This window comes from Mytilus trossulus, unplaced genomic scaffold, assembly GCF_036588685.1.
Source record: "Mytilus trossulus isolate FHL-02 unplaced genomic scaffold, PNRI_Mtr1.1.1.hap1 h1tg000024l__unscaffolded, whole genome shotgun sequence".
Taxonomy (NCBI): Eukaryota; Metazoa; Mollusca; class Bivalvia; order Mytilida; family Mytilidae; genus Mytilus; species Mytilus trossulus.
In genome coordinates, this window is record NW_026963290.1 from 5,723,482 (window position 1) to 5,847,810 (window position 124,329).

Consider the following 124,329-nt stretch of genomic DNA (forward strand, 5'->3'; position numbering starts at 1 on the left):
GTGTCAACGGAGTATGTAACACTGTTGAAGATAAGGGTGGCGTACACTGTGAAGGTGAGGATTGCAAAAAGCAATATTCCAATACCATTTGTCATAACGGGAAATGTACACATACCGGAAATGCTAATCCAGGGGATTTCCCTAAAGATAATTTCAAGGATATGAACATGGACGATATGGGTTTGGGTGACGACGACTTTGGTGATGATTTCGGAGATTTAGGAATGGATGATTTATATTGAAGATATATATATAGTAAGTTGTTATATATTTAAAAAATATAATATGTGATATGATTATCAATGAGACAACTCTCTACCAAAGACCCAATAGAAGGTAAGAAACTATATGTCCCCGTAGGACCGATAAAACTTGCTATGAAACAGAAGAAATATCGGTGAGTCTCGCCTTTTTCTCTTTTTCTAATGTTTGTACAAATAAATTTTACATTTTCTTACAATGTATGATGTGTTATATCATTTCTGTTTATGTTTTTTTCCAAAAATTTAGGGATAATCAAAGCGTTGGAACAATTTGTAACAGTATATTCGTGGGTGCGATTAAGCTCGATTTATATGTAGAATGTTGTCCTTTATTATGGTTTTTGATCGTAGTGAAAGTGTATCAAAATGTGAGTAATCTATCTTAATACAAGAAAATTACTGTAGCATAGGCTGCAAATACTTACAAAGCCATTAAAAGATTGATCCTTAATTCGATATTGTGTAGATAAAACCTTTATGTTTATATTGAGTGTTTTTTATATTCGTACTAGTATTTACAATTATAATGGGCATGTAGCTTTTATTTTCAGATAAAGAAGACGTCAATGATTCAACACATGAAAAGCTGCAAAATAAGTTATTACCAGAAATAAAATATATCTTGAACCTTCGTACTTGTCTTGCGTGTATGCACAAACTGAAATTTGACATCAGCAGTGTTAGATTATTTCGATAAGGGTCTTAGTAAAGCAAATCTACACTTTAAGATTATCCATGTTGTGTAAATATAAAAAAGAAGATTTGGTATAATTTCCAATGAGACAACTCTCCACAAGTGACCAAATGACACAGAAATCAACAACTATAGGTCACGATACAGTCTTCTACAATCAGCAAAGCCCATACCGCATAGTCAGCTATTAAAGGCCCCCATAATGATAACGTAAAAGAATTAAACGAGAAAACAAATTTATGTTCCTAAAAAAAAATGACCAAAAAAACAAATATGTAACACATCAACAAACGACAGTACAGAATGTGGCGTAGTTAAACATGTAAGCGAGATCCCAACCCTCCCTTAACATGGGACAGTGGTGGTGTAACAGTACAACATAAGAATAAACTATCAAAATCAGTTGAAAAAGGATGACTGACTCATCAGATGGTTACAAATAGAAATACATCTTACCATTGCAAATATTAGAAGTTTGTTACAATCAGCTGGACACTAAGATGTGTTGATTGGTATTTGCTTCACAACACTTCAGCGCAATAGGCTCTATCGCGGTGACAGTTAGGCCTCACATAGTTAAGTGTATGGCATATCACATGTACAATGATACTTAATAGACGTAAAGTAAGTCATATTAAACAATAAGAAAACAGAAGACCAAGAAAAAATACTTTAGTTAAGTTTAAACATATGTATTTATAGTGGATTGAGAAACAAGTTTTGCAAATTGTATTAATCCCTTTCCACTTTGCGGGTGCGAGCGCTGCCTTGTAGCGGCATTAGCCTATTCTTTTTCGAAATGTACAAGGGTGTCTTTAACGTGCAAGAGATATGCTCTCTCTTAACACGGGTCAGCCAGTTATTGTCCCTTAAAATACTTTAGACTTGGTAAACATATATGCAGTTCTTAACAAAGTAGAAGATCCTTTAATTCAGGAGCGGATCCAGGGTAGTAGTTGGTATATTTCCGATCAGAAGCGGAATGCACAAACGCCCTCTATGCCCTTGAATCCCAAACTCAAGCGTATCGTCATGCTAATAACCGTCTTCAAGGTATCAACTTAAAGACTTAATTACGCGAAACATCACTAAATAATTGACCACTTCATCCTGTCCAACAAATAGTCTTGCTGGAGATAATTCGTTAAACAATTAACAGTCGGAAAGGTCTATTGAAGTGTTATATCTTAAATAAGGTTAAGTTGTACATGCTTTATCGTATCAAATTTCGAATACAGCTTAGCACAGTATAATTTGGTTTATCATTGACTAGCGAAAAAAAACCATCAATTCATTATTAAAAGAACAGAATAGTTATAACTGCATGTACTATGATTTTCTCACACGTGTATTCAATATCTATACTATTAAACGAGAAGACCTCATTTTGTGTGTCGCTTCTCTTCCTTCCACAATAAATCAATCATCATGCCTCTGTGTCCTATAGGTAACATGCATAGTCGCAATTGTCATCCATTCTTATGATTATTCAGATTGAGTTATTTTGGGAGAAAAACGCCAAAAATATGATTCCGTCATCAGACTAAATTTTAGTCATGGATAAGACTTCCGGTTTGCAACATGCACAAATACAGCCAATCGTATGATAGATTACAAAAATGAAAAATAAATAAGCCAATTAGAGCGTTCTCCATATCATGGTGTTTAGATCGCAAGAACCACAACTATTATACCTCCTTAGAGAAGATAATTATTTTTATCTACATGTAAAGTACGATTATACTACTTTAATATATAGAGACTCTCTGTATTCTGTCTACTGTCTTCTTTGAAATGTTTACTATTTAAGGGGTCATACCAGTGGCATATATATTAAAATAGTAAAACATGTGACACAAGTACAACCAATCGTATGATAGATAATAAAAATGAAAAATAAATAAGCGATTCAGAGCGTTCTCTATGTCATGGTGTTTAAATCGCAAGAATCACACCTATTATACCTCTTTAGAAAGGACAACTATTTTTCGCGTTTCATATATCATAGTGTTTAGATCACAAGAACCACAACTATTATATCTCCTTAGAGAGGACAATTATTTTTTCGCGTTTATCTACATATTAACTACGATTGTAATACTTTAATATATAAAGACTCTCTGTATTCTGTCAGGGACTTTCTATGTTAGTAAAGAAAGTCGACCTCGACCAAAAACTTTAACCTGAAGCGGGAGAGACGGACGGACGGGCGACCGGACGAACGAAAGCACGGATGCACAGACTAAAAACATAATGCCCATAAAAGGGGCATACACATTATTGTTGAGAGGGAAAATAGTGATTTGGCTAAAATGAAAGTAAGGTAGAGATTAGAGGGAGGCAGGACCTTTTTCGAGGCGTCGGGATTTGGTATTTTTAAGCTCGGGATTTGGGGATTGATCCTTACGGGATTCTGGAATATATTTTTCGATCTCGGGATTTCGGGATATGAATTTCTTTCAATTCTGCATCTCGGGATTTCATTGTTTTAAGCCCGGGATTTCGGGATCAGGACCCTCCGACCATCCCTCAAATTAGCCTTAGTCGGTCTTAGTCATTTATAAAAGATTCATATCCTACCATTGGCATGTAAATAAGGCGCTCAAAAGAAAAAAACACCGATGGAATGTTCTAGAAGCATAATTTATTAGACTAATAATGGTCTATATATAAGCAGTTACGTTTATTTCATGTTTGAAACGGTGTAAATTTTTAATTTGATTTTGCTTTTACCAAAAGAAGCATTGTAGCAAAGGAGAAGAATAATTGTGGTCTGAGGCCAGAAACACGAAAATAATTGAATTTAACAGAAAGAAAACAAGTATCGGACTTTAGGGAGAGGGCTTTTGATACCTTTTGTGAAATTCTCCATACATAATATCTTTTACAAAGAATCATCCTACAACAGTTCACAAGCTGTATATGCCCGCGATTTCGCGGGTGTGTTCTAGTAACAATTTATTTCTAATTGGCATGTTGTAAAACTGACTAATTGACTTGATCTGTCGTATCTAGAATACATTATGTGTACAACTTTGGCATTTGCATGTCTGGGGAAAACAGATAAAACTGAACATCGAATTGTGGAATGTGTAAAATAAACAACAACCCGACCAGAGAGTAAAGAACAACCCAAAGCCACCAAAGGGTCTCCAACATAATGAGAAAATCCCGCAGCGAAGGCTGGTTTCATCTTGACCCTTAACAAAAATGTGTACTAGACTAAGGGAGCTACCATTTGATTTTTATGGGGGTGGGGGCTAGGATGAAAAATTTTGTCCTGCATTTTTTTAAGCTGTAATCTCTGCCCTGTCTTCTTTTTTTTTAGTTTATCCTGACTTTTTTTTAACCTTAATTGTCGTCCTGACCTTTTTTTTTTTGCAAGTGTCTCATCCTGCCTTCCCCCCCTCAAAACTCCTGTCCTGCCTATTTTTTTCAAATTTCATTCTAGCCCCCCCCCCCCCATAAAAATCAAATGGTAGCTCCCTAACTTAAGACCGAATGCTCCGAACTTAAATCGCGCCCCTTATACTGCTGGCCAATAAAGAATAAACAGACACACAGCAAAACTCAGTTTTAAAAAGACAGAGTTCGGTGTTCGAACATGTAACATATAAAAAAAACACCTGTAAAGTGGATAATATAAGCATTTTTTTTTTGTCGGTTTCATTTCCTTTAATAGGTTCCATATTAGAATAATTCAATTTAGTATTTTTAAAACGGTTTCCAAATCATTGCATATAAACACATTGAGTAGACTAAAAAGGGGGGAGGGGAGAAAGTACATAAAAATACAATTTACGATAATCTGTTTTGCCAAAAAAATGGGTCTCTTGCCAATCCGGCTCCTTCACTTGTGAAATAATGATTTCAAATAAACATTTCAAAGGATAACTTCCCTTATGGCAGGGGATTGTTTTAGTCGTTCGAAGGAAAATGGATCATTGGGGTATGAATTATTTTCCACTTGTTTATTCTTCATTAAACAAACGATCAAGCTGATTTTGACAATTACCACTTTTCTTCTTTTTTAAAGACCAAGAAGATTTTTTTTCTCTTTTTTTTGTTGGCAAATTATGGTCATCCTTTATTTTTAGAAAAGATTATTTAATAAAGAGTAGGTCAACATGTTTGTGTTTTTCTTGAGAAACTGAAATAAATAAACGAGAAGCTATGATAGTTCCAAATCCAACCATTTAAAAAAATCTTTTCAATATGTTTATCTACAGTTATTTGAATTGTGTTATAACTTAAAATTTTCCTTGTCAATGCTCATCCAAATTTAAAGCATTTATTTACTTAATTTCTTTAAACAAATCAGACAAATCTTTAAAACGTAATAATGCCATCACAGAAAACGCTATTTTATTTCTACACACATTGTTTAATATTTCGTAATTTAAAACAGAATAAATTCATAATTTTCAATAAACTTGGTCATTCAACAAATAGACTTAATTAAATGTAAAAAAAGAAAGGTATCATGTTTTCGGATATGAAAATAAACGGCAAACTGCCAGTCAGAATCCTCAATTAATTGAGTCCGACAACATAATTCATTATAACGGAACATTTCCGATTAAAGCGCCAAATAATTCCACGTGCATTTTTTTATACACAAACATGAGTGTATTTATATCCGAAATAACTTCAAACCCGTTTTACAACTGCTCTAACCAGACTGAGTTTTGCACATATAAATAGCATGCCAAATTCGAATACAACGAAATGATTGGCTGATAAATATTAGAGGGTCTAGAATGGATTTGCAGAATAGAGAGAAATGGACCAAAAGGCAAAATAAAGGGGGATAAAACAAACAATAGAGAATGATATAAGGTGCTGAAATATAAAGAAGACGGAATATTGGGCAAAACTTATAAAAGAAAAGCGAAAAATATGACCTCAAAATTTAAAGAATACAGAAATTGAGGACCCCATCCAGATCCTAACATAAAGTGAAATCTGTTTACCAATGGGTTATATAAATACATGAACAGTTTAAAGTACGTTTAGCAGAAATCACCTTACAGCACGTTTAACATCATAGGGGTTTATTTCGAACGGCAGACGATGGACATGAAAACTTTCGCCGTGTTGGTTATATTTCTTACCATGCCGATTATGTCTATCCAGCTCGAGACTGAATGTAAACCAGGAGAGTGTCTGTATCAAGGACAATGCTGGGAAAACTATCGAGGAATACAAACAACCGTCGAAAGGAATGTCAATACCGGATGTCTGAAAGTTCTCGTCTGCGATGAAGGAATTGTCAAAGTACGGAATGTTTGTAGACATTGATGTAAGTAAATGTTCATTAAGTTATTATAATTTAAGCGGGAAGCGTTTACATAGAAACCCGTTGTTTGTCATCACATATGTAAGTAAATTTCAATTGACTCGACAAAGTTACGCGGGAGGGGTTTTACATAGTAACCCGTCGTTTGTAATGAGCGCCAACTATAGTAAAGTGTATTTATTAGGTTGCCATTGGTAACTCTTGTATTTTTAATATTTAGATAAATGCTTTTGTTCTTTTCAAGACATATATCCGAATTTGTTCTTTTTAAGACATATATCCGAATTTGTTCTTTTAAGGTAGCAATAAACAGTTAGGAAAAAATACTAAAATTTGCCCTTTTGAATTTTACCATCCCCTTTTCATCGCTTTCTTGCAATAGCAAGCTTACTGTTTGTGTCACATATGGGCGTATGTATGTAATCAGAATCTTCCATAGATTTTATTTCCGGTATATAAAACGGTATAATATAATTTCTTTTTGGTGTATCCATGGCAACAATCTGCATTTATTTGTCATAAAATATTGCAAAAAGGGGGGAAAGATGTCACATATTTCCCCAAAATTTGGCTAAAACTAAAATTTCAATCGCTTGAAGTAATACCTTTTCTGAAACTGTGTACATACATCATTCAGCAAATCCAATGAAAATCATATGTCTTTCATCTCATTTTTTTGTAAAATTGCGTCAAAAACTTCGTGTAGAAAAAGTGTTTGTAAACAGTACATACATTTCTGGACCGATGGCCGCTCTAGCTATGAAAATACGGATTGTCAAACAGAAAACAGCCCATAAAACGTGTAAAAAATAATCTTGATGCTCTTATAAACCATCTTTGAAGGCTAAATTAGAACTCATCTGTCTAAAAATGAATTTTATTATACAATAACTTTCCTATTTGAAAAATCCAAAATGCGAAACTAAACTCCTAACTGTGTATTGCTACCTAAGACATAATATCCGAATTTGTTCTTTTTAAGACATATATCCGAAAAGTAGTTTTTGGCACTTTTATAAAGAAAATTAAATGACATACCATTCTAACTTATATTTGAATTATAACTTCTTCAAAATGTGCAAGAGCAATAGTGAAATATACAAATTGTTTTTATCGTCCTTACAGCCTACGCTCTTTATGGTTGAAATATTATGGCCTTTCTTCGGATTTCATTGAACCAAAACCTTGACAAATCTATCCTGCATTTTCACACGCAACTGGATATTTTAAATAATTTTTATAGTTAAGTAGATCATTGAAAAAAAAACTTGTATAAATGTTGATGGCATTGCAAATAGTAACGTAAGTCAACGTATTGTGTTCAGCTGGTTAGAAATATAAATTTCTGCTGTTTTTTATAACTTCTAATCAGTGCCATGAAATTAATACATAATCTTTATATTTTTTTCCAAATGAGTAATTATCCTTCAAATGAGATACTTTTCTAGTGTTAGAATACTCGTCGCTGGTTATCCCTATCCTATTTTACTTTTAATGTGTATGAAAATAGACGAAACATCTTTTCTGAATAAAATCAAACGAATAATTGTTCACTGCTTGTGCTACTTTTTCTACGTGATGATATACCAATAAATTAACGTAAATATTATTCTCTTGCTTAGTAAACGTAATTTAGGTGGTATGGGAATCGTCCGCATCTTGTGAACTGTAAACTTACAGACAACAATAGGTCTAGATGTTCAATCAAGTCAGACTTTCCCTATCATTGTACCTTATGTTACGAAGTATCATCTATTTCATACTGTCCTTCATCTCCATGACATTTTCATGGTTTTAGCGACATCTTAGCTAGTTTGATGATTATATTAAAGCTGCATGGTTCCCCGCTGACTACTACACTTGGTTCATAGTGAAGCATAATCCAAAGAGATTCCAGTTTATGATTATGATCTAGTCACCTCCTCTCCATCGATTAAGCCAGAATGTGTGAATAACGTTATTAAGATTTCTATTCATCGCGTTTTTTTTTACGCCCGTCAAAATTTTAATGGGACGTATTATGGTATACAAATGCCCGCCCGGCGTCCGACAATCTGTCCGACCTCCACGTGCCGCACCGTAACTTTAGAGCCTCTTATACAAATTTTATGGAACTTAACATAGTTGTTTCTTATAATGCCAATCAAACGATCTGTACTATACTGTTTGGTAAAAATCAGATTAAAACTTGAGTGGCGGGACTTTATAAAAAATAATAATTTTAGGAGTATTCATTGAACAAACGCATTTATAACGAGCGATGAGAAATGTTATTTTGAACTCGATATCGTGATGTCTGCGTTTTATCATGTTTTAGATCGGTTACAATCCAAACACGAAAGTAATGTAATGGAAATCTAGGCGACCGCAATACACTGGAATGCCCTCACGGTCACCTGATGTAAAAAGTATTTGTGTATTAGGCCGTGTTCACATTGACCTAAACTCGGTGTTGTGTTAGTGTAGTCCGAGATTACTCTGACGTCCGACGGCTGTTTTGCCAGACAAGCTGGGGCCGTGGGACGTCAGAGCTTGTCCCATATCAAAAAGTGGATATTTGCTCACCCAAAATAGATGCGCTGCTTTGTCGCTTCTGGAGCCGACTGAGGGCCTTGGAATTATATAAATCGGGCATCAATCTCTTCATTTTTCATTTATCTCTTCATTTATGTAAGTTTCTTAATTACCTCTATCAAGACCCATCCATCATCATTGCCGAACACATAATTCATTTGAATGTCTTCACGAATCGACTGAACGTACACACTTGACAGAAACATTTGCCACTGGTATTTACTCAAAATAATGATTCACTCATAAATGCATAACTGAAAAAGGGTGAGGTTCATTGTTTGTTTGTGCAGTATATCAGATCCGTTAAAATAAGGTGGGCGTCTGAGTCAGAATTTTCTCTCGCGCGAAAGTTTATATTTAGGTTTTTTTCGGTGGTACCAATTCAATATTAAACTACCATTATGTATGGGGAAACTTTGGATTCAGAATATTTATTTATTCTAATTATTTGTATGACCCGATTTTATTTTTTAATCAAACTGAGGAAAAATCCATCCCCCTTTTTTCTAAAGTCCAAAGGTCGTTTCTTAGCTGCTAGAAAAAATGATTGAAAATTCGAATTCGGTTCTACGTAATAAACATTTGAATGACATATAGTTTACAAGTGTTAATGAACAAATCTTATGTACAGGTAGCTAAACAATGTGTATAGATGTGAACAAATTTAATGTGAAACTAGTGTACATTACATTAAACCAAATGTAAACATACATGTATTTACTGCACACGGCGTTCGGTGTGAACACGGCCTCATTGTGAGTTCCTGTATTTTTAAAATATTGTATGTAAAGTAAACTATAATAGTGTTATTTTCTGTATTTTAGATATTCCTGATGTAGCCTACTATGAAGAAAGAAAATAACAACAACGAAAGAAAGAAAATAACAATGACCAGAGAAAATACGACACAGACTTTTATCAGTGTGCTCTTGTTTCAACTAATCAAATAAGATAGTAATATATGTAATGAACGAAATATACCTGTGATATTAAACAAATGTGCTACAATTTGAATTTAATTTTGTAATGTCTAATATTTTACACTGCGACAATTGAATATAATAAATGAAAAGGTGTAAGAACTACATGTTGAAAAAAAAAAAGATGAGATGCATTTTTGCGCCTATTCCAAGTCATCAACCTCTAATCTTTGTTTGTGTTAAGTGTGGTCTTTTTCTTTTTCAATTTGGTTTGTTAAGTTGTATGCTTTTGAGTTTAATATGGCGTTCATTTTGCTGAACTAGTAAACTCTTTTGTTTGCCCCATTTATGGACCTTATGTTTTCTGGTATATTTATCCTTCCGTTCGTCCCGCATCAGGTTAAGAGTTTTTGGTCGAGGTAGTTTTTTTTATAAAGTTGAAGTCCAATCAACTTGAAACACATGTTCTCTATGATATGATCTTTCTAATTTTAATGCCAAATTAGATTTTCCCCACTTTGACGGTACATTGAACATGGAAAATGATAGTGCGGATGGGGCATCCGTGTACTTGGAACACATTTTTGTTTCTGTATGGAACAGTTGAAACCCGCTTCCGGATGTAGGATTTTCTATGTGTTGCAGACTTATTGCTGTACTTTGGCTGTTTTCTGTTCTTGTGTGAATGTTGTCGTCTAAACACATTTTCCGTTTGCATTCTCTACTCGAAAAGGATAAACGTTAATCAATGCGAAAGTACACTAACGACAATTATAAAAAAAAAAATACACCCAGATGGCAAAGCTCTAAATTATTCCAGGTCAAAAGTTCTTATGTGTTGAAAATAGTTGCATTTTATTTAAATGTCATTCAACCTGGAACAATTTCTACAGCACATGCCTTTTTAATACCTAAAACGAACTATGATGAGACTGTATTTTTGTAGTGATTAAAATTATCATTGTCATTTATAAGCAGTGGTCCGAAACCACTTTTGTTTAACTGGTTGTCCTCTATAATGTGTTCTCAGCTTAGGTACTGACGTGAGTTATAACAAACATGTCTGTTATTCTTCGTTATTGATAGCATGAATTATTTTTAATAAAAAATAGGTTACAATTCCTTTTCGAAAAGTTGACCCTGAACGAATTATGCTAGGAGAGACTGATTGATGATTTCTTAATATCCAGTGGCAATTAGTTCATGCATGTAGATTGATTAAATGTTGGTAGAGGCATTCCATTAAAATATCGGGAGAATTTTGGACTGCCACTGAAAAATGAGGATACATTGAACAGAAATTTCGCCTCGCAACAGGCTATCTACGGAACCGTCAAAGAGTTATAAGAAAGGGTCTAAATGTGCTTAAAGTGGGATTCGCTACACGATCACAAGGCATCGGATTTAACGACCCATTCTGACCGAACGTGGCTTTGTATTTGTACATTCCGGACAGTTAAACAAATATCCCATTTTGCGAAGGGTTTTAACTGTCGTTTTGTCAAGGACCTAAATGACCATATTTCTATTCAACTCTCATTTTAACGGAATAAGGCTCTGCTTTCAAAGATCTTTTTTTCTGTCGTAAGTTTCTACTTATTTGTAAATTGTGTGCTTTCCAATGTGAATATTTGAAGGTTTCTTATGAAGGTACATCCATAAATAAGGTGCTTCTGGCATGGAATTTATTAAGAGTTCAATTAACTCAAAGTCACAGTGTGGGAACGGAACTGTACGGTTTTCTAATAATTTGGTCATTCGGGAGACTGTCAAGCGGTGTTCCGACATTCGAAAAATAACAAGTTGCTTGATGGAAACTTTGACGAACTCTTATGTTCCTATATAACGTTTCTGCTTCAAGTTTTGATAGCTAAAACATTCTTTATGTAAATATGAACCAATAAAATAATAAGAAAGATATAATGCATCGAAACGTTTTCCTTAGAATGGTAGAGCTCCGTGTAAAACGATCAAAATTGTCACACAACAGCGATCAAAAATGTCAAATAAACATCGAAAAAACATTGTTTGCTACCTGGATTTTCACATGTACCTTTTCTGATATATAGTCTTACCTGTCTAAAAGTTTCAAAGCCATTGTCCCAGTAGAAATCCAAATATATTCATTTTCTCCATGTCGGATATTTTTATTGACTGTACAATCGCTCGCAAGTTGACTGTAATATCACTCGGAGCCTTCCTGTAAATCACTTGGAGCTTTCCTGTAGAATTGCTTGGCCAAATTTATTAATTACATTGCATATGCATTGCATTGGTTGTTTATTGCTGTCCTATTTGTTCATCTATGGTATTTGAAGTGAAAATAAGCACAAAACCAGTCATTTTGACAATTAAGATTCTATCAAGGAACCCTTTTAAGGTGATTATATCAGAGACAAAAACAAAACGTGTACACTACACATAAAAAAGAAGATATGGTATATGATTGCCAAAGAGACAACTTTCCACAAAAGACCAAAATGACACAGAAATTACCAACTATAGGTCACCGTACGGTCGTCAACAATGAATAAAACCCATACCGCATAGTTATCTTTAAAATGCCCCAAAATAACAATGGAAAACGACTTCGGAAAACTAACGGCTTATTTATGTACAAAAAATGAACGAAAAACAAATATGTAACACATAAACAAACAACCACTGAATAAGTATACAAGACAAAAAGAAATGGACATTTCAAAATATGTTAAAATAACAATGGAAAACGACTTCGGAAAACTAACGGCTTATTTATGTACAAAAAATGAACGAAAAACAAATATGTAACACATAAACAAACAACCACTGAATAAGTATACAAGAAAAAAGAAAAGGACAGTACAAAATATGTTAAGAATCTAATCTTAAATAAAAATGAAAATAATCCTCGTACAAAATAAATATTTATATATACCGAAAAGATTCTCTGGAAAGTTAATTGGCATATTTTGAATTTTACTTAATATATTATCCACCAGCAATTTTAGAAAAATAATAAATACATATTTGAACAATACAACAAAGAATTTTTCAGCACAGGATCGGGATATTGTAACTTGATATGTACCATAGTTTGTTTGAAAAAGTGTGAGGGAATCGACACATACACCACAGTTCCATATCGACCCTCTGATTGGTTTACCAGAAGATTGAAAATGGTCATGTGGTGTATGTTAGATACCTCACACTTATAGCAAGAAACTACATTGTAACACATTTTCTTTCCTGTGATATCAGTTAAGAACTTTGACACATGTCATTTACCAAATAAAAAAGTGATTGGCTATATGTGTAGATACACCATAGGATGAACTAAATTTCAAAGCAAAGCTTTATCGTGAAATTTAGCCTCTCTTATGGTGTATCTACACATACCCAACACTTTTTAATTTGGTATAACAAGGAATTCGAATGTGGAATTGTGGTAGCTAACCACAGACCCAAGAAAAGACACGTATATGTCAATAAACATGATATTAAAATAGAAGATGTGGTATAATTACAAATGAGATGTCTGTTTATTACAAGCTAAACATGTAGCTACTGGTAGAAAAAGCTCCAGTAAAATATAATTTTATCAAGGATGGGAGAGGACTTGTTATCTGAAAGACAGAGAAAACACAAAATTCTTCAACATTTTTTTTATATCAATGTCACGATTCAGGAACTTTTTAATATTCCCAACTATAGCATCCGACAAACGAACGAAACAGTTGTTTTTATTTAGGGAAAACAACATTTTATCAAACCACATTTATATTTTCAACATAAAAATAAGGAGATGTGATATGATTGTTAAAGTTAAAAAATAAATGGATTTAAGCAATTATAGTCGGCTATAAAAGGTCCCGAAAAGAAAAATAAGAATCAATACCTTTCGAATTTAACTGACGGCCTAATTCATAATAAAATGAAATTATTCATAATAATTCATACGAAAAACATATATGACAGACACGAACCAACGACAACCACTGAACTACGAGCTTTTGCCTTAAAACAGGTACATAAAGAATTTGGCAAGGGTAAAAATGTTTATGTGCGCTCATTTCTCCCCAAAACTATCACAGCACAAGACCAAACTATAAAAATCAGATGAATAATCGGATCATCATACTATCATTGACGATATCAGACCAGGTGCGGATCCCGCCTTTCTACAAAGGGGGATCCAAACCACGGAACACCATAAAAATCGAAAAAAATAGGCTTCAACCACCAAAAACTCCCTATCCCCGCATATCAGATCCGCTAATGCAGGATGCAGCCATTCAAATAAAACGTTCAAAAATCATTAACACTTTTGAGTGTGTAATTTAGGTTAAAACAAAAATCGATAACAATACCAAAAATCTTCACAGAAAAAGGAGAGAAAAATCCACATTTTTCATACCAGACATATATTGTATTGGATTGCAGTAGTTTTAATAAATATTTAGATGACAAAAGTATCATGGAAAACATAAACTGATCATGAATGTGGCAGAAGAAGTTTAGCATTATCTACTTAAGAGTTATAATTAGTCACATGCCACTAGAAACTATTACAGCAAAATGCATTGACTAGCTTGCTTGCTAGCTGGACCGTGAAGTCATAAGAAGGTTAAGTAGGTTACCCTCCTTTCGGAGTAGTCTAGTTGGCCAAACGATGAAAAGAAAAGCTCCGAGTGATTGTACAGGAAGATAACTATGCGGTATGGGTTTTATTCATTGTTGACGACCGTACGGTGACCTATAGTTGGTAATTTCTGTGTCATTTTGGTCTTTTGTGGAAAGTTGTCTCTTTGGCAATCATATACCATATCTTCTTTTTTATGTGTAGTGTACACGTTTTGTTTTTGTCTCTGATATAGTCACCTTAAAAGGGTTCCTTGATAGAATCTTAATTGTCAAAATGACTGGTTTTGTGCTTATTTTCACTTCAAATACCATAGATGAACAAATAGGACAGCAATAAACAACCAATGCAATGCATATGCAATGTAATTAATAAATTTGGCCAAGCAATTCTACAGGAAAGCTCCAAGTGATTTACAGGAAGGCTCCGAGTGATATTACAGTCAACTTGCGAGCGATTGTACAGTCAATAAAAATATCCGACTTGGAGAAAATGAATATATTTGGATTTCTACTGGGACAATGGCTTTGAAACTTTCAGACAGGTAAGACTATATATCAGAAAAGGTACATGTGAAAATCCAGGTAGCAAACAATGATTTTTCGATGTTTATTTGACATTTTTGATCGCTGTTGTGTGACAATTTTGATCGTTTTACACGGAGCTCCACCATTCTAAGGAAAACATTTCGATGCATATATCTTTCTTATTATTTTATTGGTTCATATTTACATAAAGAATGTTTTAGCTATCAAAACTTGATTTAGCTAGCAGAAACGTTATATAGGAACATGAGAGTTCGTCAAAGTTTCCATCAAGCAACTTGTTATTTTTCGAATGTCGGAGCACCGCTTGACAGTCTCCCGAATGACCAAATTATTAGAAAACCGTACAGTTCCGTTCCCACACTGTGAAAGTCGTATCTTTCACACGATACTGCTTGTAATTAATCTCCGTATTTTCTTGAACAATAGTGCTTATTTAACAGTAAGCTAAAGTTCCCATGGTTCTAAATGATGCTGCTTAAACGGTCTCTCTTCGTTAGTCCGATAATCTGGATCTGGTTATAGTTTCATTTCTGAGTACATGCACAAGAGAAATTAACAGAAATGTACCATCTGTCGCAGCCGCAATTTCTTCCTCCTTTCTTACTTTGTCTACTAGAAATTATCAAACCTGTATTGGTCATGAGCAACCAGGCTGGTGCTTAAGTAAAGACATGATCCGATAAGCCCTTTCTATAGAATGTTTGAGACTGAGAAGATTAGACTTTTCTGTCTCCTGTGGTTCTACTTAAAAATCGCTATTTGTTAAGAGATGACGCCGTCTTGTAAAACTTGCTTGAATGATTGATTGCTAAATGTTAAGCATCTAATATTTCATGTATAATCAGTCAGGCAGAAAATAGTAACAAAATAAAACTGCCGCAATAAAATGTCTGTTTACAATATATTACTTCACTTTATTAAAAACAAAGATGAGACGAATTATACCACTTGTGAAATTGACACATTGAAGAGCTATCTATCGGTATGTGTGTAGAAAATATTTCCTTTGCTTACATATTCATTTTCATACTGAATGACTTGTATACAAATACGTCTAATTTCAACTCTTGATAGAAAAAAAGTGTCATATATCATTCATGCCATAACATGTACGACGCATGTCTGAGACACATATATGCCACAACATCAATTGAATAATAGTACTATATAATATCCAAACATGTTATGCACTAAGTGAACTGGCAGTGTCATTCCTCTACATAGATCCATGTGCCGTCACAGAGTAGCATGTTGGTACTGAGTGTAGAATGAGATGTTTGTGTGTTTAATCACATGTCCAGACTAAAAGTGGTATACCTGCTGCTTCATAGTGGTATGTGTCAACCTTGGCCTTGAAATGCATCAACCATTTGCTGCTGGACACTAATTTACCATCAATAAAGACAGTCGATATACATTATGATTTACTTAAGTTTTACACAACTATATGGCCTTAAAATACATCAACTATTTGCCGCTGGACACTAATTAACCATCAATAAAGACAACCGACATACATTATGATTTACTAAAGTTATACATAACTATATGGCCTTAAAATGCATCAACTATTTGCCGCTGGACACTAATTTACCATCAATCAAGACAACCGACATGCATTATGATTTTCTTAAGTTTTACATAACTATATGGCCTATAAAAATGCACCAACTATTTGCTGCTGGACACTAATTTACCATCAATAAAGACAGTCGATATATATTATGATTTACTTAAGTTTTACACAACTATATGGCCTTAAAATACATCAACTATTTGCCGCTGGACACTAATGAACCATCAATAAAGACAACCGACATACATTATGATTTACTAAAGTTATACATAACTATATGGCCTTAAAATGCATCAACTATTTGCTGCTGGACACTAATTTACCATCAATCAAAACAGCCGACATGCATTATGATTTTCTTAAGTTTTACATAACTATGTGGCCTATAAAAATGCACCAACTATTTGCCGCTGGACACTAATTTACCATCAATCAAGACAACCGACATACATTATGATTTTCTTAAGTTTTACATAACTATATGGCCTATTAAAATGCACCAACTATTTGCTGCTGGACCCTTATTTACCATCAATCAAAACAGCCGACATGCATTATGATTTTCTTAAGTTTTACATAACTATGTGGCCTATAAAAATGCACCAACTATTTGCCGCTGGACACTAATTTACCATCAATCAAGACAACCGACATACATTATGATTTTCTTAAGTTTTACATAACTATATGGCCTAAAAATACATCAACTATTTGCCGCTGGACACTAATTTACCATCAATCAAGACAACCGACATACATTATGATTTTCTTAAGTTTTACATAACTATATGTATATGATACATTTGATACGTATTGAAATGAAGGACTTATTTCTATATGCAATATCTTTAAAATGATTTATACTTTTGTCAAGGATCTATACCATATACATGTATATAGCTAATTGGTGCTATGGCTATATTACATATACACCTTATTCATCCGTCTTTTTGTCTGTTTGTCTTTCTGTAACATATTATTTCTGACGGCTTTTTCTCGTGGGCAAATGAATACAATAACTTTCTATTTAATCAGCAGCACTTTGAAGACTTTTTGTATCTGTTGGATATCTTCTTTCTGTATGTCGATATTTAAAAGAAGCCTATGAATTAAATAAGTCCCTGCATAATGATGGTTTTCATAGTTGGTATACATTTGCTCTAAATATTTTTTAAAGAGACTGGATTAAATGCTAAAGATTTTGAAACTTGTGATAAACCATACAATAAAATTAAATATTCCTTAAAGATGAAGTTTAAACAGGTATCACATGAATTTTATACAAAAAAAGTCTTGAATAAACTTTCTTCTATAACAGACAGTTCGAAATTATTTCTATATAGTCAATTAAAAACTGAGATAAAAATTGAAAATTATTTATTAAAAGAATCAAATTTTAAAACCAGACAATTAATTTCTAAATTAAGGGTTAGTGACCATAACCTAGAAGTTGAAATGGGAAGATATAAAAATGTACCCAGAGATCAAAGGTTATGTAAACTTTGTAATAAAATTGATGATGAATACCATTTTTTACTATACTGCAAACTAAACTCAACTTTAAGAGATTGCTTATTTTTAAAGATTAATAATTTAAATCCTGATTTTACAAATTATCAACCACTTTTAAAGCTAAAACAACTTTTAAATCCTAAATCTGAGCTTTTGACAGAAATTGGTGACTTTATAAAGCAATCATTAGAATTGCGAAAATGAGGTCCATGTCCATCAAAGGCTACATTAATTACCATTTATAACTATGTTTTTTTTTATGTTTATATTTGTAATTCTTCACTGTCTGTATTAAATGTTGTATTTGTGTTTGCTTGACCCATATGGGTGTATTTTTGCAAATAAAATTATTATTTAAAAAAATAATCAAAATTTTAGTTGAATTTAAATAAAAATACTACATTTTGCTTAGTTATTTTTAAACGGAATGACATGTTTAGTTCACAGTTTTAACGATGATGAGCTGAAAGGTCTGATAAAATTGTAGATACCATGTTTTCTGAAATTTTGAATTAATGTGGTTATGCTTATCACGCTTGTTTTCACGTGTTCAACGGGAGATAACCCCATTTTGAAAAATATAAAAATTAAAAAAAATGTATGATTGCAAAGATACAATTCTCCAGCAGAGACCAACTGTCATGAAAATTAACAACTATAAGTCTGAGGTCACTGGGCGGATTTCAACATGGAGCAAAAACTGCACAGTCCGCTATAACAGGACCTAGCTGAGTGATAAATGTTAAACAATTCAAACGAGAAAAGTATGATATGATTTATGTATAAAACAGTCCTGATTTATGCACATATATCAATAAACGAAAAACAAAAATGATATACTAGTACAACAGCAATCGAAAGTCAGTGAATAACAGGCTCGTGACCAGGGACAGCAAACAGAATGTTTCAGGGATAAACATGTTTGCAGATGCCAAACCCTTCATTGTCCATGATACATCGTCATTACAAATGCATGATGCAACTTTTACTTACGTAAAGAATAAATTAAGTATAAGTTATTGTCGCTTTTCCGCACGTCTTTAATGAATACGAGACCTAGGTCTAGTACAGCATGTGACACTGGTTTTTATCCTTATTGATAACACATCAAAACAAAATTATATTACGCCAAAGAAATGGCAAATTGTAGTTTGATGTTTGGAATAACACATGCATATACAAAATGTAGCTGTCTTAAGTTTAAAATTTGTAGTATAAATGTGTAGTTACTGCACTGCATGTACATGTATGTACATACACCTTAGACTATGAATATAAATTATTAAAAATATAATTGCATTCAACAAATAGCTGTGCAAATGAAATGTGTTTGTTTATACTTGCATTCAACAAATAGCTGTGCAAATAAAATGTGTTTTGTTTTCTATTTATTTCTAACGTTTTGAGGTATGGTAAATTGTTAACTGAGCAACGGAAGGATGGAAGAAGAAAAGTAACTATAAACTGTTAAAAACTGAACACTTATTATTTTACATGCCTTCCTTTGTACGTGCAGTATGACAGTTCTTGGTAGCAGGTAAAAATAAGAAGTTTTCGAACGGAGCAAAATTTGTATGTCTCCAACTTGAAAATTCTTCTATCTTTTTATTTTAATTTATATACTAAGTAAATGTTTTCGGCTGCGAACAAATCAATGAAATGGCGTGCATGATAATTAGAAATTTGAGATAATAAGTATTAAACGTATCTAGATATTTGTTTTAAAACGATTTTGAATAGTTAGATCTTGTCCGAACACAACCACAGTGACATGTAAGTAATACGTATTATATGTTTGCATAAGTCAGTTATAGATATGGACCGATGTTTACACTAGTATCTGATTAAATTGTTAGAGTTCTTTAAATTAGAAGTTTGATATCTTTTTATTTCAATGATAAGCACTCAAAATGACTCTTTTTCAATTAAATGAAATTAATTCAAACTTATACATGTTATAATAACTCTTCAAAACAAAATTGTATAAAAAAAATGTAGAAATGTTTCGTTTTAAAATTACACGACACATAGGATAGTTTTGTCATGTTTAAAAAAAAAATTCAAATCCTGATTTCCTTGTTCGTTTCATTTTATAATATTCTAACTATTTGAATTATTCTTGTTAACTACATGTACTGTGACCTTGGAATTCCTTTGATCTATAAATTATCCGTCATACGTCATAACTGTATATATACATGTCTATTATATACGAGTCTAAATTGAAAACTACGTTCAAACCTATGACTGCGTTGGATAAAAACCGCAATTTTTATACGTGTGCATGTCAAACAAATTTCGTTGTAGAAGGGTCTAAAAACAGCACAAACAACATTTTCTAAAAGACCAAAAGAGTGAAAAAGTATATTTAAACAAAACGCATTTGACTAACAGGTCGAACAACTGATGTTCTTTAACCCTGCTGACTGCCATTGGCGATTGCCAAATAAAATTGATCACAAGATGTAACAAAATGGATTCTCATATAAATCTATTATATATATACAGATCTGTATTAATATACATTCTGTTAATGGTTTGAATTGTTTTGTCATTAACTAATAGGACATGTATGTGATCTTGAATTACTTGACGTGTTAATACATTTCTCACGCCAATAAATACTATTTATGAATGGGATGAAATACTTCAACTCAAGTATAAGCACACTCTTGAGACAAGTATAGGAAAGAATAATTTTATTGTAACATCAAAATAAAAACTTTTAATCTTGTTCTTTTATGTCATGACGTACAACTTTAGATTATATAACAACTTCTTATGATAACACGAACCTTCAAAAATAGAGTGTCAAGACTAGATTATGTATTCCCCGGATCATAGTAATTTGAAAATTCTCGTTGACTTTTATTAAAAGCTCCCAAAATTCACTGTCGAAATGCGGCAGTATATTTAAATAAAAACCAACCAGATACATATCCAGGTTTCTGAAAATAGGGGGGGGGGGGGGGGGGAGTACACTTTCAAGGTAACGTTAGGAGTGAGACATGTAAAAAGTATATGTGTTAAAATTTAAATGGTCGCTGTTTCAAGGCCACAAATAGATTTCCCCCAGCTTTTGTCTGCTTCTTAATTGAATTTGTTACTGGCGGATCTAGAAATTTGCATAATGGAGGGCGCACTAATTGCCAAAGAGGGGACCTTCTCCATTCGTGCTTCAGTGATTTCTTATATAATCAACCATTTTTTCCACCAAAGTGGTTCGGCACCCTTATCCCGTCGCCTAAATCCGCATCTATTTGTGTATTTGTATAAACTTAATGGGTTTTTGTCTTAGACCTTTCTTGAATTCTTCATTTCTGGGGTTGGTATCAAGTTATAGTCCTGTGTCACTTGGTTACTGCAAATGGTTTCGAAGGAAATTTTTATTCATTTTCATCTATTGTTAAGCCAATGCACATGAAGCAACTGCTTGATACATTTTTTTCGCGTTATTTAACGGTTGACTGCTAAATCTTCGACAGACAAATACTAAATTTTGGTGCTCGATTCGAAAATTAAATTTCAACAGTCAGATGTAGTTTATATTCCCAAATAAAAAGTAAAAACACAAAAAAAATGAACTCCGAGGAAATTCAAAAAGGAAAATCAAAAAGGAAAATCAAAAATCAAAAGGCAAAATCAAAAGTCCAAACACAGCAAGCGAATGGATAACAACTGTCATATTCCTGACTTGGTACAGGCATTTTCTAATGTAGATAATGGTGGATTGAACCTGGTTTTATAGCGATAGTTACTACGCAGACACGTTTCACCACATTTAAGAACTACTTCTGACTTTTTTCATGTTTTTTTCTCCTTCAGTTTTACCCCAAAAGATAAGGGAAATTTTTCATTTTTTCCTATTTTCATGAAAAGAAATATTTTTACTCGAGCAAGGACATGTTTTTTGAGTATACAGTTCGTAGTAAATTTCCGTAAATGTAAAGTACTATTTTACTATTTGAGGTTAAAAGTATAATTTTCATAATTGTCGCCGTTGAATTGTTGATTGTACTTATTTTATAGATAACAAAAATTCAATTGAGTCACCCATTTATAAAACCGCAAAATGAACTTAAAAGTACACTGGAGTACTAGCTTACCTCAATTCAAGATAGATAACTCTTCTTTGAATTTACATAGAAATGTATTGCACTAATAGTAAATATTTTTCGATATTTATTTTATGTCTTAACGTCTTTGTTCAAGTACAAATTCCATCAGAAAAAAATATTAAAAAATTGTGAAGTGCATTTGATGCATTGTAAGTCAAAATATTTTCATATTAATAAATAAATACATAAACATGCAGACCACACTCCTTTATTTTGGACACTTTGACAAAGAGAAGTCACTTAGTGCAACTAGTACTTGTTTAGTAAACACTTGAAAAATTATTTCATTTATTATTTCAACTTAGTAAATGTAGCCTTTGTATATAACTGTGATAAAGAAATATTTAACAGTGTTGGCTGTTTTTAAAAATTTGTGAGAAAAGACATTGAAAAATGCTGGACTTGTACCTTCTACAAAGGTAAATACTTTTAAAAAATATTATTTATATATATTTCATTATGAATATATTGTTTCTGTTTGTATTTGATTATTTATATATATCATCTTTAAGAAAAGAAGCTTTATCAATTTATAGCAATATAAAACAATTACTTACAGATGTAGCGTAAATATATAAGGTATGTCGCAAACTAAGTTTATTAAATAGAAATTTGAAAAATATTATTTTTTTAAATTTTACAAATATTTTCAACTGAGTTTGGTAACTAAGAGCCATTTGTGTGTTTGGTTTATGTTTATATGAAATAATCAACACTTTTATCTGCAAGTGAAAAACTAAATATTGGGACCATAGATATGATTCATCCGCGAGTATTTGACAATGAAGTTAGTATCACAATATCCAGTGAAACGAAAAGTAATCCGCGTGTTCTCCCTATTGAAATTTAAGTAAAATTCTTAGATAGCAATCACAGGAATTTTATATATTTATAAGGGTACGAATTTGAGACCAAATGCCTGCATATCAATTACTTACAATGTATAATTATATCATACATGTATACATTCTGTAAATAACTTATTTTAACCTATACTTTTAATTAGTTTAATGAGTTAAACAATGTATGTCATTTTAAATATAATTATTGATATTGGTTAGCCGGATCCTTATTAAAAAAAATCCTCAATTTTCAAATCTTCAAATTGAAATAACTTTGGAGCAAAGAGAAAAATACAATTTATGTTTTTTACAATTTTTTTCCAGGAAAAAATACTGAAATATTAGAAAAATATATAACTGAATATAATATAAATTAAGAAATATATACTGAATAGAATAATCGAGTGTTGGTGTATTCTGTGGATTAAATTAATATACATAGATAAAGAGTATATTTTTAGAGGATTTTTATTAAACATTTCGTTTCATTTTATTTTTCCGTAAAAATATTGAATTTATATATTTTTTAAAAATAAAAATCTCCCGGTTTTCTGCAGTTCTATTTGTTTACAGGCTTCACATTTTATATATGCTTCTTCTCTTTTAATTAAATGAAAATGAAATTTTAAAGAGCTTTTGAAATTATGCGCCTTAAAAAGTCGTACATCATTTGTTTCGATTTCATATTTTGATATTACCAGTTGCATCCATTTTTATTTAATTACTCGCGAATTTTTGTTATGCCCTATATTAATATAAAAATATAAAAAATAGACAGACCTATATTTTTGTAAAAATATAATCAATTTTTCAACAAAAATAAAAAGATATTTGCGGTACAGACACGGGGATAAAGAGGGCAGGAAATGTTCCTCCATGGTTTGTGAGCTCGTAATAGTGTTTGGGATTTTATCTATGGTATGTCCACTTGATAAAACATGTCATTCTAGCTTTTATAGTGTTTGCAGTAAGAAATGCCTACAGTTTGTGCTATTCTTCGTTCACATGCCTATGCGGTCAAGCAGATTTCTTTTAATGTTAGCTTTAAGCGTGAACTATAGATCTAAAAAAAACCTTTGAACGACTGATGAATCACTGCCGAGGTCCTTATTATCAAATCGAATTAATCCTCTTTTTGGATTGTTGTAATTTTGTCTTTTGATTAAAATTAGAAGGACTTAAATTTATGTACAAATATCAACACTTTAAACAAAAATATCGCAGCTGAGGAAAGAGAATTAATTCAATAGTTTACTTATAACGGCAGATGAATCACTGATAAGTTATTCTAAATTAACTTTTAGTACCTAAAAGACATCTTTTGTATCTGTTTTGCAATTGCTTCATAACATTTACATTTGGTTAGTACTAGAATCAGTAATGTTGCTATACACTGATGTTTCAATTTTATATATCATTTCTTCTGGGAAATCTTAAAAATTTACAGAAATTCAGAAATATTTTTCCAAATATTCTAATATTTAGAAATATTTTTTATTTGCCATTAAAGCGAAGTTTGGCTAGCCGCAAAACAAGGTTAAACCCACCATTTTTTTTCTTAAAATGTCCTGTACCAAGTCAGGAAAATGGCCATTGCTATAGTATAGTTCGTTTCGGTGTGTGTTACATTTTAGTGTTGTGTTTCTGTTGTGTCGTAGTTCTCCTCTTATATTTGATGTGTTTCTCTCAGTTTTAGTTTGTAACCAGGATTTGTTTTTTGCTCAATCGATTTATAATTTCGACAGCGGTATACTAATGTTGCCTTTAGTTAGACACGAGGTAGTCTCTAAAGAATATAATTTCTTTTTTGTGTGTTGTTTTTTCACTCCCTCCTCACCACTCCCAAAACAAACGCGTTCTTAATTGGGGATGTATCTACACATCAAAACATATAAACAAACGCGATACCACAAGGTACCATAATAGTACAGACCCTCATTGAAATATGTGTACTGCAAAATGTCTCACAAATATTTTAATTGATAATTCATAAATACTATTTTTTTCTGAATTCGATTTTTACATTCTAATGTATCATTTGCATGTTTTGAAACTATTATATTAACTGTATCTATCGCCATGATAATATGGTGTGTAACTAAAGTGTCTCGTATATATTCAATGATGAAGAAAACAGTGATATACAAAAGAAACTTCATTATATGACTATATATACTGAGCGGTTATGAAAGTTACAAAATTGTCCTAGCTGTTTACCATCTATATAATTGATAATCACTTTGTTTTCTTCAAGAACTTTCCTATCTATAATTGAGTAAGAATCTATTTCGCCACAAACAGTAGAAGCCCAATGGTTAGCTACGACAGGCGCCATAAAATCTTTGAAAGTCCGTGGCCATTTTTATGTTTTACCATGAATAATGGCGGAACATGCACACAATCGTAGCATTCACATATGATGTGGTTTTGGAGGGAAACGCAATTAAATACTTAGCTAATTATTGAATTAAATACTTAGCTTATTATTGATTAAATCTACTGATCTTAAATGTGAGAGTTTTACATATTTTTGTCCTGTTTGAATCAAATAAAATGATATGACCACAAAATTTTAAGTTTTAAGTATTTTTCAATTTCATTTCCGTTCAGTAGGATCACGAATGTTAAGATTTTATCAAGATTTGCTCATTTAGGTTTGGAGTAACTCAGTGAGTTTAGACTAAAAGCTTTCAATTAATTGACCGCATGCTATGTGGCTGAACAAGTAACAATTACTAGAAGTTTGACAATTTACTGTAAACTTCTCCTTGAAATCTCGTTCTGAAATTATTCCCATAACATGTGATACAAGTGGAAAATATCAGAATTTAAAAAAAGTTATAATCAATCTGAACTCTGTGAAAAAATTGTGTATTAACGATAAACTGTTTCTCAGTAATTATTTTTTTTATTAATTTGTTACCAATCAAGCCAGTCTTATTTTCCAAAATTTTGTGAAATTGGGTACTAGAAATGGTTTTACCTGCAGGAACATGTACATCCCATATAACATTTTTCTTTTCAAAATTCTTGGAAATTTGCTAAGGTGTTTTTAAGATGGCTAACTTTGACATCAAATATATGAATCAGTTAAAAATCTATTCTAAATTGTGTAAAAAAAATCCCAAAATGAGTATCAAGACACAATTTATAAAAATTAGAACGATATGCTCAGCAAGCAAGGAATATACTCCGAAGAGTTGAGTTACTTACAAAGATCCTTATTTGCCCCAAGATTTTGAAAAGAGATACATCAGACAACGTTATGAGTAGATCATGTAAAATGCAAATGTTTGTATAGGTCCATAACGAGACCCTGGCTCCTATTTAATTTCGTTTCTGCTATATCCTTGACATCTTTGCAATATAGAAGGGTTTGTATTAACACGGGTTAACTGTTTAGAAAAGGTTGTTATATATAGTTCCGCTTTTGAAGTAGTGATTTTCTCTTTTCTTAGTACTGTTTATATATTTCCCATACATAAGGTCATGAAATTTCTCTTTAGCTTGGTTATTAATGACTTATGTTATAAACGTGAACAGTGACTTCCTATAAGTAAAGAAAAAATGCTGAATCAGATTTATTTGCATCATGTGTCCTGTTTTACTACAAAATGCGTCAACGTCCAACTTGATAAATCACACATTGGACATGAGGTTATGTTTCCAGTAATAATTGTTTAACATCAGATCTGAATTACTATTTTTCATTGATACGATTTTTTTCATTTAAAGGTTATCCCCGAATATCTTTTTTGCTTGTTTCTTTCTAGTTTTTGTTTCTACAATATTTAAATGTTTACTTGGTGATAAGAAATAAAACATTGAAGACAGCATTACAACTCACTTAAAATGTACATGCTTTTGTTTATAAAAATGAATGGAAAAGATATCACAGGACATGATGGTTAAAATGAAAACAAAATTATATGTTTTGTTACACTTATTTTGAATCTATGACAAGTATGGTCGAACAAACAGCTGTTTTCTCCCATATTATATAACCTTCCTCTTTTCTCAACCCCCCCCCCCCCGCCCCCAGTCCAAGAAATAAATAAATTAAAAAGAAATAACAACCAACAACACAAACAACCCTTACATGATATTTTTATAAGGAAGAGTAAAAACAATGAAGAATACGGGGAAATAAAATAAAATTAAACGGAACGTTTTGAATATTAATCGTTGATATATTTAAAATGTATACGAAATATAAACGAATATACAACTATATTCTGAAATATTATATATATAATACATTTCTTCAAAATAAAAAAAAGTTGCACTCATTTAGCCGAATTTTTTCATGCATCCAAATGGAAAAGGAGGTGATAAAAAAATAAGACAAACTTTTCTTAAAAATGTAATACTGTTTAATTTGAGCACAATCACGCTTTTCAATTTTTTAATATTTAAACAAAAGTAAAACATAATCATAATTGGTAGAATTGGTCACACTTGATAATCTGTTTAAAAAAGGGACGGAATATACCACGAGGACCTAAGTCGAGCGAACCTGACAATGACATGTCAAAGAGACCAACAATTGCTTAAAGCAAAAGCTCCGAAAACTAAAGACACAGCAACACATACCCACTAGAAACATGGTTGATTTCAGGTGCTCTTGAAGCAGTGGCGGGTCCAGTCATTTAAAAAGGGGGGGTTCCCAACCAAGAGTAAAGGGGGTCCAATTATATGATCATATTCAAATGCATTGATCCTAAAATAAAAAGGGGGTTCCTACCCCCGGAACCCCCCCCCCCCCTGGATCCGCCAATGGGAAGAATAAACAATCCTGCTTCTCTAGTGACACATTTCGAGGGAAAGTCTCATTTTTAATTTTTCAAAAGAAGATTAATAGCTAGTGCTACTTATTTTTTTTATATATTATTTCAAAATCGATTAAATGTAATAATTTCCTCAAATATAAAAGTTTTTGCCACATATTCGATTGAATATTATTATTTTTTTTGGGTTGTATTTGGAATTTATTGTGTATTTTAATTGTGGTCCTGTGCGGTTAAATTCAACCCGATTTTCTCTAAAACTTATTGAGTTTTATTTTAAAACCAAATCGTGTCTTATAAGATATTCAACAAGTAATAAAACGACATATCCGATTTCTGACAATTTTGTAAATATTATTTTGAATCCAATTGACCTTTCGTTAATTGTATTTGACATAATGAAAAGTACATATTTTCAATAAACATGTATGTTTCAAGTTTAGTGAATTCTCATGGCACGTTTTGAGTTTCAAAACTTTTACTCTTTTGGCCATAAACGATTCCAATGTCATACTAATAGTACAAGAAACCAAATAAAAAAATTGCCGTCAAAACAAAACCGCCGAGGAGTGTTTCACAGACGGTGACATATAAACTGATAAAAACGAGGTAAGAACCAGACATCAAGTGGTCAGACGGGGTCTTTTGTCGACTTTATTATTTGTGACATTAAACACACCTTGTTGTAAACCAAAGTATCCTTCATTTTGAGTCCATCAGTTATTCAGTACAATAAAGATATCCACAAATGTTTTTTTTCAAATAGTGCTAATAGTAAGACTATATGAAATATGTTGTATTTTGTTTTTATATGTTTATATATATATTTGTTGGAAAATTCAATTTTTGTTTCAATCTAATCTTTTTATGTATTTACAATATCAAAAAAACGAAATGCGTTTTTGCGCTTGTGAATTTTTAAGCTTCAAAATGCTTATATAAAATTGAGAATAGGAATGGAAAATGTGTCAAAGAGACAACAACCCGAACAAAGAGCAGACAACAGTAGAAGGTCACCAACAGGTCTTCAATGCAGCGAGAAATTCCCGCACCCGGAGGCGTCCTTCAGCTGGCCCCTAAACAAATATAATTTTACTAGTTCAGTGATTATATGTATCATTAAGATAATATAAAAAGTATACAAAAGTTTCTACCAAAAAAAAAAAATGAAATATGTTATATTATGCATTTGTGATTTTATAGTTGAGCAATTATGAAAGTAGTATATCGAACATGCTTACAAGTTTTACACGATATGAATTTGGAATAGAAATAAGTACAGTCAAGTACGTTTTTATTGCTCATCATTTGTTCCCTTTCTCGTGTTAATAAATGATTTGGTGACATGGGATTCACCCAAGTATTTGCTGGGTTTGGTTTAGTCATTCTTTAAACGTTTATAACAAAGCGTTTTTGTGGATGCATATTCAGGGTTTTTTTCTTCGTTTTTTGTTCACCTTTCAACTTATAATTTTCTCTCTTTGCATATTGTATTCTTTATTTTACACAAGTGAAGTATAGTGGTGTAAACCATTTACGTATTTTTCCTTGTTTCAGTAGACTTAGTAGTGCATAGTTTAAACAAATGTTTCTGAATCTATTTTTATAGCATCGATCTGTAATATCGTGATAGCGAGCTCAGAGCGCATACTGCAGATATGGCGTTAAATCTTCCAACGAAGTTAATCTTAATCTGGGATTGACATGTTTAGTGCTTCTCAGCTAAAATAGATAGACGTTAGAAAAAGAGACTGGTCAGCTCGAGAGTCCGAAAAGTGTGTCCGTGTAGCGTGTCATGTTTTTCTGCGGACTGTTACATTGTAAACTGACACTGGCACGACTATATATATATATATGCTTATCAAATTTAACAGTTTATTTCAATTTTAACTCAAGAAAATAAAAGCTACAGCTTGGTTATATTTATCTGTAAAACATCATTTGTTTGCACCATAAATGGAGAACAAAGATGTATTTTATGATTTCCAACCTATTTATAGGAAAATTAGATATACAAGGATTTAGAAAGCCACTAAAATATAAAACGTAATTTTGCACAAATGTATACACTTTATCTCAATATGTTTTAACATATTAAAATGTGCAACTGCGTTAAATCTATGACACCGGAAACGAAAAAGTAAGATGGAAATCATCGTTTATTTTGAAAATGCAAAGTATACAAGTTAATAATTTTTCACCACACTACCATATAAAGTAAAACATCATATGACAAATCTGCATTATCTGTTAGTCAGGTGATAATGTATTTTAATCTGAATTGAGTCGGTTCTAAATGTGGACACGTGCATGTTGCGGTTTTGTATTAGTGTGCATCTAATGTATAGGTGTGATATATATTAGGTTTAAATTACTATACTGAGGCTTTACTATGTGATTCATTATTAATTTATATAAGTTAACCATAGCATTTAATACTTGGTCTCAGACCTCCCAAAACCAATAGATACCATTTAAGATCACTTAACTTGTGTCTAGCTTAAAAGGTTAAATGGGGCAGCAATTACATGTACCCACATATGTTATTATTTTCTATATTTCTCTACTGGTGAAAAGGTACTAAAAATGCTCCTTTTAAGTTCGAAAAATATTGAATAAGATTTTAATTATTAAAACAACTATAAGCAGTACTGCAAAAAAGTAAGAGAAGAAATAAGATTTTGAAAAAAAAAACACTCTAGCAGAAAATCAACTTTTAACCTTAAATTTCACTACACCAGAAAACAACAAATCATCGAATAACCACAAAATGTTGTACTGTTATCCAGACTGCATTTTTTTTTTGGTAATCTGCAGAGGAAGGAGCACTTATATGATTTCAAATTTAAAATGAAGTCTATTCACCCGAAAAGAGCCCCAAATATGATATCATTTGGGGATATACCGAAAAAAGTGTGAGTCAACGTTTAAACAGATACAAAAAGATTCAAATGTAGTGACCTCACTATTTAAATACTAATGTATCTTTATACTATACTATACTGTATGATAATCCATTGCTACTGGCTAACTAAGGTAAGCATTGCGTACTTAAAACTTTTAAATTAGCAAAATACATCAAATAGCTATTAAAAATTTACAACTTTGGTTTTACTGTCGAAGAAAATAAAAATTGGATGTTGGTATATATGTGTACATATGCAGTGCATGTGCGCACTGCAAAATTATAGCAAGATTGATTTTTAGTGCTATTATTCATATTTTTTATATTGCAAACACGTTATATTTAAATTTGTGACAACATTGGCATTTGAAATAGTAAAATAATCGAAAAGAAGCTGACATGTATATAAGATTCAACAAAACTTAATTTGATAAATCTTTATCAATAGAATTATTGATGTGCATCGTTCTTGCTAAAAGTGGACTTCTGACATACACATTTAAAGTATCTGTTAGAATTTAAATAGAATAATGCATTTTGTTTTTATGAAATTTAATTTATTTCATAATAAATACATGTGTTTACATTCATTTCTCAGTAATCTTGGTGCAATTCAAAGAGATTTATCATATTTCGTATACTCCCCCCCTTTTTTTGTAATTCATTGCATATTTGATTTTTTTTTATTATCAAAAAGGAAAAAAAAGACGATATCATTAGATATTTTCTTCTTTTCGATTTTCAATTTTGATATTTTTCTTTATCTACTTCCCTTTTTTCATATTTTCTCTTTCTACGACAATAGTCAAAATTAAAAATAAAGTTATGTTATTTTTTTAATGAATTCTATCATTGTTTTAATTCTCTTTAGGTGGGTATAAATATTACACATGCTATGTTAATTTTAGGCATATTATACATTTGAAAAGGTATTTTTAATTTGAACTCTTAGCACCCTCCTAAAATAATTATAATATAAGTGTTGCGTTCACCCACAAATTATAAGATGTCTAATTGTTGCTTCCGTCAAATTACTCAGATAAAAAGCTTCCTTTTATATACGTTATGCTTTTATAAATGCCTTGTAAAGGTTATATTTTGTCTAAGGGGGAGCCCGGAGCCCAGTTACAAAAATATATTTATAAAATATAAATATAAAAAAACAAAACATTATTCAAGTTGCTTTTGAAGTGAAAAACTGAAATGGACAAAAAGCAGGAGCTTTTTTATTTTCAATGATTAATTAATCTTTTAATAATAAAAGTTGTCCTTTATTTTTGTCTTTTAACTACTCTGCCTAAATAATGACCACTTGTTCACTCTTCTATGATCTATCAATATGAAAATGATGATTTCATTGCCGATGAGATCCAACATAAATAGATCCAACGTAAATAACAGAACGAGCTTTAACAATATATAAGCAATATGATAAATTATCCAAAAAATACTTCCATTATTATTTTGTTGTTTTTAGTGAGAATCAGTCCTTTGACTTTAAATGTATTTGCAATATTCATGCGATATCAAAGTATGAAATAATACAAGCTTGATATGTTTTATTCTCAATGTAACCAAGAATGGAAAATAGATATAAAAAAAAATATTAACTGACTGTCGGATGTTTTGCTACTTTTTTGACAAAAATGTTATCGTTAACAGAAAAAAAGTAAACTGAACAATACTATTATTTTAAAAACAAAGTTCCGCTGGTCCAAAGTGCAAAAATCCTCAAATTAAAATGAAGCTTTGTCAGCAAAATATGATGATAAAACCAAAGAATATTTTACTCCATTTTGAAAACTTTTCTGTAAATATGTCTTTTTTTAAGAAAAACAAAGAAAGCAAAATACTTTAAATATAAGCTCCTTCAAATTTTAACTCTGAAACTAAAGTTTCTATAGAAATTAACCATTAAATTTTTGATAAAATAAGTGACGAGCGAAAGAAATACTACATGTACCTATAGCAGCCAAAGTATTAGACAGAACTTAAAAAAAGGCTTCAAATTACTCCGATGCAAGAATGTTGCAAAGTTTGGATGTGGCGAATGTTGTTAACAATTTTCAAATCCGAAATATTTTAAAACAAAATGAAAATAAGTGGTACAAACAAGAGTTTTGAAAATAATAAAAATCAAAACGTTAATTATTAAAGAGTGTCGTTTAAAATTTGAATAATTTTTATTTGAACTGAAATTCTTGCTCTTACAAAGATAATACCATTTTCTCGCATTACATTGAATGCGTTCATTAATTCATGGTATCATATTAAAATAAGGAGACGCGGTAGTCTTGCCAATGAAACAACCATCCACTAGATGCATTCAATTTAATTTCTATCAAATCAATATCGTTTCCTCGGTGGAAATCGAACAAAAGAGGCAGAGAACAGCAACACCTTAAATTTGCATTGTCTGAGCTCTAACTTGTCTGTTTAGGTATTTCATGTATGTATCTATATATGTTTTTCTCTCTCTCTTTTGAAGAAATTATACTAACATTTGATTTCATGTGCATTTGTATCATAGTATAGTATGGTATCTGATAAAAAAAAAAGGCAACCTGTGAACCGATAAATTAAAATGAAATACACCGATTAACAGAACATGTATGTATCCTTAGATATGAAAAAAATATAACATTTAATTATGAAATATACGAATATAGATATAACAACTGTTAGTTCCATTTTGTTACACGTATCTGCATTTATCCAAGAATTATGCATGCTTCAACTTTGTCTTTGAACGTTTATTATAAAAGTAATTGAACAACATAATGATCAACGAAAGGTATGTTTTATTGACCCGTTCCACTGCTGGAGGACTATAACATTAATCCACAAGTGGAAAACACAAGGATGAAACCACCCGTCTTACAAAACTTTGTTTAATTTTTTAGTGTCTCGTTTGGTTCAGCACAGGTTTTGGATTGACCTTCGACAGGAACACTCAGAGTAAACAAAAAGCACATTAAATGAGCAATGCCAATGCACATAATAATTCAATAAATCATTGTAAATTTGAAACATTGGACTTTAGCGGTAGTAAATTTATTGACCCCTTGTGATGATTTCAGTAGACATAATCAGACCAACTGGAAGTATAAATATCACCAGCAGAGCAGTTAAAAAGTACTTTTTAACTATTTAAAGATGAAATTAAAAACTTTTATTAGTTTTAAACCTTGAAAAAAAAATCCAAAAATAAAATACATAAGACTTAGTACACAGTCACATCAAGTTTCGAAACAGTATTTGTCCGAAACAAGCTAAGAAATAATATTCTTTAATTCTAAAAAAAACCCCACTCATACTCAAAAACCCATTCTAGTTTATTTATTTATTCTTAAAATAGGACCTTACACAAATGAATCTCAAACCTTTTTTCCTGAAATTTAGTTGAAATCAGTGAAATTGAAGATTCAAATATTGTATCCGAATTCAAAATTTCAAAACAATAATAATTTCGTCTCCACAAACACTTATCTCTGAAAAAAGAAACCAATACTATTTACCTTATGTTTGAAGGACAATTGCCTGTAAAAGTCGAGTCTTTGTTTCAGATAAATACGGGAAAGTGAATATACATGTGTTCTGTTGGTATTGCTGTGGATACTGTCTTTTGATCATTAAGCTTCGTCCAACTTCAGCAAAATTACAATGAAGGTTGGACAAAATTATTGATGACGGAAAATCTTAAATAAGGAAACATCAAAATAAATATTTTAAAAACTTTGCTCTTGATACTGTCTTTGGTCATAAGAAAGAGTCTATAATTTATAAAAGTTCAAGAAAGTTAATTATTTTTGAAAAAGACCTGTAATTCAGTGGTTGTCGTTTGTTTATGTGTTTTTCGTTCATTTTTTTTTTACATAAATAAGGCGGTTAGTTTTCTCGCTTGAATTGTTTTACATTGTCTTATCGGGGCCTTTTATATCTGACTATATGCGGTATGGGCTTTGCTCATTGTTGAAGGCCGTACGGTGAACTATAATTGTTAATGTTTGTGTCATTTTGGTCTTTTGTGGATAGTTGTCTCATTGACAATCATACCACATCTTCTATTTTATATGCACCTAAATGACGGAATCTAGGATTGCTATGTCTCGCTTTTGCGACATGAATTTCGCAGGCTGGACTTTTTTTTTAATATCAGTCATAATTGGGCTACCCCCTTTTAATATTTTTTTTTAATAAACCTTGGTATATTGATTTGGCTTGCTTAATACTCGATGGAAATAAGTGCAAGCATATTCATGTCTACAACCAATATATTATTGATACAAAAGGTTCTGCCAGTTGGGGAGACATAGAGAAAAACTTAAATTAGAATTGTCGCTACAGAAAATAATGTTATATAGTGTAAACGGTGAGACATTCTTCCTGCAACATGACCCTACAAACCTCTTGGAATTTGTTGCACGCATTTTTACACATGCATGGGAAGTGGCACTAAGCATTGAGGTGGCTACATATTTAACGCATTTTTAACGCTCCATTGTATAACCGGATGTGTACTGCAACTTGTTCACCCGGCACTGTCAAACGGAAGTAAAACTTTAGAAATAAGGGTTCCACTGCCAGAACATGCATGGGAAATACAGTGATGAACCCATCCCCATTATTTGTTTTCTTAAACAGCCTCGTGATGGAAAACATATATACATAACACATTGCTCATCCTAGATGCAACTTTTAACGCCTTTCGTCAATAGTGACGACATTCTTAGAAAATGACCTTCAATGATCGGTTGTTACCCTTTTCTAACTTTTCCAATCCTCCTTTTGAAACATTATGGATTGACCAGATACAATTTTATTTTACAATAAAATCTGTTTTGTTTTCAACACGAAAGAAATTTATGAAAAATATATTTTTTTATATGTTTTTTTGTAGACTGTTGCTATAGATTTGTATAGGTATGATTCATTAGCGTTTCTTTTAGAATCTTTCGACCGGTTGTTGGCATCCAGGAAATGATATATCCCAAATTGTCTAAGTAAACTGTTATGTTTTTGTAGACTGAATATCTTAGAATTGACTTTGACTGTTTTGAATTTCTTTTGGTGTTTGTGTCATTACACGTTTTCAATTTTGACTTTTACTTTTTCAGGAACCTGTTGTGTGAACGTAGTTTTCTGTAGTCGAATTTCTAATGATGTATTTTTAATGTGGTATTTTAAACCAATAAATAGCATTAAACAAATGTTAGGACACGTTAATATCTTTTATATATACGGGTTCGTGTGCGATAGAAATTCAATAACAATCTGCATATACAAACTGGTATCGGATTGTGTGAATTTTATGTTTACTTGCCATTATGGTAACATTAATTTTGGAACCATTTGAACTGTTTCATGCAACCAAATCTTGAAAGAAAAACCAAATACTTTAAGGTTTCATTCTTAAATGAGACCACACAACGTGGCTATAAACAACTAGGGGTAACCGTGTGACCTTCAATAATGAGTAAAACCAATATATCATAGTTAGATATTAAAAGCTCTGTCATCACAAAATGTTTGTTTTAAATTTCTCTGAAAAGTTTACATGTGTATACATCAAATGTTTTCTGTTTTATTTACAGAGTTAATTTCATTTAATGAAAATCAAGATATATTTTTAATTTAGTTTCAATTTTAAAAGGGCATGGCAGGTGATACACGCAAGTTTACTAGTTTGGCAGTTAAATGTTAAACATAACCAGCCTAATCATCTTCCCAAAAAATCAAACAAAATAAGTGTTTAGAAATAAAAGGGGATTTAGGAGGGGGGAATACAAGAATAGGAAAGAGTCCAAATAACATGGATATAAAGAGATATAGGGCACCGTTTTACCTTCAAAAATGAGCAAAACACAAACCGTATAGTTCAGCTATACAAGGTTAACATAATGAATAATCATGTCCAGTTTTTAAAATCTAATGTCTTGCATATTGAGAGTATATATAAGCAGAGACGTATGTATGTCTCTGATATAAGTCTAACAATCTACATGTCACGCATATTTCGAATAATCTGAATACTTGAATGTAACCTATCTGACTTATTTTAATCTTTTGTCAATTTTAATCACTGATAATTCAACAAGTACCAAATAATCTCGGACAGAAGTAATACTTTGTGGTTGTACATATTGCATATAATCTAAAGTTACATGTCGAATTATTCGCACTATTTAAACATGTCTTTGTTCTTTAGGTGTATAACTTGAGTTGTGTAAACTATGGAATAATTGAACATATTAACTCTTTTTGATAAAGGCTATAAAGAGAAAAATGACACTTGCTTAAATGTTAAAAGTGAAACGGCCACACACGGAGGTGTGCCAAATGATGTTTTAGTCCAGGAAAAATGGTCTATTTATTAGTTCAATTTCTTCCAGTAACTGCCATGTATTTTAAGATGGGCAATACATTTTTTCAGTGATTTTGGAATTGATTTGATTTTCATAATAAGCATGATAGTTATTCTTTTTGCGCGAATTTTATTCGATTCTCATTTTTATATTTCCGAATGTTTTTTTTTAATTTAAGACCGATTAATATTTAGAATCAGTTACTTCTTTGAAGCGTTATATAAAACTATACTGTTCCCCTTTCGCAATATAGTAAACACTGGCCATCTTCTGTATATTTTCATAAAGGGAGGCAGCCTGCCTCCCTTCAAAAAGTATATACAGACGATATTTTTGGATGGGTATGCATGCAAACGATAAGGGAAGACATCAAAAGTTCAATGTAGGATAAAAAACTTAATTCACATAGTTTTTTTCACTTACCCCACCCCCCTCATAACTTAATTTGGGAAAAATTGATATACCAATAGGGATATATGTAAAAATCGATTTTAGACATACAAAACTTGCAGAATTTAATCCCCACCCCACCTCTAACTATTTGATTTAAGTTTTTTTTTTTATGCTACATGTCGGCCATAAGTACATTGTACCATTGAGTAAACTGATCAGCATCTTTGTATTTTGAATGATGGAATTTAAGACAAATTGGTACCTACATTTTTTGTAACTAGTAATAGAAAACAAATATTTCTACAACCACTTTATTTTTAAATTAGTATGGTATCATCTTTTCTTACACAAAAAGAAAATGTTTCCGTTGAATTTGAAAATTTGAACTCTTCTATATTAGGGGAGATAACTCAGAAAAGAAATTATTTATAAAGAACACAATACATTTATCCAAATATAAACAGATGCCCTTACAAGCAACGGTTTTAAAATCAAATCTCCAAATTATTATCGTATATTTATATCTTTTCTTTCAAGTTAAGTTAGAATCAAACTACCTTTTCTATAGGGTCGATGTGAATCAGCTGCGATTATTAAAAATACAAATATATGCTTGATAAAAGACAAAAGATCAACCTCTCTAATATAAAAGCATTAAAAAATTTGATTTCTTCAGTATTTATAACTATATTCGTCACTATAAACATAAATAAAGACTAAAGCAAGTGGTGATTATTTATAGTAAAAACAAATGATCATAACTTTGTATTCACTGTAAAAAAAATAATGAGATTTTTCGAAGGGTTTTTATCCTAGGTATATAGATTGCCCTAATATTTATTTTGACAAAATCTCTCGGAATTTAGAGTTCTAAATGCTCGTAAACTTCGTTCTTTGTGGTGCGTTTTAACTTGACGTAAAAACTTCGAATCATGGTACCCAAGAATTAGATGAGTGTATTATTTTATTAGAAAAGAATCAGCTACGTACATGTATTTTACATTTGAGAAACGGACAATCAAACTATATACACTACACTTATTGAACATTCTGGAGAAAACCTTTTGGAAACTAATATTAGCAAGATGTTTACCATTCGATATCACTTCTTTTCGAATTAATTGGCATTTTGTTTCATTCATTTATTTAGTTTTAAGAGTAGTGTTTTTAGGCTGTTTTTCTATTTATTGTTGTTTTCCCTCTTTTATCACGAGGATATGAAGACTTTTATAGTATTGTTATTACAACATCATCAACAGAAACCTATCCTCATAGTATAACTATCCAAAATAATTATTATGATAATGAAAATAAAGATCATAAAAAACCTTACATATCAAGTTTTGAAGAGTCGATTAGTTCTAAGCCGATCTAATTTAAATAAAATCTTAGTCTGCCGTTCTATATACTGTCGGTTTATACACAAGAAGTATGAAAATTTCTCTGGACTGTCATTAAGACACAAACTTCAAATAGTCTACTAAATTTTCAATTTCCATGTCATATGAATATATATATGCACATATTTCACAAAAAACACATTTTCAGTACTTACTCTTGATATAAAATGCTTGTTTCCCAAAAATAAGCGCATGCGCTTATCCTTTCTTTCCTAAAAAAACTCGGACGCAGAGGCCATTATTAATAAGGAAAGACATCATTTTTAAAAATGCTGCTATTATGAATTTCATCGTCAAAAAACATTATTATAATATGATTTTAATGCACTTAGTACAAGGTACCACATGTACTTATGATAAATGCCACAGTACTTTTATTTAGGTACATAAGTATTAGTATATCTATTTCACAAAATTAATTATTCTTTGTAAAAAAAAACAAAGACATGTTCTGTATTTTGATACCATTTTTTTTCTGAAATATAACACTACAAATATGATATAAATAATGTCAATTAGAGAAAAGGAACAGGATGTTCATAATGAAAATGATTTAAATGCTAATTGTGTAAACTTCAGCACCGTATCGCTTTTCAAACCTGTAATTTATGAGATATACATGTTGAATTAATTATTCACCAAAAAAGTACGGAAGCAAAACAGTAAACGGATTAAAATACAGAAAAGAAAAGAAATGCTCTAACCACATTAATATAATTTCATATATATGAAAATAAAATGGGTAAGACCATACCTTCATATATTACATCAACAATAGGCCGATTTAAATACAGATTTGATATATTCGCTCAAATTCACGATTTCACATTGAAGTGTGTACCTTTAGGTCTTTAAAAATTGTGTCATATTTCTGGACATGTAAACACTTTATAAATGCAGGCGCAGATCAATAATTTGATGTTGAATTCTGTTTATCACAGATCATTTATTGATATTTGGTTGCTTAAAGTCCAGTGGCAAATATTTCATGCATATTTAGGACGAGACCTTTTCCACATTTTGTTTTTAATTTCCTGTAGCATTAACTGATTACAAAGTGGTCTAAGTATGATTAATTCATATTTGATATATTTCAAATTTGTACATTATGTTTGTAAATGCACAATGTCAATAGTATTGAATTACTTAAGATTTTCTTCTGCTTTCACGTCAAACTTACGTCATTGTATGCACATTTTTAACGAAAACCAGGAAAACTGATAATTGCGTGAATTTTTAATCCATATGTCCTTTGTTGAAACATCATTTGCAGTCAAGAGGTACTAAAACTTTACCATAGCTATTTACATAATATCAGCCAATGTAAAGTTAATTCTTGAGGCGCGCGTAATTTCAACTTTGCAATTCTAATCTATAAACAAAATGCTGCCGAAAAACACGGAAATGAAGAAATTTGACAAATGAACAGAATTTTTCAGGGTTTATTGCCATGGTAACTTGTTATGTGTGAGTTTTGGTATTTAGCTTTAAAAAAAAATGTTCCTCAGCTAAGTAAGGACATCATTTTAAAAACAGGGAAACTTCGTTTTGTTTAGTCTTTAGTTTTCTATGTTCAACTTGTGTTTTGTGTTCTATTATTTGTTTGTTTGTCTCTATTTTCGAGTTATAAGTTTGACTGTCCCTTTGGCATCTTTCGCCCCTCTTTTATAATATGCCCTTAAATTTGGACAAATAAGGGCCGTATGCTCCATCGCCTTTATCAAATTTTTATATACCATCTAATTCCATATATTAATCATTACATAGATAAACATGTACCGAAAGGTCACTAGACATCTACATGTATCTACGTTGAAACATTACATTTTATATTTTTCATGTATAGTTTTTTTTAAAGTTTGGAACACAACTTACCAGTATGTCTTATATAACGTTGAGCATTGGTAATTGGAAAAAATCGTGACTTCAAATAAAGACTGCTCAACTCCAGTCTTTGGACTGCTTTTTGTAATTGTATTTTCAATAAAACATTAGGAATAATTATATGATAGTATCAATTGAATTAAAAACTAAAAAGAAGCTTTGTTTGCAAAACTAATGTTATTCCGTACAGTCTGTCCTAAAAAGAGTTGCTCAGTTTAAATTTGCACTTAAAGATTTGGGAAACCCTCGATATATTCTAAAGTTTTGGATTTCCAGTTGAGCTATATTTAGATTTTAAACAGTTCGTGAATACATTACACGAATCTGGGACCCTTAAAATCACCGAAGAATATCCAATTGAAGTATGATATAGGCGGCTCCAGTCTTCCTATATCAATAAACAAAAACACCGACTTTATCACAGTCATATCTTTTTTGACATTTGTGATCACATTTGCGGTTTCTATTGTTTGCTTCAGATAATGCAGTAAAACGTTTACCCTTAAAATAAAATAATGAGGTGTATTGAAGCGAAATGACGTCTAATTTTCACAGGTGCATTTATCTAGGCCGAGTGTATATCTGAGCAAAGATAAAAACTCAGACACAAGTACACAGCTGTTGACAGAAGATGTGATTATACATGCACTTTTCTTGGTTGTTTATATATAAGTCTACCTACACGCTGTTGCTGGTGTACTTTGTATGTCCGATTTTAACACCTATATTCATCCATGAATAAATTATAATTATAGATTTCTTAGACAAACCTTTTGTATTTGTACAAACAACCGATTACGTAGATGCAAACTATAAAAAGGTTTGGAAATTTATTAAAATCAAAATCTTTCACCTTCCTGCTTGACGCAACAACTTATAATAATACCGGATTTTCTTAAACATTGTAATTCTATTAATTGTTTTCGACGAAATTCGTGTCCTTGTCTAAATTTGTCAAGTACGTAATGCAAATATCGATATTGAGTAGTAATACTATTTGGATTTATTAAATCTTCAACAATTTCGAAAAGGGGATTTTTAAACAGAAGTTCAAAATTAATGCTGTACTATAATTTTTTATACAATTTTACAGACAACATGATAAGCAGTATTGAGAGACGAGGTGATAGCTGTAACAACCTTCAATTAACATACCTACCAGCGTTGTTACAAACAGAAATCGAGGACTCAATGGCAAATCATAGAAAGACACCTCCATCTTATGAGGAACATATGCTAAGATCCCGGTCACTGTCTGGCGGAAGCAATGGTGCAGAGCAAGAAGATCAATCCAGTATACTAACAGACATCATGGAATGTATTGGTTCAGATAAACAAATTGTACCTTCTGGTGGTAAGCTTTTATGCATAATTATAAGTTTTCATCTTTGATATCACCTATGCTTACACTGTTTAGATTTGTTTTAATATGATCAAAATATATAAATAAGAAAACTCAGAGTGATATTTTTTAAAAGAGATCCCTAAAAGAAACCAATCAAAAGGTAAATAAGGCAAACAAACAATTAACAAACGAAATAAACAAAATCAATCAATTAAAAGTGTAATGACTTCACCGAAAGGTGTGACATGTTCCTGAAACAGTGGCATGCTTTTTGATTGACTTAATAAGATCATATTGTATTTGTTGCAATTTGACATTAGTACACATCTTGACTAGTTTATTTAGATGTTTTGATATTCTATACATGTATTTTTATGTACATGTATTCATTACATTATCAAATTATGTTGTTAGATTGCTGTTATTTTGACTTAAAATATCTCGCTCTTCTTTTCATTCAAATGGAATTGACATTGACACTTCAAACTATTGACCATTTCGAATTCATTAATACAAGTGCGATTGGAAAAGGGGAATATGTCAAAGAGACCAAAGACCAGATAACAACAGAAGGCCACAAATAGGTCTCCAATCTAGCGAGAAAAACCCGCTTCTGGTGGTGGACATCAGCTGACCCCTAAATAAAAATATGTACTTGTTCAGTGAAAATTGACATGTATATCATTTTACTTCTTAGTACATGTACTTGTTTTGTTCTTTTATTTGTTTGTCCTTACATTTTGACATTTCCTATCTGTCTGACTATTCATTATCACTTTCAGATAATCCAGAATTGATTGATGGGCCAAGCGCGAAAGAAAATTTGCAACAATTAGCATCTTTATTAGCAGGTATGTTTATGACGTCTATCCTTTATCAGTATGACGTAGATATTCTCTGAAAATAAAACTTAATAGTTATATACATCTCCAACTGTGGGTTGGCGTTTTACGGTAACATATTTTGTCATGTCAATGTAAGGTACGTATGCGCATCTACAAATGACCGATGACATGCGCAATGCCGATTTTTAGTTTTATCTGCAAAAAAGAAATAGCGATGATATCTTGATTAATTTCTACTTTGAAAACAAGTTAAATGCTTTAACTTAACGAAGATAGATGAAATGTAAAATTAAAGATAGTCTAACGGCATAATAACTCTGTTTTCCCAATATTTAAAGACCATATTCTTTTAAAATTTCAAACAATCTAATTTTATTTCTACAAAGATTTGTTGTTTCATTTATATACGTCGGAACTTAAGTGCAAATAATAAGTCTACCCAATTGTGTTCATATATTTGGGATGCTAAGAACTCATTTTATGTATATTTTTTTGGATATAACCGTGTGATGATTTTTTTCATTGACTAAGAACTACAGTGTCCAATATTTGTATGAGTATCATAGTTATTTAACAAAATACTTCATAAATGCCTAAAAACAATAATTTAGGTGGCAAAACTATAAAAATAAAAATTAACATCACACTTTATGGGAAAATTTCGTTCGATATGTTTAGAAGTTAACTTTGATAAACACTAAATTTTATCATTGTGAAGCTTAATATTAATATAATAATACCTTAACAGTAGAATCGTTCATCTGATTTTTACAGACTTATCTCCCTTAGTCTAATGTACCATACAAATAGTTACAAGATGTACCAGTAAATATCAAGACTGATATAATTTTGGGCAATATTACAGAAGCATGACGTCAGTTTTAGTCCACACCAATTTTTTGTTGTCTGCATGAAGTTTCAACAAGGAGCATCGTTGTTTGGATATTTAATCAAACTTTGAAGCCCGTCCTCTCTCGGCAAATAAACAAAAACACTTCTGTAGCAATTATAGGTATTAAAAAATTGGAGTTGAGCGCACCTGCTACGCGCGGGGTTAAAGTGACACAACATCATTGTTGATAAGCTAATAGTTGGACTACTCACACCACTCGGCCCCCGAGATCCCCGCCCAATGTTGAGGTAAATCTGATAAACTTTCCTAATTGACAATCACGTCGTAAAACAGCCATAGATACAATACTTTTGTGGTGGTATGCTATGAACTGTCATAAGTCATGACCATGTTCAGTGGTTTTCGTTTGTTAATGTGTTTCATAAGTCAATTTACATATAGATTGGTTTTCCTGTTTGATATTTTATACATGTGAGCCAAGGCTCAATATTGAAGCCGTTTTTTTACCTATACTTTTTACAAATTGTGACTTGGATAGAGAGTTGTCCAATAAGCAAGGCTCTGTATTGAAGGCCTTACTTTGACCTCAAATGTTTACTTTTTATACATATATAGTTTCTTGGTTGTAGAGTTGTCTAATTGGATCTCTTTCCACATCTTTTAATTTCTATATTAATTTCACAATTTACTATTGGTTTTATAGGCAGTGGTCAAGTTCAGTTATGGCAGTTTTTACTCGAACTTCTAACAGACAATAAGAACTCTTGCTGTATTAAATGGGAAGGCTGTACAGGAGAGTTCCGAATGACAAATCCAGAGGAAGTTGCACGGCGATGGGGACGACGTAAAAACAAACCAAACATGAATTATGACAAGCTAAGCCGAGCTTTAAGATATTATTACGACAAAATGTTTCTGACAAAAGTCCAAGGAAAGAGGTATACCTACAAATTTAATTTTAGATTGTTACTACGAGCAAACAGATATTTATGCGACGAGGAAAACTCCAGCGAATGTTCAAGTAATGACTACAGAAACTTTATTGAATCTTCCCCTCCCCCAGTGTACAGTGCGCAGTCGTGTGTCGGAACAACCCAAGATCATTATGGATTTAGTTCACTGCATGGAAATCTTCAATCATACTCAGGCTATAGTACAAACTATTTACAGAGAAACTGGTGTCTACAAGAAAACCAAGGCTTCCAATATCTGCCGTTTTCGGCACAGAACAACTGTTTACCATAGCAAATGATGTAATCTTTTTTCTGTATTACGAAGGCATAAAATTATGCAGGCATTATATTGCATGAAAGTTTCCAAAATGATTGTTCAAAGAACGATAATTGCATTTACTATAAATGCTGACTGTTTATACGTGGTGCAAACAATGTAAGTTGAAAACGAGACTAAATATGACTTCCGCTGGATGACGTGTACAAATGGCAGTTTTTGGCATATACATTGTAGTCTTAGTTAAATTTGAACTTGATTTTGATTCTTAAAAGTAATCAAAATATTTCCGTGAGTTCACTTAACGTTAATTAGAAATACGACTTAATATCAAACAAGTGAAGTTTACTACAAATAGAAAAAAAAAACGTTTGCGCGTAATACAGGTTAGACGGAGAGATGTTTGCCATGCATAGGAAATTCATCTAAATATGATAATTATAGGTGTGTTCTGTTAGTGAAATAGTCTTTTAAAAAGATAAGCCGATTTCAAAAATGGTGCTCTGTGTATTATTTGTGACAATTTTACATGAAAAAGATCAGTAATATTTTGATACACGAGCAAATTACATGATTTCACCAAAATTAATGGTGCACTTTTTTCCGGTATTGTGCACAATGCAATATCGTTTGAAAATGGCGTAGTTGTTGTAAAACAGATTGTTAAAATTTTATTTTTATTTTTAAAGAATGTGCCTTTAATTAAAGGATTTTTGCACGAATATTGGCGAATAGTTTTATATTTGTAGAATAGTCACTGTACTCACTGGTGAAATATTCTTCTTTTGTACAACGTTCGTCAATGTTAATGCATTATGTCCCATATACATATTTGTAGATATATAATCCAGAAAGTGACAGAAGTTATAGATTTATAACCAGATTTAAGTAATAATGAATTCCAAGATTATGCAGTTTTTCTAACAAATGCATAAAATGTAGATGCAGTTATACTGATACGATGCTGCAACAAATACAGTTAGGTGTATACCCCTAATTAGGGATTAATATTTTTTTTATATTGCATCGGGATTACAACATGCAGTATTGAAAAATTAAAAAGCATTTAGAAAAAGAAAATGTTAAAAAGATGATTTGCGAAATTTAAGTCGGAAAATAGCACTCAGATTTAAAAATAAGGTTCGTAGCTATAGATTCCGTACTCATGTAAATAATTTTGTTTTATATTTTTACATAAAATTAAATGAAAAAATTAAGAAATATATATAAATTGTAAAAATGCATTTATGGTTTGTAAAAACCGCACGTGTACACGGTTTATTTAGAAGTGTGTAAACGATATAAAATGTGTCTCACATGTAAGTTGATTGATATAATTGTTTATATTTACAAGTCAGTTTCACATCATGATCTCATAACATTTATTGTATATTTTCATTTGTGTGAGAATTCATTGTTTTTCAATATTAAATATTTTCTTTATGAATTTCAGTTGTCTTTGTCCATTATAAGAGCCGAGTTTGAATCTCTTATAAATGTGAAACTAGATTTTCACTTCATTTGTTTAATTTGCTGGAGAGGAACGGTTTGCGCAGGTGCAGATTAAAATGAATAAAATTAACCGTAGAAAGCTTTCACACTTTGTACATTTCTTTGTTATTAATTAGAAGTAAGAAAAAGATGTAGGAGGGCCGCTTGAAAATGCGACAAGTCTCCACCCAAGCCACAATGTGTAAAATGAAAACTATTATAAGTCAAACAACGGCCTTCAACACGAAGCATCAAAAATACAAATTATCAAAAACAAGTTATGTAAATACACTGAACAGATAATCTGTGACACAATATAAATATAATATGTAAAACAATGTCAAAATGACAATTATTGATTAGTTTTTATGTATATCCGATTTCCTGTATTTTTTTTGCTGAAACGCATGAGTATAAATTCCATGTAGAGCCAACAAGAAAAACACAGAAGAGAAACAAAGAAACAAATTGTAAGGATGCGAACAGTTTCTTGAAAAATGTATGTCTCTAAAAATGTTCACTGCTTAGAAGCATGGTTGGCTGGCTGATTTACGTCAACTGGCAAGTTACATGCATATTCTGTTTTACTTGGCCGACACACAGAGCCCAATTTTTAACGTGTTTGTTCCTATGGTAACAGTTCCCATGAAGACATGTTACATTACCCGGACACGATTTCGAGCCGACAAGGTTTTCCTCCTGTTCCTACAGTGGAGATCACTTCTAACCTCTCATTAGAACTGACAGAATAATCTATCATAGAACTGTTTTAAACTGTCCTAGAACAGTCTACCCTAGAACTGTTCTAAGTAGAACTGTCAGAATCAGTTCTAGGTAGATCTGTCAGGATCAGTTCCTGGGTAGAACTGTCTAAAAAATTTCTAGGTCCAAATCAGTTCTATAGTAGAACTGGCAGCATACTTGACCAAATCAGTTCTAAGCGTAGAACTGTCAGCAAAACTCACTAAATAAGTTGTAACCGTAGAACTGTCAGCAGCATTGTCTTAGACTGTTCTAGACGTAGAAGTGACCAAATCTGTCAGGATTGTAGAACTGTTCTAAATGACGTCACTCCAGTTAGAGTATCTCACTGGTCACCATTCAGTGTTAATATTATCGTTATTATTGTTAATATTATCGTTATTATTGTTAATATTATCGTTATTATTGTTAATATTATCGTTATTATTATTTTTAATGTATCTAATATTCCTTTGACTTGTTTATATTGAATTGATTCATTTTGTAACTTTATTATAAAATAACGAACCTGTTAATGGGAGACAATACTCGCATAACTGTTTTTCGAATCGGCACATAATACAAAGGAATGTCACTCTTACATACAAATGGCACATCAATATAATTAATTAACTGTGCATTCGTGCTCTACTTCAATGAAGATTCTAAATTATAAATATAACCAAAAAGTTCTGAATCTATAGGATAGTGAAGACTAGTAATGAAAGCTAACCCAATGTAAAAAATATTTCTTTGAAATATTTTTAAATTCCCTCAGAAAAATGCTCGAGCCACTTGACTTTCATAGCTCATAATTAACGTTTTTATACAATATTTTAATAAAGTAGTAAAATATTATTTGCTTCTCAAAGTGTAAGACGCAATAAAATGCGTATGCTTGCATCATTCCTATCCAAATACAGATTTAATTAAGTCCTGAACATTTCGACATTTGTTTGTTTATTTTAAAAAATACCGGTTTGTAACAAATCACAAGTACATGTTAAGATCCGACTAAATACCGATATCCCGATATCGTCAAGTAAATATGCTATATAAAGTGTGAATGACGTTTAAGACACCTATTATTGCCATAACTTTGTTTGACAGAAAAGCTACAGTTTGTGTAGAGTCGATCATTGTTTAGTAACAGATTGCTTTAATTAAAAGACAGTGGCAAATATTACATGCATATTTAAAACTAGAAGAAATAAAAAAAAAAAAATCTGTTACGTACAATATATAGAAACGTCGCACGATACTGGTGTCACCTAACGTTACACACTCAAAGACGTAAGACAAAATAAAAATATTGGAATGCATGTTGTTCAGATGGCTTTTTACAATACATTTTAAAGGATTGATTTTTTTTCCTAAGAAGGAATTTTATTCTTAGATAAAAGATGTTAAGCTTTAGTTTTATTAACAAATTAAAAATAAAAAAGTAAGTTGAATTAAAACCATTTAATTATATACATTTTAATTATACGGGCAATCGATTTCTGTTATTATGGATAAACTTTGCACTGCAAATGCATTCATTTTTGCACTACAGAATGTCAAGGCAAAGGGACTGCGGTATATCTAGCATGGCAGTTCTGCACAACTTGAATATATGCAAGGGAATGAGCGGGAATGATTATTATAGCTGTTTTTTCTATTAATTTGTATTCTAGCGGATCCGACTATTATAGTCCGGAAAACACTTCAGTTCCGCGAGGAAATCTCCGAGTCTCCCCACCCGGCCTTCTTTGTGAATCGGTAGAGCTTCAAAATAAAAAAGTTAATTCTAAAGTTTTCTTATTAAGCAACAAAATAAAATAGTCGTATTCCAAATCGTCTGTGAAAACTGCAATCATGACAATTAGACGGAACGTTGGAAGCATATTTCATTAAAAATAACGTATGTGGGGACATTGTATCGGACATTTTAGTTTTATCTGATATTTTGTATATTAGATTTAATTTATGGGAATTTAATACTAAAATAGAGATAAATGTTTGTACTTTTATCCATTATAAAAAAAAATATGTAGCGTATGGCACTGTTTTAAATAAACATCATGAGAACACAGAAAACGTAAGCCTACGTTTAATTTGGTTTGAAGGGGACAAAATGTCGGACATTGCTAATCAACTCGAATAAAAAGAATTTGTTTTAAAATTTCCTGATTACTGCATGACGTGAAAGTGTGATCTTTGTACAAATTACTAGTATAAGAATTATTTACTTTCGACATGGGGATTGCTCTGGAATTCCCTTTTTGGGACAATTTTTGAAAAATTACGGCAACCTTTTTTGCATGGGACACATAATTTGTATCATCTTGATCCCTTTTTCTTATATTTCCGTCTTTTCGAGAGAGAAAAATCGACAGTACGTCATCGCCCACTTATAAATTGCTTGTTCTAGACAAACTTTTATATCGTTTGGTAAAAAAGATTATATGTTTTTTACGGTATTCAGAATTTCACAAAACTAAAAGTGTAACGCGGGACAAGGAAATCATATTGCAAAATAAAGGTTTTATTGAGTTTTTATGAATGAAAATGGTCTGTTACATATACAAAATTGTAATATCCTGAAAGAAGAGTTTAAAAGCTTTAAAATGATAAACAACACTTTATAATATCATTGTTTATGTTTAAAAATTAACAAGATGAATGTGTCTTGCCACGGTCCGCGATTTCACCAAAGTAACACCAGTAGCGTGCGACGTTTCTATTAAGAATTGGTCGAAAAGTCTGTAATATGGCGAGTTTGGATTGCCAGTGAAATACAATTTTGGCTAAAAAAATGTTGCCTTGCAACAGGTCATGTATTATAAACCCTAAAATATTTGTTACAAAGATTCCGTCGAGGAAGTGTTCAAAAAATATGCCGATGGAAATTAATTGCTTGTTAACCTTTTTTCCTGAAAATTATAGTGAGCAAACAGTTGAGACGCTTGTTGAACTAAAAAAACAACAATGAACATTTATTACTTAGATTAGTTAAACAAATCCCATCTCTTCGTGGATATTTGGGCCTAGTGGGAAACCTTTATTATCTTGACGTGTTTTTAAATACCAGTCTTTGGGTTTTCCATAATCTCTGAAGATTTATAAATCAATAAATCAATATAATAATAGAAGTGCGTGGATGTTGCAGTTGCGCATGTTCTTTTAACAACACATGCAATCTATCATAATTGAAGCATCTGTGACACGATTGAGAATTCTGTAATTCAGTGACTTTTTAAATCTGGTTTATTGACCATTTAATTCTCTTATAATAAGTAACGTTTTAAATTTTATCATATTCATCACTAAAATATGATCATTGATTCTTTCTTCATTTTTAACAAAAGGATTAAAAATCTTGAGAGTTCTGGATTTCCCCCCTGCTCTTGTTTAATATCGTTCAAGCAATACTGTTGTCAAATTTACACATGCAATGTTCCAATATAAAAGTCAAATTAAAAATTTCCTTGGTTTTATTTGGTTGACAAAGGTTACGATAAAAGTTTTCAAAAGTGTTCCGTTTTATATTTGTCATGTATGTCCAAATTTTCTAAGACAACTAATCAAATCTAAAACGATCTTCCGAGATGTCTATAACATCTCAAAGTTCACAAATATACGTAAAACCTGTCGGTTGCAACAAATGTCGCACTTGAGGTGATTTGGAAATAAAGTGAATACTAGGCAGTTGTTGAAAGGTTTGCGGTAATCATGCAATAGATTATTTTTTAGGGTTGTAATACATAATTTATCAAATTGAGAGGTTAGATGTTTGATATTTATTTGTGGGTTCACTTTATAATTTGATTTTAAGAAATACAACACTGACGATTGTTTTTACTTAAAAAACGTAGTTAATAAATATAAGAAGATGTTAAATATTAATTTCAAATGAGACATTTCTTCACAAGAGACCAAATGACATAGAAATTAACTGTTAGCTGTTTTGTAGCCTGTAACATTTTGATATGAATTATCCAAGTCATGTTGTCTCTGGATGCTGTTTCTTTTAGGTATCATATTGCTCTTTTTTGTTGATGTCAAAACCTTAAAATGTGATTGATTGATTGGTGTTAGCGCCACGTTCGACACTATTGTGCTACTACGTGGCTGTCAGTTTTTAATGATAGATTAAAACAGAGAGCCCGGGGAGAAATTTTGGTAGGAAAACTGACAATCCAATTATAAGATTGGAGTCATGCCCGCCATGTGCTGGAATTAAACTCACAACCTCAGTGTTGGCATGTTAGTAATACCGTAGTTTGATTACCTAGACCTATAAGTTACCGAGACTCAAGAGTCATAAGGCTACACTGAATCAAGAGCCAGAAACGCTTTTCTAGACTTACTTTCACTAGGAATGCTGATAACCAAAAATTGGGTAATCTCTTTTGAATTCATCTACTTCTTATTCATACTCAATTCAATTCAAAATTAAGATGCTGCCACTTTCGAAGACATTACGGCTTCCTTTTGGGTTTCTAGTTATCCTGTGTTGTTTGGTTCCTGTCGCATTGGGTTTTAACCAGCTAGTTTTACTCATATCTTAACACTTCGGTATGTATCTCGCTGTGTTTCATTGTCAGAACAAAGCTGTTGTAATGTTTATAATTCGATTTATATACTTTATGATCGTGTTAATAAAAGTTTAGGTTGACTCCCTTGCCATTCCGTTTGACGTTTTTCCAATAATTTAACGTGTAAATATAAGTTCACCTTGATTTCCCTTGCCATTGTGTATGACATCTTTCAAATATAAGATAATCTCAAATCTTCTTATAAATTTCTTCCGTGCAGTGATCAATAAATATGTATGTTAAAGTTCGTTCACATTTATAATTCCCTTGCTATTCTTTTTTACATAATCCTTGCAAATATTGGATCATCGCAAATCTTCGTTGTACATGGCGATTAGTTTTTTTGTTACATTTAACACAATATGCACATAAATGTAAACTACCATACATTAAGATGTCATCCTTACGACATGATCCTGGGTCCCATTAGGCCTCGAAGTTGTAGTATTACTTGCAGAGATTACAATTACTGTCATTAATATGTATTTGCCCTTACATAGATGTCATACTATAATGTAAACTGCCTGAATCTTGTTATATCTAGACTCATGATTTACATACTTTTCTGACCATCAATTAACATTGATATATTTGAGAAAATATTAAATGTTTGCCAGGAGGGACTTTGTAATTGTTTTTTGGAGTTGATGGCATGAAAGCTATTGTGTGTTAAAATGATTTGATGGAAAATCATATATTACTAGCATAAACTATGGAGATTAATTATTCAAATTAGATTCATAATATGACTGGATATATAAAAAAAACTGAGATGAAGAGAAAGTACTTTCTAGGAACCGTGACTTTTTATCTATTTGTTATACTCTCTTGCTATGTGTTTGTGAAGATGAGATTGACTCTAAGTGCAATGTCCAACACTGCAGCATTTTCTCAAAACAGCAACATTGAGAAAAAGGATAAAATGGAGTTTATAAATAGATGTAGGAGAAGAATTGAAAGTAAAACTAAGGTATGTACATTTTTAAAAATATGGTTGTTGAATGAAAAATAGTTGTTTGTATACCTACATTAATTTTGTCAGAATGATTAATTATATTTTCATCTAGTTATTTACATACATAACTTTAAAACATAGTTGTTATACGATTATTGGTAGAGAAAATAATAAGTTGGTCAGCTGGAAAAGATAAATAATAAACTGAATTTAAAATTTCATACTAGACCCTTTTTTCAATGATGGTTAATCAATATTCACTTTTAATATTCTTATAGGAAATATAATTAATCACTTAAAAGTTAAAGTTAAAAAAAACTTTTTGTCTCTATAATTAATGTCATTTCTAGGTAACATGGTTATGTAAACAACTAGCTGTTGCTTTAGTCATGAAGTCTTTGAAGTGTTTTGTTTTTAAGAAAATAATTGACCAAGAGCTCCCCCCCCCCCCCCCCCATTATTTTCTTGTGTTATTTCGGGTATATGATTTTGTATTATTAATGGCGACCATCGTCTAAATCGTAACTGATGTATTCAGAAGCGGCTTTTTTTCTGTAGGTGTAATACCACCATTGATTTTCCCCTATTAGTCTTTGTTAAATTTGCACTTTTCAAAAAAAATTGCACAATTTATTTTTGTTTTTAAATAAAGAAATACTTGGCATGAGTAAAGTTTTATCCTGTCCAGTTCTATAGAAAAAAATTCACATAACATTTCATTGCATATAAGAAAATAACCATCATTGGAAGTTAACCAATCACATTTCTCCCCTTATTCTATCTGTGAACAAGGTTTTAGTTACCATGTAACCTGAAGATTACAAAAATTTCTATAGAAATCACAAATAAAAAATAATGGTGTTTTGAAATGCCCACATATGTTTATAATACAGAAATAGTTTTACTGCAATAAAATGTAGGATTAATTACCTACAACGGTCAAATTCAAGGAAATATTTTTTTCGACCTACAACCGGATGTGACGTACCTTGATTTGGTGGTACTACACTAAGTCTTGTACGTAGTTACATGTATTAATTTATATAGTCTATGAGCTATTTTTATGTTCAGCTGTAGGGTACACAATATCAATTATGAGACCTGACACAAAGAGACGAAAAGAAACGGATAATTTTGACACGAATTATTATGACAATAAAAAAGAATCGAATTTTGTGGGGGGGAAATACAGAACTCTATGTCATTTCTTCAATTAAAAAAATGTGTTAGCGTAAAAGAGTGCAAGACACTAAATGTATATCTATATTTCAGTAAAACGAGTTAACATAAGGAAAATGCTATTTTCAAAATTATATATGCTTCTGTCCATGTTTCGTAGCATTCCATGAAGTTTAGATTTGATAAAAAAAAGTTATTGACGCATAATTTTTTTTATGAAAATCAACATTTTTCTATAAAATCATGTAAAACCTCTGTCAAAGTTTCATTAACTGTATGATTCTAAGAAGGTTTGTCAAAGTACATGTATAAAGATGGACTTACATATAAAATAATCACAAAGGAAACAGAAATAGAACATTTATAAAATTTTGCTCCTAGTGTTCACGACGGTTTTTTTCCTAAAAAGGCGGCTGTCAAAGTTTGATAAATATCCATAAAGATTTGACAAAGTTATTGATTCAGATGTGTAAAATAAAATTAAATTAAAATAAACCACAAACGAAACCTACAAATGTACCATTTCTAGCAACAACAAAATATGCAATAATTCATGTTGCAATCTTTGAAAGGAAAAGTTACATATAGTAAATGTTTATACGATAAAGCCTATGATATACTATATAATAACAAATATATCAAAGCTTTATCTAGAGATTTTCAAATAGGGTCACCTGGTCCGAGACCACACTTGTAGTCCCTTGATTTTTTTCTACCTAGTGTTGACAGTGGGTTACTTGCCAATATTTTGCATACCCCTTCCAAATTTATTTCTCCATGTTTTATGCTTCAAATTGGAAGAAGGGGGGTAAAATTACAATGTAGTGATTTGGTCCAGCTGAAAAAGGTTAAAAGCTAGCACTTCGGAAGCTGTCTAAAGATTTCAAGACGCCCTAAACATAAAATTGTCCATATTTTGAGCAATGATTTGTATAGTATATACAAATCTTTGTTTTGAGTTAGAGCCGTTGAAGTTTTCTATAGTTTTGATATAATTTGTCCCAAAAGTAGTACAACAAACTGTAAAAAAATCATTTAGAAAGCGCAGGTGGGATTTGTTTGATTTTCATTTATGTTCTAAAAGAAATGCACTACGAATTAATTGTGGTCTCGGACCATCTGATTTAAATCCGACTTTGTGATATATGCTACGCTCCCTGGTGAAAGTCTTCATAAATAACAAGGATTCGATATTTCTGTTAAAAGAGTATGTCTTTGAATATACGACACAACAAAAGTTGGTTCAAACTAATACATTCATATTATTTAAAAACATGTACTAAAATCCTCTTAACGATTTAGGATTTTATCGGCAGTTTTTTTTCTCCAGTCAAAAGCATTTCTGGAAAGGTTAATTAATCTCAATATTTTCAAATACTGGTAAAATTGTAAACATGAAAAACATGATAAACATATTTGACAAACATTATTGTTCCGAAAGAAGAGTTTCTTAATGACTTTGTTTTTAATTCTAAATGTCACATTTACCGTTTTAAAAAAATTGGATGTAATGACGTATATTGTCAAAGGTCGTACAGTGACCTTTTAAGTTAGTTGTTTACATCCACCTTATTTATCTAATTGACAATCATACCACGCCCCTTTGATATTCAATAATTGATTAATTGTTGGTTGCTTTACGTCCAGTGGCAAATATTTCATGCATGTTCAGGACGATCTTTTTTATTCATGACAATTTATTTACATAATTGATTACTTAACTGTTCTGCAACGTCCAATGGCAAGTATTACACATTATCCAGACGAAAACAAATAGAACAATACACCAGGTAGGAAAGAAATGGAAAAAAATAACCGACCTCGATGAAGGACAGAAAGTCTGGATTGGCATTGAAAATCAAAATACTGAAGTACTGCACCTCGGATGACCGCAAGTTCTTGCCGATAGTCAAAAGCATTTGTCACAGAAAAATATCACATTTCTATGCCTGAATCTAAGGTTAATGTACAGAGATATATTTGTTCTGAGACAATTTTGAGCGTGGATGATGAATAAATAACAGGAAATTCAATCGATCTAGAACAGAGTGCCTTTATAATTTTATAGCAACACATATTACGTTAAGTAATAATTTATTGGTGATACAATCGTTGTTAGTACCGATGAACACAGTATTCAAAGATCTTAGTACAATTTACATAGATCTATTATCAAATGGTTAAAATTTAGTTAACTTTTCGTGGCGTACACTATTTAATCAATCAGTTATGATCGTACTCAGAGGCTTGATTGATTGATGGAATAATTGCAATTTGATGTACGTCCAGTGGCAAATATTTCATTGATGTTCAGGACAAGATTTAATCATCAATGAAACAATAAGTATATATTCTCTAATATAGGTGTTGACTGGGATGAAAGGCGGGATATTCAGACTGTCTCTGGTTAGTTGTGATACATATACATGTATGTTGGATAAAAAAGAAATCTCGCCTAGAAACTGTATACCGACGGATTCTCCTAGGATCCTGCCAGGGTTTCCAAACATAGAGAGCAAAATACTCCCTCTACACGAGGCATATGATTTTACGTATCTATCAGAACTGCACGTGGCTGTGTATTTATATATCCCGCATAGCTAAATTAAATGAACACCATTTACAACATACAAAGAAAAAGCAAGGACTCTATACTAATTTAATTACGTAACATATACAAAAACAACACAAAACATAATAATGAATGCACATGCCTTAATAAAGTATCAACATATATAATAACGTAAATACTACGTCGCAGAAATAAAGTAATCCATGAAATGACAAAAATAGCTCTTTTATAATATATTCCACAAACAAAAAAAATATTTTAATTTTAGTTTCTTGTGTACAATTTGGAAATGAGTATGTCGTTCATTATCACCGAACTATAGTATATATTTGTTTTGGGGCCAGCTGAAGGACGCCTCCGGGTGAGGGAATTTCTCGTTACATTGAAGACCTGTTGGTGACCTTCTGCTGTTGTTTTTTCTATGGTCGTGTTGTTGTCTCTTTGATACATTCCCCATTTCCATTCTCAATTTTACTACATACATTTTGTAATACACTATAACAAAGAAACCACTAAAATTGATTTAATAAAATTACAAAGTACAGTACATAACATAAAGAAGAAAAACGACAAAATAATGCATATAGTTACATATACGATAGTCATGACGTTCCACATGTTCAATGTTACATTATGACAGTGAAAGCAATCTATTTTAAAAAGTTCTGATGACTTGTAGGAGCACCTGAGTTCTTTCCAGTTTTTGGCGAGGTTCGTTTTGCTTATTTGTTGTGTCATGCGTAATATTGTTTGTCTGTTTGTCTTTTTCATTTTTACCCATGGCGTTGTCAGTTTATTTTCGATTTATGAGTTTGACTGTACCTCTGGTATCTTTCGTCTCTCTTTTGTACAGTTTATAACTTTTTGATTTCACAAGATAGCCAATTCCAAACTCATGGTCCACTAAAAAAATGTATAATTAGGCATTCGATTTAATACTACTTGTAGGCACAATTCAATTATTTTGATAGCTACTTCATTGCATGGTTTAATATGTACATTAATATGTATCATGGCTTGTGGTTTAGAATTCTGTATGAAGCGGGAACAAGAATTCGTATTACTGAAATTATTTAATAGGTATTTGTCACTGCATGTATCAAACAATAGCTTAAATACCATTAAAGAATGCTTGTCTTGACATTAAAAAATGCAACTATCTTTAAAAGTAAAAAAAAAATATGAATTTCCAAAAGAATAGATGTATAACTGTCAACATAAGATTTGACTATACATAAAGCCTGAGGACTATTATACTTGACAAATTCAATTAGTATCAGAGTTAAGAAACAATAAAATTCTCACCAAATAAAAGTAGATTTGACACTTAACTGGACTTCTTTATAGAGTATCGACAAATATAGCTTCTTCCTTTTCTTTTATCAAATATATTATTGTGACAGAAAATATTCACAACCATTGTATCATATATGACATGAATATTTTTTTCTGTAAAAAAAGGTATAAGACTAAGACTGAATATCTATTGTTCCAAATAATGCTTTAGGTTGGTAGTGTGACATTTAAACACACGTTAATTTTATTAAACACACTAAACAATACAATATGAGTTTGTGAAAGATTTTCAAAGACTTTTAAAATTCATATAGATGTAGTTACAAGTCTATATTTATTTGCTGCATCTGATATAAAGCATGTAAGTTTTATTTAAGACAAAAACGGTACCATCAAATTTGAAATCGTTACAGTAATATTATAGGTCACCTTCTACAATGAATAAAATACATACCGTATTGTCGGATTTAAAAGGCCTCGAAATAACAAATGTATAAAAGTTCAAACCAAAAAACTAACGGCCTGATTTATTCCCAAAATAATAAACGAAAAACAAATATGATATACAGCAACAAACCACAACCGCTGAATTACGGGCTTCTGATTTAGGAAAGACACAAACCTTCCCCTTACCCGGGACAGTGGTGTAACAATAAGAGAACACACTATGAAAATCAGTTAAAAAGGACTCAACTCATCAGATCTTTACAAAGCAGAAATGCATCTACCAAAACACAGAGTGGACGTGGCAGGGTAATTATACATCCACATATCAAAAAGACGATAAGAAAGGATCTGAGAGTACTATGTTTGAGAACAAATTATAATGCTAGACACAAGACATATACATAATGATGTCATACTAGTACCAATGCACCAATATATAAGCAATGGTTATTATTTTTGTGTGATATTAAGTAAATCAGATCAAACAGACAAAAAAGCGTTCTGTAGCTATATAAATCAAGTTTATGACTACACAATTCTATTAGTGTCATTAAATGACATTACCAATTATCATACAGGATATCTGAATTTGAATAATTGAATATTCATGTTTCTTTTTTTTTATTCTGAAACATTGATGATATTTATAATTTATAATTAAAAGTGTTTAATTTTAAAACGAAACGAAAATGTATGTTTGACGCATAATTTTGGAAGATTAGTTTATTTGCTTAATTTTGCAGTTGTTGATTTTTGAGATGAACACAAATGTTTGCATCTAGGGGACCATTACTGCATCATTCATACTTTTTAAAATTTATTTTTCAATCTCAGATATCACAGAAGTTGTGGAATAGTCAGTACAAGAGTCCCTGTTATCATAGAGAAGGAACATTACACTGTCTGCCCTACTTTCTGGTAATAGGGTTTCCAAAATGTGGAACAACAGATCTATTCGAACGAATGAAACATCATCCAGAATTTATACCGTCCAAAATGAAGGAACTTCATTGGTTATCAAGATATCGTTTTATGCCTCTTTTTCGGCGAAATTCAACAGTCCAAATAGGTATTGTATCAATTAACTACTTGTATAATGTTTTGGTTGAATCGCATTGAAGTGATTAAAAATTTAAAAAGAGAGTACTGAACTAATAAGACGCATATCAACGTCGTCACCAGACTAGAAAACAACAGTGTATTTTTTTCCTACTAACAAAACACCTGCAATCAAAAATAATTTATCGTACACAGCTTCCATTTAAGTGATACATGAAAGACCTATTTTTAATAATAAAAAAAGTATAAAATCGAATGCTCTGCTAAAAGAGATGGTAGTAAATACAGATATAAGAAGATGTGGTATGAGTGCCAATGAGACAACTCTCCGTCCAGGTCACATTTTACGAAAGTACACTATGATGTATTAAACAAACCATTGCATCAGAAAAAAAAAACAATATAAAAAAGTGAAATCACAAAAATACTGAACTTAGAGGAAAATCAATTCGGAAAGTCCATAATCACATGGCAAAATCAAATATCAAAAACGAATGGACAAGAACTATCATATTCCTGACTTGGTACAGGCATTATCAAATTAAACACACATTAAACCGCTGAGACATATTGGTAAATAGCTAGTTTAAGATGATTATCACTACACAGTAATACAAGCTACCTTTTTATACATTGATCTCACTCCGAGCCGACAAGTCATGACAAAAACCTAAATATCTCGTGCTAAGTGGAAAACCGTTGACAAGTAGAACATTGATCTCACTCCGAGCCGACAAGTCATGACAAAAACCTAAATATCTCGTGCTTAGTGGAAAACCGTTGACAAGTAGAACTAATTTTCAATAATTTGATTAGAGCTGACCGGGGATGGAACCACGGTCTCATGCACTGGAAGTGAGCACACTATCACGAGACCAGCGAGGTGGATACATCAAAATATGACATAAGTGATAGGAATAATAAAGATTGTGACGAACTTGCAAATGTCAAAAGGAAATCGTCTGAGACTTGTTTATTTCTATAAGTTATTCACACATGATACGACCACACAATCAAAAGCAACAGAAATCAATAGAAGTAAAAGATACCAAAGGGGCATTCAAACTCATAAGTTGAAGAAACACGAAGAAAGTATATAACATGTAAAAATGATTTCAGTAAATACATCTTCCTAGTATATTATACCCTCATAACTTTCACCTACTAATCGACAGTAAAAAATGATAATATCATAGCTGCAACAGTGTATTACATGCATTCCATTTGTACTTTTAAAATTTGTTATTTTTCCTACTTCTTATAGAAAAATATTCACCAGACAAGCCCTTTGGCCTTCACCTATACACACAGATGTTTGATGAGTTAGCTGCCACAATCGAGACTTCTGACGGACACTCTCATGCAATATCCGGTATGTTTGGGTTAGATTCGTTTCTTTAAAACTTTGCTATTGAGAGTAAGAGGTGCAACTTACTCCAGAAACGTGCGTCATTCACACGGAAATCTGTAACATGCATCGGTCCGTCGATTCTGATGTTGCTTGACTGTAAAAAGTCCATAAAGGACGTCTAATGGTCATATCTGTGAAAGATATGCGATTGGTTAATATAATACAAGAATATGATTGGGATGTCCAAAGACCTTTGTACTTTAAATCAGATGACACGCTTTTCAGAAAATGCAAATTTAGCACTTTTGAAATATGGATATGTGCGATTCAACTTACAAGACATTTGTGCTTTTACGAAATAATCGCTTTCTTTAAAGTAAATTTGCCTGACTCTGTCAATAGTCACAGGGTTCAAACCGTTGTATTTTATATCGTCTTTGATATAGATTTTCATAATTATTTCTTTGGAATTTGTATTTACTCTATGGTATATCGCTCAACGTTATTTTTTCTGGCTTCAAATGGTCGTCGTTCTAGTGTCAGTTTTTTTCCTTTGATTATGGCATTTCTTGTTTGTACACATTCACGACATAGTCATGATAAGTATCTTATATTACCAATGTAAATTCAACTGATCGGGCGGAGCTTACGTTTTATTTTGCATAAAGACAGTCTACTTGAAGATTTGTGTGATAAGGATGATTGCCGTTATAATTATTACTGATTTCTAATCACCTATCAGTGTCATCAAAGGAATTTACAAAATAATGACTGGACACTCCATTGATGAGTTTATCCTAAAACACCTATCTATAGATGGACTGGTTTATTATGAGCTAACCGGTTAAACTCCACCCAGTCAAGTGAAAAAAATCGAGTAATAGCAAACACCCTGTTTTCTCTTTACTATTTTCTAACACTATACAAACAAAAGTTATTAGTCTCGGTGAATACCAACCACTTTAATAACAGATTAAAAACACAGTTATGTTTAAAGTTTTCAAACAAAACCAATGCCAGTGTTTAGATCTCTTCTGATTGCATGGCGTACTCTACAAGCATGTAATTTTTTATTTTACAAACTAGCTGGATTATAGGACTGTATTTCTGAGAGTCTAGTTAATGATTTAAACTCACCATTACAATTAATATATTAGATTTGATGTCGTAACGTGCGTAAAGTGTTTTCAAATTATATATATATATATGATTAGACAAAAGTTGTGCCAAATACGGCTAAGGTAATCTATATGCCTAGTATAAAAAAAAACTAAGTTATTCGAATAATTCATACTTTTGCACATATATAATTTATAAAAAAATAATGATCATATAATTGATATTCATATCAAAACCAACGTTCTGTCTACTGGTCTGGTGATGCCCTCGGGGACGGAACGTTCATCGGCAGTGTTATTGACTCAGTGGTGTGAATAATTATTAAAGGTACTAGGCTTATAATTTGATACAAATGACGAGCGTTTCGTCTACATAAGTCTATTCAGTGACACTCAGATAAAAAAAGTAAGAAAGCCAAACAAAAATAAAATGGAGGAGCATTGAGAACCCGAAATTCCAAAAAGTTGCGCCAAATTCGGCTTAAGTAATTATCTATACCTGGGATAAACAAATCCTTTCAACTTCGAATAATCATACTTTTTGCAAACAGTTAATTTATAAAATTGACCATACCATTGATATTCAAGGCAACTCCAAAGTGCTGACTATGTGGCTGGTGACATCTTTGAAAATAGCGTGATTATATTATTTTAATGTTCATTTTTTCAGCTGACTTTAGTCCATCCACGATTTGGGACAACGATGTCTATTCCTATATCAATAGTTTTTCTGTGGGCCCAGAATATTATACACAGGATTTTGTACATCAGTTAAATCCATGCATGAAACTGGTTGTTATGATGAGAGATCCAGTTGAAAGGTAAACAATTTAGAAAGTTATACATGATTGCCAAGGAACAAAGAGAGCATACTTATCAAAATTTTATAAGAAAAAAAAAGTAAAAAAAAAGTAAAAAAAATATACAGATTCAGATTCACCACATACAACATGATTAAAATAAGATACAATTATAAAATTAATAATACAGTAAACATAGTTAAACAATTCAATACATGTATGTGCCATTCTTAAAAGAATTATGAGAGACTATTAAAATACATGTGGATTTTCTATAAAAATCTTGATTTATTTGCCACAAAGTCCTCTTTTTCTATTAAATGCAATGGAACAGTAAAAAATAATGCTTTGCATCAAGTTTCCCCTTGGAATATGTACAAAATGGCCTATCTCTATTATTCTTTATATCTGTAGTTTTGATACATTTGAAGTTTGAAAAGTTCGTACAAAAATTGCTACAGAAGGGTACATAAACCTTAAACAAACAATTTATATTAATTTAAAAACAAAGTTACTTGTACATGTATTTTTATAAATTATTAAGAACAAAATTTTAGTCCAAATTTTACCACAATTTGATACTCTTTATTTGTCATTCAGTTTCCAAAATCGTTATTGTTTTCCCAAAAAGCAATCACAGATTTGGGTTCTGTAATAAAAGGACACAGTAACACAACCAATAATTTACGACAAAAGAATATTAAAAAAAGAAATGGGCTCCTTACAGGAATTGTTCTGAACATAATTTGACTGTGGACACTTAAAAAAGTTGTGTATTGGCTAAAAGTAAACCCAAAAAGATGTGTCAAACAATGGAGGCTGTGTTTACATTAAAAAATTCACATACCAAATTTCCGTTGAGATTTTTGGGATCTTAGAATCTCATTGAAAACTAGTACAAGTGTCGCTGTAAAACATTAAGTCAATACTAAGGAGCATTGAACTGTTGTGAATTGAAGAAAAACATTGTTACCCATTGTACAAAACTTGTTTTTTTCTTATTTTTGCAGATTATATTCTGACTATTTGTTCATAAATGGTCAAAACACAGCACACGAATTCCATAAAAAGGTTAAACATGTCATTAAGCTTTACAAATCCTGTATGAAACTCAAATCACCACGCGAGTGTTTCCAGGACTTCAATTTAGCCAGAAAATCTAAGGTACAAATATAAATTTATGATTTAAGGAAGAGTTAATAAATTAATTTTAACAAGTTGATTTTACGTATTGTTAATGTAATCATGTAAATTTAGAACTATTTAATCTGTATGAAGAGGAATAACTCTTGTATATTTGTAGCTAGTGGTAATTAAAAAAAAGCGCCTTAAACGTTCAACGTTTAACAATAGAATTTGTTTAAATAGTTATCAAAGGTACCAGGATTATAATTTATGATAAAGATTTCTTATTATATTGATTTTATTTCAATAAATTATTTAAAAGTGTAGCAAGATGGACCAATGTGAACTTTTTTGAAATGTATATGTTAAGATATTATGATGATAATTTGATTTTGATAAAAAAAAATATACACATATGTGAAAAAAATAAAAATTCAACAAGATCGGTATCATCGGAGTCTAGATGCAAAATATATAACTCACATCACAATTAGCACCATATTGTTCTCTCTTTCCCTCCCCTTTATTCTCTTTTCTATATTTGCATATTTGTACCACATCCAGATCATCATTCATGCAAATGGAGAGGGATGTAATACGTATTTGTCTAGTTATATTTAAAGTCATAAGAAACCTCAAATTAAAAAAAAATATGCATATGTTTTTTTATAACTAAATGGATAGTTTTCACTATACAACTTATGTACATATACACTTTCTGAGGAAAACTCTTTAATTTGTCCACATTTAGAAGAAGTTTACTTATTTTTGATTGCTTGCTTCTAGGAAGCAATTCGCCGACATATTTTCCGTATGCATAGTGACCCGAGCGTAACCCTCCTCATAAAAATCCGGTGACCACAATACGCATTGATCTGTCATTGAAATAAACAAATATCTGATTATACATGTTAAACACGTGCTCAATACTCATGCTTTTTGTGATTTGTTTATAAGATGACAATCGGTAAAACCCCGCTTCAAAACACGGCATTTAATGAGCAGCCATATTTGTTAAATCATAACAAACAGAGAGAAAAAAAAAATGACGATTTTATGATATATTTGCGAAAATAATGATACGTGAACAGAGGACTAAGTTTATGATGTATACATGCATTGGTTTAAGAATTGGACAAACATTATTTTTCACCGTTCACTCGTTTCATATGACTTTAAATCTAATCTACATTTACAAGTATTTAAATCTAAAGGAAATAGTACAAAGACAGAGAAAATTACATACATTTTGAAAATATTTATTCAAATTCCTCCTGGCAAAACAATTTTAAAGATATTAAAATGATAAGATTTTTTTAAAAGTATATATATATATTTATGAGAAATGCATTGGTTATTTATAATTCTTTGTAATATTACAATGGTTGTGAAGGTATTGTATATTATAAAATAAAATATTTGTATATTTTAATCCCATATTCCCAATTGTATTTGTAAATTAATAAGCTTCTGTACAAAGGGAGGCAAATCAATTTATAACGAAGGTACAAGTTCAAGACACTTGCCACATTTATTATGTGTTTGAACTATCATAATGTTTAACCCATGCAAAGACAATCAAGTGTACACAAAGCACTACATATAAAGGTCAAGTTTGAGCAATACGAACTTCTGTGTCAATTTAGTCTCTTGTGGAGAGTTTCTAATTGGCAATCATACCACATTCTATTTTCGAAATGTATTTGGTCAAACATAAAAAAGCCACTGAATTGATGTGACTGATGTACATTGTAGAAGCGACTTGTTCTACGTTTTATTCCAATAGGGATGAGTCACTTAATTTTATTCTTTTTTAAAAACTGTTCAATGATGAGTCTTATGTAGACGAAACGCGCGTCTGGCGTAGTAAAATATAATCCTGGTACCTTTTATAACTATTTACACAACACTGCTGGTGGACGTTTCGTCCCCGATGGTATCACCAGCCCAGTAGTCAACACTTCGGTGTTGAGATGAATATCAGTAATGTGGTCATTTTTATAAATTTCCTGTTTACAACATTTTGAACTTTAAAAAAAACTAAGGATTTTCTTATCCCAGGCATAGATTACCTGAGACGTATTTGGCATAACTTTTTGGAATTTTGATCCTCAGTGCTCTTCAACTTTGTACTTGTTTGACTTTATAAATATTTTGATATGAGTGTCACTGATGAGTCTGATGTAGACGAAACACGCGTCTGGCGTAGTAAATTATAATCCTGGTACCTTTGATAACTATAAATTCAATTGTGCTTTTATTTCATAAGTATAATAATGAAAGCAACATAACAAGATTGATTTGTATATGTTTGAGCCAAGTTTTCTATCGTTTTTTTGTATCCTGTAGTCTGTTAGAATTAAAATATTGATAAGCACTACGATCCCTTCATGGATATTGTTTTCACGAAAACAGGACGTACGCATGTTAAAAACTGAAATATACAACGTACTGCATTGCTTTTATGAATTGCTTGGATTACTTTGAAGTATTCTTCATATACGACTCGACGGCGACACGATGAATGCCACATGTGGAGCAGGGTATTTAAATCCTTCCGGAGCCCGAGATCATTCCCTGTTTATAGAAGGTTACATGTTGATCAGTCTATAGTTTTATGTTTTGTGAAATTTTGTTTGTCTTTTCGTCGTTTTATATGATGGCATGGTCAGTCTGTGTTAATCGTATGTGTTTGAATATCTGTTACGTATCATTAAACTATATTTTACCACCGTTTTGCTAACAATGTCCTGTTCCATTATCAAAAGCTCAGACACATCAAACGAATGGACAACAACTGTATGTTGGTGTTTATTTTTGTTGCAGTTTAGTGTTTTTGTTGTTACGTTGTTTTCCTCTTGTAGTTTATGTGCTTCCTTTGAGTTTGTTATCCTTATTTGATAACTCTTAATCGATGTTTGACAATTGAACACTGGTATAATACTTTTACCTTTATTGACATGATACACAACCACATGTCAAAGTCGCTTATATTTCATTTGGACACGTTGATTATTTCCAAGTTTTTGCTAGCAATAAATACTGTTATGTTTTGTTAAAAAAAAGTAAAATCACATTAAATACCGAATTCTGTGGAGTTCAAAACAGAATGTCCCTAATGAAATGGCAAAATCAAAAGCTCGAACACGTCAAACGAATGAACAAAAATTGATAACAACTGTCATTATCCTGACTTTGACCAGGTATTTTCGTATGTAGAAAATGGTAGGTAAATCCTTGTTTTATGGCTAGCAAAATCTCTCACTTGTATGACAGTGTCATAAAATGCCATTATGTTGACAAGGATTATGAGTCGCGCATCATTTTGCTAAAATATTATTATTAACTTGAAAATAAAAGAAGCTTTAAACGATTCAATAAACTTATGTATTTAATTTCAGATACGATTGCGAATTGGTGCGTATTCTGTCTTCATTAAAGAGTGGCTGAAAGTTTTTCCTCGTGAACAAATATATTTTGTTCGGATGGAAGATTATGTATCAAACACAAAGAAAGTTCTTGGAGATATTTTCACTTTCTTAGATATGGGTAAGTATCAGACTGGTACATGTATATTTTTTAATATTATTAATTGGTACATTTTAACTAATTTGATTGGTTCAGGGCTAGGCACATGTTGAACTTTATTTTCGAAGGTAGAGAGGAAACGGCGGATAGCAAAAAGCATAGTACACGGTTATTTGTTTACAATATAAAAAAATGACGTCATTTAATAAATTTCATGATATTGTTAAAAGGTTTATTAATATATATTTATAGATTATTTGAAGAAAAAAATAAATGAAATATCTACTAATATGTTGTTATTGTCTAGGAGACAATATGATTTCTATAAAATTCCAACAATATCAAATGACGATTTTGATAAAAATATGGTCGCCAATTAATAATATAACAATTATAGCCTATTTATGAGGTCAATACTTTTTTTATCGACCCAAAGAAGTTTATCGACCTCGCACTTCGTCCTCAGTCAATATACTTCTTTCAGGTGAATACACCCTTGTATCGACCTCATACGTATACATAGGCTATAATTGTATATCATCATGCAACATACGACTATAATTTCAGTTCATTTGTATGCCTCAAGTTGCATACTTAATAACCATCTACACAATTATCATAAGAGCACATCTCTGATCGTACTTTTGATCATTTTCTGTGGTAAGGTAGATTGGCTGTCTTTTTCTGATCATCTTTTTAGGCATGTTGCAACCACACTTTTTGATCTTATTTAACTAAGCAACATTATCTTTTTCTGCAGTCTTTTATGCATGTTGGCGTTTGCTTATGTGAAAGTTCAGGTTTCCTGTTGTTCCGTTGTTTTTCCCTTATCATTGATGCGTTTCCCTAGGCACCCGGCTTTATTTTTACTTAATCAAAATATGACTATTGAACAGCAGTATACAACTGTTGCCTTTATGCAATATTAAACAGAAACATTTAGTATACTTAAAATTTTAAGATTAACCTATAAATAAAAAAAATAAGTGTCAAAAAGTGTATTTAAAATTTTCAAAAGAATTTCGTCAATTTCTTTATAATTTAACGAAAAACAAAACTGCAACTCCCAGTTTTTATATTGAAATTTGAAAGTGCGTTAACTAAGAAGATTTTCACATCAGTCAAAGCCGGACAAGGGAATTTGATACACTCTTCATCACGTTTTAGAATTCTGCAAAAAATGACACATCGACGCTATATGCAAAGCTGTGAGGTAGAACGCATTCCTCTTGGGGTAATTAACACAATTTTGCGAGAATGTTTGTAAGGGCAAAAAGCGTAACGTTGAAATTGAATTATGATTTTGTATCAAGATGTTCTTGAGATTTCATAACCTGTACATGTCAATCAATAAATCAAATTCAATTTGCTAAAATGATATATGCTTTGTTTTTTAGACATGGTGTCAGAGGATGTTATGAAGCGAATGTTGCAACAGACTCCCTCGAACACAAGGCAAAGCAGGGGGATTTCATTTGAGCCAATGTACAATAAGACACATAAACTTTTATCTCAGTTTTACGGTCCGTTTAACCATAATTTGTCAATGCTGTTACAAAACAAAGATTACACCTGGCACGAAACATAACTCAGGGTACTTACGAGGATATGTTAAATTTGTTTGTTTAGATTTTATTATTTATTTGACACAATGTTTTTATTTTTATATATATAATAAAGTTACTTTGTTAATTGATTGTTTCTTTTCTCACCACAAATCTTAAAAACTAAATGAATAATGTGTTTATGTGTATATGCGTCTTCTTCAACAACCATTGTCAATTAATTAGAATGACATTGTGGCATAAAGCCTGTATGAACAATGTAGTTCGTTATCCTCAACTTAAGTTACTTACTTTGGGTTAGCATTGGAAAATTTACCTTGAATACCTGCATCTGAAATTCTCAAAAGCCTTATAGACTTTCTAGTGATAACTTATGTATCTTCCAAACGAGGATATATGCCAGTAGGCTCTTTAACGGTTTGTTGAAACACACGATGTCTGACTGGATACCTAAACTCAATCCTTTTAATACACTAAGAGCATAATTTGCGAACACTGTGTATCTGCAAAAATATAAATGATGTTAACAGTATGCTAGCGAGTTAATACGGCAATTTTGGAAGCGAATGAATGACAATCGCAGTTACTTACCAATACCTTCCCCCATGTATTTTATATATGATTTAATACTTGTATTCGATTTTAACTTATTTATGGTGTTGTTGTTATTATTTTAAACGTATATGGTATTCATTTATTGTGTACTATATTGTTTTTTACATCGTTCCGATGTCTTTGTAAGACTGATCACTGACTATAATTATCACAGGACGTTTAACAAATAATCTTAACGAAAACAAACTCAATCATATAACCTTAAAGGTATCGGATCACAGGGAAGTGATACTTTACAAAAAAGTAAAATAACAATAAAACCGAACTCTGCGAAATATTATATGCGGGAAGTGTGTAAGCAAATGGCAAAATCAAAATCAATCATCACAGCAAACGAATGGTTTAAAACAACTGTCTTCTTCCTGACTTAGTATAAGAAAGTTCTTACGAAAAACATGGTTGATTCATAGATACTGACAATAAATAATTACGAAAGAGATAAAATAGTAGTATATACAACGAAAGTATTTCTGGAAGACAAATGATCTTCGTTGGTGTCAGTATTTTGATAAAAAATAAAGAAACTATAAAATGACATACTCATTCATATGTTAACTGAACGACCAACAGTGACAAAGTCCATTCGTTGTGCTGAATTAATGATACGTTTTCTAACTTTGAGATGTTATTGCATCTTGTTCGTTTACGGTATATATTCAGTTTGCTATGTTACTGTGCCGACTAGGTAGACATATAAAACCAGGTTCAATCCGCCATTTTCTACATTGATAATGCCTGTAGCAAGTCAGGAATATGACAGTTGTTGTCTATTCGTTTGATGTGTTTTATCCTTTGATTTTGCCATTTGATTAGGGACTTTCCGTTATAATTTCTTCGGAGTTCAGATTTTTTGTGATTTTACCTTTTAGTAGTGATCAGTGAGTTATGTAGTTTAATTGAAAACAACATTTTAATGAAGAACAGTAGCTTGTGAACTTTCAATTTCTGTGTACTGTAAGAATCCCACTGCGAATGCAAATGGAGTTTTATCTCTCACCTAGTAAATAAAATATTCCAAACCAAGTATTTCCTTTCAAAATTTCCTCGATATAGGGTTGGTGCTTACAAGGAAGATATTAAACGAAATTAAGTACCGACACGACAGGTGCAACATATGAAACAGGATCTGCATAACCTTTCAGAGCAAATGAGATCAACCCCATTTGTTGGTTTGGGGTCGTGCTGTTTTTTTTAGTGCTTTGAATACTATTGTTTGTCTTTTTCCTTGTTAGTAATGGTGTTTTAGTTTGAATGTCCATCTTCTGGTATCTTTCACTCCTCTCTTTTGATCAACACGTCGAATGGAGCAGCACGTTTACCGTTTCCTGCATTCTAAACGCTTGTCTTGACTGAAATGTATAGATAGATATAAGAGCACTTAAATCCAAACACTGAAAGCTCAGGATAGTATAAGACATAAACACTGAAAGCTTAGTATAGTATATAAGACATTAACACTGAAAGCTTAGTATAGTATAAGACATAAACACTGAAAGCTTAGGATAGTATAAGACATAAACACTGAAAGCTTAGGATAGTATAAGACATAAACACTGAAAGCTTAGGATAGTATAAGACATAAACACTGAAAGCTTAGGATAGTATAAGACATAAACACTGAAAGCTTAGGATAGTATAAAACATAACATTTGAAGAGCTTAGGGATCAATGGACATACACAGAATAGCGAAATCACCAAAGGTTGGAACCTTAGTTTAATTTATTCATTCATCAATGAAGAATTAAAATTAAAACACATTTAATTCGTCATACCAAATCACTGACTACTAACTAGATGATATACTGTAAACCAACTTATTATCGCGGATATTTTATTTTGCGTTAAGCTTTTACTATCCCCTTTCACGGCGAGCTAATTTCGCGATATCCATGTGTCATGTAGTTAAATAAGGAAATATCCATGTTTTTAATATTCGTGACGATTTCTAGTCGCGTTATGTTTCTACTCGCGAAAGTCGCGAAAATAAATCGCTCGCAAAAATTAATTGGTTTACCACTAGGTCGATGACACTGCTGGTGAAGATTTATTTACCCGAGGGTATCACTTTTTGTTGTGCTGACATTACTTATCATTTATATGGTTATATTTATAAATTAACTGTTTACAAAATTTTGAATTTTTTGACATACTAAGGCTTTTGTACCTCAGGCATAGATTACCTTAGCTGTATTTGGCAAAACTTTTAGGAATTTTGGTCCTCAATGCTCTTCAACTTCATACTTTATTTGGTCGTTTTAACTTTTTTGGATTCGAGCGTCACTGATGAGTCTTTTGAAGCCGAAACGCGCGTCTGGCGTATATACAAAATTTAGTCCTGGTATCTATGATCAATTTATGAACAGTACTTGGGGCTATCAATTACTTGTCTATCAGCATATACAAAATGCTTTTGAATTAAAATATCACGTACACTACGACAACATCAAGTACAAAATTTGAAGGGAAACAGTCTTATACAATTTCTAGGTTTCAAAGAATAAACTTTGGTCTATAATTGCAGCATTCAAGCATGACATAAGAATCCTTGTCCTGGTTTTCAGAGATTTATTTGCGTTTTTCAAAACAGTATTGCAGGCACGTTCAAATTAAACCTGGACATGTATCAAATCAAACTGAGTTGTTGGTCGTAGTAACTATAAGGAATATGGCATGGTGACAAATACGTTCATGTATACTATTATGCTTTGGACTGAACTGACTGCCAATACGATGATATTCGAAACGATACGACATAACACTTCTAGGAGGCTTGAACCTTTCAAAACCAGTCACATTTTAATAACATCTTAGTAAACATTATGGTACCTTTTATCTTAGCATTTACGTATCTATCCAGATTAATGTCTGGGGTGTCTGAAGGCCGACAATTAACATCAACATTCTGTAGAAGGGATAAAAATGATCGTATACGGAACTGCACCAAAACAACGGACACAAATTTGTACAAACATTTCATATTTGAGACGTGCTTATCATTCATTTTTTCATATATTGTTTTGGATTTTGATTAGAAGCTTTTAAATGTTTCCTATAGCAGGACGCGGGCGTTAGCGTTGTATTTATACTATATATGCAACGCAATTATTGTCATTTGATTAAACATCAAAGGCATATAAAAGTCATTTGGCGAGTACCTTTTGATCACATTAATTCAAAAATCAACAGTTATTTTGTCAACAGGTTCACCTTTCAACATTTAGGTATACACCGGACCTGCGGACAAACTAATGAATTTTTCTTTTATGATGGCATTTTAATAAGTGTTCAGTCGTTATAAGTTGTACCATAGGGTTTCGTTGACTTGTTTTGTTTTACTTATTTTCATTTAAGTGTCATTTCAAAACTATTTTCTCAAAACTAAATAGATGTATCCAAAGAATTTCGGTGTGCGTTCCACTAGCTGTTGTCTTAGTCCCGCCCCCAAAAAAGTACAAAAACACGAACATGTATATTCTAAGATTACATATTGGTTGCACTCAGAAACTGGTCGCTGAATTTGGTCAGCGTTGATTGTATTGAGGAAAGGGAACCATTAGGATACTTACATTATTTATTTATTTGCCTAAATTTTAATGTATCTGTTTTGTAAGTAGTTTCATCTGTTTCCATATATGACAAAGGGATGAAACAGGACGAACCAATATGTTCCCATCGTCTAGCATTAACCACAAAGGGGACCAAGATAAAAGGGATATTCAAACGCATTAGTTTAAAACAGACTTACAACGACATGGTGAGAAACACAAAAGATAGTAAGACAAAAGACAATATGAAAATCACAACATAGAAAATAAAAGACGGAATAACACTACCCCCAACATAAATCTTGGGAAATATCAGGTTGTCAAGAAGACCAAAAAGATCCTGCTTAAAAATGTGACACTCTTCGTTGGCTCATGTAAGTACATATCTATTGATAAGTCTACTTCAGTACGTCACTTTACGACAAACGGGACATATATGTTGTCGTCTGTAAAACATATATTCCATAATGATGAACCACTTTTATGGTGAACATAAACTTTTCGAAAGAACGATTTGAGCTTCATCTCTTTGATTATTTCATTAATAATGCTACATAGAAATGGAAAGATTAAAATTAGGAGGCTGAAATCATTTCTTTTGTTGTAAAAGTTTTATAGATCGATTTGCCTCCAACTATACTTTTCTTACTCCATAATGTCAATATGTTAGCGGAGAAGCAGCAACTATATATCAATTTTCTTATTATTCAGGAATAAGGAATCGAACCCATCATCACCATCACTCAAGGTAATCATGCAACCAACATACAACACAGTCTGTTTGTGAGTAATGAACACCGGTACACTGTTGTTGTCTTTCTTTTTGCATTGCAATGACAGCACTGGACATAACATGATTTTATCATATAGTATTTTCAAGCTAATCTAGAATTGATGATGACAAAAAATTGAACAACACCTCCTTGTTTTATATATAATATAGGAACATATAAATTATCGTATCAAATGACCATGCATGGATATCTTCATTATTTACCCTTAAAAACCCTGAATAATCGACAATGGAAGAGGAAATTTAGTTTTGTAACAACTTTGAAAAAATAAGTTTAAACGAAGCTTTACAGATGTGCTATCCATATGCATTATCAAATGATGGGTTATGTCCGAATTCAGGTTCTTACAATTCAAAATGTAAAGGTTTACGTTCTTTGAGAATTAGTTCAAATATTGATTTTACTTCGGATAGTTAATTAAAAATGAAAAACCTATAGGTGAAGTAAATAGCAATGAAACAAAATCGGATTATAGCTGTATATTATTAGTTACATAGTCTGTTAGTGACCTAATATGATATATACGGGGAATTTACTGACCCCGTATACATCATATTAGGTCACTAGCACACTATGTAACGAATTCATCTTACCGACTATCTTTATTAACCCAGTAGTCAGCACTTCGGTGTTGACATGAATATCAATTATATGGTCATTTTTATAAATTTTCTGTTTACAAAACTTTGAATTTTTCGAAAAACTAAGGATTTTCTTACCCCAGGAGTAGATTACCTTAGCCGTATTTGGCACAACGTTTTGGAATTTTGGGTCCTCAATGCTCCTCAACTTTGTATTTGTTTTGGCTTTTTAACTATTTTGATCTGAGCGTCACTGATGAGTCTTATGTAGACGAAACGCGCGTCTGGCGTATAAAATTATAATCCTGGTACTTTTGATAACTATTTACACCACTGGGTCGATGCCACTGCTGGTGGACGTTTCGTCCCCGAGGGTATCACCAACCCAGTAGTCAGCACTTCGGTGTTGACATGAATATCAATTATATGGTCATTTTTATAAATTTTCTGTTAACAAAACTTTGAATTTTTCGAAAAACTAAGGATTTTCTTACCCCAGGAGTAGATTACCTTAGCCGTATTTGGCACAACTTTTTGGAATTTTGGGTCCTCAATGCTCCTCAACTTTGTATTTGTTTTGGCATTTTAACTATTTTGATCTGAGCGTCACTGATGAGTCTTATGTAGACGAAACGCGCGTCTGGCGTATAAAATTATAATCCTGGTACTTTTGATAACTATTTACACCACTGGGTCGATGCCACTACTGGTGGACGTTTCGTCCCCGAGGGTATCACCAACCCAGTAGTCAGCACTTCGGTTTTGACATGCATATCAATTATATGGTCATTTTTATAAATTTTCTGTTTACAAAACTTTGAATTTTTCGAAAAACTAAGGATTTTCTTACCCCAGGAGTAGATTACCTTAGCCGTATTTGGCACAACGTTTTGGAATTTTGGGTCCTCAATGCTCCTCAACTTTGTATTTGTTTTGGCTTTTTAACTATTTTGATCTGAGCGTCACTGATGAGTCTTATGTAGACGAAACGCGCGTCTGGCGTATAAAATTATAATCCTGGTACTTTTGATTTATTAGTTGAATTTAGACTAGATTTGTCTCATTTGCTATTATAACACATCTTCTTATTTCTATATCGAAGTGTTCAAGTGTTCAATTTTAAGAACCTTCTTCAATTGATCTGCACTAAAACAAATAATGTAAACAATGACTACTTATTATCAACAACCTTGATATAATAATATTAAACAGAACTTTCAATACCTTTAAAAAATCAAACAGTGCCAAAGTCGTAAATCCACTACTAACCATGTATTGAATTAAGCCCCACCTCCCTACTAACCTAGTATTGAATATACACGGTCTCCACGCGGACGCTTTTAACCAATCATATTCCTAGAAATGCATAGGGGGTTAGATGAAAAATTTACACGTATGAGGCAATCAAATAACACAAGTGATTGGTATACTAAACAAGACAGTTTAGTTGTAGATGGAATGTTTCTTATGTTAAATGAAATCAATATGAATATCTAATATATCAATTATCAATTACATGCATTAGTCTAGTGGCCATATTTGATGAGATTTTGGTCAACTCCTATTTACACTTAACATATTACAAATATAGTAATCAATAAGACATGTTTTTTGGCAAATAACTTTCCTTGTATATTTCTCTTTACTTATCTTGCCGTTGGCAATATGAACACAACTGTTTTTGCATTAGTGTAAAAGTGTGACCAAATGCATTAATGTGACCAATGTCCTCAGATAACAGAGATGTGGAGATACATTTATGTATATAAATCATAAAATAGATGCATGTATCTATGCAATTAATTTAATAATAATTAAAAACTTGGAAAACATTTACGTAATTTCCAAAAAGGCATCTGATGAAGTATTTTTTAATTATTCATGAAAGGTATTAGTACACATCTTCATTTTAAAAGAATGTTGGTTCATGTATGTCTACACAAACTCATAATATAAGTATAAGTTTGAATGAATAAAACAAAACGAAAACACAATTTGAATATGTATCACTGATTTATAAATAAACTGTTTACAAAACTTTTGAAATCTGAAATATTAAGGCTTTTCTACCTCAGGAATAGATTACCTTAGCTGTATTTGGCAAAACTTTTAGGAATTTTGGTCTCAATGCTCTTCAACTTCGTACTTTTGTTTTGCCTTTTTAACTTTTTTGGATTTGAGCGTCACTATAAGTCTTTCTGTAGACGAAACGTGCGTCTGGCGTAAATATGAAAATTTTAATCCTGGTATCTATGATGAGTTTGTTTACGAATATTTTTATTGTCTCCTTTGTTTCGTCTACCATTGTTTAATCCTATTATCATGTAACTTTTTAGGATTTGAGTGTCACTAATGAGTCTTTTTATAGTGTGAATTTAACCCAGTTCCTATTAAATAAACTTCTAGTTAGGGTCACTATCCTTTTGTTCTGTACTTGGTATTCATCGTTTTTATATTTGTTTTTGAAATCTCAAAGGAAACTACTCATTTCATTAATGTTGCATGTTTTGAAAATGGCGAAAGAGTTGTGGCATATTTGTAGCTGAAACTTGCAGCTTTACAATATAATGTAGGTTAAACTGATCCAAACATTAAATACAGATTTTGTACAAATAGTGTTAGAATAGACAATTATACATAGTTTGCTATATACGAAAGATAACAGAAGATCACTGATGTGTATTGGTCATGCTGTCGTTCACTGCAGGGATTTGTATGTTATGTATTCAGTCGCCAACAATTAAATAACATTATTTGTTAAACATATAACTATTCCATTAGTGTCATTTTTATTTATTAATGCACATCAAATGAACGTTATATAATACTAATACCAGTTATCTAGCTAATAAAAAAGAGAAACCACAGTTGATAACCTTGTTGTACCCCAGAGTGTATTGTTTTTTATGGTTCTTTCTTAATGAGAAGGTTGTCACATTCAGGCCGGATTTCAGAGGTCTTTTATTACTGACATATGTCATGAAATAATATATATTTCAAAAAAATCTTTATTTGTCGTTTCTGTCAAAATATATTGTAGATTTATACATAGATGAGTTTTAGTCATACCACAGTAACTGATATACTTTGGTGTGGATAATAAGATGGTGAATTGTATACGATTTTTATATGGATTTATACTTCTAGGTGAGTTTAAATGATAGTAAACTACATGCATTCATATGTATTGAGAAGTAGCGTATGCACTATTGATTAATCGATCAAAAGTATTAAGCAAACAAAAAATACCACCTTTTTAAAATAAAAAAGTAATAGCACTACATATTTTTGGAAAAAAGAGAAGCGAGAAATACATATGTGGGAAATTGAAGGTATTCTTGAAGAAAAATAATAGCATATAATACATGTATGTTTTACAATATAATATGTCATATTATAGAATATAAAAGATTGCAAAACTTAATCGAATTAAATCACAAACTCTTATGAAATGACCTAAAGTGAAAATGAAATGTCAACCTAGTAACTTTAAGATAAAATTATGTTATACACAGTACATACCAAGTTTGCCATACGTGAAATTAATTTAGAGCCACATTAAGTGCAAATCGGACAACGAGTCGCCTGATAAACCATTTCAGCTTCATCACATGCAAGTTTATGGCACGGGGTTGTACAATTATTTCCCTTATGATATTGTCGATTTTATTTATGAAAATATGATTTTTTCTATCCTTTTGGCATCTTTCAAACACATTTTTTTTCATATCAACGACGTTACTGTCTATATAGGAAAATGAACAGAACCAATCTTAAGAAGATGTATATAGAAAATTACTGCGTTATATTAACTGGTGTAAAATCAATCTTTAATCAGAAAACGGACAAGTTTACTCATTATTGTTCATACATGTATATGTACTTACCGGTATGTCATTTCTCGACTAATATAGTTTTTTCCCACAAACAAATGGAACTGATTACTTGGAATCTCCGGAGAAAATCTGCGACTGAAAGACAAAATAAGTTTTTATAACATTCCATATTTAAATGTGAACATGATTTTTAAGTAGGCTAATTTCAATTAGGAAAAAAGTTTTCGTATTCTCATTTTAAACACTGTCAATTTATTTGCAATTTGCATCTTTCGCCTGTATATGAAGTATATATTTCCATGTTGAAAGGATATTAAAAAAAAAAAATGTATTTCTTTTAAAACCTCATTTCCTTTATTGTGGATAACTGCTTACAAGGATGATATTAAACTGCAAGTTCCAATTAAGGAAGTTGAAATCATTCATTCGAAAAATTTTGCGGACGCCATTTTATGAATGGCTTTCATTTATTTTAACTTTATTGAACCATAAAACTAATTTTTGACTCTTCACATTGAATAATCCGCGAAGCGGATTATGTAAAATGTGAAGAGTCAAAAATTAGTTTTATGGTTCAATAAAGTCAAAATAAATTATTGCCATTCATTATAAATAAATTTCTATGAAAAAAATAAGCTCAAAGAACTTTTAATACTATTTATATTAAAACAATAACAACATACACACATGTTGGCGTATGAATACACAACATCAGAATGGGCGTCTCCATGAAAATTGATAACATTGAAAATAAAACTAATATTTTTAACCAATCAGAAGACAGTAAATACACCAAATTTATTTATAATGAGTTTGTTGAGAATTATCGATTGTTACATATATGACGACGGATATGATTCAATTGTCGTAACCTTAATCCAGTGTGACCAGCCGAATTAGACTTATCACCGATTTTCACTTTGTATTTACATGAACAGCACCACGTGTGCCACTTGTTCGTAATGCTCAGTCCACATATTGGATTGTCTTGTGGTCTGTAACCATTCGAATTAGACAAATTACCGGGTTTGCATTTAAAAGAACAGCACCACGGGTGCCACATGTTCGTGATGCTCAGTCTATAGTTTTCTATGTTGTGTTTTTATACTGATTGTCTTTTGATCTGTTTTCTATTTTTGCTGTGACATTGTCAGTTTGTTTTCGACTATGTGAGTTCGGCTAATCTTTTGGTTTCTTTCTTCTCTCTTTTATTATATAACAATTTATAGCTCAATATCGATGAGTATTCATTTTCTCAATATCACGACCATCAATTCTAATTAAAATTTAAGGAAATGATGATAGGAAACTATGTTTACGGGGACATTTTTAAGTCATGTGCATGTCATGATAGATTATTTGGTTCAATATCAAATATTCAAATCAAATGTAAAGGTTCCACAAAAATTTACATAAAATCATTTACGTATACGTTAACACAAAATGGCGTTAAACTGCCTGATAGATGCCCTTTTAGATATACAATTGGTGGGAGGGGAGGGGTAATATTCTCTTGATTTTTAAAATGTCGACTTGACATTAAACTTATTAAAGCAGACATGACCATATATAGACAATTTTGTTTTAATTCAATCGAAAGACTGACGATTTTGAAAACAATATGAGAAATTTTAACATACAGAACCTGTTTCTGTGTATATGAAGAAATAAAACAAGGGTAACTGTACATTTATAAGCCGAAGATGATGGTTTTTCAGTCGTCCTGTTGTTAGTATCCTTGTTTTTTAAATTATCTACGCTTCTTAGTTATATTCACTCTTGAATTGGGGCTCAGATCTCTCTCCGGAGAGAAATTCATAAGTGTGTGACAGTTGCAAGGGTTTATGTCCTTCACTATCCGATTACTTAGAAGATGAGACACTCTGAATCATTTGTCTCCTTAACTGGACAATGCACTATTTCAAATCAAGATTTATACTGTTTGAATTTTGATATCATTTGGCTTCAACAATCAACAAATAAATATGTATAAATTAAACTAAAACTCAACGATAATGAAGGAAATGCTATGAATATAACTTTAATGGGTAGGTTCTTTGTAAATACATTTTCTTTACTTTACATTTTTGAACAATCCGAGTTTGTATACAGAGAACACGAACTCAGTTAATTTTGGTAAAAAAGTATATAATTCTTCATGACCTTTGGTTAAAGACACATGATTGTGGTTTAAACAAAATGTCCAGTGAATATAAAACGCAACTAATCCACAATAAACAATACATCAAAATCTATGTAGAGGACAGTTATGGGTCTATTTTTGTTTTCGTCCTTTTGTTCTTTTAATGATCAGTAATGAAATATGAATAAACAGGAAACATATTTGTGTAATATTTTACAAAAACTGACCTGCCATTGTTTTACGGGCATGATCGAATAAATATGAATCATTTAAAACATTTTGATGGATAAAATTGCTGAAATACGAAATGTTATAAATATGAACACACGTCACACTTGCTTTTTGTTTCCCGACAACTCTACCTAAGTTGCTAACATTTTTGTCGTTTAATTTTTGGTGGAGATTCGTCTCACTGGCGATCATAACACATTACTTTAATTTTATTGTTAAAACTTTCAATTCTGGTCACATGAACATTTCATCAATGCAACATTAAGTTAACTTTAACGTGTAAGGCTTAACCTATAAAAATTACATTCTTAGTCATGGTACCGTGATTTACATGTAAAAACCGGTCTATGTTATATAATACAACTGGTAAACTTGGCATTGTTCGCAATGAATTATTCCTGAAATTGCATAGAAAACTGAAACTATTAGGCCTTAGTGTGACTATGTTGAGGACTATACTAGACTATGGTAGAATAATGGCGAATGGCGAAATACATGTAGTTCTATCAGAGACTTTGTCCAACAGTTCTAGACTTTCTTATTAGATCATATACAAAATGACAAATCCATATATTTCGAAAGTTTTTGATTGTGAAAACGTTTTTGCAAAAAATATAAATTCTTTCTACATAAGTATTACCATTCTTTATTGAAAGACCATTAAAACTCTTCTTCTTCATTCTTCGATCAAATTGGTAAACATAGATACCTAATTCATGTCCTTGGTCAAGAAAAGTCCTACCCGGTGTGTTAAATATTTCAATAAATGTTTAAACCTTAACAGACAGTATTGAAGTATTGAAATTTTAGATTTTAAAAACAACATAATAATCGTGTGTGAGTTTATTGAGTTGAAAGTCAAATAGACACTCGGTATCTTAAAGAGGGAACAAAGCATATCCCTCAAAATGACTGGGCTGTTCTTGAACTGTACAAATTATTCTTAGAGATTAGTCTGTAATTGTTTGTACCGATATCTGTCCCTTTTCTCAATAGTAATATTTCAGTAAATACGACGTACTTAAAACTTAAATACCATGTGTATTCAAGTGAAGTTTGACAGTTAAAAATAACCAAGATGTTCTATTTATATCAAAATTGAAATGGCACCTTGACAAAACAATGATTTTATATTTCCTATTGTTACCTTTCCATTCCTGAGTAGCAATGTGTGGCACATTAAATTGCATGGCTAATTTAAGCATTTAACTTTTGTTTGCTGTTTTATTGATAACTTAATAGTTTGCGATGTCTCTCTACTTCTTCATCAGGATATTTGACAATAATTTACGAATACATCAAAAACAATAGTTTAGAACGTTACATTGTACCAGGGGTTGGTTAATTGATACCGGGCCTTTTTGTTTAAGTTTACTGCAGACCGTTCTTTGTTTCAATTCGCGTGTGGTTAAAGCGATTTCAATCTCTTCCTTTCGATAGAAAAAATAAATAGATGTAAGTTAAACATGTTTTTCAACGAAACAACACCCCACCAGAGACTGCCAATGTCATGTTAACAGTCTATGGTCAATATTTACAGACGAGTAAATAGTTTGTAATAAAACAGGTTCCAGTCAAAACGAATAATATAAAAACAATCATACTAGTAGTTTAAAACTGTAGCAATTATGTTATCGTTCCATTTATTTGTAATTTTTTTGAACCAGAGAAGTGTATTTTTTTCTTTCTAGCTTTTATAATGTTTTGAAAGTGAGTGAAAAAAACCTGGTTACTATATACATCTTGCCACTTTTCCAGGTTAGGGGAGGGCTGGGATCTCGCTAACATGTTTAACCCCGCAACATTATGTATGTATGTGCCTGTCCCTAGTAAGGAATCTGTTGATCAGTGGTTGTGGTTTGCTTTTCTGTTACATATTTGCTCTTCGTTCATTCATTGTACATAAATTAAGCCGTTAGTTTTCTCGTTTGAATTGTTTTAAATTGTCATTTCCGGGCCTTTTATAGCTGACTTTGCGGTATGGGCTCTGTTCATTGTCGAAGACCATACGATGACCGTTAGTTGTTCATTTCTGTGTCAATTTGGTCTCTTCAGAGAGTTGTCTCATTGGCAATTGTATCACATCTTCTTTTTTGTTTTATATTAACCTCGTTTGACATGATACAAACTGTTTATTAATCGTATTTGTGACCAGCAAACCCCAAAGGTACAGACAATAATAGCAATCATCTCTGTAACCATGCTGTATATCAGACAATCGTATACAGTTAGGTGATAAATGTGTTCATCCTCAGAAATACTTGTCTCTAACACAAAAAAACAAGGTCATGACCTCTGTCCAATTCAATGACCATTTTACCTCAGAAGAATGACTTGCGTGATATTTACAAATGATTTTGTCATATTTATATATGGAATGTCAAATACAATCTTCGTGGGTTTAATAAATACATGATGTTCAAATACGGACGACTCAGCATTTAGTTAGTACTTTTTGTCATATAACAACCAGTAAATACGTCTAGAACGCTGCAAAGTGCAAATCGGTTTATAGGAGGGTCCAAATGGATGGAATTTTATGGGCGCCTCGCCAAAGATTTTTTTTTGATAGTTCACGTTTTAAGTTTACAATGCTTTTACTGTTGTGGTAAATTGTACGTGTGTTTGCTACAAATTAATTACAGCATATCACTGACTTTTAAAAATTTAACCATGTAGAATGACGATCCTTGAAGTCGTATAACAAATTCGTTTGTAAATATCTAGTTCATACAATTATTGAAAAACTGAGGCTACAATACCCTTTCACGAAGCCAAACTTAGAAGATCTTTGATATTTCATTAAGGCGCAGACGTGTTGTATTTATGCCTTTCTAACATTTCGTAGTTTTTTTTACCCGCAGTAGGTTGTTCTCGAAACACTTTTTGAAACCATATCATTTTTTTTTATTATTTGGTACATGTAGGTAAAGCTACTATTGGACCATCAATTATCCATATTACAATTCGTTCAGTAGCAAGTGCGTTAGTATTTAGGTATAAGAAAATAGATATATATTGATATGATTTAAACATACACTATATAGTTTATAAATATGCAGTTTATCAAAAATATATGATTTTGCTAAATCATCCTCGGAAAATGTTGATCTAATACGAGTTAAAGCTGTTCTATTTAGACCCTTTGTGGACTGGGGTTATGCTCTCAAAACATATGTGATACTCGTAATTTAAAAAACAACATACATGTACACCTGCATTACAGTCGTAGAACATTACACTGTACTTGCAATTTGGAGTACGAAATGTGTGCTCTAAACACAAAATGTTTCTTAATTGGTTGATTTCGAACCTAGTACAAGATAGCTTTTAGAATTACTGATGACGGTTGTTCCAGATACACGTGTTGGTCAAATCATATTATTGTTTGTTATTCTATTGAGTATCACATACGAATTTTTGTCACATAAATCTATGTAATCGTAAATATTGACCTACGTATGAACTTTATAAATAAATCATTTATTTATTACGTGAATATGATGAGAAATGTATTTTTCCACAGACAGGTGAATTGTAAAAAAATGTATGTCATACGGCCACTTTTACATACTTTGCTTAAACAGGTCTATAAATGCTTGTTAAGACTGTATAACTCATCAAAGATACCAGGTTTATAAGTGTGTATGCCAGACGTGCTTCTCGTCTAGATACGACTTGTTACTTTCGCTCGACTAAAAACATAAACTTTTTAAGACATCAGTTATGCCCGTGTCACACTGTCCCGATTTTGATATACGATGGACACCCGAATGCGAAAATTGTAAGTTCGTACGAAGTTGGTCACGATCTCGTTAAAATACCAAAAAAGTGACCGAAGCAAGTACGACGAATAACGAAGTCTATACGATGGTGCCGAAATTATATACGATAGCAAAAGATGGACATACGAAGGTTAACCGAAGACGGGTATTTAAGCTTCATATCTCAGCCGAAGCCTACACGATGGATTACGAAGGCTACAAGATGGATTACGAAGATGGCGCGATGGCCGTATACAGCTTACGATGCATTTAAATTATATGCCGAAGGCATCACGCGTTTTAAATTAATTGATCAATATTGAAAATATATTATATTGTACATTTCATTTCAAGTTGAACAACAGACCTCTGGTTTAATCATTAAGACGCGTTTTTAGCTCTTTTAGTAACGTTGTGAAATGTCCATATTGTTGTCTTCGCCTTTCCGACAACCACTTCAGTACCCATACGGACCTTAAAGGTATTTCCAGTTAATGAATGTTTTGGTTGATTTCTAAAAAAATAGTTTATGTATCAAATATGCATATTCGATTTACCATGTTCTGCATGTGTCATATACAAATATAGTGTCCATATTTGTCCCAAATATGTTACAAACTAGGGGATGCCACGCTCGCATTGCCTTGTTTGAACTGTAAAATGTGTACACTAGTCTGAATAATTACCCATAATTATGCCCATGTTTACTGATCTATCTTAAAGGTAAGGTAATGGTAATGGGTTTGTTGATCCCAGTATTAAAAAAAGCTCTTTCCAGGAGAATATCATAATAATATAGACAAAGGGAAGGATGTGGGGAAAGCAACAAATACGGCAAAATATGACATATAGAAAACACAAGAGTGCACACGCTGAAATGTCTCGCCTTCTTTACTAATAATTGATATTATGTTGCTTTATTAAAAATTGTCACATAAACTTAACATTAACCAAGGTAACTAAACAAAGACCAATGAATCATGAAAATTATGTCAAGGTCAGATGAACCATGCCAGGTAGACATGTACAGCTAACAATGCTTCAATACAACAAATGTAGTTGACCTATTACTTATAGTTTAAGAAAAATAGACCAAAAACTTAACACTGAGCAATGAACCGTGAAAATGAGGTCGAGGTCGAGGTCAAATAAAACATGAGCGAGTGACATATAGATCATAAAATATTTCCATACACCAAATATAGTTGACCTATGGCATATAGTATTAGATAAAAAGACCAAAACTCAAAAACTAAACTTTGATCATGAAAATGAGGTCAAGGTCAGATGACATCTGCCCGCTAGACATGTACACCTTACAATCATTGCATACAACAAATATAGTAGATCTATTGCATAAAATATGAAAAAAACAGACCAAAACACAAAAACTTAACTATTACCACTGAACCATGAAAATGAGGTCAAGGTCAGATGACACCTGCCAGTAGGATATGTATACCTTACAGTCCTTCCTTACACCGAATACACTAGCCCTATTGCTTATAGTATCTGAGATATGGACTTGACCACCCAAACTTCACCTTGTTCACTAATCCATGAAATGAGGTCGAGGTCAAGTGAAAACTGTATGACGGGCATGAGGACCTTGCAAGGTACACACATACCAAATATAATTATCCTATTACTTATAATAAGAGAGAATTCAACACTACAAAAAATATGAACTAGTTTTTCAAGTGGTCACTGAACCATGAAAATAAGGTCAAGGACATTTGACCAGTGACTGACGGAAACTTCGTAACATGAGGCATCTATATACAAAGTATGAAGCATCCAGGTCTTCCACCTTATAAAATATAAAGCTTTTAAAAAGTTAGCTAACGCCGCCGCCGCCGCCGGATCACTATCCCTATGTCGAGCTTTCTGCAATAAAAGTTGCAGGCTCGACAAAAATGGTTATGAAGTAAACATTCGTGTGACAACAACTCATACGATACATAAAAAATCAGAATAATAAAGAAAAGTTGATTTTATATATACGTGTACCTGCAGTGTTGGTGTACGAGGCGCGTTTATAATTTTCAGTATGTAACTTGATATGAAAAATTGACAAAAAATAATATTTTAATTGTACAAGTAAATTCTGAGCCTTTTTAAATAGCTGCTTTTCTTGTTCCATTTGAATTAATAGAAACAACGCTGTTGCCTTTCTTGTCCTCGTAGAATCATATGATATGAGCTCCATGTTTTGTAAACGTCTTTCTTAACTGTCGTATTAGACTGACCAGTGCATATCGCGATTTAGCGCGAAAATTAACTTACATCTAGCTGGATTTAATGCCGTCGTAGTTCCATCTTGTCGCCTTCGTACTTTCATTCGGTGGCAACACGACGGGATTACGAGGTTTTCACGAAGTCGTGTTGCCATCGTAAAACCTTCGGGTAGCTTCGTGATTCATTCGTGTAGACATCGTAATGTCAAAACTACCCGATGGAAACGATGGAAACACGAATGCAATACGATGTTCAAAGATGCAATCCCGGTGACATTACGATGGTGATGATGGTGATACGAACTAAATACGAACCCTCAACATCGGACGCACCTTCGGGGATTTTTCAACATGTTAAAAAATTTAGAACCCTTCCCGAAGTTGTCCCCCCCGAAGGCTAGAAAAAGTGGCCGATGGTTCTACGATGGTTAAAGATGGCACTACGAATAGCCCGATCTGAATACGATCAGTCCCGATTTTGAAAATTTCCATAATCGTGTTGCCATCGGCGTAAAAGTCGGGACAGTGTGACGCGGGCATTACTGATGACGACACAAGAAGTTAAGAAAACCGAGATACATATTACGTGTAACATAATGGATCAAGAAAACCAATTAAGGCATGTACACAAAAAGACGAAGGAACATTTCAGTTATGTTTAGTAGAAATCGCAAAATGCATCAACTGGGAAAACATGCAATAAGCAATGAAGTTTTTTTTGCAGTAATTCATAGACTGATACTTTTGTATGTCGAGAATTTACTTATACCAATACATACAAGTCTAGTTACTATGTAAAGGAATAATGCCTGCTGTATTTGCAATGAACTATCGACAGCAAAATGTTTCGAATTAGATGGAAAGAATTCAGTTAAGACGATAATATCAAAATGTAAAGAATTATCTAATTGGTCTTTTACATCTATAAACGGAATGTGTTTTTATGCCCGACCTACGATAGTAGAGGGGCATTATGTTTTCTGGTCTGTGCGTCCGTCCGTCCGTCTGTCGTAACGTCGTACCGTCCGTCCGTTCGTTCGTGCGTCCGTCTATCCCGCTTCAGATTAATTTTTGGTCAAGGTAGTTTTTGATGAAGCTGACATCCAATCAATTTGAAACTTAGTACACATGTTGCTTATGATATGATCTTTCTAATTTTAAAGCCAAATTAGACTTTTGACCTCAATTTCACGGTCCATTGAACATGGAAAATGATAGTGCGAATGGGGCATCCGTGTACTTTGGGCACATTCTTTATATTCTTTAATATACTATGTACATTTGAAATTTGAAATTTATAGCTTTATCAAAGCAAGATAACATTGCTGAAACCTTAGTCTGAAACATTTTAAGATTTAGGATCGTGAGTATGCAAGTATTTGCAAAAACAGTCAAATTTATCAAAATTAAAAATATTTGTTACAAGACAACTCAAGTCGAATTTACATTATACAATCCCCATTTGATTTATCTAGGCAATGATCTGTTGATCTGAACTGGAGATCAAAATGTTGAAATCCGATTACATACAACAAGAAAACGAAAGTCAAAATGTAATCAGCATACTTTCATGCTTCTGTAATCTTCTCAATTTCATTTTTTTTAAATACAACAGCAGTATATATTCTCCTAACTCAACAACTTTTTCCTGTTTCAAACTTAACAAATAACGCGAGTGCTTTATAAGTAAGATACAAGTTTTAGAAAAGTAACTTCGAAACCTTAAATTGAGAAATACCTTTTAAATTATAATATGTGAACAATCCCTGTATTGCTGTTCAGAAGCTGTCAATACAGCTATAAGCTATGCAACCAAACTAATTCACTAAACGATAAAATTAAACAAAAGAAAGATAAACAAAAGTATAAATTGTAAAAATTTGTGCCCATCTGTTTTAATGATTTCCATAAAATGCCATTTCTTTATGAAAACATCTAAGATAATATGTTCCAGTTTTTATTTATGTACAATATTTCTGTCATACTATAAATATCTATGAATATTTCATTTACGGTATAAATGTCGTATTTATTAAGTCTAACACAGGATGCAACTGGCGGTATCTTTTATGTACATCCACCATTCATCAAAGTGTCACAGTAATTCTTATATTGTCTACATGTATTTTCTTATAACGCAACAACATTTTTATAAGAGAGGTATTGTAAAATGCTTTTGTTTTAATATAAAAATGAGGAGATGTGGTATGATTGCCAAAATGAAAACTATCCACTAGAGTTCAAAAAGGTGGATATATAGGCAATACCAGCATTTATATACTTGATAGTTTGGATAATTTTATGCAAGGCAGAAAGCTTTGCGTTCACATTTATGAATAAAAGAAGATTTGGGTATATAATACGATGCAGCACACCAACAATAAACATATTATTAGATTGTTTTGTGATCCTGTCTTACAACAATATAAAATGGAGAATCGTAAGTATTTTGGATTATCAGACAAAAACCCTAAAGTACACACACAGTTGGAAAATGCGGTAATTATAGGGAAAACGATTTGCTTCATTAGATAATTTTACACAAAAAGAAATAAAAACTCCATGACATTCTCTTTTTCAGATATTTCGATCATAAGTGTTGTTGTTGGCTTGCATAATCACCATCCACGTCCACCACCGCCACAACCGCCACAACGGCTACGCCCACCACCACCTAGACCACCACCGCCAAAACCACCAGGTAATATTACGTATTACACATCAACTACGTCTCAAAAACATATTGTTTAACTGTTTCTTTGATTTTTTTCTTAAATCAAAATTACAAAAAAATGATTAAAAAAAAACGGAGCACAATTGATGAAAATTTTTTTTTTTTAACTCAATTTGGAAATCAGCCTTTTTGATAAATTGAAATTTTTAAATGATTTCAAAACTTTTCATGTAATAAGTACATTTCGACAGCAAAATCTGAAAAAAAACTATTCAGTTTAATTGGTAAAAATTCAGATTTTCAAGACACACATTACGTTAATGAAAACCGGTTACATTATGATCTTGTGCTCGCTCTTTCGACAAAGTCCATTTATTAGAAACGTATGATGAGAAATTACAAATGTAACAAACATAAATGGTCACGTGCTTGAATCTTTTTATAAAAGCACCAAATAGTATTTTTTTCTATTTTATGGGTTTATATTTTTTTTAATATCATTTTCTGACAAATGCCATCAATAATATATGTCTACATTTACTGATTTAGAACTTGTCCAGCTATAATTAATCGCATACCAGCAGATGTCTTACAAAACATAACTTGGATACAATCTAGATGACAAAGTGTCTTACGCAACTAAAATAATCATATTTTTCACAGCAACGACAGCGTAACCGGAGATATATGACAAATTCTTCTTAATAACTTAGATTGTTATAAATAAACTTACAAAGTTATACATGTTGTAGGTTCATTGACCCTAAGATTCTGACATATTTTTAATCGGGTCAGCTGAATACTTCACATTTAGAATATAAATAGTTTTGAAAAATCTATTAATACTAACTAACTTCTTTTTTAGCACATCGCATTAAAAATAACACAGTAACATTTACATATTTGCTTCGTTACGTCAATTTCGGTGCAATTTTTCATATTTTGTTACAGTTTTTTGGAAAGTTTATTTTACCGCAGTCAGCGATCTAGAAAATCACTATGCTAGGGTTCAAAATACCCTTTTGACCCTGATCTCAAAACATTTTGAGCTGTATGTTACGGTCAAGATGTCTTTTTGTTCCGATAAACATGTTGACACTGTGCTGGATTTCTTTTTACATGGCACTGAGTCTTTTAAGTTTATAACCTTAAAGAACCATTTTGATGTACTAAGATTCGAGTTTAATTTTGATTTAAGATAGTTTGAGAAGGAATTGAATTTAGTCCATGTTAAACGTAGACCTTACAAAATGAAAAAGTCGAAATTTAAGCAGATGTGGTATACTATCTAATTAAACAGCTATCTACCACAGTGCAAATGGTACTGATGAATGCTACTACAACGTGAAGGTATAAGCACGGTCTTCAAGAATTAGCAATTCCCATAACGTATAGTCAGCTTTGAAAAAAATCCGACTTTAATGAATACGTTTTTTATATACATTTTGTCAAATTCATTTTCATTGGTTATGGCGTATATGTCATTCAATAGACATGTTGTTTTGTTTTTAAAATCATTAGAATATACTTCAAATAAATAATGTTCTTAAATAATGACCTATTAAAATCATTTATCACAAAAATCAGGACATGCATATGGTAGGTATCAAGAATTTATGAATAGCTAAAACACTGATGACATGCATTCTACAAGATATGACCCAACCATGAGCGTTGACTGCGTTACCATAGCGCGTAAAACAGACAGCAATGCCAAAACATGTGCGAACTTTCTCCTGTAGTGTTAGATGCAACGCATACATGCAGATTATAACTAAGGATTTTCTTACCCCAGGAGTACATTACCTTAGCCGTATTTGGCAAAACTTTTTTTGGAATTTTGGGTCCTCAATGCTCTTCAACTTTGTATTTGTTTGGCTTTTTAACTATTTTGATCTGAGCGTCACTGATGAGTCTTACGTAGACGAAACGCGCGTCTGGCGTATAAAATTATAATCCTGGTACTTTTGATAACTATATCTCCTTATGGATAACATATTCAAGATTTCCATGGCAGAGGTTTGCTGTTTACAAGTTGTGATGATGAAATTTTCTTTACAAAAAATTACTCACGAAATCACAAGTTGGATAACTGTTATATAATATCTGTTTCACAGATCACGATAAACATATTCCAACTGTTGTAACCACAAATTCCGTCATCCTTTCCTCGAACGTGACCCATTAAATAGGACTTGTCAAGAGGTCTGTTTTTACATACGCAACACAATTGGTGTGACAATAATTGCAAATGCTAGAGTGTTTATTTATATTTACATTTTTGCTTTTGTTTATATCTGGTTAAATGACCGTCAGCAGTTTTCGAAGGTCATCTCGATAATCATATATATTTATGTGTAAGATGGCGTCTAGTCTGAAATATGCAGGAAATGATTTTACATTTTAGCGAATTAATGCAAGGTTTAGTGTTTGTAGTTTGTACTCTGTAATTTGGATATTCGTTTTAGTATTTTTTAAAAATAAAAATACGAGAAATTGAGTTCAAATCGATGAACATGAATTTTCAAGATAATGCCCCGCCTTTTAAGGTGTCAAATTATACAGTAAGTTGTTGTCTTTTTACTGTAAAACTCTAGAAAGTTTTGATTCCAGAGATATACAGTTTTAAACAAATATCTCTTTGAACAAAACAAGTAAGGGGTCCTTGATATGCACCCTTTGCATTTTTGTCGGTAATCTCGTATCTATAAATAAACTATTTCGATTTTGATAAATGATTTCTATTGGTAATACATCTCTTTTATAAGATAATATATAGCTATTAGTTGAAAGATTTAATTACCAGAAATATAGATAGGCGTGAACAAATGACCAATACATGATCTTAAGTGGACATGAATCTAGTAGCATGCATATCATCAGTGTCTTTAGTTATTGATCAGTTATTAATATATACCATGTTCATGACCAATGATATTAATATGACATAGGTCAAGTCTCTCTTTTGACCATATGTACTTATAGTATATTTGATTGCCTTTGAAAACAAAACACCATCACGTGCACATTGTGAGAAGCTTAGTGTGATACAAAAGGGTAAGCTGAGAGTAAATTAACACAATTGTATCTGCTATTGAGACAAAAAAATATTATTACACTAACACCCATTTGTAGTGAATCATGTCGTAATTAATGTGGTTAGAACATGTATGTTATAGTAGAAAAGTTACTTATGTCTGTATGTGAGTTTGTTTAATCTTTCCAAATAAAAGGATTCGTGGAAATCATATTTTCAACATTGTGACAAAAGACAAAATATTATTTTACTTTTGCAGCAGCTGATGTTTCACAATTTCAAAATTTCAGGCGTACATATGTAGATTCTTATGCGCATACAACATTCGCGCATTCGTAATTAAGACAAAGGAATCATAAGTACTTCAAATCTACTATAACAAACCTGTTTGGACCTGAGCTTGTGTAATATATGATTCTGTACATAAGGTTGTATATATAGTTACTTATTTACATATAACTCAGGAACAACGACAACCCCTGCACCTACTACTAGTACCTCTACTACCACACCTGCACCAGAAGTAGAGATAGAACTAGAAGAAATTTCAACCACACTCGCACCTAACTCTACTACAGTAGCCTCTTCGACTGTTAGGCAACCAGCAGCACATTATCAGCAGGGCGCATATCCATATAATTACTATAATCAGTACTATCATAACAGTGGCCAGCCGTCTAGCCAGACTCAGCACAGTCAACCATATAACTATTATCAGAATTATAACAGTCAACCATATGACCCAAATCAGAATTATAATAGTCAACCATATGACCAGAATCAATATTACAACCAAGCTCAAGGCTATAATTCTGGTTATTATTCTGGACAATCTTATGTTGCAGGTCCGGGACAGAATCAACCTGCATACAATCATGTAACAGGTGCACCACACCCAACGACATATCCTTACCACCAGAATCATCCTCCAAATAATCCATATTCTGCCACTCAACCACCACCTGCAGCACACGCGCCTTATGCTCAGCCTCAACAACATCCAGCTGGCCATGCTCAGCCTCAGCAACACCCAGCTGGCCATGCACCGCCATCAAACTCATATCCCCAGTATGATCATTACCCTGCATCACCACCAACTCCAATCTCCGCCGGCCATTACTACCCACCTGATCAAAGTAGTAATCACCAACATCATCAGCAGCCTAATCCTGCTCAACCTCAACAGCCTAACCCTGCTCAACCTCAGCCAGATTACTATCCTCAGCAAAATCAATACCAACAGGGCAATAATCAACAACCGACCCCTGCTCAGCCTTTAACTCAAGCGGATTACCATTCACAACAAAATCAATATCAGCAGACTAACAATCAACAACCAGACCCAGCATACCAACCTGGACCTCCAGCAAGACCACAAGGACCGAATCTACCTCAACGTTTACCAACTCCTCCGGCTAACAGTCTTCCTCAACAGGCGTCTTCAGGAAGGCGTCAGACACAATCTGTGAATAGCCAGCCAGTTGTGGAGGAAAAATACCAAACCAGATATGAAAGACCAAGATCATACAAAGCTGATATTAGTTTACCAACTGCTCCAATTCCTTTACAAGAAAGCCGTAGAAATGTTATAGTTGATAATCGACCAATTGCACAATCACCTGATGTTCGCTATAATGAGGTTGCAAGAGATTCCCCAGTAGACAGGCGAACTAGTGTAAACTCACAAGACGTTCGCTATAATGAGGTTGCAAGAGATACCCCAGTAGAAAGGCGAACTAGTGTAAAATCACAAGACGTTCGATATATTGAAGTGGTGAGGGGTAGCCAAGTAGACAGAAGACCCGTTGAAAAATCACCTGCCGTCCGTTACGTGGAACCTAGATTAGAAACTGTATACGTTAAAACGTTAGATCGCAGACAACCCGAGGCGCCAACTGCGGAAAGCCGTTACTTCAAGACAGACCAAAGACCATCCGATTCAATAAGTTATCGAAGTTCAGCAGATATCCCCCTACGTTCTGAACCGCGCACAGACATAAGTCAACAGGCTGCTGACTACGGTATTGGCACAGAAACAATTGCGTCAGAAAGTAGATATCTTCAAAAGTCTGATGGCAAACCACCAGGAAATATCGCTTATCTTAAGTCTCTGGATTCCCCATCAGCTACTGTAAAAGCAGAATACAACTACATGAAAGAGTCAGAGAAAAGACAACGTCTACCCACTGAAAATCAATTATTGGAGATCAAAAGACAACAACTAGAATTACTTAAACTGCTTCAAAGAGAGAAAGAAAAGTCAACGAAAAGACAAAATCCGTACTTTAAAACATTGTTTGAAAACAAAACCCCGGAGCTAAGCAAAGAAAAGATACCGAAGTCGAAAGACCAATGTCCACTTTATAAGTACACAGTAGAAAAAGATAGGATAGAGATACATACAGAGCCAGGAAGATGTAAAATGTAAGTGATACTAGTAGCATTAAAATGATGTTGTACTATTCTTAGACCGAAAAACACATATCAATGGTTCAAAAATCAAAACTAAGGTATCTGATTATAAAATCACCACTGTTTGATATTCTATATTCCAAGACTCGAAAAACTAAAATGTTTTCTTAATTCATTAACAAAGTATACAAACGGGAAAAGGGTTGGGAAAACAAACTACATAATTTGTGAAAAGAAACATGATGTAAATTCTCGGTAAATCCGAGAATACAATATCGAAAAGAATCTGAGAAAAAAACCTTCGAGACTGAACAACACACCTAATTAAAACAAAAAACATTTTTAGAAAACTATAAGACAACATATTAGGCAGTGTCATCACTTAAATAATAGATGATCAACAATGCTTATAATTTGATAACATAAATGGTTTGTATTGACACATTAAGATCAACGATAAAGACAATTACTTCATAACAAGGAATATTTTATCACATACAAGTCAACGAAAACCTTTTCGTTTCAAATTATAAAAACTGAACCTAAATATAAAAATATCAGTCTTAAATCAAATAAACTGAAATAACCAGCCATCATAGAAATAAGCAAGATATTACCAGCAATAACTAGAATAAGCAAGATATTACCAGCAATAACTAATAAGCAAGATATTACCAGCAATAACTAGAAATACAGTTATCACAATGAATAAGACGAATTTTAAGAACATCATGTATAGTTTTGTTGTTCATACTAAAATTGAATTCATTGTATGTTTGTTTCAGAGTAATAAAATTGCCCAAAGATGGCGCTGGGTAAGTACAAAAATACAAAAAAAGTCTTTAGACAAACTTAACTGTTCATACAGAAAAAAAATTAAAATTAAAAGATAAGAGTGATAATTTTTCTTGACACAAAACGTCCGATTACCGTTAAAAATACTATAGTTTAACAAATCATAATCTTCGAGTAAGGAATTAATAAAATCATCATAGATACTAGGATTGAAATCAAGATTTTGCTCCAAACGCACGTTTCGTCTACAAAGACACAACTGTGACGCACGAATCAATAAAAAAATTAAAAAGGCTAAATAAGTGCTTGTATAGAAACAACAGTAACTAAAAGGAAAACCATTTTTGAATACCCATTAAAAGAGGGGCGAGAGATACCAGAGGGACAGTCAAACTCGTAGATCGATAATGGCTAAAAAAGAAAAAGACAAACAGACAAATTATAGTACAAAAGACAAAACATTGGAGGTAACCTCTGGGAACAAAGATGTTATCAAATAAAGATTTCGAAAAATATTTATATGTATTTACCATTTTCCGCATATTACAAATAATTCTAAGAAGGGGGCAGTCAAAACTGAAATGTCGGAAAGACGGGAAAATAGCAGAAAAAGACGAAATGTCGCTAGTGGATATTTTGATTGATATCAAAGCAATCGAGATGTTTTGAAGATTTACGTAAAAAATGATATTACGACCAACAATCTTATTTCAATTATTATATATTAAATATTGTTATTTGATAAAATCAATCATAACAGAATTATAAACATTATGTGCAAAATAATTAAACACAAATGAAAATAATACGTATATTCATATTTAAGACGTACATGCTTCCTAAATATTAACATTATTTACATTTTTTTTTATGGTTTAATCGGAGATAATTTTATTTGGTTTCATATAACATATAATATGATTTTTATGTTTCAGAAAACCAAAAGTATCATACCTCTCTCGAAACTGATAAATACCTTTAATGTATAGGGAACAAAGACACAAATCAAGTTGTCCCAGGGACATAGATATAGACAAGTAAAATATTGACGAATTGTTCTAACGTCAAGTGTACTTTTATATACAACGAATATACTTTTAGTACACAAGATGTACACGTAATTTTTGTTCGGATTTTCTCTTCTAGTAACATAATACTATGTATATTTTTGCTTTAACATATGCAATATTGCTTGAAAGTACATGTATTAATATTATAAGCTATGTACATATTTTTTTTTCGTTTCGGAGTACGAGTAATTAAGATATTTTATCATTATAACATCTATTGAATTTCAAATAGATGTTATAACTTGAATGGACGTACATTGTATGGAGTTCACTCCAATGACATATTTTACATTTTACACTTAATAGAATCGATATGAATATGCCCAGTCTATAATGAATTTCATTCAATTTTTTTTGAATAATTGTGATATTAAGTGTATGATTATTATGCGAATATTGCTCATTGCTTTACTTGTTTGGTATGTTTTTTGTTTGCTAGTGTAACATTAATGTGTCGGTTTGTGAATGTAAAACAATATTGTATGACGCTGTATATATATTGATTATACATTGTATGAAATAACAAAACATATGATTCTAATTGTTTTCCCAAAATCACGACGGGGTACAACGATACATATGTATTAAATCAGACGCGAGGAATATTATATGCCTGCAAAAAAAGAAAATAAGAAAGAGACTTGTTTTTATTGAGATTGGTTGCTTCAAAATTTAGAATTTGTTAAAAAACTAACAAGAAATCTTCTATATAGCTTTTAGAATGTAAGTATTTCTTCAAAAACATTTTTAAGATTGTTCTTTCATTCTATTTATATAGTTTAGGTAGAATAATGTCTTTAGAAATTAGTAAAGTGTTGAAAAGTTTCTTCAATATTGCATTATGCCAGAAGTAACTAAGAAACATTTTTTTCATATTCAAGATGATGTTCTTTAAAAAAGAGGTATATACCAAAGAATTTGGTATTTATTACAGAAGATTTCATACAAAATTAATGTTTATATTTTTTGAGTCCAACTGCAGTAAAAGTTTTCTTGTAATGTTTGTTGCATTATTATTGTATGAGTGTTTTTAAAAGTGTTAAATAAAAAAATACAATAAAAATCTAACACGCATTTAATATATTAAAGCAAATGAAAAGAGGTGGGGTGTATCGGTTGCACGCGGAAAAACTTTCCCTTCTCAGTTTGAGTTCAAAACTTGGTTCCTTGTTTTCGTGCTTTTAATTTTTTTATACATTGACTTTGACAACTTTAAAGTCTCCTGGTTCCATTGAACGCATTTCGTGTCGGAATCAGACTTTCAATTGTCTAAATACCCATTACTATAGATGTTTGCTTTCATGTAAGAGGTTAAAATAAGTTTATCATCGTATTTTCCTGTGTAAGAAGTTTTGTTGAGATCAAATTATCTATATAGTTCACATTAAAAAGTATTTGTTTCACTTTTAATGTTGACCGTTACAATTGCCGGGTTACTACATACCCCAATACCAACAAAAAGAAACAACACAATATTGACATTCTTTACTTTTAAATGATTGATCACGAAAATTTATCACTCTTACTGTCAAGGGATACCCAAAAAAAAATTCACAAATCAGACAATATGAATTGACTGAACGTTACCATACAAAATACTATCCCAGTAGAAAATAACGTCTGACATTATTCACGGTATCCCAAAGTACATTTCTGCTTTATCAACAATAAATGTTCAAGGTTCCAGTATTTTTATTTATTGTATAAAGGGTTATTTATATATAAGACATAATCTCAAAGGGCACATTATACTGTTTGATTTTGCCAGAGAATGAAAGCTTGTACAGAAATTAGTTTTTATAGTTGCATTCAAATGGTTGCACATTTAGCAGACCGTCATATTATTGAAAATAAAGAGTAAACAACTAATCATGCAACAGTTAGAAGTAAGAGCAAATAGTTGGAATGGTTATATTGGAGTCAGAAAATGTGCCTGGATATTTAAAGTTGACACGACCATTACTATCGTTTAACCTTATGAATAAAAATATTCTGCTCAAAGTGACCGTTTTCTACAAAGCAGGATTCATATTTGTATCAAACAAACATGCTTCGCCAATTCATGTACTTATATAGGTTCGCTACTGTACGTTAATTCCTTATCCCCCTTATTTTCACTCGTTATACATATTTAAGTCTCAAGGAACAATATTTACATACTTGTTTGGCATTATAAATAAAGGCAACAGTAGTATACCGCTGTTCAAAACTCATAAATCCATAAATAAAAAACAAAATCGGGGTAACAAACCAAAACCGAGCGAAACGCATTAAATATAAGAGGAGAACAACGACACAACACCGAAACGCAACACACACAGAAACAGACCAATCATCAAACAAAACACCACGAGAATAACAAATGTAACATGAAAACCAATTGGATAGACAAGTACCGTGCCACGTCTTATCTCAATATCTCAAAAATAGGAGAAAACACAAACGACTCAACGTTAAAATGCAACACAAAGAGAAACGAACAATATTATAACAATGACCATCTTCCTGACTTGGTACAGGACACTTTTAAAGGGGAATAAAAGTGGTGGGTTGAACCTGGTTTTAAGGCATGCCAAACCTCGCACTTTAATGGCAAAGTTAAATATAACATTGAAATGACAACATAATATTACAGGACTACAATACAAATAAATAGGAGAACATATTAGACACATAAAAACATGATTAATAGATAACAAAAAGCATCGGGTTTAAAATTCAATACGCCAAAAACGCGCCTTGTCCACACAAGACTCACCAGTGACGCCCAGATATAAAAGATCGAAAGTGAAAAAAGTACAAAGTTGTACAGCACTGAAGATCAAAAGTTGAAAAGGTTTCGCAAAATACGGCATTGTTTTATGCCCGGGATAAGAACATTCTTATTATATAGAACAATTCATGCTATTGCAAACAGTAAATTTTATCAAATGAATATGAAAGAGATATACACAAAGAAACTAAAGTATTAATTAATTACAGAAAACTAAACCTGAATACATAACGCCTAGATATAAAAGATCGAACGGGAAAAAGGTACAAAGTTGTACAAAGTTATAAATATTTTGCGTCAGTGATGAGTCTAACGTAGACTTAACGCGCGTCTGACGTACTTAATTCCTAGTATCTTCAATAACTAACTATATAGTATTCGTATAATACAGTTTTTTAAGTATTTTATTATATTTCCAAGATTTTTCTGAAATTCAAAATCAGACATCCATAAATGTTTAGCATCCATCTAGTTGTAAGCACGGCGTTCACCATATTGGTATGTAAAATCGTTTATTTTATTTTTCAAACTTTATGTATAAAAAGACGCTAATTGCCTACGCACTTTTGTGTACCATGAACAGTGCCTGCATGTTACTGCATTCACTGCCATGAGGCACATTTGAGCTACTGTATTTCCATTTCCTACCATAACATGTCATATGTGTTCTGTTTAAGAATATAAACATCAAACCAAAACGTCATGATATATTTATCCAGCTAACCTTCGTTAAATTTTGGTAAGTATTTATCAGTGTATCGTTATTCCTGAATCTAGATAAAATTTTATCATGGATTTAGCATCAGTAAATTATTTAATTAGCTACCAGTTGGAAAAGTATCTTGAAAAAGTCAAAACATAACAGGTTAACAGGTTAAAAAAAGCAGATTAAAATTTTCCACGGTAAGAGGTTAAAAAAACTAATAATGTTAGTAATAAAACATCTTTTCGAACTTTAATTTCCATTGTCTGTTAATTTTATGAAATGTTTCATATAAACAATTTACAAATGAAGCATAAATACATGTTCTCCGATACACACCATGTCAGAATAATAAGTGATGTAGAAATGTTCCAGATTTATACACCAGTAAAAGCGGATTCTTTACACCATGAAAAAAGTGAATTATTCCTTCCTGTTCAGTTTATCAAGGAATTGACGCAATCAACATCAACAACGTTCTACACCACAAGGAAGACACATATGATAGTCCACTTTTTTGGTAAAATAAGTCTTTTCCTAGGGCAGCTAAAGTAGCTGTTACGCCAAAACTATTGTACAATTCGATTGAAAAAAGTATATATATCATCAGTGGAAGAGGGTATTCGAAAATTCTGTGAAACTGTTTACTCGCGTAGTTATAACATTAACCATACGTGGAATCAAAAGAACTTTAAATATCTTCAAAATAATTTAAATCTCTAACTTTTAATTATAATTGTATCAAAACTTTTGATATTTCAGCCCTGTATATCAACATTCCCCATGTGAAATTATAAACCTGTCTCAAAGAAACAATCCACAATAAATTTCAAAATATAAACGGTATGAAGTTATTATTTTGGATTACCATACGGCATATTTTGTTAATGGTGAACACAAACTAAAAAAACAACACATTTACCAATTCAGGGATATGAGAGTTGCTATCCATTCGTTTGATGTGATTGAGCTTTTGGTTTTGAACTTTGGGTAGGGACATTCCGTTTCGAACTTTTCTCGGTATTCGGTATTCATGTTTTTTTGTTGTTGTTTTTTTTGTTTAATTTTTTCCAATGTTTAATTAGTACCAAGTATTGAGTACTGCAGTGATCACACAAATTATTAGAACATACTAAAAAAAACTTTTACAATACACTAGGTTGAATCCGTTTCAAATTGACTTGCAATGGCATACAGATGGGATTTATCGACGAAAATAATTTAAAAATAATAATTACTGTAATAAAAACTTTTTAAAATCTTGTTTTAATTTAAAATATGTAATTTTGTCTTCAATATCAACGTAAATAAAATGTTCGTATGCAATGCATCTTTATTTTTCAATAGCCTAATTTATAAGCGTTTCAAAATAGATCGAACCAGGAAGTTTATGGTTGGAGTGGCAGAATGTCGATGTTTATGTTGATTCGTTTATTCACCTGTCTTTTTGTATTCCGTAAGTTGAAAATGAACACATTTACAATTTTTAATGTGAATTGAATGTTTTCAGAAATATCGTCACTAAGTATATAATATGATCAAAGTATAAGAGTATTACGAATATCTGACTCTTAATTTTAATTGAAATTCAAACTTGATTTTCAAACTGCTTCTGCTTACATTCTTTATACCGAAGAAAATGACCGTGAAATAATAAACAATGGTGACCAAGCATTGTGAGCGGACCGTGCTTGCAATTATCACAATTCAACTTCAGAATCTGTAAATATCCTTGTTGTATTAAGAAATGGTTGAAAAAACACATAATCTTCTTTCAAAATATTTCTGAACTTCCTCAGAACTTCTTTACACAAAAGCAATGTAAAAATGCTGTCCTTTTTTTTTTAAAAGAAAACACAAACAAATATTTTGTGTGTTAGATAGTACAATATAATTTAATTGATCATTCCTTGAAATTCTTTAGGTTTGTTTTTTACAGACAAAATTTGTTTATTCTTGATGAATTTGATCGTGACAGATCATGCGACGTCTGATTTTTCAGCAGGAAAGTAATGCTTAATCTGAGCAGACTATATAGGTCTTGCTCATCGTTGAAGGTCGTATATTTGGATCACCTTTTGGTTCGTTTTTATTAAGGTCCACTGGTTTCTGGTTGATGTATATCTCATTGACAATCTTACCGCAACTTCGCATTTTTTTTATATTAATTATAGAAAATTTTTGGCAATTAATGTACTTGTATGTGTGTGATTTCTTGAAACGAACATATATTATGTTTGTGTAAATATTTTCAATTTTTTTGTTTTTAAAACCTACAAACCTCAAATAAACTAATAATGTCTACTAATATTTATATACTAGTAGTAACTTCATTGCTATTCACAGAGGAAAACATATCTTAAAGGTATATTTTTATTAGACTTATGTTGAACTTCATTACTAAAGAATGTTTTTGAATTGACATAAATCAATTGATATAAAATGTCTTCATATCTAATTAAGGTGGTACCCAACACTTTCACTAAAATTAATTTTGCTCGTTTAATTCTCATAAAATGTTGTCAAAGTATGTACTTTGACACTTTAACTAAAATATACAAATTTAAATTTTTTTGAACCAACCGTTTTGTCAGAAAAATTACACTGGTTATATAGCAATTTGACAACCACCAAATTTGATCATTGAGAAGCTTAATATTCATTTTACAACACAACGTAATCAAAACATTTAGCTGACTTTGCAGAGTTATCTCCCTGTAGTGTTAGGTACCACCTTAAAGGGTCCATTTAGAGCATACACATCAATACAAATCACAATGTTCATACAATATACAGACCACACAAACAACACAATCATGCAAGCTTACTGAATGTTAATAATTAAAACAATGATTAAGAACATAAATATAGAATTGAAATTAAAATCATATACATACACATGTAAGAGGAAAGATCCAGTACATTTCATAACTTGTATCTCTTCTTCCCTTTAAAATAGGGCATGTGTCAAAGAGACAACAACTCAACCATAGAACAGACAAGAGCAGAAGCTTAAGGTCACCAATAGGTCTTCAATGCAGCGAGATATTCCCGCAACCGGAGGTGTCCTTTAGCTGGCCCCTACACACATTTATATACTAGTTCAGTGATACGTCATACTAAACTCCAAATTATACATAAGACACTAAAATTAAAAAAAAATACAAGACTGACAAAAGCCAGAGGCTCCTCCCGACTTGGGACAGGCGCAAAAATGTGGCGGGTTAAACATGCTTATGAGATCTCAATCCTCCCCTTTACCTCTAGACAATGTAGAAAAGTCAATGCATAACAATTCGCAAATTAAAATTTAATTCAAGAGAAGTACGAGTCTGATGTCAGAAGATGTAGCAAAAGAAAATAAACAAAATGATAATAATACAAAAATAACAACAGCCTACTAGCAGCTTACTGACATGCCAGCTCCAGACTTCAATTAAACTGAATGAAAGTTTATGTCTTCGTCATACAAACATCAGGCACAATCCCTCCCGTCGGGGGTTTAGTAACATACCATCATAACATATATCAAAAATATGCAATCTTTAATGACCTGACAACAGTATAATAACTATATCCCTTCTTTATAAGTCTATTGAACAGTTTTGTTAGCTCCTGAGGTGAATGCTGACACTTTTGTGCGTTATAAAAGATATTACCATAAAAGATTGGATGTGCAATATTTGAACGTACTTAGTTTAAGAAGTCTGCATGTTGAGCTATATTTATGAATGATGTCCTTGTACCGATGATAAAATGTAGTAAAAGTTTTGTGCATGTAATTCAAGATTCATTGCCAGTCCGTACTGGAAACATTGACCCTATATTCACAGCATTGCCAGTCCGTACTGGAAACATTGGCCCTATATTCACAGCATTGCCAGTCCGTACTGGAAACATTGGCCCTATATTCACAGCATTGCCAGTCCGTACTGGAAACATTGGCCCTATATTCACAGCATTGCCAGTCCGTACTGGAAACATTGGCCCTATATTCACAGCATTGCCAGTCCGTACTGGAAACATTGGCCCTATATTCACAGCATTGCCAGTCCGTACTGGAAACATTGGCCCTATATTCACAGTTGAAGTGTATAATACAGCATTTAGAACAAGTTTGTATTGCGAAAGGTGGATTATTAAATAAAAGTGTTATGAACCGGTTGATTCCGTGTTGTCACTAGTATAGATTCTCGGTCAGGTGTATTGGCCATCGACCCTACGTATCTCGAGGCCAATACACCAAACCTTGAATCTATACTGGTGACCATACAGAAACAACCAGTTAATGACACGATAATAGTCACCTAGTACAATATATACAGGGTCAGTAAATTCCATACGGGTTGAGAGCAAAAGCGAAGCGATGTACTGACCTTGTATATATCATATTAGGTCATTAGCACACTATGTAACGAATTTATCTTACCGACTATCGTTAGAATAGATTTGTCTCATTTGCAATCATACCACATCTTCTTATTTTTTAATATTAAGGTGTTCAAGTGTTCAATTTAAAGAATCTACTTCAATTGAAATGCACAAAAAAACTAACGTCATTAGTATTTATTTAATATCAGCAACTTTGAAATAACAATATCAAACAGAACTTTCAATACATTTAAATAATTAAAGTGTCAAAGTCATAACTCCCCTACATACCGTGTATTCATATAACCCCGCATCCCTACTTACCTAATATGGAATATACACAATTTAGAATTCTTGTGACAACAGTATCATCTGTAACCATATATCTGACACAATTTAGCTACTATATATACTAGAAGTGTTCAAACAAAGCCATATTTTCAATAGTTGTATTTATGCAGATAGCAGTCTGAGATATACATTCACTTAAACTGTTGTAGTGATGACTGCTAACATCTGACTTTTGCATAACTTCCAAGCATAGTTATTGTTTTCTATATCAAGAACTTTAAAATCATAAAATCATAGCATTTACAAGCTAAATTATTTGTTTTATGACCCAAGGGGTAGGCAATTTTCTATGTTTTTTGCCCCTGGGGCCTCAAATTTCCTAAATCACTCTGCTTTTTCTAGCAATTTGGAATATTAAGTACATATTCAGGATAAAACACACTATTGTAAGTTTTCTTGAGATATTTTTGTTTTTCTAGTTTGTATTTATTATGACGGGGTGACAAAAAAGCAGATTTAGGTGTTGCGGCTTACTTTTGGGTTATCGAAAGGACACAAATACCCCATAAATAATATTCAGGAAGGATCTATGAGTTTCAATGACTGCGAAGAGTAAATATAAGCACTTCTTAACAATTTAACTTACTAATATGCAAATATTATGAATTAATTTTGTATTCAGGACTTTAAGTTAACTATGCATACTGTAAACTGTGAATTTATGCTGAGTCATCATATGCAAATGTAAGGCCCAGGATTCTTTTAATCTTCATTAAATATTTATTAAACTTCACATTTGAGTTAATTTCTTTAAAATCTATGAAATAGAGGAAATTTGGTGAAATTCTGAAGATTCCCCTTTTTCACCCTATATAGGTTGCATTTCTGTAAATATTGACAATGCAATTTCCCATAGGAACTCCTTTAACGGCTAAAACTGTACCACTTTTACTATGAAGTTTTGAAAAAAATCTTATCCTAGAATTGAAAGTTCATATGCACAATAATTTTTTTCAAAGGTCAAAATATAGGGCTGTGCGGCTTATTTTCAACGGATATATGCCCTGAACGTCTCATAGTTTAAACTTACACTAATTTTCTAAACTTTCCCTACCTCGAATGAAAGGTTACCACATATATCAATGTAAATAATATGCACGTGTTTATTTACTAATAACATTCCCAAGTTCTGTCTCTGCGGTATTGAACACAGAAAGCATAACTGGGAACCAGTATGTAAACAAAATGAATTTTCTATGAATATTCAATTACTCCCCAAAAGTGGCGTGGTTTGAGCAACAGCTGTATTTACAAAGTGCAACCTATATTTAAGTGCTTCTTTGTTACATATCTGTTTGTTGTTGCAGTGATTAAGATCATATCACAATATTGACTGATGTACCACAATTTTTGACATTTTTAACTATTACATGACTTTTTTGTATGTCTGTTTGTTTTGTTCACGCATCGGTATCAATATAATAAAACTTGATGCGACTTTATACAGGTTAAAGGTTTAGATAGCTTTAAAACTAGATTTAATCCATCATTTTCTAAATAGGAAAATGCATTTACCAAGTCACGAATACGACAGTTGATATCCATTCGTTTGATGTGTATGAGCTTTCGATATTGACATTTCCTCAGTGTTCAGTATTTTTGTGATTTTACGTTTTTATTTACTTTGCCCATGTCATCTGATATTACTTTCGAAAGAGGTTCTATTATTTTGTTTAATACATTGCTTTACACAAGAACTTTAAGCTTTTCAAACTATTTACTAATCATTCTATATGTGTACCAGATCTAGAGACTCCGGGCAATTTTAGTAAGAAAACAACATCCACTACTACTATAACAATTCAATGGGATTCAATATCTGGTGGCGGAAATGGACAAGAATTTTACATACAATATAGAGTTCAGTCATTTTATGAGTGGACTACAGTTTAAGCTGGTGACTATGGTATAAATGAACAACAGAGACGAAGAGAATATGAAGTAAAAAACTTACAGGAAGGACAGACATATGAACTAAGAATGTTTTTGGAGAATACAACAGGAAAGAGAAGTAGTTTCACAAGATCGTGGTTTGCCTGTACTGCAAGCTCAAGTACACAATTTACATGTAATGAACTACTATTCGCAATCATCTGCTTAATGCAAATCACAATTATTTATTAAATAAGATTCCTACCCTTAGTAAAATGAAGTGCTAAAATTTTTTCTAACTTCAAAGCGGGCCTTTTTTAGCCGACTATGCGGTATAGGCTTTGCTCATTGTTGGGGGCCGTACGGTGACCTATAATTGTTAATTTCTGTGTCATTTTGGTCTCTTGCGTAGAGTTGTCTAATTGGCAATCATACCACATCTTCTTTTTTCATAATTTTTATATGTATGTTTACTTTCATTCCAACGAGCACTGGTTACATTTTATTTTAGTTGATATGTGTATATTGTTAGAATAAGGTCAAACATACTTAAAAAAAGATAAAGGCCTCTGCACATATGAAAGATTAAAGTGTTGAAGGATAACAATTATTTTGCGTGTAATATATGATATAACAATTACAAATCATATTGCAGTTGTAAGATTAAAATGGAAACTTTCATTAAAGTCCAGTTAACAAAAATCATATACAATAGGGTACTTATATTTCAATATACTTTTTCTTTTAATTTAAACATATTTATTGATAGTGGATTGGGAAACAAGTTTTGCAACTTATATTAATATTAATCCCTTTCCACTTTGCGAATGCGATTACTGCCTTGTAGTGGCATTAGCCTTCTCTTTTTTTGAAATCTGCAAGGATTAACGTGCAAGAGATATAGCCCTCTCTTCACACGTGTCAGTCATTTATCGTCCCCTTCTGACTGACTATCATCGTTTCCTCGAGACCATACTCGCAACTGGTGTCAAGGGAGAGCCGAAAATTAAGTCCCTGGACGGGATTTGAAACATGAACCTTTGTGCTAGTAATCCGATGCACTAACCCCTACACCATGGCTCTCATGTTTCCTTTTAGTTGATTGACTTATAAATACAAATATTTACACCCTTACAAACACTATTTCTTTTAAATGATTTTTTATTTCACTATAATCATTGATGTAATCAAAAGACATATTTACATAAAGGTGTAATACCACCATTGATTTTCCCTATTAATTAGTCTTTGTTAAATTTGCACTTTTCCCAAAATTGTGCAGAATTTATCTTTGTTTCAAATAAAGTAATACTTGGCATGAGTAAAGTTCTACCCTGTCCAGTACTATAGACAAAATTTATCATCAATGATACCAATCAAATCTCTCCCTTTATTCAATCTGTATACAAACTTCAGTAACCATGATTTGGTGGTATGACATCAAAAGACAATAAATTCATCAACGACGGAAAAAGAAATCGTTCACACTTTGATTTAAAATGTACTGATCATTGTAACGAATTTTTGGCTTGTCTCAATAAAGAAACCTTATCAGTACAAATGCTTTTCAGCTTACTGATTATTGAGCCGTTACAGTGTTTTGTTTAATTTTGTTTTTAATTTAATAAAAACAAATGTTACAGTTACTTTTATTTATAGATTCTCAATCTGAACAAAGTTGACCTAGGCTGGATTTTTTAAAAATCTTTTTCTTATCATAAATTTCCTCACGCATACGAGTAGACAATGACTATAATAATTTTGAGCAATAACGACGAAGGTAAATCAGGAAAACTGTTGAACGCACTGACTTGAAAAGGAAATTTTAAACGGGTATAAACAAATTTAGCAGTTCTAAATGTTTCTTATTATAGTTACTAAACTAGTGGATAAGTAAAAGTATAAGAACAAACATTACTGTGCATGTGTCACACCACCAAAATAATAACTACAACCAAAAGTCAACACAAAGAACATTATGTACATACATTTTTACACGGTTATGGTTTTGCATTTCCATTGAATGGTAGATATGTTACATCTTAGGTACACAGGAAACCAGATTTCTGTTTTAGTGAATCGTGACTTCCTAGAGGTTATCTGTCTCTTATTGACTGCACATTTGCATACTATTAAAACAGTGATGTTGATGTACAAACAGAGCATATATAACTTAACATCGAATTTTAACATCAGGTTAACTATCAAACAAGCTCTGATAAATAAAGATTGTTGTTGCATATATATTATGATTGCGAATAGGTTGCCAACGCAAACAAATTAATGCAATTTAGTTCCTCTTTGCTCTTTGACTTTGTACTTCATTCGGCCTTATTAGGGAATTCACAGGAACATTTCGTTAAACATAAATTAATGGATACAGCGGCATTGAGTTGAAAAGATTTTTATTCTCCATGTCATTCAATCTTGCCGTTAGGTATAATTTTATCATCCTTATGTTCTTATTTTATGTCTAAATTTTTTAGTATATTAATAGAAAAAAATCAATACTCCACCGTTATCAATGTGTTTCGTTATGTCCAATACTATTCTCGAAAATCTTTTAAATTGTCATAGTACATACGTAGATAGATGTGCTCAAATAGTTGGAATGTTACTATCTTTAAAAACAAAGGGCAACGGGTGGTTTTAATTTTGTTTTATAGTGATATTCATTAAGATCTAGGAAATGTGTGGAGTTAGCTTCCATAAACATTAGTGGGTCTTGTTCATGTATGCTCGAAGCATCAGACCGGTAAAATTTTCCTGACATTGTCCATCACATCACACATTTTATGTGTAAATTTTTCCGATGATCAAAGTCAGTTAAACATCAATAAATTGTTAACATGGATTGTTGTTACAGAGATAGGCCTGGCCAGTGTGCAGAAGATTGGATAAAAAGATAATATGATAGACTGCAACATTTTTAATGAATCAAAAGTCGCTGGACCATGACTTATTAAACAAGACATCAACATGGTTGTCAAACATACACGTACTGACAGTAATGCAACTTCATATAAACGGTCATTGATCTATCTATCACACATAGTATCCATATGGATCAATTTTACTTGAGCAGAAAACTTTACAATTGTTGGTGCTTCCTCCGCCGTTGTTGTCAACGATAAAGCAACACTATGTCTCGTTTTCTGTTACTTTTTTTCCAGGCGAGACAAAACTCACACCATTTGAATCGGATTATTGTGTGAAAGATGGACGACGTCCGAAATTTATTGTTTAAAAGTAATGCACAGCGGCTGATTTGATAATTATGTTCTGTAATCATCGAATTTTCCCGTGATTTTCTAGTGAACCGTTTGTCGAGTTTTTTCTTTGAACGAAATGTTTTGATTTTGCTATACGCAGATAAGACACAAATTAGAACAAAACCATAAAAAGAAGTACTCTATCTATCTGAAAGTAATTTTCTGCTGTTATTGGAGAGTAACAAAATATATCTGAACATACAGTATTGCTTGACACCTAAAAAAAACCAACAGAAATGAATAAGAACACACATCAGAGAAGATGTTGAATACGTCACTGGATAATTATAATAAATGAACGCTATTTGGGACTTTGTGGCAACAAATAGGACAGCTATACAAAATTGGTGTAATCTTATGTCCTGCGCTAGTTTGTCGTCGAAAAGACTTATTTACATTCTGAAAAAATATGCGATTTCAACATTCATTTCTAATGTACACTAATTTTTTTAGATGACCCTTTGTTTTTCGAACACTTTAATAGTGAGTCTAACTGTAATCCTAGGTATGGACTTAGTTTTCGCAAATGTTTATCGAATGAACGACAGTCATGTAATAAGTTTAAATGAAACATGCAACTTTCGTTCCGATAGCTAGGGTAGGACAATTTGAATATTATTGAAGCAGGTATTGGTGTTGACAAAGGGACGATCGACTTAGGTACATGCTGACAATATTTATTGTGGTTGCTAAGACGGACTTTGAAACAAATGAAGAGTTACAGCGGGCGATAAGGTGTTATAGAGCAACTAATTCTTAATGGTATTTTATTTTCCGTTTATCATATTTTATCAGCTATTTATTCTGAACTAGACAAAAAAAAAACTGTCTTATTGGCCTTTACAGAGATCTTGGGAATATTTAAGTATTGACGTTTTGTTTTATGGTGTTGATACTTTACTGCAATTATATGTTGGTCTGTTATTCTCGAAGCATTAATAGTAACCCCTGATCTAAAACCAGAACATTTATGAAAATATCAATTGCAGCACACAGTTTATCCTAAAAATCTTTTTATAAGCTAAAAGTGAAAAAAGAGCAAAAAATAGCAGAGTGAGTTAAAAAAAAACGGAGTATGGAGTAATTGCGGATAAGTTAAATCGTTTTATAAACACCCGACATGAATATTTCCAAAGCACTATGATGCAGCGGATTAACAAATTATATTGTGCAAACCTGCTAATCGCATTTTCCCATTATTTTGTAGTTCAACGTTCAAGATTATCAACTGAACGAATTTGCTATATATTATATATCAGAATATGATAAAGCACTTATTTAGAACTATAACATAAGGAAAATGCTCTGTATTTTCGAGAAAATCTTGTGGTTCTCTATTTTTTAAATATTATACAAGACATCAGATTGTTCGAAAACCCTCTGTATCTGTATTGTGTTTTTTTTTCAATTTTGATATACACCTTGTATTTCGTCAACTGTAATCATAAATCTATGTGCTATACTAGGTATATATATCTTGAACCTCAAATGTCTTTTTTAATTTTAATCATGACTACCATTGAATTTTTTAATCTCTTATTCACGTATATATTTTATCTACCTTTTTTTAAAAAGTATTTTATTCGAAGGTTAAATATAGATCAAATCAGAAAGAACAAAGTTGATAAAATGGCGATGTATATGTCGATTTGTTTATGTTTCTGTCTCACTTTAATCCGTAAGTATACTATACATACAGTTCATTATTTTTTTTCCTTGTTTTTCTCGTATATGTTATTTAGGTTAATAGTATAGAATGTACTTATAATATCAAACATGGAACTATGATAGACAGTCTGAATAGGATTTTCTTCTAAAAGGAGCCAGTTTGGTTTTGATAATAAATTCATATGAAATAAAAATGGAAGAGATTCCTAGAACTTAAGGATCATTTAAAACTATAACATTGCTACTCTAAGCTGATGCAGAAATGTATGCAATCAGTTCTTATGAACATTTGCAGGATTGTAGATAATATTTTCACGACGATGCCCATTTACGTACCATTGGTAAAAAAAATGGCCACTCATAGATAACATGGATCACATGCTAAATTCGGTCGATCTTGGAAGTTCCAGAGATATGGGAATAGGGGTTTATATATTATTTTTTTTTTAATTGAGCTCAAATTGACAATAGCATATAAAATGAAATTCATAACAGTGTAGCTTTGCCATTCATTGACTAGGAAGGATTAGGTGAAAGTTCTAACTTTTATCTGGTCTAAAATTTTATTTTAGAACGATTGCATTATTCACTTTTAAACGTTGTGCAAATACAAAATATAGACAGAATATACTTCTTTTTCGTACTTGCGATTGATTGGAAAGACAAAAGCTATTCGAATTAAACCTTGTGAAATTTGCATTTACGTTATTCATGTTATTATTTTGATAAAATGTAAAATTTTGTGTATATTATTTTGTTATTTTGTGTCAAGCATTATTATTGATGCCATCTCGTATTTTTTTAAATATAAATAAAGGAGATAGTTAGGTTGTCTTAAACATCAATTAGACACACACAAAAAAAAACGACAAACAAGGGTGCAACATTCATTCTTCAACAAAAGAATACATCACAAGAATATAAGTTTTGTAAGATAGGCCTAAATACAAAATTTGCAAAAATTGTGTTAGACTTGAAGATAATGCAAACTGGCTAATATCTAAATGAATGAATCGATTCATGGTAACAAACAAGTCAATTGATTTTTTTTTTCAATATCCGGAACTCTTCATAAACAAAACCCACATGTATATGCATTGAATACATAGTAGGCCACTCTTAAATTATCACAACGTAGAAATTTTTGTTCTCTTATTCATTAAGATGGGGAGTGATTTAACCCCATCAACTTAAAAAAATTTTTAACAATGAATAAACCTTTTTTTATTATTATTTAATGATAGCAGCCCTGAACATAATTAATCTTAAAAATAACTGTTGTAATTGAGGGTATAGAAAATAATTAAAACAAATTCCATCAAGGCTTTGTGAAAAGAGCGTTTCATTTAATGTATCGAAATGTGTAACAAGTGATAATTTCAATCCCCACAAGAAGGCCTCTGACAGACTGAGCGAAAAATCATAGCCGTTGCAAAACACGTTACAACTAACAAACGGTCGACGAAACTGTTATGTATCATTCTAGTTACCAGTATTTGTGATAGCTTAGACATTATCTAGTTGATTGATACCTTTTACCGTTACCTGTTAGTTTATTTATGTATATTTAAGACGAAAACTTTCGATAATAAAATTAACATTATTTAAAAAAAATCTATATTTACTTGAATTGAGAGATAATGTATTCATATTTGTTATTAGAGGTCGGTATTTTACAAACGTATCAACCGTATCGTATACTTTGACGTACCCGCATCTGCAGATAGATCATAATATATTATGTGATCCCGAGCTTACTAATAAGACTATGCTTCATTTGAAATATCGTACCAAATCATTTCATAATCTAGTTAAAAAAGTATTTCAAGATCGGATATTAATAAACACACAAAAATTCAAATGTACTACTTATATACATGTAAGGAATTTAGAATATTGTTCATTTGCCATTTTATCATAAAAGGTAATAGAAAAGTACTAAGTATCATTCAATTTGTCAAATAACAAGTTGGTTCTTCGTCAGTACAAGTTCATACACAAACATACGATTTTACCGTATTTACTCCTATCATGCCTGTAAACAGTTCTATTACTCGATTTTTTTCACTTGACTGGGCGGAGTTTAACCGGTTAGCTCATAATAAACCAGTCCATCTATAGATAGGTGTTTTTGGATAAACTCATCAATGAAGTGTCCAGTCATTATTTTGTAAATTCCTTTGATGACACTGATAGGTGATTAGAAATCAGTAATAATTATAACGGCAATCATCCTTATCACACAAATCTTCAAGTAGACTGTCCTTATGCAAAATAAAACGCAAGCTCCGCCCGATCAGTTGAATTTACATTGGTAATAACTATCCAGAATATCTTTAAAATTCGGGTTACACATTTAACAAAAACTCGATATTTCCTGATTGTTTTGTAAATTCTGCATTAGAAATTAATCAGTCGCCCCTTTGCATTATAGAAGTACATACATTTAAGTTTGGGATCAAATACTGTGTTTTGGTATATCTACAGATGCGGATACGTCAACGTATATGATACGGTCGATACGTATTTAAATGATCGACCTCTAATATAAACTATTTGCTATCACTCTAGGATATAATAAAGTGAACGCAGTTTCTGCAGTTCATGGATCAATCATACAGTTGAAATGTCCATACACTGCTACTAAGGAGAGAGCAATCAATTGGAATAAACATACAAACGGCTACCCAATAAGATATACAATTGGGCCAGTAATAAACCCTAAATTACCATCAGAATTAAAATCCAGATTAGCAGTTACAGGTGATCATACTGCAGGAGAATATCATCTGAGTATATCTGATGTCAGAGAGATTGATAAAGGGACTTATGAATGTGAACAGTCTGGTTCAGCTGGAATCAGTAGACAACAACTTACTGTTATTAGTAAGTATATAGATGTTGTTGATTGTCCTACGGTCATTTTAATTATAATATTCTCGACGTCTCTGTAACGTTTTAATCAGATAAGATATGACCTTTATCTCTGAAAATTTATCTTTCGTCCAGACTTTTTTTTTGAAATCATATAGCCAAATCTAATGCAACAACTCAACGAAGCAATTATAAGCTGTTGTGACTGGCACATTTATACATGAAATCAAATAGCAATAAAATTTCAGATCCAAATCAAGAGGAATACACAAAAAAAACAGAACCAGATATTTAAATGTAAGTGCAGAAGAAGCCAGGGATTTGATACTGGCACAGCGCTTATAATGTACATGCGGGTAATTTGAAACGCGTGTTTCAAATCAATTATATAACATACATTGTACATAAGATGAATTTTTATGTATCGTAAATTTCTTATAAATACCATAACATGTATTCATAAACTGACAACGCCATGGCTTAAAAAAGGACAAATAGACAAATCATAATACACACAACTAAAAATAGAAAGACTCAAGTTTGAGTAAAACGAATCCCAACACAACTGGGTGTGCTATCAGGTGCTCCTGAATAGTAAGGAGATCCTGCTCCACATGTGACATCTGTCATGTTGTTTATGTTAATACAAACCTGGTAATAAGTTCAATTCTGCCTTTGGTCGGATTGTATCTTTTAGACAAAATCCAATTTTCCATTGTCTATTCAGATTAAAAGGATGACCCAAAATAAATAGCATCACACCTAAAAAAGCCAACTTTCTATTGGTGTAACTATGATACAATTAATTTTAAGCCTTAATTTCTTAAAAAAAAGACCCATTTTTGGGTTGCTGCCCCTAATCGTAAGGATTTTACATTTTTTGTTCTTATCTTGAGTATTATGATATATAGAAATAATCTGTTAACAGAAAAATTGTTCAGCAAAGTAAGATCTACAAATAAGTCAACATTACAAAAACTATTGCCCTTTACGTACAATTTTACACGTCAATATGTCTGTTGTCTAACTTTAGAAAATCTTCCAAAATGAATCTAGTATAAATTTGGTATTTTATTTCCTACTACGTCAAGAAACAAACCCACTTTGGCTAAAACGAAACATATGGGTAAAACGCGTTTATTTACTTGTGGAGTATGACAGATACGAAGACCTTAAGGTGGATAGGGTGCCTTCCTCCATTTTGGATTTTGAAATACTAGAAAACAAGGTCTAGATTTTTTATAAAATGTGCAAATTTTGAAATTAGAAGGTAATTCATGAATAAAATTTTTCATTAAAATATAGAAAATACCATGTTTTTTCAAATTTAGGGTTGTATTTTACCAACAAAAAAGATACTTTTGTTTGATTCATCTTTTTGCAACTTTGCCAAATAAGGGGAGACAACTCAAATACAAGGACAGATAATTCAGATAGTGTTACTTTTACAATAGAATGTGTTAGGAATTTACAAATTTTATTATGCAGCAAGAAAATGAGTCAGGTGACCCCATTATTTCTTCTTCTTATCTGAAAAAATAATATTGGAGCTATCTTCTCATATTTTATCTCAAAATTCTATGATGTAGTTTTCGTTTTATGACAAAAATTTGGTTTTCCATGCATAATCTATACACAATTTGCCAATTTTGCACAACCTGTAGTGTGAAAATAAGTCCGGTGACCCATTCTTTTTATTAATATTCTTAAACAAGCAGGATATAAACTACAATTTGGCAAATTATTAAGAAATTCTCTGGATTAAAATTTAGACAACTTATCTACCTTAAGGGGTCCGCGGGTCTAAATCAACTTTTTTTGTAAAATAGGATTTCGCTATTTTTTCTATGATTAAACTTATCGTATACCTTATAGAAATATGAAATAAAAATATGGGGTCACCGTTCATTTAAGCTCACAATCTGCCTCGGGAAGAAGCATCAATGTTTGTCAATGTGCTTTTTTTCTGTTGAACTAATAGGAGAAATATTGGTAATATCGAAATAAAAAAAGAACTAAATTACAGAAATTGCTTAATTTTTACATTTATTTAGTTTATGTTCAACTTGTGTGCAAACAATAATAAAAATTATGGGTCACCGATGAGTTAAAAAAGATATTTCAATTTAAAAGTCAACAAATGATTTTTTTTCATCAAAGGGAGATAATTTGGAGCTTTATAAATGATATAAACATTTTAAAAGTCATCTGTGGCCAACTCCAATCAATTTGTCTGTGTGAATTTTTTTACCATATTATAAAGTAATAACCAATAGTGTAATAAATAAAATTTGTAATGAAAAAGCAAATGCTTAATTTAATGCTGTATTTTTTGTACTCGTGAGCCTCCTGGAATGACATATAATATTGAAAGAAAAATAATAATTGATGAAAGATTACGGCAAATAATAACAAGTGAGCGATTTAGGCTTTGGAGAGCCACTTGTTTTTATTTTGTACTCTTCTAAACGTATTATCGACAAATATTATTTCATTCATCGGTTGTTGATCGCAAGATATTAACTTTTGAGGTTTTGGCCGAAGTTAACCGGGTCGTGAATAAAAGCAGAAAACGGACATGGAAAGCCATGACAAATAAGTGAATTGAAAAAGTCATGAATTTTGTTTTTTATATTTTTTCTTGTGTTCCCATTTGTTAGTTTACTAAACGATTCCTTGTCATTTAAAAAAAAGATTTTTTGTATTCAATTATTTGATGTCAATTGCGTTTTAGGGACATTAGAGATAAGAGTAACAGAAGTGGAATGAAGGTATAACATGGAAAGGTGATTTTTTTGAAGCGATCTTTTTAAAATGAGCATCTCAGTGTCACCTAAACCGATTTACTTTTAGTAATTTATAATTAATATTGCAGCCAATATACCAACAAGTATGAGTATAGAAAATGTTGGGTTGGACAAGTATTTGAATGGTATAGAGGGACAGAATCTCATGATCAGATGTTCTGTGGTAGGAGGAGACCCAGCACCGGATGTAAAGTTAATGATATCAGAATCAGTCGTTCAAACAGCCAAACAATCTGTTCAGTATACATTATCATCAGTTATCAGATCTTATGATGGTCAGAATGTAACGTGTTTGGCAGGTTATAAAGAGATATCTTATTATCCATTAACTGATTCAGCAAGACTTTTTCTGAAATGTGAGTAAGTTTTGCGAATACCGACAACAAATTGTGATAATGTAATTATCAACAAAATATGTTTGCACTAAACTTAAACCATAGCCAATTACACAATGACGGGATAAAAGTACTGAGAGAAGTCAAAAGGATATCACCAATAATAGACTAAACTGTAAAACGAATATTCAAAAAGACAAGTAGAGGATAACTAAAACTGTACATACGTTTGTTGTGGTAGATATCAAATAAAGATATATGGTATGATTTCCAATGAGACATTGAGCGGATGTAAGATTGCCATACAACATTCAGCGATCAAAATTCAATACCGTATTTTTAGTAACAAAATATTCCAATATGAGTCTTAATGTGAAACTATCAAAACGAGAAAACTAACTGGCTGATTTATGCTATAATGCTAGCACAATACACGAATAATAGATATTGCAAACATCAATTAATGACAACTACTGAATTATAGCAAAACACAATGACAAACTGTAAAAAATCAGTTGGAAATTGCTCGTCACATTACATTGGAACGAAGCACAAAATAGCTGTTAAAAGAAAAAAAAACCAAAGCATTGTATTAATGATTAAGAACACACAGTTACGGAAAACTGGTTCCAAGACAAAAACTAACAATCAAATGAAATTCTCCTTAAATGAATTATCATTGTATGCGCACCAAAAAGATTTATTGTGAAAACGTCATAAACAGTCTTAAAACTGATTTGTAGGTATCAAACATTTTACTACTGACACGACACATAAAAAACATGCATTTGACAACCAAGTCATAATGGTGTCCATAGATTTTTTTAAAGAAATGACTCCATCGGGTCTATTAATCACATGTGTGTTTTTCTAAATAGCTACCAAAGAGAGAAATAATTTGAAAAGCTTTTTTTCAAGAATAGAACAGTTAAAAAGTAAGAGAGAACTTTAAAAGTATTGATTTCATTTTTGGTTGATAATTCAACAACATTTTTATGAAGCAGTTAATTTCTGAATTTGTTATATCTTATTTCAGTAAAGCCATATCCTCCTACATTCAGCTCGGACTCAGTACAGACAGAAGAGACCATACCACTTGTAATAACTTGTACATCAACTGGAAGTCGTCCAATTGCATCGATATACTGGTTACTTGGAGATGGTAGAACCAATGTTACAAACAATTCGACACCATTACCACATACTCATGATCCAACAACTGACACATATACTGTAACATCTACATTGACGTACAATATCAATAAAAAATATAATGGTAAAAAGCTGATTTGTGGAGCAAGTAACGAGGCAACTTCTGTACATGGAGATATTATTGAGAATTCTAGAATGCTTAATGTTAGATGTAAGTTAAGAACCATATCGTTTATTTATTGTATATATGTCGTGTACAAGTTGAAATATTGTAAATGTTATATGTTTTACAATGCCAAAATACAATTTATCCCAATTACAAAAGTACCTTTACATGTTAAACATGAACAAAATATTGCGTTAAAATGGTTTAAACCTGTATAAAATTTGAAAATAATAATACAACAAAATATACATTAACAATTGAAATTTATCAAATAATAAACAACAATAATCAAATGTTGAAGAAGGTGAATTATTTTCAGCATGCAAAAAATAGTTAATTTTCATACATTTTAGAAACAATATTTATGTTCCTTTTTACTAAAAGCCAGATACATGTGACAACTTTGAGCTGTATAAAACTGTCATTCTTCTACATTGACATCTTAAGGACCATCTCTATAACACTTATATCACTCATTGGGACTTCAAACACATTTAAAATTGCATTTACAAGAAGTTGAACCGGGTTTATACACTTACAAAGTATCCCTTTATTTGTCCAACTAAGTCTACAGTTCGAATTGTGTTGCCGACTATTTCATTCACATTCATCCCTTAGCCTGTTATATTTTTCTCATATACATGGCCCATAGCAATGGACAAAAAATGAATGATAAAGTTATCACATTAAGAGAGACCAGTTTATCTAGTTTTTGAGTTTTTTGTCAAGGCATGGGCTTGTACCTGCTAGCCAGAAAGGTCCATTTATCGTGCACGCTTGATGTCACTATTTGAAATTTCAGATGAACCCTCACTGGTATTGACAGCAGGATTATCACCCCCGAGGAAATTAAACATTAGATGTCATGCTGATACTTCCTCACTAACCAAGTTAGCATCATTCCTTCAATTACCATACTTTCCATTTCTAACTCAACTGTTTGTTCAGTGGTGTCTGCTGATTTATGACCATTTAACTAACAATCAGTTTCAATGTTTGTGTTAGTAATAATGTCCATTTCTGAAATTGTTATGTCAGTTTCCATTTCAGTGTCTGTTTAATAACGTGTCTCGAAAAAATGGTCTTCACTATCAATGTGATTATATATAGAACATGCTTCAAATATTGCTTCTAAGTCTTCTTCTGTTTTAATACCAGGTAAGAATACCGAAAAATGTTAAATAATTGACTACATGTGAATTTTAAAAGTCTTTACGGTATTACGTTATCATGAAAAATATTTATCTGGTCAATATATTAACTGTTTAAAAAAGGTATCTCATTTACAAGAATGAACAATAACAAAACGAAAATGATAAAATTATCATTGAGGTTAATGGCATGTGTTGTAACAATAGAAACATACTTTTATTTTCAAATTTTGTACAAGTTAAAACCATTTTGAAGCAATATTTTGTAATTGACATAACATGTGTGAGTTTTTTTTCACATGTTATAACCTGTACAAAAACGCAACTTGTACACAACATATACATAAAACATGGCCCTTTTAACATTATTACACAAGGTTGACTGCTGTACCCCAAGTTTTGATATTAATACCAACTATTCCTATAAAAAAGAAGATGTGGTATTATTGCCAATGAGACAACTATCCACAAAAGACCAAAATGACACAAACATTAACAACTATAGGTCACCGTACGGCCTTCAACAATGAGCAAAGCCCATACCGCATAGTCAGCTATAAAATGCCCCGAAAAACAATGTAAAACAATTAAAACGAAAAGCCTAACGACCTTATTTATGTAAAAAAATGAACGAAAAACAAATATGTAACACATAAACAAACGACAACTACTGAATTTACAGGATCCTGACTTGGGACAGGCACATACATAAATAATGTGGCAGAGCTGAGCATGTTAGCGGGATCCCAATACTCCCCTAATCTGGGACAGTGGTATAACAGTACAACATACGAACGAACTATAAAAATCAGTTGAAAAAGGCTTAACGCATCAGATAGACAAAAATACAAGTGGTATGTTTTGTTCACACTTTATTACCAATGTAAAGGAACTTTGATGCGACTGTCATACAAGTGCAAGTTGCCTATAAAACAAGGTTTCATCCAATATTTTCGATATAGAAAATGCATGGACGAAGCCAGAAATATGATAGTTCTTATTTAGACGTTTGATGTGATTGAGCATTTAGTTTTGCCATTTGATAAAGGTTTTCCGTTTTGAATTTACTCTGTGTTCGGTATATTTTGTAATTTTACTGAGTTTTTTTTAACCAAAAAAGTTGTAAAAACATCGAAATGAGTGGAAGGAACACATTTGTAGAACTTATGGCATCATGCATGTGCAAGACTTCCTACCGTTTCAACTGTCAATTAGGTATATGATGGCTTTATTTATACTGATTAGAAAAATATATACATGGTTCTTTATAAACATCTTATTTCCCCTCGAGTATTGGTTAACATGTTCTAAATATATTGATGTTTATCTTTTGACATCTGCATTGTATATATGAAAGGAAAAACAGAAGCAATTAAAAATTATTGAAAAATTAATGATAACACATACATTAAAACATCTAGTATATATGACAAGCCCTGAAACATACAACCAACTTTGTTCTTTTAAGAGTTTATAAACTTATACTAATCAACGCCTCATGTCCTTATTTTCCATCATTTTCTGTTATGACTGTTCCTTCTATGAACACAATCATTATTTTATGACGACAGATGCTCCAGACATTATAGTGAACAGTTCTGTATATACACAGAATGGTTTGGAGAGAACAGTAACATGTAATCCTAGTGGCAATCCAGACAGGTATACCTATCATAAATGGCAACACAAGTCCAAATATGGAAAGATTATACGAGAATTTGAAGGAAATAAAACACTCAAATTAACAGATGTCCCAGTGTTATCAGGATACCAGGACAGTGGAGAGTATGTGTGCATAGCTAGTAATGGCATCAAGGACAAAAACAATACGTTTAAACAAACAGGTTTTGGATATTTAACCGTGAATGGTAATGCATTATTGTAATAATTTGATAAACGCGAATTGTATTGCCCTCATCTGTTCTATGCATTATGTGTCTTCGTTCTCTGTGATTTTAATGAATGACTGTGTCCACTGATAAACCAAACTCTACACATTTGTGAGGTTTTATTTTTTATATTGTAGGACTGATAGTTAATCATTTATAGGGCATTAACACATTTTAAGTCTGTTATACAGTTGGAGAAAAAGTACCAGATGGTCAATAGTGTGAAATGTTTACCTTTTGCAGACGTAAAACTCCTAGATGTTCAAGGTGTTTATAATGCTCTCTTCCCTTTTGAGGAAAAGTACTAGTTGTTGATGAGTTTGTAATTCTTTCTTCCATTTTGGAAAACATACTAGACAATCCAAATTTTGTGATTCGTCCAATCTTTTAGAGTAAAGTTAACATCTGATGAAGATTCTACAATTCTCAATTTCTTTTGGAAGAGTTTTAAATTTTATTAACTTTAGTGATACATCATTATACGATGTTCAATAATTAATACTTTACAAAGGAATCCCTCAATCTAGCTCAGTATCTGTTTAATCCATTTATCTATCTCATACAAAGTTACATATTATTTCAGCTCTGCCAGTGTTTACATCTGATAACATTTACAAACAGTATGGTGAAATTAATAAAGCAGTAGAGATATATGTTAATGTGTATAGTTCTCCGAAATTCAACAGTTTAATATGGACTCTTGATGGAAGTCCAATAACATTAAATTCAGCAAAATATGAAGCATCTAGTTCTCCAACAATTGTTAAAGATGTGTTCCATGGAAAGGAAGTACAACTAGATGGTTATAATATTACACTGATTATACATGACCTGAAAGCAGAGGACTTTACTTATTATATTGTAACGCTTTTTAATGCATTTGGAACTGCTATACACACTATTGAATTGGAAATTACTGGTAAGTATGGTGTTTAGGTATAATGTATTTCTTTATTTTAAGAGAAACTTTTGGGGATTATATTATTCCAACCGTCTATCATACGCATACTGATAACTGTATGTGAAGTTACTTTCAAACATATTGAAATAGTTTTGTGCTGAAATTTTAAACTTTCAAATTTGGTAAAGGGTAGATTTATTTAATGTGTATATTCTTTCATCGGACCTTTGATAGCTTGCTGTTCGGTGTGGCTGTGTGATTCAGTCTTAACTTTTACTTATAATGGATTACCTTTAAGAATTGAGACTTGAAAGTTTAGTTGTCTCAAAAGCACTCATGCCACATCTTCTTACATCTATTTATTGTTATCATAAGCATTGTGATAACCATTGAAAATCGATCATGCTTGTGTTAAGTTTTGCATGCAATGACGTTTCTTCCGAAAATTATGTATACCGGAAAGAAAATATGTTGATTTACTTTTTTCAGGATGATGGCTCTGGTCTGATAGTCCTCAGACATTTATAACTTGTTTACTAAAAAAGTTTTTAAATTCAAGCATTTCCGAATGAATGCTCACATTAGTGTTTAAAAATGATTTTGCAAGACATACCACAATTTTAATCAAGAACTAACGATACAGTAAAATTGAGAATGGAAATGGGGAATTTGTCAAAGATACAACAACCCAACCATATAATAGACAATATCGCAGAAGGGCGCCAATAGGTCTTCAATGCAGCGCGAAATTCCCGCATCCGGAGGCGTCCTTCGGCTGTCTCCTAAACAAATATATATACTAGTTCAGTGATTATGAAATCCAAATTATACACAAGAAACTAAAATTTAAAATAATACAAGACTAACAAAGACCAGAGGCTCCTGAATTGGGACAGGCGCAAAAATGCGGCAGGGTTCAACATGTTAATGACATCTCAACCATTTCCTATACCTCTAGTTAATGTAGAAAAGTAAACGCATAACAATACACACATTAGAATCAGTTCAAGAGAAGTCAGAGTCTGATGTGTGAAGATGTAGCAAATGAAAAAATAAACAAAAAGATTATAATACAAAAATAACAACAGACTACTAGCAGCTAATTGACATGCCAACTCCAGACTTCTATTTAACTGTTTGAAATATTATGTCACCATCATATGAATATCAGACACAATCCCTCCCGTTAGGGGTTAAGTATCTTACCATCATGACATATATGAGAGGAGCATAACCCGTGCCATGCCAACAACTGGTTTTTAAATAAATGTGTTTAGTTTCTATGCCAAAACCCTATTAGTGAATCAATATTCAGCCAGAATATGCAATCTAAAACGACCTGTGCATTTTTCAGAACCTATAACTTCATACAGTTCCTTCAAACCATGTCTCCTCTTATCCACTCTACTGATGTCGGAATACATATAATTTCAGATCTTTTAGGTAATGATTTTCATTGGTCGCAGTAGTAACTGGCTGTGTAGATGATCATGCAAATGTAGAAAATACCAAACAACAATTGTCAAGT

At 31.7% G+C, this 124,329-nt stretch overlaps 3 protein-coding genes and 1 long non-coding RNA gene across 5 annotated transcripts; all 4 read left to right on the top strand.

Moving 5' to 3' along the window:
- Positions 1–5,968: 5,968 nt before the first annotated feature.
- LOC134698884 (uncharacterized) lies at positions 5,969–9,836 on the top strand. The gene is made up of 2 exons (XR_010103494.1): positions 5,969–6,259; positions 9,655–9,836. It is a non-coding gene; the product is annotated as an uncharacterized LOC134698884 (long non-coding RNA).
- Positions 9,837–19,758: 9,922 nt separating this feature from the next.
- LOC134698902 (ETS domain-containing transcription factor ets-5-like) lies at positions 19,759–45,206 on the top strand. Its single transcript, XM_063560580.1, has 4 exons — positions 19,759–19,780; positions 41,795–42,055; positions 42,829–42,897; positions 44,448–45,206. Exons 2-4 carry the CDS (start codon positions 41,800–41,802, stop codon positions 44,987–44,989), a joined length of 867 nt encoding a protein of 288 aa, XP_063416650.1. The 5' UTR covers positions 19,759–19,780; positions 41,795–41,799; the 3' UTR covers positions 44,990–45,206.
- Positions 45,207–52,179: 6,973 nt separating this feature from the next.
- On the top strand, positions 52,180–68,908 carry LOC134698956 (carbohydrate sulfotransferase 15-like). Its single transcript, XM_063560639.1, has 7 exons — positions 52,180–52,756; positions 59,070–59,304; positions 60,559–60,666; positions 62,434–62,584; positions 63,574–63,727; positions 67,090–67,237; positions 68,614–68,908. The coding sequence occupies exons 1-7, from the start codon at positions 52,532–52,534 to the stop codon at positions 68,802–68,804; spliced, it is 1,212 nt and encodes a 403-aa protein (XP_063416709.1). The 5' UTR covers positions 52,180–52,531; the 3' UTR covers positions 68,805–68,908.
- An 8,402-nt stretch (positions 68,909–77,310) lies between these two features.
- LOC134698920 (uncharacterized) lies at positions 77,311–97,516 on the top strand. 2 transcript variants are annotated; one of them, XM_063560601.1, is made up of 5 exons: positions 77,311–77,464; positions 89,110–89,229; positions 92,704–94,663; positions 95,437–95,466; positions 96,382–97,516. In XM_063560601.1, exons 1-5 carry the CDS (start codon positions 77,422–77,424, stop codon positions 96,413–96,415), a joined length of 2,187 nt encoding a protein of 728 aa, XP_063416671.1. In that variant the 5' UTR covers positions 77,311–77,421; the 3' UTR covers positions 96,416–97,516. The 2 variants fall into 2 exon arrangements, with proteins under 2 accessions (XP_063416671.1, XP_063416672.1); XM_063560602.1 differs by having other exon boundaries at positions 93,085–94,663; positions 96,382–97,515.
- Positions 97,517–124,329: the final 26,813 nt, after the last annotated feature.

Bases quoted from the DNA above. Each gene is read 5' to 3' on its own strand.
- LOC134698902 (XM_063560580.1), top strand. From the start codon at position 41,800: ATGATAAGCAGTATTGAGAGACGAGGTGATAGCTGTAACAACCTTCAA. The intron at 42,056-42,828 runs GTAAGCTTTTAT...TATCACTTTCAG, and splicing joins ACAAATTGTACCTTCTGGTG to ATAATCCAGAATTGATTGAT. The intron at 42,898-44,447 runs GTATGTTTATGA...TTGGTTTTATAG, and splicing joins ATTAGCATCTTTATTAGCAG to GCAGTGGTCAAGTTCAGTTA.
- LOC134698956 (XM_063560639.1), top strand. From the start codon at position 52,532: ATGACTGGATATATAAAAAAAACTGAGATGAAGAGAAAGTACTTTCTA. The intron at 62,585-63,573 runs GTAAACAATTTA...TTATTTTTGCAG, and splicing joins ATGAGAGATCCAGTTGAAAG to ATTATATTCTGACTATTTGT. The intron at 67,238-68,613 runs GTAAGTATCAGA...TTTGTTTTTTAG, and splicing joins TTTCACTTTCTTAGATATGG to ACATGGTGTCAGAGGATGTT.
- LOC134698920 (XM_063560601.1), top strand. From the start codon at position 77,422: ATGGTGAATTGTATACGATTTTTATATGGATTTATACTTCTAG. The intron at 77,465-89,109 runs GTGAGTTTAAAT...TCTCTTTTTCAG, and splicing joins ATATGGATTTATACTTCTAG to ATATTTCGATCATAAGTGTT. The intron at 94,664-95,436 runs GTAAGTGATACT...TGTTTGTTTCAG, and splicing joins GAGCCAGGAAGATGTAAAAT to AGTAATAAAATTGCCCAAAG.